Source organism: Myxocyprinus asiaticus, chromosome 2, assembly GCF_019703515.2.
Source record: "Myxocyprinus asiaticus isolate MX2 ecotype Aquarium Trade chromosome 2, UBuf_Myxa_2, whole genome shotgun sequence".
NCBI lineage: Eukaryota > Metazoa > Chordata > Actinopteri > Cypriniformes > Catostomidae > Myxocyprinus > Myxocyprinus asiaticus.
This window is the reverse complement of record NC_059345.1, coordinates 38346913-38491091: the sequence shown is the minus strand read 5'-3', so window position 1 is coordinate 38491091 and position 144179 is coordinate 38346913. Positions and strand designations below refer to the sequence as shown.

The 144179-nt window shown below is 39.0% G+C and overlaps 3 protein-coding genes across 11 annotated transcripts; all 3 read left to right on the top strand.

Moving 5' to 3' along the window:
* Window positions 1–30690: 30690 nt before the first annotated feature.
* Window positions 30691–71777, top strand: LOC127450121 (protein naked cuticle homolog 1-like). Of its 3 annotated transcripts, none has more exons than XM_051713933.1 (10): window positions 30691–30873; window positions 30985–31017; window positions 31214–31353; window positions 61601–61658; window positions 63804–63907; window positions 64026–64121; window positions 64620–64767; window positions 66954–67035; window positions 67230–67357; window positions 68207–71777. In XM_051713933.1, exons 1-10 carry the CDS (start codon window positions 30849–30851, stop codon window positions 68710–68712), a joined length of 1320 nt encoding a protein of 439 aa, XP_051569893.1. In that variant the 5' UTR covers window positions 30691–30848; the 3' UTR covers window positions 68713–71777. The 3 variants fall into 3 exon arrangements, with proteins under 3 accessions (XP_051569893.1, XP_051569887.1, XP_051569903.1); XM_051713927.1 differs by having other exon boundaries at window positions 68204–71777; XM_051713943.1 differs by lacking the exons at window positions 66954–67035; window positions 67230–67357 and having other exon boundaries at window positions 68204–71777.
* A 12849-nt stretch (window positions 71778–84626) lies between these two features.
* On the top strand, window positions 84627–94118 carry LOC127450049 (nucleotide-binding oligomerization domain-containing protein 2-like). 4 transcript variants are annotated; one of them, XM_051713778.1, is made up of 11 exons: window positions 84627–84931; window positions 85395–85896; window positions 86029–86155; window positions 87551–89318; window positions 89456–89539; window positions 89626–89709; window positions 89860–89943; window positions 90082–90165; window positions 90388–90471; window positions 90556–90639; window positions 91894–94118. In XM_051713778.1, the coding sequence occupies exons 2-11, from the start codon at window positions 85417–85419 to the stop codon at window positions 91964–91966; spliced, it is 2952 nt and encodes a 983-aa protein (XP_051569738.1). In that variant the 5' UTR covers window positions 84627–84931; window positions 85395–85416; the 3' UTR covers window positions 91967–94118. The 4 variants fall into 4 exon arrangements, 3 of the variants coding, with proteins under 3 accessions (XP_051569738.1, XP_051569728.1, XP_051569724.1); XM_051713768.1 differs by having other exon boundaries at window positions 85347–85896; XM_051713764.1 differs by having other exon boundaries at window positions 85326–85896.
* Window positions 94119–94168: 50 nt separating this feature from the next.
* On the top strand, window positions 94169–131740 carry LOC127450064 (ubiquitin carboxyl-terminal hydrolase CYLD-like). Of its 4 annotated transcripts, none has more exons than XM_051713801.1 (17): window positions 94169–94530; window positions 106739–107366; window positions 109566–109871; window positions 111435–111540; window positions 112595–112678; window positions 113567–113683; window positions 115181–115572; window positions 116045–116210; window positions 118036–118177; window positions 118770–118892; window positions 119079–119170; window positions 123635–123701; window positions 124272–124404; window positions 124763–124871; window positions 126691–126809; window positions 127132–127348; window positions 127512–131740. In XM_051713801.1, the coding sequence occupies exons 2-17, from the start codon at window positions 106875–106877 to the stop codon at window positions 127694–127696; spliced, it is 2850 nt and encodes a 949-aa protein (XP_051569761.1). In that variant the 5' UTR covers window positions 94169–94530; window positions 106739–106874; the 3' UTR covers window positions 127697–131740. The 4 variants fall into 4 exon arrangements, with proteins under 4 accessions (XP_051569761.1, XP_051569753.1, XP_051569769.1 ...); XM_051713793.1 differs by having other exon boundaries at window positions 124763–124892; XM_051713809.1 differs by lacking the exon at window positions 113567–113683 and having other exon boundaries at window positions 124763–124892.
* Window positions 131741–144179: the final 12439 nt, after the last annotated feature.

Genomic DNA, 144179 nt, shown 5'->3' with positions numbered 1-144179 from the left:
ATGGGCATCACTGCATCATTTTAATTGTGTTTATCTGGAGTCCCACAGACACCCTACACCAACCCCAACCCCTACCCCTCCCCTACAAAAATTAACCATGGTTTTTCTACAGTAACCATAGTATCACCATGGTATTTTTCTAGTAAAATCATAGTAACCACAAAATTAAACATGGTTACTATTAACTACTATTAAAAACATGTTACTGTAGTAACACCATGGCTAGTACATCAGAACTATATAGTTTCCACCAAAACATGGTTACTGCAGTATTGGTCTGAGCAGTGGTGGGCGGAGTTAGTGTAAATAGCCACTCCGTTTTTATATTTGATATGAGCTCAGCATCGGTAAATCGTGTTCAGTTGATAACGTATGGTCATTGGTATAATACTGTTAAACCCATAAATAAACACATCGCAGGCAGGTGCGTACACAATACACGTGGGAGATAAAGCCCATACACTGTCGTTTAGCTGGCAAATCTGTAATATCTTACAGCGTTTCGGTCAAAGACCTTCTTCAGGCATTCTATCAATTTCTTTAAAGATTTTTCCTGTTGCAAGGGAAATATCACTGTTACCATCATGATTTACCCGAGAAGTTTTGCCAGTGATGCTGTCGATGCAATCAACTGACCCAGAAAAGGTTAATTGTGGTGGACATCCTCCTGCTGGCGTGAACTGAAATTGTTTTACACTAAAGCTTCATTTCATACAATTGTTACTGACCTCTTGGACTGTTTAATTGACAAAAGAAACTTACCAAAAGCATGCAATGACTGTCTGTTCCTCATTTTCTTTCAGAATGAACATGCGAGTGTTTGCTAAATCAATATTTTACGATGTGAATGCATTCCATTTGAAAAAATACAATAAAATAAATAAATAACTTGTATTACTGTTGGCATAGATGTTAAAAGCTTCCTATTCTCATTTACTAGCGAGTCTGAAGCTTTCCTTATATGGTGTTTCTAATGGACGTGGATTATGATCATTGTGAATGAGCGTGCACATGCCCCATCTTTGCAAATGTTTGGAACTCAGTAACTTACACACGTTTTACTGACAAATCTGGTGAGTTCAAAGCGTTTGGCCAATTATATGTACTTTTTAATTATGAACCGATCCAAAATCATACGTTACTAATAGGGATGTGCATGGTATTCAAATACCAAAATCACTATTCAGTTATTCTGCATGTGTTTAGAGGTCTTCAACCCGATCTAAGTCTGATGGTACCTGACAAACCTACAGGTTTTGGGCCAGGTTCGGGTCAGTTTTTCAAGTTGGCTATAGGCCATGTTACGGGCTATTCACAAGTGCATTGAGGCCATGTAAACACGCACTGGACGGACATCCTTGATCGTTGTGCCACAATTCACCTTTTGCAGCGTAGGGTAACGCACAGGACCGTCGTATTTTTTTTTTTTTTTTTTAACAGTTTTTATTGATTCCATACATAAATCATACAAACATAACATAAAATACGGAATCAATTATATACATTAAACCCCTCCCTCTGAACATTCCCCCACATCCCCCACCCGACACAAACACGCACTACAGTGGTCACCAACAATTAGAACATAAAAATTATAATAATAAATAAATACATAAATGAATAAAACTTTCAAAAAATATATACTTTCAAACAACATCATCTATTCTAGGATAAATCTTATGGACTGATGAAAAGAATGTATAGTCCCAGATGGGTTCAAAAGTCTCCAAATATCTGTAAGACCAAGATTTTTACACGTCCTGTGAAGCGTCAGTGTTGCTCTAGGGGGCTTACATACTTTTGCTTCACTATGATCAAGGACTGAGTCCATCAATACATTAAAGTCTCCTCCCAGTATTATATCATGAGGGGTGCCAGCGACTTTGCAACATCCCTTCAAGATCTATAAAAAAGCCCTGATCATCAATGTTAGGTGCGTAAATATTTGCCAAAATAAGACTTTGTCCCTGAATTTCTGATAAAACAATAATGACTCTTCCTAATTTATCCTTACTCTGTTTTAGATATTTGAAATGTAGATGTTTACTTATCAGCATAATGACTCCACTGATCTTACTTGAGCCAGCACTAAAGAAAACATGCCCACCCCATAACCTCCCAAATTTTTCAGCTTCCTGCGAGGAAGATGCATTTCTTGAAGTAACACTATATCATATTTCTTACATTTAAGAAAAGAAATAACCTTCCTTCTTTTTATGGTGTGCCCCAACCCATTCACATTCCATGTGGAGAGAGACAATCCATTCATATTAACGTAACATTTTGACATATTAGAAAAAATAGATAGTAAAACAAAAATAAAATTATAATGACCACATTCCAAAATTACAATCAAATCCCAAACTTCTCCAGAACCAAACAAACATAAAAAAGAAAAATGTGCGCATTGATATGCATGGCGAAATTGAGATGCCCGAGGAGGGAGAGGAGCTCTCATTTAGAGCAGCTTTTGTTAGATAGGAGGTTGGACATAATTATGATTATCCTGTCTATTTTCTCTTTTGGCAGGGAAGCTTGAAAGACGTCTGTATCGAGAATGATACCTAGGAATTTGATGGATTAGGAGGGACCCGCTGTTTTCTCATGGGAATTTGGAATTCCTAAATTGGTAAAAAGTTTCTGGACGGTACAGAGGTGGGCAGTGGGAGGGGCGTCGGGTGGAGAGATGAAGAGGAAATCATCCAGTAGGTGAATTAAGTGGAGAACGGAGTAGTTATTTGACAAGATCCAGCAGATAGCTTCAGACAATAAGTCAAAAATCTTGGGGCTGCTTTTACATCCAAATGTGAGGTGGACGGAAAAAATAATAATTCTCTTGCCAGCGAATTCCGAAAAGATGCCAGAAATCAGGATGAATGGGCATTATTTTAAAAGCTGAAGTGATGTCGACTTTAGCTAGCCAGGCTCCTTTTCTGACATTTTTTCTCATTTGGATGGCTTGGTCGATGCTGTGGTAGTGGAGAGAGAATTCTTCGAGAGGAATTAAGCTGTTAATGCTTGAGTATTGGGGCCGAAAGATCGATGATGATGCATTTTTTACCTGAGAATTTTCTAGTCGCTACCCCTATAGGGCTGATGCGGAAGGTTTTGAAAGGGGGGGCTTCGAATGGGCTGATCATTAAACCTGATTTTAGCTCTTTATGGATTAGTTCATCCACCACTTCGGGTTCAGCTAGTGCGGACTGCAAATTATTGCAAATAACGCTAGTGGAGGGCTAGCTTTCTAGCCTGGGATTGAAGCAAGATTTTAAACCATTCAGGAGGTAGTTTGTAAATTGGGCGTCGGGATGGTTTGCAAGTTCTTTTGCAAGAGAAGAAATATTGACTGGAGTGCTGAGATATTTTTTTAAGATTTTTATTTTTGAAAGGTTTCGATACAGGGCAGATAGGGCGGGCATGCATGCCACCGCAATGGGAACAGACATGCAGGAAACGACAGCGTTGCCTAGGGCAACCAAACTCACTGAAGTTGTTGCAAACTTGTCTGCCGGTTGAAACTCTTACTACCCTTCCTCTGAAATCGCGATCTGGTTGATCGAGGGGAGGGTTGTTGGAGGGCCATGGGACGTAGCTGGTAGAGTTTCCGGATCTTTGGGCTGACCTGGTGGGAAGGTTAGAATTTATGAGAGGGCATAGATCAGTTTGATGGTCTGATGATCTACATACTGCGCAGGAAATGCTGCAGCAGCCCAGGAAAACTCTATTTGTGGAGGGATACCTAGTATGGACACTGGTTCCACTGCGTGACTCGAATAGCGCATTTGGCAGAGAACATTTTATGGTAGGTGTTGAAATGACTGCCGCCGAAAGAGAGAGCTCTGCAATGATTGCCATGTAATCTTTTAGTTCACGTTGTCTGTGTGGAAACACAGAGCAAATAACTTCTGTATAACGGCTGAATTAAATACAGAATTCTGTCAAGGAGAGCGTACGAGTGGAGGCAAGTTTTTAGCATTACTGAAAAGTCGCCGCAATCTAAAAGGCGTTGCGGCTCGTTGGTGGGGTAGAGAGAGAGGAGAGCAGAAAGGTCTATATCTGCACCTGACAAAATCTGGGTCCGGAGATTATTGGACACTTGCGAAGTTTCCATGACTGTGGCATTTGGGGGAATAGCTAGAGGTATAGCTGTATGGAGGGTGAAAGTAGAGGGGCGGGCTGGTTGAGGCCCACCGAGAAGGAGTGGGGGTGGAGACGGCTCTGAAGGCGGAAGCATCCTCATGCCTGGGGCGGCTCCGAAGGCAGGATAGAGTGAGGGGGGAGGAGCTGGAAAAGGTAAACATTGGGCAGGAGCATTTGTCATTTGCGGAGGCAGCCTTGTGCTCAATTCCGCTCTGAAAGCCCAAGGGTAGGACAGGGGGATAAAGCTGGGGAAGTCTGGCTGAGGAGAAGGATTTAGAGCCTCTGAGGTGCACTCCTGCATCAGGGTGCCCGGTGGTTGGGAGCGAAGTGAGCGGAGGCTGGAATGGGAGAGAAAGGAGAGGTGGTGGCTTGCTAGACGCTTGGCCTGACGCCGCGCTGGCTGAAGGCCTTTTACAGGATGGAAGTTTGGTGAGGGAGAAATGGCCTGTACCTGAAAACCCAGAGGGTTGTGAGCGGTCGGGGTGTTTGCAAGCTGGAGCGTCACATCTAGAGGAACTGGTAGAAGGTAAGGATTCGGCTATCACATTTTCAGGGGTTTTAGAGGTAGAAGGAATGTCATGTTGGGAAGAGACATATAAATCATATAATTGGATTTTGCTTAGCCTGCAAGAAAAGTGGATGTTAGTAGCGGCTAGTGCTTGGCAAAGTTTATTAACTATCCATTTTGAAATGACAGGTATAGTTGGGTGGTCGGCAGAGGTTGAAGATCTGAGTGATCTGGATGGTGGAGGAGAGGGCGGATTCCTACGTCTTGGAGTGCGGGATGCTGAGCGAGAAGCTCTGCGTCCACGGCTTGGAACAGCCGGATCGATGACGCTGTTGGACGGAGAAGTGTCTTTGCCAGAATCGGATTGCTGTGATGAAGCACTGATGGGAGAGTTGAAGAGTTCCTCATTGGAGGAAAAGAGATCCAGTTCAGACATCTTGCTGGCTTGAGGGTGGGTCCCACTTGTCAGGTGACTTGTCACAGGAAGCAGGTAAGCAGCGGCTTATATACTCCTGCTTGTTGGCTGTGATTTGTCAGATTAAAATTAACATGCTCCACCCGAACCTCTGTTAATTAACTCCATGTAAATTATCTATGGCCATCCTTAGTATTTATTCTCAGTTTGGCCGGAAACATCAGAGCAAAAGTGAAAAGCGCAGAATCTTCAAACAATCAAGCAAATGTTCAGTGAGCCGGTCCACTTGGCTGCAACGTGAGTACCACAAGATGACTTACTCCATTGACTTTATAAAGGACATAGCTTGCTGTGGGCATGTGAATGTTTTATGGCCATCCTTAGCATCTATACTCAATTTGGCCAGGAATATCAGTGCAACCTGAAAGCGACCTTCCGTTGATGTAAGAGTTTCTTGCATTCCTTGAATCGATCACGTTTCTCTCTTGTTGAATTCGCAAAGTCTGGGAACAAGAAAATGTTGTGGTTCTTCCAAGAAAGCCTTCCTTTACTCCTCGCCTCACGTAACACAAGATCTTTATCGGATGATCTCAGGAATTACTTTCTTAGGACTTAGGATGGCAAAATGTTCAAGGACCCCCCAGGTCACATGCCATTCAAACCATTCAAGGGGGCGGCATGTTCGAGGGGGCATCAATGTTTATATTGCGTACACCCCCTGTAAATTGGTAGTTGCTTCTACTGAGTACATTCATGCATAAACAAAAACAAGAAATATGAGTTCTGTTATCACTAACAATGCATCACTTACAGCTTTTAATAACCAAATATTAATTACTGTAATCTTCTGTGCAGAGGTCATCTAACTGGTTATGTTGGTGGCAGAGAGGAAATCAGTGGTCTACAAACAGCTTGGCCTTTGTCTGTATGGAGCTGTGCTTTAAATGGTCCCGTGTTTGAAGCCACTGCAATGCTGTTCAAAGATGCAGCTGTCTTAGCTGCTAGATGACAACAGCTATAACTGATGTTGATTTTGGCATTCATCTCCTGCATCCTCTCATGCAAATGATCCAGAGCATTCTGAAATGGGTCAGGGCAGCAACAGAAAATGATGCGTGCTGTGAGTGTCTGAATGCATGTGTTTATCTGTATGTTGTCTGCAAGTGTGTGTTTGTGTGTCTATGAAATGTCTGTTACAGCGTGTGCTCTGCAGTCTACAAAGTGCCTAGTGAGAGACATTTACATTTGAAATCACAGAGTGAAAAGAAGAGAGAGAGAGGGAGAGAGCAATTAAGGCAGTAATTATTGGTTCCCCTAAAGGTCTGCTCTACTCCGCTTTGCTCTGTTGAGTGGGTTTGTCACATTTAGGGAATACCGAAAGCAGGGCTGTATGTTTTAATTTTCTTCACTAATTACACTTGTGCGTGGAACAATATCTTGTATTACAGTGAAGTATACAAAACACAGATATTCTACCAGCAGCAGATTTGCAGCCTTATGGCAGTAACAACTGTAACTCATTTAACAGGATTCTCTTTCCAAAAAAAGTGTACATTTTTGTGTAAAGTTGTGTAATAGTCTGTTTTCCTTTTTCTTTCAAAATGGAGTAAGGAAGAGATCAATAAGAGAGAAATATGTAGAGAGAAGGTGGCAGATAGAGACAGATAGGGACTGAGATTAACTTGTTGGGTTCCACTGAGACAACGGGAGATATGATAGTAGATAGCGGAAACAATACAACCATCAAGAATGAGAGAAAGCTGAGAGAGTGCAGCCTCTCAGACGTTCCGCTCTGCCGCACATTTCCCCATCGCCCACAGACCGCCAGAGCTGACATCACTGTAGAAACACGCAGAGGCCACAGGCCCCTCAGCGTCTGCTCTCAATTACAGACAAACATCAATGTATACATGCACTGAAAAAAACCCAGAACACTCACAGTTGGGAAAGGGCTTCAAAAGGTTATTAAACCTGCAAGAAAGACCTCCACTAAATAAACCTGCTGCAGGACAGCAAAAGCAGCCAGAGAACAGGGAAAACCCAAGCTCAGACTAAACAGGCGTTGAGTTTGTTGGGCATTGTAACACTTTGGTTTGTGTAAAGTCACATGGAATTTGGCCTTTGCATGTTTACTGTTTTCAGATTTTTCTGTCTTTCAGAATGCTTTGGATTAATTCAAGAATAATTATTTTTGTTAGGAAAGTACCAGTAGTTGCAACTAGTGTAGTAATCGAACTTTGAAATAATAAAGCACATTTTTATGTTTTTTTCCCCACCTTCCATTCTGCATCTCTTAGTCACATTCTCCCTCTCTTTATGGCATTCTGTATTTTTCATGGCTGATTGGCATCCATTTTCTGTTTGGCAGGGGTGGGATGTTTAGAAAAGCATTCCTCTCTTTGAACATAAAGTTGGAAGGTTTGAATTCCTATCTGTATATTAGAATATTCATCTTGGATTATGACAGAGTTAATGGGGAAGGATCAAAGTTCAGCTGCCTTTGAAAAGAACATTGCATATAACTTGATGGATTTTTATAAACACTGAAAAAGGTCAACTTCAACTACAAAGTCATTTATTGCTGTTTTTATTAGTTCATATTATATGCTCTTTCAGTAAAAGGCCAAAAAGACTATAGGGTGGCTAAGGCAGCATTTAAAATAACTGTAATTTCTGTTAATTTGGCATATGTAAATGCATTTAAAGTTTTCTTGTACTTTTTTTGTATCCACAAAGCAACTGACTTAAAAATATCCATTAGTGAAGAATAATCTGGGCCAGTTTTATTCCCTGCCGCGCGCTCTTCAGTCTGTTGTGTTTCAAGTCTGGAGTGTCTGGGTCCTGACTTCCTGTCTAGTTCGATTTCGGTCTGTGCCGGGACCCAGACATACATACTCTTTGTCTGTTTGTTATTGACATGGGTGCATCACGCTTTTGTCATCTTGGCTGCATGCACTCGTCAATAATCTATGTCGGTCTTTGTGTCTGTCTCTCGTGACCGTGGAGGTCCGTTGCACTCGCTTTGCGCCACGCGGTCTTCATGTTTGTACTGAGGTTCGGTCACTTCGGTAAAGGTGTTGGGTGTGTGTGTGGCCGAACTCTCACACAAGTGTCTTCTCTCATCTTGTTTGTCGAATGGCATGAGTGTATATCGCCTCATTGGTTTGGTGATGTGCTCTCATGCCATTCAGATGTTTGCTTTCTTGTGAGAACACTTTATTGTTTCCGTATTGCCGCATGCTTCTCTGTCATTCTCTGCTCATTATAGTTTCATTAGTAACACCTGCCCTATATTAACCTGCTTGATTTCTCTCTCTATTTTAGTCTGTTTGTGTTTGCTGTCCAGTGCCAGTTCGTCTTGTTCTCTAGTCTGTCCTGCATGTCTTTTATAGTGTTCCTGTCGATCCTGATCCCCAACCTGGTTCGGTCCGGTTGGTCCTGATTCCCCATCATCCTCTGCCCCGTTTCCTGGATTACTTTTCCCATACGGGGTAGTTTTTGTTGGTTTCCCTCTCGTGGGAGTTTTATGTTTGGTTTATTGTAAATAAAGTATTTTGGTTTTTCATCCCTGCGTGTATAATTTTTTTGATGTTAAAATACTTTCTCCTATCACAGCTTAATCTGCAGAGACAACTTCAAGTAATCTATTTATAGGTTGATTCCATTGCTCTGTTTGTTGGAGCATCCCTAACCCAACACAGCAACATGGCTCAACCAATGGAATTTGGGATTTGTTTTCTGACCAGTGGAAGACAGGGGTAACCTGTTTGAAAAGTAATTAATTTTGCAATTGAGGTACTTGCCTCACTTGGTGGTAAATCATAGTACCTGGCATTCCATAATGTTGCATTTTGTTTGATGCTGGAAACATTTTGAATGCCAGGTTGAAGCTGTAAAATCATTGATGAGATCTTATATAGAAAAAGACTGACCAAATGATCATCATTAAGAGCAATATGATTGAGGACATTTTTCTAAATCAACATTGTCAGTTTTAGAACAACATTCCTTTACAACAATTACATTTACATTTATTCATTTGGCAGATGCTTTTATCCAAAGCGACTTACAAAAGTGGAATAATACATAATAAGAGATTAATCTTAAGGAGACATTAGTACGAAAAATGCTGCTTTACAAAGTTTCAATTGCATTAGAATAATAGTGTTCAAGACAGACTAGAGTGCAAGAAAAATTATATATATATTTTATGAGTGCACGGTCAAGTGCTCATGAAAAATATGTGTTTTTAGCCGTTTTAGATAATCTAGTGAAGCTAGAGAGTGAGTCTGCTTCACGGATGGAGTTGGGAGGGTCATTCAACCAATGAGGTACAGTGAACCCAAAAGTCAGTGAAAGTGATTTGGTGCCTCTTTGTGTTGGTACAACAATGCACCACTCATTAGCTGACTGCAATTAGAGCCCTAACCCTAAAATCTGATTGGTTAGAAATGTTGTTCCAAGACCAACAAGGTTGTTGATCCAGGAACATTTCCAATTTGTCCAAATCACATTAAGCAGCAACATGTAACAGTCTGTCACAATTACACATTGCAGAGTACATCACAGCAGAGCAATTTCTGATAACAGTATGTTGGTGCATTTGTATGTTTTTGGGAAAGATAGAGGGATTTTCTGTTCCACAGTTTTCACAGATGTTTCCGTTTTATTAACACAAAAAAGATAGAGAAAAAGATCAAGTATTAAGAAATGGACAGAAGCAAAAAGAGCGTGGGAAAGGGAAAAGTAAAGACATCAAGTAAGGGTGAAAATCAGTCCTAATGGAGGAGGCCCATACGTTCTCCAGATGTTCCCCATCATGCAGCTGAGATATTCAGGAGAAAAACTTCAGAAAAGGCTCTAACACACACACACACACACACACACACACACACACACACACACACACACACACACACACACTTTTTATTGTAGAATAGGGCTGGTTAGCATCACATCTTTGTCCAGAGAGCCCAGACCTCAACCCCCTCCTCTTTCACATATGAAACCCTGTGAACAATTAAACGACAGACTCACTCAAAATTTTATATTTCATCTAGTCATCCTAAGAATGCCTGATTCCCATTTTTTGCTGTGGTGCTAATTTTTTAAGCAATTAATAATAACAACCAACATCTGTATTAAAGAATAACCAGTCCTCAGTATCTATAAATCTGTATATCTATAAATATCCACCCTTGTCTCATTTTCCCTCTCATTTTTCCATCCTTCCCCCATTCCTTTCTCTTTTCCTCTGTCTTTCTCCCTATCCTTCCTTCCCTTCATAAGGCATCTTCAGAGAATACATTGAATGGCATTGTTTCTTTCTTCAGGCTTTGTTTTCCCTCAGTACAGGCACACATACCCTCACAAACACATGACCTAACGTGCACACACACAGAGACGTTGCTTCTCTCCGAGAAAAACTTTCCCAGGCCTTCAAGGGGCAACACAACACCAGCCTAATGCTCGGGTTCAGATGACATCACCGGGCTCTTAAGAAGAGTCCTCCCACACCTCCTCCCCTTGTTTCGCACGCACTCTCTCACGCATTCTTTCTGCCTGCTCACTCACTCTCTCTAGCAAACACATCACCAATTTACTGTTAGTTGGCCGTTAATGGATCATCACATGGGAAAGCCAAATCAAGTTCCCCAACTGCATGCAGCACTGCACACCTGAAATCACTGGGTTATTTTGTGTCCTTTCTTGACCTCAATGATAAAAGTCTTCTCTTCTCTTCTCTTCTCTTCTCTTCTCTTCTCTTCTCTTCTCTTCTCTTCTCTTCTCTTCTCTTCTCTTCTCCAGAAGAAAGGGGGGAAATGTTTTGTGAGAATGGTTCAGGGTTTGTGTGTATTTGTCCTGGATCACTCAGTTGGGTGGGCCCATGCTGGACATCAGGGCATTGCATGGTGACCTTTCCGTCAAGGGTCAGTGAACCCTGTGTGTATGAGTGAGCTCATGGAGACAGTCCCTCATAGTATTTAAATGCACCATCTCAGCAGCAGCTCTGTTTTACAGAGAGAGAGGGAGCTTGTATAGAGCTTCTTTATTCTATCCGAAATGAAACAATTACAAATTATACAAGGGAATAGAAGCTACTTAACCAATGCACTAAAATTTGTTTTCAAATTCCACACCCTTATAAACAAGGACTCATTTTATTTTATTACAATTTTTCTTGTCTTTCAACAGTTTTTTATGCTTTGGCTATATTGCAGCCTATATCAGATATTTGGATGCTTTTTTATATATATATCTCTTTAAAGCTTATTAAGTACATATTTGAGCATGAGAGATTTATGAATTTATGAAATATTATACTATCAACCACTCCCACTCCATTCACATTTTTGTTCAGTTATGTTTTTTATTTTTATTTAAATTAACTAACTTGTTCAAAATATTGTAAAATAATTTTATGTTCACATAACTTTTGCTATGTCTTTACAAATTTGCTCCTCTGCGAATTATATATTTTATCACTATTTAATTCACTCTTTAGGCAAATATTTCCCATAAATGTGCACCAGAACAAACATATTACATTAATTACATTAATTAACAGGTTCAGGGAGATCCACAGTCAAAAAGCGCTGAAATAAACTTTTACCATGATCAGCAAAACTCATAGACTAAAGCAGACATTGATACACAGTAATGTTTAGTTAGTTTTTGTGATCAAATTGACTTTTGTTTAACTTTTATAATTTTTGCAATCATTAGCCATACTGATTTTCTGTTGATTTGTTTGTTGTATTTAAAGTGTTTTGTTTTATTTAAAGCTTTTTTTTCTTCTTTTGTTTTTTAGTGTTTAAGCTTAAAGTAACCCATTTCAAATTATTTTAATAAGGAAAATGTAGAAAATTTCACCAAATAATTTGGGCAAATTAGCTTTAGAAAAGGTGACTTAAGCTGAAAGGTGAGTAGTTTGAATTGCTGAGTACCTGTTCGGAGCTATTTCTGGGAGAACTATAAACTCACACTTTTTCATGTCATTGAACAGAATGTCTCTCTTTTGAACAGGATGTTTTGAATAGATTTAAAATTAGAGAGGAGATATAGAGTGGAAATATTTCTGCTGTCCTCTCTGTTTGTGAGTTGGAGTTTGGCATATAGAACTACACTTTCTGTAAATTACTAGAGGTAAATAAGTGTTTCATCTGTGAGCCTTTACAATATTATGAACAGGAACAAGAGTTATGACTTGATGTCATGAAAATCTGCAATCAATGGCTGTTTGGCACAAATATCACATTAGCTGTCCTCATCTGTGTGTGCTGAGACTTACGCTTCAGTTTTGTCTGTATGACGTAGAAGATCATGAAACATGCATAGTGTTATTACATAGTACACATGATCAATTTTGAATGTAAAATGGGTTTTATGATAAAAATAAAAATAAATTATGTCTGAAAGAGCCCATATTATGCTAATTTACAGGTTCATGATTTTATTTTGGGGGTCTACTAGAATAGGTTTACATGCTTTAATGTTAAAAAATGTCTTCTCATGCTGTTCATTTCTGCTAAACCTGTTTTCATCCTCTGGCTCAAATGCTCTGATTTAGGTCCTGGTCCCCTTTCCAAAAGCCCAGTCTGCTCTGATTGGTCAGCTGGCCAAGTCTGTTTTGATTGGTCAACCGGGTAGAGCGTGTGTCAGAAATGTAACGTCCCTTACCATAACTGGCTTCCTTAACAGCTGTAAACACTATTGTAACTATAGAGAGTTAGTGAGCAAGTTAGCCGTGGACTACCGTGGATAGCGGCCGTAACATAACAGCTTGTAATTATATCATTATATAAGACTCTTGAGAAAATCGGCCCATATCTGAATAGTAAACCCTTACCAAAACAATAACATTACATAACAAGTTAGCCGAGCACTACTGTGGATTGCAGACGTGAAATGAACGTTTGTAAAAATAAATCCATCTCTACACTTGATCACTATTCATGATAGTAAGAATGACAAACAATCTGCATAATTCTACACAACTGTAGGTAAAAGTGGGCCTGCAGCTGATCAGCAAAACTATTTAAACACAATAACAATTAGCTAGCAGGTTATCAGAGGCCTACAGCTGTCAAGGTCAGTAATGTATTCTAAATCCTTTGGATTACTTCTTCAGCACTGGTAGATTTTTTCACTTGTTTTGACTATAAAAACTCTGCCAGTACAGTGAGACATAATACACATGTTAAAAATACATTCTCTGAAAAACCTGAAGCGCCAGATTGTCCCAACAAAGTGGGAACTGCTCCATCTTTCAGGAGTAACCGTCTTGAAAATCCGGCATTGGTTGTGGTTGTACTGCTAAATAATTAAAATCAATTTTAACCAATGATTTTTCAATTCGTCTGCCTTTGGAAGTCCAAACAAGAGGTTTTGCTTTCACAGTGAAGAAAACAGCGTCTTCTCGAAATGGCGACAACACTAACCCAACTCATCCTGGCCTCAGCTATAACTACGTTTGTTTGAGAGTGGGCCAAAGTAGCCCTTAGGTGGGCTTTATGCAAATGTGTTACATAGTGACGTAGATACTTTACGGAAGAAATGGCTGGACTACAATCCAGCCATTTCTTGTTGTTCTTGAGCAGTGTTGTCTGTGGGAGAGAATAACTCCCTTTTGCGTGGACTTTGTGCTTTGTAACTTTGCAGAACTTTTACATGCACAAACAGCTATATTATACACTAAAGGAAAGGTAAAATCCAAAAAAGTATAATAGGGCCTCTTTAATAAGTCTGGGTATAGGGGTGGACACTGCAAGAGTTTTAATAACACTGTAATTGCAATGTTATAACACCAACATGGTAAATTTAAAAAACAAATGTTTAAATAAGAGTTAAATTACATCCTTCCCTAGTCCACCATGACCATTTGTAGAAATCGACTCATTAAGAAATTTATGGTTGTGATGTCACAACCATCAGCACATTATACAGTATGATTTTTTTAGTGCACAAAATCTTGACAAACATTGTAAGTGGATTTCAGGTGAATTTTATGGCCCCTTTAACATTTACATGATACATGGAAAAACTCAAAAGTGTTGGTGGGTCATTGGTAAGGACACTGTACAATAAATGGGAAGAACCAGGTTAAAATTAGCAACTTTGTCTCATCACTGCTCTTGTTGCCTTGTGTGCATAAATGCCAGCTGGCTTCAGAGAGGCCCCTGTGCCCTGCCTGCTTTTTTTTTTAGGGGGCCATGCTTTCCCTTTGTGACTAGGCAGGTTGTCGAGGATGTGCTATTAAAGCCACCATTTCATTGAAGAAACAAAGAAAGTTCCAGTAGAGACCTGTTCAAAATACATATTTTCTTTGCAGTGCCAAATAAGCGTCTTTAATTTACTTAATATGCTACATTGATAGTTTATGTCATTTCAGTTGAGTCAATCCCTTAGTAGTAGTGTCTTTATTGATCCCCCATAGGAGACATTTAGTTTGACACAGCAGCATAAGTATGATCAGATAACAGAATAGATATAAATATTTCCATAAATACCTATATAAATATAAAATAGAAATATGAAATAAAAAATAAATAACTATAACATTAAAAGATCAATAAAAAGAATATATCCATGTGCAAGTACTCAATATTTTATATACTCTCCTACTTCCAATCACTATATTTCATGCATATACATATCCCTTAAAATAACAATTTCTATGATAAGTGGTGTGTTGTTCTGCAACTCAATCAGTGGATTGAGAGGAGATATGGGTACCGTGGCATTATAGAGTCTAATAATTGATGGAACAAAAGAACCCCCCAAGAGTTTTGAGTCACGTGGCTGGATATATCTGTGGCTAAACTTGCTCTTGAGCTGGCTAAGCTCAGCAAAATGAGGATGTGATGGATTGGCCACAATGGCTTCTAGCTTTCTTCTCATTCTCTTTTCAATCACCTCCTCTGCACTGTCCAGTTCTATCCCCACCACAGAGCTTGCTTTCCTCACTAGCTTCCCCAATTTATTGGTACCACAAGTCCCAATGCCATTATAACAGGAATTAGTGGTCTCTTTCAACATCAAATGTCCACCACCAGCTCCCTGGTTTTCCCAAAGTTGAGCTGAAGATGATTACTTTCGCACCATCCTATAAAAGTCTCAATCAGATCTCTGTACTCCTCATCCTTATCATCTGTAATACAGTCGACAATGGAGGAGTCATCTGAGAACTTCTGTAAGTGACACATTCCCCAATCAAAGCTGAAATCAGAAGTGTAGAGAGGGAATAGGAATGGTGACAATACAGTTCCCTGTGGTACACCAGTATTGCATGTCACCACATCTGACAAGCAGCCTTTCAGCCTGACATACTGCAGCCTGTCAGTAAGGGAGTATGTTATCCATGCCACAAGGTTCTGATCCACCTGCATCGCAGAGAGCTTCTCAGCCAGGCGGAGTGGCTGGACTGTGTTAAAAGCACTTGAGAAGTCAAAAAAAATTATCCTCACAATACTGTGTGGCCTATCCAGATGTGTGAAGCATGTAAATAATAGCATCCTCCACATCAATATCGTCTGATACGCAAACTGCAACGGACCTTGATAGTCGTGTATCAGGGGCCTAAGATGTTGCAGAACCAGCCTCTCAAAGATCTTCATTACATGTGATGTTAAGGCCACAGGCCTGAAGTCCTTGTGTACACCAGGGCATTTGTAACAATTTCAAGTACAATTCCAGTTTGGGGAATAAGGATCTATATAAACTCAGCAAAAAAAGAAATTTCTTCTCACTTTCAACTGCTTTTATTTTCAGCAAACGTAACATGTGTAAATATTTGTATGAACATAAAAAGATTCAAAAACTAAGACATAAACTGAACAAGTTTCATCCGACATGTGACTAAAAGAAATGGAATAATGTGTCCCTGAACAAAGGGGGGGTCAAAATCAAAAGAAACAGTCAGTATCTGGTGTGGCCACCAGCTGTATTAAGTACTGCAGTGCATCTGCTGTGAGATGTTACCCCACTCTTCCACCGAGGCACTTGCAAGTTCCCAGACATTTCTGGGGGGAATGGCCCTAGCCCTCACCCTCCGATCCAACTGGTCCCAGATGTGCTCAATGGGATTGAGATCCGGGCTCTTCACTGGCCATGGCAGAACACTGACATTCCTGTCTTGCTATAATCACAGAATGAGCAGTATGGCTGGTGGCATTGTCATGCTGGAGGGTCATGTCAGGATGAGCCTGCAGGAAGGGTATCACATGATGGAGGAGGATGTCTTCCCTGTAATGCACAGCATTGAGATTGCCTGCAATGACAACAAGCTCAGTCCGATGATGCTGTGACACACCACCCCAGACCATGACGGACCCTCCACCTCCAAATCAATCCTGCTCCAGAGTACAGGCCTCGGTGTAACGCTCATTCCTTCGACGATAAATGTGAGTCCGACCATTACCCCTGGTGAGACAAAACCACGACTCGTCAGTGAAGAGCACTTTTTGCCAGTTCTGTCTGGTCCAGCAAAAGTGGGTTTGTGCCCATAGGTGACGTTATTGCCGGTGATGTCTGGTAAGGACCTGCCTTATAACAGGCCCACAAGCCCTCAGTACAGCCTCTCTCTGCCTATCGTGGACAGTCTGAGCACTGATGGAGGGATTGTGCATTCCTGGTGTAACTCAGGCAGTTGTTGTTGCCATCCTGCACCTGTCCCGCAGGTGTGATATTTGGATGTACCGATCCTGTGCAGGTGTTGTTACATGTGGTCTGCCACTGCGAGGACTATCAGCTGTCTTTCCTGTCTCCCTGTAGCGCTGTCTTAGGCATCTCACAGTACGGACATAGCAATTTATTGCCCTGGCCACATCTGTAGTCCTCATGCCTCCATGCAGCATGCCTAAGGCACGTTCACACAGATGAGCAGGGATCCTGGGCATCTTTCTTTTGGTGTTTTTCAGAGTCAGTAGAAAGGTCTCTTTAGTGTCCTAAGTTTTTATAACTGTGACCTTAATTGCCTACCGTCTGTAAGCTGTTAAGTGTCTTAACGACCGTTCCACTGGTGCATGTTCATTAATTGTTTATGGTTCAATGAACAAGCATGGAAAACATTGTTTAAACCCTTTACAATAAAGATCTGTAAATATATTGGATTTTTACTAAATTATTTTTAAAATACAGTGTTCTGAAAAAGGGACCTTTCTTTTTTTGCTGAGTTTATAATCAAGCTGAATAACAGAAAAAAAAATAATAATAATAATAACTAAAAACTCCTCTGCTAACAGTACGGTAAATATTTTAATTTGATGCCCAGTAAAAGAGATTTCTCTGAGAGAAATAAGTACTTTTTTGATGAACTAGATAATCTTGTTGATAAAGAATGATGAGATTGGCCCAATAAAAGGCATTTATTGCTTCCCTGTCATGAAACAATGCAGTGCAAGTCATTTAATATTATTATGCTGGTTCATAATCATCACATGCTATCAAGCTTAAGGCTGTTTACATTAAAATCAATTTATTGGTATACCATTCTTATTTAATCACAATTACATCAATATAGCAAATTTGTTCAGAAAGGAGATGCTGGTAAAATCTATGTATAACTAACAACAAATATGAAAAAACAAGCACACAGAGGTTGCGACAGAATAAGTTCTAAGAACGTCTTTACACTGTAATGTTATTTAAAGTAGAAGAGCTAAATGTGTCCATATATTCTGTACTGTGTTGTAGATATGACAGAGAGTTTGCAGCTTACCAAGGCCACCTGATGCATGAGACTGAGACTTGTTCGTCTTCCTAAAGGTCTTCTGAACACATCACAGAAGGCTGATGGAAGGCCATGACAGTAGATTTTTTAAAAGCCCCAGAACACGTGTACATACACACACACACACACACATGTTGGTCTACCTATCATTATGAGGACTTTCCATAGACATAATGATTTTTATACTGTACGAACTATAGATTCTGTCCCCTAACCCTAACCCTACCCCTAAACCTAACCCTCACAGAAACCTTTTTGCATTTTTACATTTTCAATAAAACATTGTTTAGTATGTTTTTTAAGCTATTCAAATTATGGGGACACTAGAAATGTCCTCATAAACCACATTTATAGCATAATACCCTGAGGTGAGTCTGCACGCAAGCAAAGGGACACACACATCTTTTGAATGTGTCAGGCAGTGCAAGGATTCTGGGTAGAGATGAGAGATCGTGCCAAGCGTTTTTATTAAATCCAGGAGAAAATTGTAACTTCCTCTTTTGTATGGGCCTGCTTACACTAATATACGTATATTTGCGAGTAATACCATATGTGTACTGTATCATAAATTGCTTTGGTAAAAAAAATGGTTAATGGTTTTGACTCAGAAATGTCTCTTAGCCATAGCCCTGTCCTGTGTGAATGGCATTGCACCAACATGAGAAAAACCTTTTAATGTTTGAAAATGTATTTTTAAGCATATGTTTAACAATGTTGATTGTAGAGGTATTGCACCTGCTGACAGGTTTTAGGTTACAACTGTCTTGCAAAATTAGTTTTTCAATCTGTTAAATCTCTTTTCAATCGTCAGGTTCATAAAGCAAGTTAAAGGAGCAAAGGTGCATATAACATTGCAAATAACTCCAAAATGAGGTCAAAAATGTGTGTATAGTATGTACAGTATGTTGTTTATAGTTTAAATCCTGTTGATTCCATGCATTGATTATAAAATCTACAGTTCAATAGCATTCAAGAACACAGACAATCCTTAATTGTTAACAAAGAATTTCTTTCTTCCATTCTTTCTTTTTATAACATATTTAGAAATTGAGTTTATAAGTACACTCACTGAGCATTTTATTAGGAATAAGCTCAACCTGCTACAGCTCAAGGAGGGAAAGAAAGAATAAAGAGGATGCTTAAGGATGGCCAGTGTTTGGATCAGATACTGGATTTGTCTATGAAGCTGTTGTTAAGGTTTACAGTGAAGCCTCCAGGGAGCGTCTCAAACTTTAAAGCCTCGATTTGTCTTGGTGGCACCTCTTATCTCAGGAAACTGTTTATATCCTGCTTTCAATTCTCTTTGTTTTGCTTCTTCCCTCTCCTTTTTGGTCTCTGCTTTTCTGACTTGTTTTTCCTGTTAAGTCCTTTGTTGCCATTTTTGTATTTATTTCTGGTTTACCACAAGTTACCATCTCTGTCTCCCTCTCTCTGACCATTTGTTCCATTCAAAATAACCAACAATTTCCATTCAAACTCTCACTAACCAACATCTTTCTCTTTCTTGGTCCATCTTTTTCTTCTTTTTTATTTCCCTCAAGTTCAACTTACTGTTCCCCACATGTAATCTACTGGTAAACTATATACACCATCTATGCCACTGCAGTACCTTTCTTTCATACGCTGTCCTTCTCTTCCTTCCTTTCTCCTTTCTCTCCTCCTCTGGCCTGTGACAGAAAGGATAATTAACGAGCATCATAAAGTGCTCTCTCTATTAGCCGTGCTGTGGCGAGTTTGCCAGCTCTGTCTTTCTGAACAAAACCATGCGGCTCTTCTATTTGATCCTCACTTCAAAGATGGATCCCCACTGTTCCCTGCTCAGCGCTCTAATTGTGTCCTCATTTTGGATAGGGCAAAACCCCCGAACTGCTTCAAAACCAGCCAGTGCAGGGCCCAGATAGCACAGAGAGGGGAACACACACTCTAAAAGCTACTTTAGGAGATGTTTTCCCTTTACACTGCCCTGTGATGAGGTTTGTAAGTCTTTTAGACTTTTAGAAATTTTGGCAGAAAGCTTGGTCTTAGATCAAAATGACAAAGCAATATCTATCTCTGTGTACACAAAAGCATGTAAGCAAAAAGTGTTAATTAGAGAAGCTAATTTGTGTCTTTGTGACCTACGAACCAATAGGGAAACAATAACTTAAATGTTCTTAATTTATATTATTTTAGCTACATCTAAACAACCATTAAGGACACATTTAGGCACTGTTACCAGAGTGAATGTCTGGTGTTAAACACTCGGCTGTGGGCCTGATTATGAAGAGTTTTACATGTGTTTGAGAATGTTTGTGTGTGTGTGTGTGTGTGTGTGTGGGCAGGTTTATGTGGTTTACAAGGACTTTTTTTTAGGTTACAAACTGGTAATTACAAGGGTATTATGCTATAAATATGGTTTATGAGGAAATTTCTAGTGTCCCCATAATTCAAATCACTTAAAAAACATACTAAATGATATTTTTTTGAAAATGTAAAAATGCAGAAAGTTCTTTGTGAGGGTTAGGTTTAGGTATAGGGTTAGGGTTATGGGATAGAATCTATAGTCTGTATCATTATGTCTATGGAGAGTCCTCATAATGATAGCTGCACCAACATGTTTGTGTGTGTGTGTGTGTGTGTGTGTGTGTGTGTGTGTGTGTGTGTGTGTGTGTGTGTGTGTGTGTGTGTGTGTGTGTGTGTGTGTGTTTGTGCCTCATCAGATAAAATGGCATTCTTAAGTGGGACACCACAGTTTCCCCTTTTTACACCAAGAGTCCATAAGATAAAATACCACATCAGCATCCTTTTAATTACAGAAGGATGAACCTTTTAATAAAAAGCTTATCCAGTAAGATGCTTCACTCCTAGAGCACAGTATACATCATACTGCACTTCAATGCTTCTACATTGTTAGAATAATTTGCCAGTTTTTTTTATCAAGTAAGATATCTTTTCTTTGAAGACAGGTTAGACTAATAATATACAGCAGTAGTGTGAGTGAGTGGAAGCCTGTCTTCTATTCATATGGTGCCAGCACTCAGAGACCAACAGGGTCATGGTGCTAATCTAATGGGCATACACACCCCACACATGCCAGCCTGCTCTCTCTCACCACCCTCCCCCAACACACACAACTGTCCCAGACCCCCCTCTTTTGACACACGACATGCTGGGTCTTTACAAATCCCCATTCTGCAGCCGTCCCAGGGCTCTCCACTGTACTGCAGGACTGTTGCCCTCTGCCCTCTCACACACTCAGCACTCTTTTGTCCCACAATAAAAAAGCAACAGTCACATGTCCACTGAGCACCCTGCAGCTGCTGGCCTTTTCCATCACTCTCTACTGAAATGTTTACAGATGATTAAAAGTTATAAAGTATTACTGTATATTGTGATTATGGAGTCCCTACTATTCTGTTTCTATGAATATTATGAAATGTAACAATAGAATGACATTTTCAATGCATGGCCACCAGCACAGGAACTGCAGGAAGTGTGATGAGAGGAGGTATCATTTAGCAATAATGACTTTGTGCAAGGCCTTGAAGATCTCTCTTTTTTGGAACTTTAGAAAGAAAACACAAATCACTTTGATCAAAACAGCTGTACAATCTATTAATCGTTTCTTAGCAAAGTAAATGCAACTGTGCCAATACAATGAATTAATGCCAGTAACTCCCTTCCCCCATATCATACACACACACACACACACACAACCTCCTCCTCATGCAAGCTTCAAAGGAGATGATGGGAAAAGCCATCTCTCCGCTGGCCGCTTCAAAGCACAGGAAGTGTGTCAAAGCGACTAGCCGGCTGGTTCCCAACCCTTGCGTATGTGTTAGTGCATGTGCGAGAGAGAGAGAGAGAGAGAGAGAGAGAGAGAGAGAGAGAGAGAAAATATGTGTGAGCAGGGTATAATAACATGCTCATCTCTGTGAGCATATATAAATGCGTGTGTGTCTGGGAGGTTCAAAGGGAGCCAGAATCTTCTGCTTTGAGAGACAAGATGTGAAATCTGCTGTGGTGTTGATGCCCCACTCTGGCATATGCACATGTTTGTGAGTTTGTATGTGTATGAGTTTTTTCAGTGACCGTGGACACACAACTTGTCTTGGAAAAGGTTCTTAGCTGATCCACTGGAATCTCAGTTTCATTCTCCAGTCCAGACCCAGCCTCATTCAACTTTCATAAGCAGCTCTTGCCTATTTAAGTATGTCTGGCATCTAATATTAGTGCTTTATTTACATAGCACTTTATATGCTTAAGACCAAAGGTTAACACTTTATAATAACTTTAATTAATAAATCATTAACAAACATTATAAAATGCTTAACAGATCATTACTTATTAGTAGTAATTATTAAAATAATTAGAAATATGAGATAATGTCCATGTTAATGTTTACTAATTAATTTAACTAAAAATAATGATCTGTGAAGCATTATAATGTAATGTCAATTAACGATTTTAACTAAATAATGATTAACAGATTTTTTTTATTTACATTTGAATGTTTACAAATGTCGTTACACTTGATCACAAATGATTCGCAAATGAGCTCATGCACTTTTTTACATTTATAAATGTTTTTAGAAATGATTACAATTTTTCTCCACATCACACTCTATTCATGTTTACAAATTATTCATTAATGTTCAGTTAATTAGTAACCAAGGTCAGTAAAGGGCACACATTTGCTGTTGAGGTGTGTATGCATGCTTTTACTATTTACACATCTTTACAAATCATTTATTAATTGTTTGTTCATATTTTTGCAGTACCCAATCTAAAGTTGAAATTATTCATCCATTGTAAATGTTTTATAAAGGTTTATAATGATTATCTAGTCCCTTCATGGGCATTGGACTTTGAGCTGCTGTAACAAAGTTTGTGTAAGGGGTGGTTTGTTAAATGTAGATGTATATGTGCTATAGACATCATAACAAGAACAGCATACATTAAGAGAGAAACTGTTTATTGCCTCAATAACAGATTTGTGATATGCCACAGGCCCCCCCCCCACAGCAGACATTTCACTCGCTTGGACCGAGCAAGAGCAAATGATCTGCCATCACAGCACAGTGAAAAGATCAAAACATTCAAAGAGGAACAGACGTGACGCCATGCAAGGAGCAGACGTGTAAACGGCAAGCTCTGCACACTTTGCTAGTTTTTAATTATTTTATGTCATAAACTGGTGAGATTTGATACACCCTGCTACATATCTGTTCTTTGAAGTCAACATGGCAAAGAATTCATAATTCTCAGGCTCTGGAGATATTAAAAGACACTTACATGCTCAAGCTGGTGCCTCGGACGAGCCCGCAGACCAGGGACTCGGTTTGGACGGTGCAGCGGGAGAAATTCAACGCCAACTGGCGAGCATGTCTGTAATGCTGGCGAAAGTTGTTGCTGACTTAGAGGATCTTGCTGAAATATGTCGATCGATTACTGCAATGGAAACTAAATTCTCTGAGTTGGTTACAAGAATCGGGGACGTCGAGAGACGGATCGATTATCTGGAGTCATCGGAGAGAGGGAATTAGCTGCTAATCCGCTTGCGACCAAGATAGACTTGGAACGCGTTTGGGAAAACCTGGAGGATTTGTAGAATCGTAATCGGTGAAACAACGTCCGAATTATTGGAATTCCCTAGCATTAAGAAGGCAGAGATATGGTGAAATTCCTAGACGAGCTCTTCCCGAGTCTGCTCGACATAACAGGCCATAAGCTGGAAATCGAGCGAGCTCACAGGGTCCTGGCTCGGAGATCGGCTGAGGGAGACAGGCCCCAATCAATTCTGGCCAAATTTCTGAGATCATCCAATAAAGATCTCGTGTTGCACGAGGAGCAAAGGAAATCTACATTACACTTGACCGTCCGAGGAAGCTGGGCTCCTTTTTTGTTTCTTTTTGTGCTAGTTCCGCCTAGCGGCTGGAGATTGTTTTGTGGAATAACACTCCTTCGGGACAGTTGTGGATGAATCTGCTTGTTCTTTGTGCTTAGGCCTCCTATTGGATGGAGTTTGTTTCATGGAGCATTTTTTGCAGGACATTAGAATAATTAGGTCATCTCCTGGACTCATGAATCAGCCGGCTCACTGAACATTCATTTGACTGTCCGAGGAAACTGAATGCTTTATTTTATTTTATTTTTTTTAATTTTTAAAGTTTTTTGTGTGTGCTGGTCTTACAGATATTTGGAGACTTTTGAACCCATCTGGTAGGGACTATAACATTTTTTCATCAGTCCATAAGAAAAGATACATCATGATGGCGCCACAGATGGCTGCCTCAGTGTGGAGCGCTCCTATTGTTTTGTTGTTTTTGTTTGTTTGTCCTGTGTTTAGTAATCTTTTTCCAGTCAGTTTTACCAGAGATGAACTGCTGAATATTTGACAGCATATACCAGTCAATTTTTTCCCAGTTTTTAAGGGGGACGAGCATCTCTACATCTCCTCACCCGCACAAACAAGGACTTTTCAACCTCTGCTGACTTGTGCTTCACAGAAACCTGGCTGAGTGAAGCCATCCTGGACAGTGCATTACATCTGCCAGGCTTTCAGCTGTTCAGAGCAGATTGCATTACGGAGTTAATGGGGAAAACGAGAGGCAGTGGAACATGCTTTTACATCAATGAAAGTTGGTGTACGGACATAACAGTGTTAAAGAAGATGTGCTGTCCTAATATGGAATCACTCTTTATTAACTGTAAGCCTTTCTACTCGCCGTGGGAGTTTTCCTCGTTTATGCTGGTGAGTGTTTACATCGCGCCAAATGCGTGTTTGAATGCCGTGCTGTAACAGCAGGCTGATCAGATCACAGACACGGAACAACAATACCTGGACTCAGTTATTATTATTCTTGGGGATTTTGACAAAGCAAACCTCACACGTGAATTGCCCAAATACAGACAGCACATTACATGCCCCACCAGAGACAGAAATATATTGGATCACTGCTACACAACAATAAAGGATGCATATCGCTCTGTCCCTATAGCAGCTTTGGGACTCTCTGATCACTGTCTGGTTCATCTCCTTCCAAACTACAGACAGAAACTAAAATCTGCTAAACCTGTAGTAAGGACTGTAAAGAGATGGACCAATGAAGCAGAGCTGGAACTACAAGCCTGCTTTGACTGCACTGATTGGAGTGTTTTTGAGGCTGCAGCCTCAGTCCTGGACGAGCTCACAGATACTGTTACATCATATATCAGTTTCTGTGAGGATATGTGCATTCCTACTAGGACTTATTTAACATTTAACAATGACAAACCATGGTTTACAGCAGAGCTAAGGCAGCTTCATCAGGCCAAAGAGGATGCTTACAGAGGTGGGGATAAAGTCTTGCACAATCAGGCCAGGAACACACTGAATAAGGAAATCAGAGTGGCTAAAAGGAGATACTCTTAGAAGCTGAAAAACAAGTTTTCAGCAAACGACCCTGCATCAGTGTGGAGTGGCATGAAACAACTTACGAATTACAGGACTCCTGCCCCAACCCTGTGGTGGACCAACAACTGGCTGACGACCTGAATGTGTTCTACTGTAGATTTGAAAGTCCCAGTCTCACACCCCACACCCGCCCTGACCTTCACTTCACACAAACACCAACACCTCCTGCAACCCCCCTCCTCCCCCCTCCTGCTACTCAACCTGCACTTAAGATCTGTGAAGATGATGTGTGCTGTGTCTTTCGAAAACAAAGGATAAGGAAAGCACAGTGCCCAGATGGCGTTTCACCTGCATGTCTTAGATCCTGTGCTAACTAGCTGGCCCCCATCTTCACACAGATCTTCAATAGATCACTGGAGCAGTGTGAAGTCCCATGCTGCTTCAAATGCTCCACTATCATCCCCATCCTAAAGAAACCAAAAATCTCAGGACTTAATGACTACAGACCTGTCACCCTGACGTCTGTGGTCATGAAATCATTTGAGAGACTGGTGTTGGCCCACCTGAAGGACGTCACTGGACCCTTTCTAGATCCCCTTCAATTTGCTTATCGAGCAAACAGGTCTATGGATGATGCAGTCAACATGGGATTGCATCATATTCTGCAACATCTGGACAGACCAGGGACATATGCAAGGATCCTTTTTGTGGACTTCAGTTCGGCTTTCAACACCATCATCCCAGCTATTCTCTGGACTAAATTACACCAACTCTCTGTTCCCACGTCTATCTGTCAGTGGATTACCAGCTTTCCGACAGACAGGCAGCAGCTTGTGAGACAGGGGAAATTCACTTCCAGCACCTGTACAATCAGCACTGGTGCCCCCCAGGGGTGTGTGCTCTCCCCACTACTCTTCTCCCTCTACACCAATGACTGCATCGCCAAGGACCCCTCTGTCAAGCTCCTGAAGTTTGCAGACGACACCACTGTCATCGGCCTCATCCGAGATGACGATGAGTCTGCATACAGAAGGGAAGTTAAACAGCTGGCTCTCTGGAACAATCAAAACAACCTTGAGCTGAACACGCTTAAAACATACCAACACTGTCCCCACTCACCATTCTAAACAGCACTGTGGCAGCAGTGGATTCATTCAGGTTCCTGGGTACTACCATCTCACAGGACCTGAATTGGGTGACCCACATTGACTACATTGTGAAAAAGGCCCAGCAGAGGTTGTACTTCCTTCACCAGTTGAGGAAGTTCAACCTGTCACAGGCGCTGTTGATACAGTTCTACTCAGCAGTCATTGAGCCTGTCCTCTGTACTTCAATATCTGTCTGGTTTGGTTCAGTTACGAAATCGGTTATCAGAAGACTACAAAGGACAGTTCGGACTGCTGAGAGGATTATTGGTTGTCCTCTGCCCTCCCTTCAAGAACTATACACTTCCAGAGTGAGGAAAAAGGCTGGAAAAATCACTCTGGACCCCACTCACCCTGCCCACTACCTTTTTGAACTGTTGCCTTCTGGCCGACGCTTCAGAGCTCTGAGCACCAGAACCGCAAAGGAACAGTTTTTTCCCTCAGGCTATCCATCATATGAACAGTTAAAACTGCCCCATTGAGCAATAATTAATGTGCAATACACAGCTTAGTCTTTTTATATTATCCAACACATCCAACCTCTTCTGCCATTACATTCCCTTGCACTGTATATAAATGATTTGTATTTAGATTTGCACTACGTATGTGTATGTGTGTATATATGTATATGTGTATATACAGTATGTATGTGTATGTGCGTGTATGTGTGTATATGTATGTATGTATATATATATATATATATATATATATATATATATATATATATATATGTATGTGTGTGTGTATATATTATATATATATTGTCTATTGTGTATTCTATATATACTTTATTTTCTTTTCAATATTTATTTATTTATTTTATTCAATTTTTCAATATTTTTTTAAAAGTCTTGTTGCTGTTTTGTATTGTTGTGTACTGGAAGCTCCTGTCACCAAGACAAATTCCTTGTATGTGTAAGCTTACTTGGCAATAAAGCTCATTCCTCTTCTTCTTTTTCTTCTTCTTTATTCAAGAATAGATTTGTTTTTGATATCTAAGTCCCTCATTTCTTCTATCTTTGATTGTTCAATTGGAAACATCTTAGTCTCAGATCATGCCCTGGTAAGTTTAGAGGTGTTGCTAAATATGGAGAAAATGAAATCATATAGTTGCCGCTTTAATGTATCCCTTTTGCAAAATGCTGATTTCCAACAAAAGTTAAAGAATGAAATCAATGTTTATATGGAGACCATATATGAAGATACTGGTCCTCAGTATCCTCTGTGGGCGTGGCTTGGGAGGCAATTAAGGTGGTTCTTAGGGGTCGGATCATACAGTATGCCTCATTCATCAAAAAATCCAAAGCACGAGAACTCGTGGAGTTGGAAGAGAATATTAAAAGTACCGAGACAGAACTGAAGCACGGAATATCGTCTGATGGCCTCAGAGAATTGACCTGATTGAAATACAGGTATAATACTATTTTGTCGTGGAAGGTGGAGATTTGGTTATTCAGGGCAAGACTGTCATATTTTGAGTTGGGGGACAAAGAAGGAAAGCTTTTGGCTAGATATATAAAGCAGAGAGAATCATTTTTTACCATTCCCTCAGTGAAATCTGCTGGTGGTGAAATTTTTACCTCGGCTATTGATATTAATAATGCTTTTAAAGAATTCTATCTTGATCTTTATAGTTCCATGTCTTTGTCTACTGATGAAGATATTAGAGACTTTGTGGAACCATTAGATCTCCCTAAACTGACGACTGAGCAAAACAATTTTCTTGATTCTGAGATAACTTTGGAGGAGCTTGACGAGGTAATTAAGGCCCTGACTACAGGCAAGGCTACAGAGCCAGATGGCTTTGCCGCTGAAATTTTTAGATCTTATGCTACAGAACTGGCTTTTGTTAGAAGTTTATACTGAATCACTAAAGAATGGAAAGCTTCCGCCAACCATGACACAAGCCCGGATCAGTCTGATTCTTAAAAGGACAAAGATCCAAGTGAGAGTAAGAGTTAGCATCCAATTTCCCTGATCCAGCTAGACATGAAAATTTTGTCAAAAATTTTGGCTAACTGATTAAGTAAAGTTATGACATCTCTTATACATACAGATTAGGTGGGGTTCATTCGGGGCTGCAGCTCTTCTTTGAAAATTGAAATTTGGTTCAACATTTTGGGATCTCCAGATCTCAGTTTTATAGGTATTGACAACTGTGCCACCTACTCTGTACTATTTTTGGGAGTAGCATACACCCCCCTAAAGATACTCTGGGAGTGGTGATTACTGCTTTTGGAAAAGGTCATGAGGCATCAGTGTATTACTCCCTGCTAATTCAGAGTCTGGGGGACAGAGCTTTAACTTCTATCAAGAGATTATGGGAGAAGGATTTCAACTTAGTATTGGAGGAGGAAGTGTGTGCTAGGATTCTTAAAAACATCAAGTCTGCATCTAGAGATGCAAGGGTGCGTCTTATGCATTTCAAGATTTTTCATAGATTTTATTGGACCTCCTCTAGATTGTATAGGCTTGGTCTTAAAGACACACCCACTTGCTGGCGATGCCAATCAGAGGATGGAGACATGGACAATGTTTTTTGGTGGTGTATTGAGATCCAGAAATTCTGGTTGAAGGTTCAGAATTTTGTGTGTGACGTGGTGGGCACTCAGGTTTCGTTTAGCCCTAGACTATCATCGATGTGGGGAATAGTCACATAGAGAATTGGGTTCTGACTTGTGTGATGATCCCCAGGCAGATTATTTTGAGGGGTTGGAGGTCAGCTGGTGCGCCCCCATTTCCGGAGTGGTGCATGGAAATGGGGAGGGTGGCGGCTTTTGAAGAGGTGTCATTGGGAAGACTTAGATTTGTTTGTTGGGAAATGTGGCAGTTATTTGGAGCTTTTGGAGGGCTCTCGGGGTGGGGCCTTCATTTTGAACTAATCTTTTGTATGACTCGGGAAGAATGAGTACTTCCAGCAAGTGATTCGTTCATTTGTTCAAAATGTATAGTTCGTGTTTCGTTCATTTGACGTGATTGCCGCAAAGGCTCTGTACAGGAAACAGAAATGATTATTTCACCTCCCGAGTATTCGGGTACGAGTCTTTCTTTCATTTGACACATGACAGCCTCAAAAGCTCTGTATTGAAAACAGAAATTAGTTCTACTGCCAACCTTCCTTACAGTTGATTAGTTAGGTTTATTTTTGCCCTTACATTTACATAAAGCGTTTCTGGACTCAAATTGTAACTTTTTATTTCTTGCAATTTATAACTTTGTAAATATTTCTGTCATGTACTTTTCCATAACATTCAATCTGGTAAATATATATATATATATTTGTAGATGTTTAAAAGTGCAAGGCCATATATAACTGAAAGCTAAATAACAAAGTATTTAAATTTAGATTAATTATCTGTTATGAATTTATGTAATGTTAAATTCATTAGTAAACATTAACAAGCACATTGATGTATTAATGATGTATTAATTAGTTATTATATTAAGTGTTACCAGAGCAATTAGTTGTGCTGAATACTTTAGGAATTACAAGTACAGCATTGCAAGATATGTTTCTTATGTTCAGTTTGGAACACAGAGCATAGATGGAAAGAGATTTTCACAAATACTTCAGTGCATTATTTTAAATGATGGACCTCTTGCCCACAATATGCATGACAAATAAGCACATATAAATGACACTGACATGTTTGATTCCAAGAAAGGGTTCCCCGATAGCATCACTGCACCATATGGTCAACTGTGTTTTTGCAGAAATCATTGTTGTTGGGAAACTGGACTGTAGAACACTGTGCACAGAGAAATAATCTGTTTATGCTTTTTTTTTCTTCTTTTTTTTTATGAATATGAGATGACTTTCTTTTCTTTCCTCTCACAGTGTCAGTGGAGTTAGACAGGATTGGAGTTGGATGGATAGACAGACAGACAGACAGGCAGAGATAGATAGATAGATAGATAGATAGATAGACAGACAGACAGACAGACAGACAGATAGACAGATAGACAGACAGACAGACAGACAGATAGACAGATAGATAGATAGATTTTTTTTATAGAGCTTTTGTTTGCGCATATACAACATGAATTGGTTTCTTTAAAAAGTGCTTAAAGTGCAATCTACAGTTCGCTTGGACGCTCTTTAATATTATTCAACTCCTGTGCAAATCAGCGATTGGTGTTCGCTCCGATGGACGTGTTGAGCTGACGTCCCGCTCATGGCGCCCACGGGGGGGCTTTGCGCTGCTCTTTTTAGACTCCAAAAGAATCCCGCTTCTCTTTCATGTGCCGCCTCTGTCCAATCAAACTGAGACAGAGAGAGAGAGAGAGAGAGAGAGAGAGAGAGAGAGAGAGAGAGAGAGAGAGAGGAGAGGCGGCGGCCTGTGCGAGGCGTCAATCACGCTCGCTGAGTGGCTGAAGCGCTTTTCGTGCGCTCGAGCTGCAGATGACTCGATCCTCGCGACGCTGCTGTGTACAGAACCTGCGCGCTTATCTTTACGGACGCTCTCTGAAACATCGTTTTCTTCTGGATTGTTATTCAGTTCTGATGTTTTTCAATTGCTCTCCGATGCAGAGAAATGGGTAAACTTCATTCCAAACATGGTAAGTGGCGGCATCTCTTTGGTGTTTTAAAGCAAGTGTTGATTTCAAAGCACTTGTGATTTAGTTCTTTCGAGTAACTGATCTGTACCGATGCTTTTTCCCTTTTTAAAGCTGCTATTTGTAAAGCGAGGGAGAGCCCTGAAGGTGAGTAGACTTAATGCAAGTACAAATAAATAACGTTATTATTGCATGGAACTGACCAATGACTAATAAAATCAGTAGATTTTAGACCGTAGGTGTAAACAAAAAACAAAAAAGCATTAGAAACTTGTTTAGCTCTTGTGAATACCGCGTAATTGCTTTAATAGATGTATAAAATGTATTTTCTTTGCTGTTTTAGGCGATAGTTTTGTAGTTAACGCATGTTTGGCGAGGAAAGGACTGGACGATTGGATGGTTAAACAGAAGTATTACTGCTCGAGTTCTCGCGTAGATCAACAGGACCGCCAGCAGAAAAATACCTGCGGACTGTCTCATCGGGTACGTGTTCACTTTTAATAACTGTAGCATGTTAAAGGCGTGAGAATTTTGGACTTTGAGAAAGTGAACCCTGTGTTTGCGCTTCGCCTTCAGTTAATTGAAAGAGTCTGTAGGAATTAACGGGTTGGAATTCAAACTCATTGATTGGAGAATGTTGCTAATGTTATTTATTCATGTAAGGGGATGTTTGCAGTTTAAAGATTGTTTTTTAACTGATCAAAAACTTGTGTGATGGGGATAAATTACTGACAACATCGGTTACAGTCTCGACTCTACACAACAAAACCCTCCTTTTCTTGCTCTATTTCTATATGAATTCAGAATATTCGGTTACTATAAGTAATATAAAGCATTTCAAGTATAGTCGAGTTGCAGTTTAATCGTTTCCCGCTTCTAGAGACCACACGCGCTTTTAGACCACCCAATTCACTTAACGCTCTGCGCTTTGAAAATGATCGTGCCATTATTTTCTGACGTCATTAAGAACAATAGTTTAGTCTGTGGAAACACTCTGTAGTTTGAGGCCAAATATAAAGCCAGAGGCGTTGTTATCACCAGTGATTAAAGGAGAAACATTCTCTGAATACACGTCTCCCCGACACCCTTTAATGATGTCAGTTAAAACGCTCTCCACAGTTTCAACTGCTTCCTTTGAAGCCAGAGGAGGAGACTGTGTGTTGCTATTCCTTTGAATGACATACGAAGGGGAAATGTCAAGTTTCCGAAGAGGTTCAGGCTGTTTATTTCTGACAGGCACATCATTTTGAGAGCAAATATCAAAAGGTAAATACATAAATAGCCTAACTTATATATATATATATATATATGCAAAAAAGTGTGTTTCTATTGCAAATTTGCCCAACAAGGAAAATGTTATAGCAGTCATGTTTAAACAAAAGACGCGTCAACTTTTTCACTGCCGGCTCACATGGGTAAATGGTTTATTTGAACATGGTGGGAAGAAATGTGTGAGGGCTAGGAACAGATGCAAGTTCTCTCTGTAGGTAATAGATCACGACGAGTTGAAAGCATTGCAGGCTGACAGGCTGGTGACAGCGCTGTATTGTGAAGAAGAGAGAGGGGTGGAGGGAGGGCCAGTCTGTCTCAGTTTTGGCATCCTAGTAAACACATAAGAGCACTGTCGTTTAGGAGAGGAGAAATACTGTGGAAATACCTCAGAGTAAGCCTCTTTTGGTCAAGGACTGTTGCAGAGTCTCAAAAGACTTTTTTTGAGGGTTTGAGAGATAAATGGAGAGAGTGTTAGAGAGAGAGAGAGAGAGGAAATCCAGAGGGCTGCTATTGAACAGCCGTCTCAAACAGCAGGAGGCCGCAGCCACAACTTCTTAAACCCAGTCCTCATATGTGGACATACAAACCTGTATCTGACAATGTTAAACTCTGGGAATCCACAGGAATGTGTTGCACCAATGTCACTGGAAAAACTGCATTTATTTCCTTTGCTTACTATCCAGGGCTGTGTTTCCCAAAAGCATTGTAAGCCTAAGTAGATCGTAGAAACCTTTGGTGCCAGTGGTCTCTACGATCAACTTAAGCTTGCGATGCTTTTGGGAAACGCAGCCCTAAAGAGTAATGAAGTCTTGATTTCACATGTTAAATGCATAGCACTGCACTGTAAACAAAGAAATAATAACCAGCAGAGGCAGGGATTTTTAGATACTGTCTGAACAGAAAAAAGCGCGGGGAATGCTGAACGCATGGTCTTTGCTTGGTTCAAAGTTCACACAGTTGAAAGTTTATTACTGTTTTCACTCTCGGCTGTGAGATTGGGGTTTTATTGTAGCTTGAGAGATCATTGTACTGAGAAACAGTCACAAAGTCTGAAATAACTTCATGGGTCTACCTGTTTATTGACAGTTTACCACACTTTAAATTCTATGAACTCACATCATTTTTTCTCTTAACATTTGCCGTCATTACATCACTATGATAGCCGTCAGTTGAACCGGGGATTGTTCAGTTTAAATAGGGATTGTTCAACACAATCAAATTGTTTTCCTTCTGAGGTTTTAGTGAGTTAAGAAACAACGGCAGAACTGAGGCGTGTGTGTGTATGTGTGTGTGTTTTCCCAGATGGTGTGAAGTGATTTGGCCAGGTTGGGAAAGGATCCCTGCTGAAAGAATTAGACCATTTACACAATTTAGGCTTCACACGTCATTTTTCTTTTTTTTCCCCCTACAAATAAATAGCTTTATGGTATGTTCCTAATGGTTTTAGGAGTGTTGTGGGAATGAAGGAATGAAGAAGAGGAAAAGGTGTTCCTGACCATCAGTATTTATTTGGAAGTGTTCACTTTGTTTTGACATAACAAAATGTCATAAGATCAGTAAATTGGAGTGATTACATTTCAGTCTGTTGTAGCAGGGTTTGCATTTCTTTTTTGGTTCTCCCTTGTTTATTTTAGATTGCAAGAGAAGTTTTTCAAACATCACTTTTATTATTACAATGAGAAATGTTGATTGGATCAGAGTGTGGAGTTTTGATTGAAAACGTTTCTTCATTTTCTTCATTTGTTAGTGTTTCTGAGTTTTTAATCCAGCCGCCACCTTTGTTCTTTTCTTTTGAGGTTTTTCAGAATGTAATGTTGCGTGTTTACAAAACTAAATAGATCTTATAAAATAATTTTATTTTAAATTAAGCCAAAATCTACTTAGATAAGATTTCTCTTGCAATAAAAGCCGCTGAGTGCTTGCTGTGTCAGAAAGATTACTTCACTCTCTGAACATGGAGAAAGCATAAACCTCACTCTCAAACTCCTGCTGATAATACTGGAGCTAATAGAGGCTACCTGGAGAGTAAGTTATTTATAGCAGCTGTGCTTAAAAGTTCATACTGTTTTGTGTGTGTCTGTGTTGTAAATGTGGTTAGATAGTATGGACAGTGGGGAGTCTGAGTCAGGAATCTGTTTGATGAGTGTGTTTGTGTTATGCTGGGTTAACTGGCCTTCACACAGAAGCCTTTCTTGTGTAGTACTGGTTATTACATTTTCCAGCCTGGCCTGCATTGGTCCTGCAGTTGCTATTGGTGAACACTATGCGTTCCAGTTCAAGAAGAGGGTGAGGCCAGAGTCGTGGACTAGCATTCATGCAATGGCACTCAAGTGGTTATGCAAGTTTGAGTCTAGCGGCCATCATTTCCTGTCCTCTCTCTGTCCTCTTATCATGCCTGCCTACTTGTTTACTTTTTATATTATCTAGTCTACACTGTCAGGTAACCTAAAATGAGCTTCATGTGGTAACATCTAAATTAATTTGTATTAATCAAGTCCAGGGCAGCTAATAAGGGGGTACAACTTGACCTTTTGTCCCGGGCTTGAGGGGGGGTCCATAGAAAGGCTATTCAATATTGTATAGCGCATCTAAACACATTCAGCGGGAGACACGGATATAAACACGGAGATAGCGTGCAACTGCTAAATCTGTCCGGGTAGGGCATGTTGATGTGATAACTGTCCAAAATGTGGGGTAAAAGGCCCTCGGCGGGGGGTGGGGATGGGGGGGTTGTAGTGATATCATGTTAATATAGGGATAATAGTTATAGTGTAATATCTGTCAATTTAGGAAAATACTTTTGAGACAGCAAGGTGCTTTTTTGTGTAACAAATGAAGGTAATACTTATTCAAAATAACTACTTTAGAAAAGGGTTAACCATTTTCTGTTAATTTCAATCACAATTGACATTTCAGAACATTCAAATTATTCTATAAACAAATGTATCTCTATTGTGATTGGATCAGTCATTGTGAGCCCACTTTGAACATTTTTCATTACAAATCTATTTGCCCCACTATGTGTTTTATGGGGGGCTTTAGCCCCTGCAACAGGGGGGCTTTTTACCCCAAATACTATCCTTTTACTTATTGGGTAGTTATTAAAACTTTTGATTTAATCACCTTGGACAAAACTAGTGTTTTGGGAGAAAATAAAATCAAAAGTACCTTTTTGTACCCTATTTAAAGAAGAAGTGTGTAATTTCTGCAAAAATAAACATTATTTTCAAGTAGCTTTACGAATTCACCTCTTGTCAGCTGTTGATCTAACAATAGATAGTCCTGCCCCCAACTCATGCCATTGGTTGAGTCAATGTGGATGTGTCGGACTGGGCAGGTTACTCAAAACAAACAGAGCAATATTTTTATAGCACCAAAGACACACAATGTTTACAGTTTTTGAGAAAATAACCTAGGCATGGCTTTTAGTTGTATCTGCATATAAAGCTGGGATAGGAATAAGTATTTTAACACTGAAAAATTTACATACTTCACCAAGATTAAATCAGCTTGAAAACATGAGGTTACAGCAACCAGAGGTCAGGGCCAGATCAATTAGAAACAACTGCATGTTACCATTTTTACAGTGTAAAGCCAGTGCGGTAATGTCTCTTGATGCTCTTGTTCCCTTCAACCTGATTGATTTTTGTTCTCTAATATGGTAGAGCTTTGTCATTGTGTGGGGTACAGCTGTGTTTACTGGCCATTCTGAGCATTTTAGACATAGTACCAGACATACAGTATTTAGTTCCAACCACTTCGGTTATCATACAAGCTTCATTAGAACAGGTCATTCTTAACTGATGTCCACACTTCTTTGACATAAGGCTGTATGGCAGCTCTCAATCAGTTAGTACCAAAGCTCTAAAACCGGTCAGAATTACACTTTCAAAGAAGACACTCAACATCATAGCTCTAAAATCAGTCAGTATCAAAGGCCCCATTTCTACCTGGTATTAAGATGCATTTTGGGTGATCTGATCACATGTGGTCAGCCCTAAATACAGGTCTAAACAGGGTCTAAACCATTTTGTGATCGGATCACAAAAACCACATACGAATGTGGTCAAATACATGTGACCAGATCGCATTTGAGATGTAAACATTAATCTGTCCTGTATGTGTCCCAGCAGCAGTGAAACTCCACCCCTCACCTGTCAATCAACCACTGTGCTAAAACAAGTGTTTTAACTTTGCCGTTTGCGAGCGGCTTTAAAAGAAATAACCGTCTGATCCAAAAATTTTAAAAAGCGGATACATACACAATTACAAGAGCTAAACTGATCTTCTTTAGTGTGTCTGATATCAACACAGATGACAAACACGAACACCTGAAGCTCTTTTAATACAGGTAAACCACTAAAATAAAGTATAATTCTGCTTGACATGTTGCGTTTGTTGCCAAAGTGCCAAGACCAGACGATGTTACTGCTTTGAAATATGACTTTATCAAATCTTTCAAAACCAGTTAGCTCAACTGCTCTATCAAACTAGGGCAATACCACAAATATCTTCTGCAAAAACAGCCAAAAGATCAGATAAAACCAGGCTTTATCACAACATTGAAACCACTCTATTTGACTCTGTATGGAATATCACTGCTAAAAGACAACTTTGAAGCCCAGATCGAATATAGCTTTATATATATATATATATATATATATATATATATATATATATATATATATGGAATTTGAGGACTTTTTGGGGGAATATTTTTGGATTTGTCACTACTAACATACACTGTAGATGTACACCCCTCCTGACAACACAAACAAAGTCTCTCTCTTGCTGTCTTTGCCTCAGAATTTTCTACGTTGTACCACAAAGAATGACAGTATGCCCTTTTTCCCTTATCTTTGTCTCTTGTATTCCCTTCCCCATTTCCAAAGTATTTCTTTTACTTTAAGCTTCAAGTGAGATTGTCACACACTTACCCTTAGACTTCTTTCTCTTTCTGTTCAAAACATCAGGTTTACTATCTCTCTCCAGGGCTGGTTGAGAAAGGATGACAGACAGAGATTGAAAGACAGAGGGTGGGGGTGGGAAGCAATGTTTTTTCTTTCAATAAAAGAGAAAGAAAGGGAAGAGGGTGCCTCTGGGGAGTGGGACAGCACCTGGCTCCAGTGTAGTGCTGCAGAGGGGTTCCCATGAGAAAGGAAAAGAGGACAGGAGAAGAGAATGGAGGAGGGGAAAAGAGGAGAGGAAGTAGATGGTTCCTCCAGGACAAGGAGAGTGAGGGGAGCTGCAGGTTGCTGCTCTGTCACCTCATTTAATGTTAATATTACTGGTACAGACTAATTTCATTCCATCTGCTGTGTTTTTTAAAAGTTTTTCATCCTATCACTTAGGGATGTGCCCGAAGCCGAATACCCTATTCTGAATAATGACTTCAAAATGAATAACAGATTCATCTGAATAATATAAAAAATAATTGTATGACTGATTATCCAAGAAGCACAAGGATAAAGCGACATTTTAAATAAGTATATTCAAAATTACAATGGATGGATGTGTGCGGTATCGACTCTGTTTGCAGTCTCTGTTAATTGTGCGCGTCTGGAGCTTGTCAAATGTAACATTAACTAAGATACGAGATCATATGCACTTTCCACTTCTTGAAATGTCTGTTAATGTATCACACAATTCTCACATGATTCCCATGTATTTATTTATAGCCTAAACCTGAGAGCGATGTTAAATTCCTGACTTGAAGTGATGATTTCACGTCGGAGCTCATCTATCCATTCCTTTAAAGTTGACAACATTTATATCAACATCAGCGATTAGGCTCGACCTTAACGCTTGTCTGCTTGTCCGGGACGAGTGGAATTTTGAACGGGCAAGTTAAAGAGAATTTTACTTGCCTGACTGGATAAGTAGCCTGATTAAAATATCAATAAGGAATTTAAGACCAAGCCTATACAATCTAGAGGGGGTCCAATAGAATCGATGTAAAATCTTAAATTGCATAAGGCACACCCTTGCATCTCTAGATGCAGACTTGATGTTTTTTAGAATTCTACCCCACACTCCCTCTTCAAAGACCAAGTTTAAATCTTTCTCCCATAATCTCTTGAGAGAAGTTAAAGCTCCATCCCCCAGACTCTGAATTAGCAGGGAGTAATACACTGATGCTTTATGGCCTTTTCCAAAAGCAGTAATCACCATTTCCAGAGTATCTGGCGCTTTAGGGGGGTGTACGCTACTCCCAAAAATAGTACAAAGCAGGTGCCGCAGCTGTAAATACCTAAAGAATTGAGACCTGGGAATCCCAAAACGTTGAACCATATTTTCAAAGGATCTCAACACTCCTCTCTCATATAGGTCACCGAGCGTATTAACCTCCCTCACAATCCACTCTGTCCAGCAGAAAGCAGACTTATTAATACATTACTTTGGGTTCAGCCATATGCTCAAAGCAACATTTAAATAAATGTATGAATTAAACACTCTGGACACTTTTGTCCAGATGCAAATGCGAGATAACGGGGTGTAACTTAACTTCTCCAGTTTGTTTGATAGAAAGGCTTTGCAGCGGTGAAATAGGGGCAAGAACTTCCTGTTCAATACAAAACCAGGGAGGGGCTCTCTCAGGTGGAAGCGACCAATGAGCCAAATGTCTGAGACCGAATGTATAATAATAAAAGAGAATCTTGGGTAGGCCTAGCCCACCTTTGTCAATCGGCCTATGCAATTTACTGAAATGTAATCTGGGACGTTTACCATTCCAAATGAAGCACTTTGCTATGCTATCAAATTGCATGAAATAAGAAAGGGGGACATCTACAGGGAGAGACTGTAGCAGGTAGCTGAATTTTGGAATACAGTTCATTTTAATAACATTAACCTTCCCAATCATAGATAAATGTAATGAAGCCCACCTGCCCACATCGCTCGAAATTTTTTTATTAAAGGGTCAAAATTAACTAAATCACACAAATTTGCTGGGAATAAAATACTTAATGCCCTGTTTGGGCCACTGGAAGGCACCCAGCTGTAAAGCCGTTACCGGGCAGTATGCTGTCAGAGCCAAAGCTTTGGATTTAGACCAATGAACTTAGTAAAGGAATTAATAATTCTGTGGAGACAAGGCATAGATCTAGTAGGGTCGGAGATGAATAATAAAATATCTGCGTAAAAAAAAAAATGTATGCGCCACATCTCCTGCCATCAATAATCTGAAATTAATCCATTTGTTTGTACCGCCGCTACCAGGTGTGTATAAAGTAACTTAATCCTTCCAATAAAAGTATTCCCGAACCCGTACATTTCCAAAATCTTAAAAAGATAATCCCATTCTACCATATCAAATGCCTTTTCAGCGTCAAGTGAGATGGAAGTGACCGGAGTCTGATCATTCGCCGTTGACCACATGATATTGATGAGATGCCTAATGTTATCAGAAGAGCTGCGGCCCCGAATAAACCCCACCTGATCTATATGTATAAGAGATGTCATGACTTTACTTAATCGGTTAGCCAACATTTTTGACAATATTTTAATGTCTAACTGGATCAGGGAAATTGGACAGTAACTCTTACACTCACTTGGATCTTTGTCCTTTTTAAGAATCAGACTGATCCAGGCTTGTGTCATGGTTGGCGGAAGCTTTCCATTCTTTAATGATTCCGTACAATTTCTAGCAAAAGTGGAGCCAGTTCTGTAGCATAAGATCTAAAAACATTCAGTGGCAAAGCCGTCTGGCCCCGGAGCCTTGCATGTAGGCAAGGCCTTAATTACCTCACCAAGTTCCTCCAAGTTTATCTCAGAATCAAGATAATTTTTTTGCTCAGTCGTCAGTTTAGGAAGTTCTAATGGTTCCACAAAGTTTCTAATTTCCTAATATCTTCATCAGTAGATGAAGACGTGGAACTATAGAGATCAAGATAGAATTCTTTAAAAGCATTATTAATATATATGGCCGAGGTGAATATTTCAAAACCAGCAGATTCCACTAAGGGAATGGTAGAAAAAGCTTCCATGCTTTGTTCCCCGACTCAAAGTATGACTGTCTTGCCCTGAATAGCCAAAACTTCACCTTCCATGACAAAATAGTATTATATCTATATTTCAATCAGGTCAATTCTCTGAGGCCATTAGATGACATTCGGTGCTTCAGCTCTGCCTCGGCACTTTTAATATTCCCTTCCAATTCCATGAGTTCTTGTGCTTTGGAGTTTTTGGTGAATGAGGCATACTGTATGATCCAGCCCCTAAGAACTGCCTTAATTGCCTCCCAAGCCATGCCCACAGAGGATACTGAGAACCAGTTGGTCTCCATATAGACATTGATTTCATCCTTTAGCATTTGTTGGAATTCAGGATTTTGCAAAAGGGATACATTAAAGTGGCAACTATATGATTTATTTTTCTCCATATGTGGCAACACCTCTAAACACACCAGGGCATGATCTGAGACCAAAATGTTTCCAATTGAGCAATCAACAACAGATGAAATGAGGGACTTAGATATATATATATATATATATATATATATAAATGCCCACCCCATATCTTTCCAAAGTTTTCAGCTTCCTGCAGAGAAAGGTGCGTTTCTTTGTTTTTTTTTTTTTTTTTTTTTGGGGGGGGGTGGGATTTTTCCCCTTTTTCACCCAATTTGGAATGCCCAATTCCCAGTGTGCTTTTAAGTCCTCGTGGTCGTGTAGTGATTCGCCTCAGTCCGGGTGGCGGAGGATGAATCCCAGTTGCCTCCGCGTCTGAGACCATCAACCCACGCATCTTATCACGTGGCTTGTTGAGCGCATTGCCACAGAGACATAGCGTGTATGGAGGCTTCACGCCATCCACCGCGGCATCTGTGCTCAACTCACCACGCGCCCCACCGAGAACGAACCACAGTATAGTGACCACGAGGAGGTTACCCCATGTGACTCTAACCTCCCTAGCAACCGGGCCAATTTGGTTGCTTAGGAAACCTGGCTGGAGTCACTCAGCATGCCCTGGGATTCGAACTAGCGAACTCCAGGGGTGGTAGACAGCGTCTTTTACCACTGAGCTACTCAGGCCCCCGAAAGGTGCATTTCTTGAAGAAACACTATATCATATTTCTTACGCTTAAGAAGATAAATAACCTTCCTTCTTTTTATGGGGTGCCCCAACCCTTTCACATTCCACGTGGAGAGAGACAATCCACTCATATTAACATTTTACATTTTGACATATAAGAAAATATAGATTGTGTGTCAAAGACAAGATTATAAAGACCACATTCCAACATTAGTGCAACAATCAAACCCCGAACATCCCCTAGAACAGAAAAAACTGAAAAAATAAGTCTGGTGTTTCTATAAAAATTTTGTGAGACAGAATTACACAGCAAACGATAATCTATAAAACAAACTCCAAACAATAGGCAGAATAAACACAAAGAGCATGTAGCTTCATCCATAACTGTCCTGAAGGTGTGTTATTCTACAAAATAAACTCCAACAGCTAGGCGGAACCAGCACAAAAAGATTACCCAGATTCTTCAGATAGTCAAGCGAATGTTCAGTGAGCCGTCCTCTCGGCTGCAACATGAGTGCAAGCAAATTACTTACTCCAATGACTTTGCAAGAAATACTCCACAAATTAAACTCCGGCTCATAGGCGGCACCAGCACAAAAAAATGCGCAGGTTCCTCAAACTGTCAAGCGAATGTTCAGTGAGCCGGTCCACTCGGCTGCAAGCAAATGTCTTACTCCAATGACTTAGCCAGAAATACTCCACAAAATATACTCCAGCCGACCAAGTACAAAGAGCATATAGATTCATCCACAAAACCGTCCCGAAGGTGTGTTGCTCTACAAAATATACTCCAGCTGCTAGGCAGAACCAGCACAAAAAGTGTGCACAGAATCTTCAAACAGTCAAGTAAATGTTCAGTGAGCCGGTCCACTCGGCTGCAATGTGAGTACCACAAGATGACTTACTCCATTGACTTTATGAAGGACATCGCTTGCTGTGGGCATGTGAATGTTTTACGGCCATCCTTAGCATCTATTCTCAATTTGGCCAAGAATATCAGTACGAACTGAAAGCGACCTTCTGTTTATGTAAAAGTTTCTTGCATTCCTTGAATCAATCACGTTTCTCTCTTGTCTAATTCACAAAGTCTGGGAACAAGAAAATGCTGTGGTTCTTCCAAGAAAGCCTTCCTTTACTCCTCGCCTCGCATAACACAAGATCTTTATCGGATGATCTCAGAAATTTGGCCAGAATCGATCGGGGCCTGTCTCCTTCCGTGGATCAATGAGCCGGAACCCTGTGAGCTCGCTCAATTTCCAGCTTATGGCCTGCTATGTCGAGCAGACTCGGAAAGAGCCCATCCAGGAATTCCACCATATCCTGTCTCTCCACCTCCTCTGGGACTCCCACAATATGGACGTTATTCCGCTGACTACGGTTTTCCATGTCCTCCAACTTCTCCCAGACATGCTCCAAATCCACCTTGGTTGCTAGTGGACACACTCCAAATCCACCTTGGTTGCTAGCGGATTAGCAGATAATTCTCTCTCCGATGACTCGATCCGTTTCTCCACATCCCCCACTCTTGTAACCACATCAGAAAACTTCGCCTCCATGGCAGTGAACGATCGACATATCACAGCAAGATCCTCCAAGTCAGCAACGACCTTCGTCGACATTGCCAACATGTTGAACATCTCTCGCTGCATTTCCGGTACCTCTCCGACCAAACTGACTCCTGGGCCCATGGCCTGCTCGGGGGTGTCAGCTTGAGCACATAAGTGTCTTTTAATGTCTCGAGAGCCCGAGGATTTTGAATTCTTTGACATATTGTCCTCCTAGAACAGTTATCGAACAGAGTGTATAGAATATCACCGGTTTATCTCACTCGCCGTTCACACGTCTGATCCTTGCTTGATGTCACGTGACTCTCCCACATAAAAGCTAATTTAATGCACATTTCATTTCCATCATTGTTTTGTTACTCATCAGCAATATGCATCTTCATAGTAAAATATATAAAATTCATACTGAAATTTTATGTTGTGTTTTATGTGTATTTATATGTTTATGTTGGGTTGTGCTTTATGAATTAAGGTTTATGATTTAGTCTGTATCCAGGAAAAGCAGCACAATTGCTACATCTGAGTTGGGATAACCTTTAAAGAGATGTGGAACTTTACAGTAAAAGCAGTTCTGAGGCCACTGCACTTACACTGGGTTAGTAGACATGCAATTCTAGCTTGTAAGTACAAATGAAAAGCTTTGCAGGCTACACTACTGCTGAATGTTTGAGTCATCTCATTTGTAGGTGTTTTAAATGGTGTGCTCTGTGTTTTATATGTGCTTTTCCAATTGACTATGACTAATGCGAGTATGGTGTGCATTTGAGTGTAAGTGTGTGTGTGTAAAAATAGTGTTCAGGTATGTGTGGTATGGGGGTGTGCTGGGGGCTAGTTGAATCAGAAAGAGAGAGAGAGAGAGAGAAAGTGAGCGTGTGTGTGTGTGTGTTGTGAATTAAAGCACGTCTGTCCGGATATGCTCTAGAGATCAAAGTGTGTGGTGGGAATGTGTGGACTGAGTTGCTGGGATTAACAGCTGAGAATTGGGCTCTGTTTTCCAAATTTCCTTAAACACACAGACACATACTCATCCACAGGCACAGGCACAAGCAGCAGAGCTCAGGACAGGACTCTGTTCCAGTCTCTTCAACACTCCTATTTATTCAGCTGTGCTGACACTTTTAAGTCCACCCACACCCCCCCAACCCCACTTCTAAAGGGTAAGATTTAGATAGTTGATTATTATCTGATTGACATGCTGTGAATCACAAGACAGGAATGGTTTTGTTACGATGTACTGGTATGCCAAGGACTGGTCTGTCTAGAACCTTCAAATATAGTTACATTTTGATTAATTTTTAAGTAAAACTATAGTTACATTTGAATCTGAATTAAATTTTTCTTGTATCACTCAGTCTAACTTTTAGCTCATCTTATATCTGTATGTAAAACTACAGTAACGAGAAAAAGAGCAGAATTACTACTCTCTTTACTCTTTTTTTGTTACCATGTTTTATTCATGTTTCTATTGCTCTCTATCTGTGTTTCGACTGCTTAAGAAATAATAATATTGAAGGATTTGATAAATCTCTGACTTGTTTTGCCATTCCTATAAATCTCCAGCTCTTTGTTACTCTGGAGTTTCAAGTCCTTGAGAGAGGAACAGGCTGTAGTTTCAGACACAATGTTTGAAAAGTCCTTTCTCTGTTTTTGGGGTAGTTTAGTTATTCATTATCTCTGCTTTTAAAGAGGAAAAAAGGGATCACCTAAGGGAAACAGAGAGTAGAACAAACGGGACGCGCTGCATCATTTTCAGTGCTTCAAAGCTCTGACTCTCTTTCACTCTCTCTTTACTTGAGACACCATTAAACCTAAAGAGAGACTCCAGGTCTCCTGGTTTAAAGGTATCTTTAGTAAATGAGAGTATAGAAACACCAGTACTATAAGTTTTCTTCATTTTATCTTAATAAGTTTCCTATTGTTGACTGTGAAGTCTTTAGATTGATGCTTTTATCTCTCACTAATAATTCTACCTACAACAGTTTGTCATCAAAGTTTTGTGTTTGGGGTGTAGAGGTGGTCTTCAAAGAAGTTGTTCCTTTGGGAATGCTGACATTTTAGTCTTGGGTCAACAGCTGGTTAGAAGTTGCAGCATATAAACCTCAGCCCACAATTGGAGTTTTGAGGCTTTTAGTCCATGCCTGTTAGCTTTGAGGCCATCAAAATGCTACTGCTAAATGTTGACAAAATTAACTTTTAGCAGATCTTCACAATTAAAATTTACAGTTTTTCTCTTCCAGGAAAGCTGACCAAAAATATTGATGACTCATTTTGCACTTACAGGCATATCCAAAAGTTTGTCCAATAAAAGGTTCTCCAGAATTTTGAATATTGATTCATGGATACCACCTTGCAACGACTGGCAAAAGCAAGTAGCAAATCATGGTTCAGGGATGTGATTTAAACTGAAGGGTTTTGGCTAATTACAGTAAATAAAGGGTAGAGACCTTTAATATGTCCTGCTCCAACTGGAGCATTAGTAGATTTAAACCTATAATATCCATATGTCTACACAGAGAGTGTCTCTGTGAATGTGAGTAATAGAGATTAGGTTGGATGTGTGTGTGTGTGTATGTGTGGATGGGTTCAGGTATGGTTTACGAGGACTATTCACTAACACTATTCTAGATTATACACATGTAATTATGCTATAAACGTGGTTTATGACAGGGTTTGTACAAGGTGCTTGAAGTGCTTGAAGTACTTGAATTTGGCTTTTTCAAATTTAAGTCCTGGAAAACCCTTGAAAATAGCCATTTTTACCAAGAGGTGCTTAAAAATTGCTTGAATTATAGAAAAACGTAAAAAAAATGTTGCTTAAATCATTTACTAAATTAAACATATTTATTTTCGGAAAAACACGATGACAGACCACTAGACTGCTGCTGAAGCTGGCAGCGCATAGACGGCGCTGTCATGTGGCACCTGTTACTTTTGGCAGTACTGTTCAGAATGAGCTAATCACAATCAATTGTTACTGGAGGATTTTGAAAATATATATTTTATAGATACTGCTGTGGCGGTTTTAACAAGTATAAATTCTTACAACTATCAGTTTTAATTAAAAATTACTCTCCAGAGTGAAAAAATGAGATGAGATGTAAAACGTTCTGAGATTTGAATGCAGATGGAGGATTCAGTTTTGTGTGCCATCTAGCACCCCCTATAACCTGGTTTGACTCTGTTTTTATTTTTTTTTTAGAAAATATATTTGAAATCAATGCCTAAAAAAATGTTTTGATATGTTACATGACTTGTATGACATTTAAAGTTATCTATGTATTTATTTTGTACTTATTTTTAATAGAAGCATTAGTGCAAGGACGAACAAGTGTGCAAAAAAGCAAAACAAAATTATTATTAATAATTTGAATAATTTAAAAAGAATGTTTGTCCCTTAATTTCATGGCATTGGTGTTATCAATGTTAAAACATTTTTTTTTTTTTTAATGTTTTCAAAATATTTTCAGAGGCTGCTTAAATATGCATATAGTGATTTTTCCCAGCATGTTAAAAAGTTATTAATTCACATTTTAACTGTAATATTTTCACACACAAAAATTTGGTGTTGTACCTCATTGAACCCTCAAAATTTGGTGTTGTAACCCTTTTAACCCTCATTAGTGTTAATTTAGTGTTAACTTGCTTCGTTCGTGAAACAAAATTAAATAATTAAAGAAAGAACAAAAGCCAAGTTGTTCTTTATGAATAAAAATAATGTCAACATGTTACAAAATGTTTACCCTCAGCGTTTATGGGCAAAAACTGAACTGAATGGGAAATTTCAATATTTTGTAAGTTAGAAAGTCAAATTATTTTGAGAATAACCCATTTGCAATTTGGGTCAGTTCCACACATAAATCTGTTGTGTGACTTTAGAAATCATGGAACACAGCCCACGAGTCATATTGACTACTGTTTATGGACACAGTTATTCACTTTTGTTGGAAAGCAAAATGCGTTTTAAGGGAGCACACTACAATAACACATCAATTTCGTCATGAATTCGTCACTCTCTGATCACTGTCTGGTTCATCTTCTTCCAACCTACAGACAGAAACTAAAATCTGCTAAGCCTGTGGTAAGGACTGTAAAGAGATGGACCAATGAAGCTGAGCTGGAACTACAAGCCTGCATTGACTGCACTGATTGGAGTGTTTTTGAGGCTGCAGACACCAATCTGGACGAGCTTACAGATACTGTTACATCATATATCAGTTTCTGTGAGGATATGTGCATTCCTACTAGGACTTATTTAATGTTTAACAGTGACAAACCATGGTTTACAGCAGAGCTCAGGCAGCTTCGTCAGGCCAAAGAGGATGCTTACAGAGGTGGGGATAAAGTCTTGCACAATCAGGCCAGGAACACACTGAATAAGGAAATCAGAGTGGCTAAAAGGAGATACTCTTAGAAGCTGAAAAACAAGTTTTCAGCTAACGACCCTGCATCAGTGTAGAGTGGCATGAAACAACTTACGAATTACAGGACTCCTACCCCCAACCCTGTGGTGGACCAACAACTGGCTGATGACCTGAATGTGTTCTACTGTAGATTTGAAAAGCCCAATCTCACACCCCACACCCGCTCTGACCTTCACTTCACACAAACACCAACACCTCCTACAACTCCCCTCCTACCCCCTCCTGCTACTCAACTTGCACTTAAGATCTGTGAAGAAGAGGTGTCCCATGTCTTCCGAAAACAAAAGATAAGGAAAGCACAGGGCCCAGATGGTGTTTCACCCGCGTGTCTTAGATCCGGTGCTAACCAGCTGGCCCCCATCTTCACACTGATTTTCAATAGATCACTGGAGCAGTGTGAAGTCCCATGCTGCTTCAAATGCTCAATCATCATTCCTGTCCCAAAGAAACCAAAAATCACAGGACTTAATGACTACAGACCTGTCTCCCTGACGTCTGTGGTCATGAAATCATTTGAGAGACTGGTAGTGGCTCACCTGAAGGACATCACTAGACCCTTTCCAGATCCCCTTCAATTTTCTTATCGAGCATACAGATCTGTGAAGGATGCAGTCAACATGGGATTGCATCATATCCTGCAACATCTGGACAGACCTGGGACATATGCAAGGATCCTTTTTGTGGACTTCAGTTCAGCTTTCAACACCATCATCCCAGCTATACTCCAGACTAAACTACACCAGCTCTCTGTTCCCATGTCTATCTGTCAGTGGATTACCAGCTTTCTGATGGACAGGCAGCAGCATGTGAGACAGGGGAAATTCACTTCCAGCACCTGTACAATCAGCACTGGTGCCCCCCAGGGATGTGTGCTCTCCCCACTACTCTTTTCCCTCTACACCAATCACTGCATCACTAAGGACCCCTCTGTCAAGCTCCTGAAGTTTGCAGACAACACCACTGTCATCGGCCTCATCCGAGATGACGATGAGTCTGCATACAGAAGGGAGGTTGAACAGCTGGCTGTCTGGTGCAGTCAAAACAACCTTGAGCTGAACACGCTCAAAACGGTGAAGATGATTGTGGACTTTAGGAGGAACACCACAACACTGACCCCCCTCATCATTCTAAACAGCAGTGGAGTCATTCAGGTTCCTGGGCACTACCATCTCCCAGGACCTGAAGTGGGAGACCCACATTGACTCCATTGTGAAAAAGGCCCAGCAGAGGTTGTACTTCCTTCACCATTTGAGGTAGTTCAACCTGCCACAGGTGCTGCTGATACAGTTCTACTCAGCGGTCATTGAGTCTGTCCTCTGCACTTCAATATCTGTCTGGTTTGATTCAGCTATGAAATCAGACATCAGAAGACTACAAAGGACAGTTCGGAATGCTGAGAGGATTATTGGTTGCCTTCTGCCATCCCTTCAAGAACTATACACTTCCAGAATGAGGAAAAAGGCTTGAAAAATCACTCTGGACCCCACTCACCCTGCCCACTACCTTTTTGAACTGTTGCGTTCTGGCCGATGCTTCAGAGTTCTGAGCACCAGAACCGTCTGACACAGGAACAGTTTTTTCCCTCAGGCTATCCATCTCATGAACAGTTAAAACTGCCTCATTGAGCAATAATGATGTGCAATTTACAGTCTAGTCTTTTTATATTTATCCAACACATCCAACCTCTTCTGCAATTACATTCCCTTGCACTATATATAACAGATTTGTATTTAGATGTGTACTACGTATGTGTATGTGTGTATGTATGTATGTGTATGTATGTATGTGTGTATGTATGTATATATGTATATGTGTGTGTGTATATATATATATATATATATATATATATATATATATATATATATATATATATATATATATATCTTATTGTGTATTCCATATATACTTTATTTTCTATTCAATTTTTTTTATTTATTTTTTTATTCAATTTTTAATTATTTTTAATTGTTTATGTCTTGTTGCTTGTCTTGTTTTGTATTGTTGTGCACTGGAAGCTCCTGTCACCAAGACAAATTCCTTGTATGTGTAAGCATACTTGGCAATAAACCTCATTCTGATTCTCATTCTGATTCGGATTCTTTGATTACATAGTAAACAATGTATTTTTTTGTTTTTGTTTTTGTTTTTTATGTAAAAATGCAGAACGTTTTCTGTGAGGGTTGGGTTTAGGAGTAGGGTTAGGGGATAAAATATATAGCTTTTACAGTATAAAATACATTATGGCTATGGAGAGTCCTCTTAAACCACAAATACCAACATGTGTGTGTGTGTGTGTGTGTGTGTGTGTTTCTGTGGACACTGGTGAGTGTGTGGTGAAAGTGTAGAATGCTTTGATGTGGATGAGGAAATGTGTGAGGAAATGTTTGCAATGTTTATCTCATCTAGAAATGACCATGGAGCCTTTTACATACATAAAAGGTGCTGCTTACATTTTTTATATTTATTTATGTCCACTTTGTTCAGACAATATGAAAAGGGCATAAAGAGCACAGATGCATATGTTAAAATGTGCATGGTACTAAAGTCATGTGTCTTCAATTTTACTTATATAATCACCATTATCAAGGACACAAGAAACAATGCCTACTGCAAATACTTCAACTGCCAATAAAAGCTGATATTGAACAATAATTTGCAAAAAATAGGGTCTGACTTTCCTCTGAGCCAGACGCAACATCTGGTAACCCATCACTACTAACCTTTGCACATGGCCTAAACATCCAAATACAAAGACCAAGAGCTGGCACTTATAGCCTACACACAAAGTAATACACACTTACACATACTTCACACATTTACATATAAAAACAACACCTTTAATGTCCACCCTACACAGTAATGTAATTAAGTACAATACTGTTGTTCAGTACTGTTATCTGGTACTAGTATCTACTTATGTAGCTTTTCTGGAACATTAACACTCAAGACACTTTAATGTAAAGTGTGACTTAATCTTTTTTAGATCAAAGTGTGTGTGTGTGTGTGTGTGTGTGTGTGTTGTACCAAGGCATGCTGCAAGGATTGTTAAGAGCTTCATTGGATGTCTTGACTCTAAAATGACCCCTTCTCTCATTTAGAAATACAGACTCTGCCTCTCTCTCTCTCTCTCTTTCTTTCTCTCTCTCAATGCTGAGTGAGCGGTTTCTAATCTGTCCGTGGCTGTGTGATGAGAGGTGTGTTTTTGGGACTGTGTATGTATTAATATGTGCATGAGTGCAAAGTGATGTTTTTCTCCCTGTGTTTTAAGGAAGAGGAGGGAGGAGTTGATGAAATCAGTGATACATATAATGATAAACGTCTAATAATTGTCTAATTCTCCTATTATCTTTGCCTTCAGGCAAGCTTACCATTTTAACAGACGCACAGATCTGGACACACACACACTCATTCACTGCATTTCTGTTGCTCAGCTTGCCTTGATTTAGAGACATGTGATTCAGTAATTAGCAGCATGTGTTTGGATTCTGGATGCGTGGAATGGGCTTTTTCTGCTATGTCTGGCAAATAATTATTAGGACTTTAACTATAAAATGCTGAACATTGAAGCGAGGGTTGTTTCATCACTCCACACACAAACTGCCAGTATACCACAATCTTCCATCCGCTGTAAATCTTCCCCACTCTGTTCTCCACAAGCTCGCCCCAGATTTGTTATGACGCCAAGTGCAGCCTGAATGTTTTTTAGATTTCTCACTGATTTTTTGCAGATTTTCAACCATAAGCACCATGTACATAATTGTTCCAAAATCAAAAGGGAGCTGATGTGCACAACTGTTAGCAGGTTTGAGTTTACAGCCCCTCCAACTCAACTTCCTGCTGAGTAAATGGCCCTACCAACTCTGTCCACGGCCTCTGAAAACAACCAATCAGGCAGTTGGTTGTGGTGGATTATTATGGCCTTGGCAGTGACTAATGAGCTCCTTCTTACCCCAATTCACACTGAGGAACAGACAAGCTGTACTCAGTATGTTTACATGCGCAGTTATACAGTGGGTTTTGCCTAGTTAAGCTACAGTCTTCATCTGTTTGTACAAGTATACAGGACACAATGCATATTTGAAAATTTGAAGGAAGGATGACAAATAAGTGACAATGCACAACGCAGAGGCCAAGTAACTTGTGGTCCGAGTAACTTGCATGCTGGATGAGCATTATCTCTAGGTCTGATTGTCCGACCTCAAAAAACCGGACTGGTATTTCAGTTCAACTAAAACATTTAAATGACATTTTAAAAAGACATAATATTGTTTTATTGAATATCGAATTTTCAACGTGCATGTAAAAATGATGACTGTCTGCAACCCAACAAATGTGGTCTTGTCCAGAATTTGTCCTCTGCAAATGCACATATTGCAGACACTTATCAATGGGGATTGTGTAAGTCGGCACTGTAAACCCTAATGCTCAAAATAATTATTTTTTTGAGTAGAGAAAAATTAAATCAAACTATTTTTTCCAAATAAATTAACCTTGATGAGTATTTAGAACTTTCTCTTTCTTTTGAGTTCACGGAACTAACACTTTTAAGTAACTTGAATTGTTTTATTGTGTTGCATTTAATTAACTTGTCTCTTTAAATTTACAAGAACATAATTTTCACTGAATCTTGCAGGGGATTTCTTTTTTCCAGCATGCTTTGCATGGCACTCGATAAGGAGAGTAAATGTTAAAATTAAGTGTTATATAATGTGTCTTTGTGCAAGATGAATGTGAAGGGGGAGACTCGTTACTGTTTAATGTTTTGATGTGATATTTAGAAGAGTTTATGTTGTGTTAAAGTTTGTGGAGGTTAAAACTATGGTGAATAATGAAGCTTGAGCTTATGTTGAGGACAGGTACAATTTAAGATTGCTTTACAGTAGAGGTCAACTGATATATCGGTTTTGCAGATTAATCGCCACCGATAACAGATTTCTGGAACTATCGGTTATCGGCAAAAATCCACACCGATAGTTTTTCCCCGTTCCGTCCAGTGCTGGAGTGGCTGGGAAGGGTCCGCTGTCATTATACAGTATGAGAGCAGCCTCTAGAGGCAAAATAAAAACTATCACTTTATTGATGCCTTGTGGTGTTTGTTTTGACGTGTGACTACACTCTGCATGGAGCGGAACACTTCATGAGCGGATTTAAAACATCAACAACAAAAAGGTATGTATAGAGTACACGTTGTCATATCATTATACAGTAATTAATTTGTTGACTAGATGCTGCATTAGGAGAGAACAGCAGTATGCTTGCCGACAAGGCTAACATTAAAGCTAACCTCAAGAAGTAGAACATTGTGACAAAAATACACGCAAGTCCTACCCAAATGTTTAAATGTCACGATTGTTACCATCTATTACCATCTATTTGCATTAGTTTATATCAAGCTGGTCACGTTTATGCATTCGTTAGCCAGCTAAGTTGCATATTTAAAGCAAGTGATGTAAGAAAGTCAATTAATATCTTCATGCAGCCGAGAGAAACCTATAAACAAATCAGAAACACATGAAAGCAAGTGTCTCAATATGCTTTTAAAGTTCTTTTTAATTAGACACATCATCTAAAAAACAGCGCTCCTGCACGAGATGCAGAATAAACAAGCGTTCAGTGTGTACAGCCCCTTACAGTTGGTGGAGGTCTTTGGCCATTGCATCTTGCTCTCTTATAAGCGTTTCTCAGATTAAGCAATGAGTTGTTTAAATGCAGTTCTAGTCTGTTGTGTTCCATCTGTTTGAACAGCCCCTGGACTGTGCTCATAGTCTGAGCCACTTCACCACCGAGTTCAGCCGAATACCACTGCTATCTGGGAATATTGCTGCTCTACATACAAATGTACTGAATAAAAAACAATGTGGTATTTTATTTTGCTGTTATTATGAAACTTGAGTCAGGAGTAGTAGGAATCAGTGCAAGTGTAACACCATGTGAACTGTTTATTGAAGTGTTTTCCCAAAACACTTAATATTTATACATTTATTTAGTTTAAAAAAGTACAATACTTTGAATCCAGGGCATGCTGAGTGACTCCAGCCAGGTCTCCTAAGCAACCAAATTGGCCCAGTTGCTAGGGAGGGTAGAGTCACATGGGGTAACCTCCTCGTGGTCGCTATAATGTGGTTCTCACTCTCGTTGGGGCGCGTGGTGTGTTGTGCGTGGATGCCGCGGAGAATAGCGTGAGCCTCCACACGCGCTATGTCTCCGCGGTAACGCGCTTAACAAGCCACGTGATAAGATGCGCGGATTGATGATCTCAGACACGGAGACAACTGAGATTCGTCCTCTGCCACCCAGATTTAGGTGAGTCACTACGCCACCACGAGGACTTAGAGTGCATTGGGAATTGAGCATTCCAAATTGGGGAGAAAATAAGGAGGGAAAAAAATAAAACAAAATACATTTTCATGGTTAAGTCAGTATTATTTATTTTTGTAATAAAGTTCAGCACTATTTTACTTTGTGTTATTTTTTTCATTCAGTATCAATTTTAAAAACTATCGGTTGATTAATCGGTTATCGACAGGTACTGCTCAACTTATTTATCAGTATCGGTAAAATCCACTATCGGTCGACCTCTACTTTACAGTACATTGTTTTACTTGTTGAGCAATTGCTATGCTTAAAAAAAACATTGTGTTTCCAATTAGCATGCATTCAGCATGCTAGCATTCACTGTACTAGCTAGTTCTAGATAGTTAGTTTTCTTCCACTTGAAGTATTCAAGTTGAGTTTACAGCTTGATAATTTTAAGTTCAGTTATATTTAATGTTAATTCCCATTACAATGTATGAGTTAACTTACTCAATAGTTCAAGTTAAGGGGGATTAGCATGAATGTGTAGATCAAAATCTGAAAGTTCTATTAACTTAAATATTTGATGTAACTGCCTCAGTTTTTTTGAGTTCTGCTAACTTATTAGGATTTACAGTGAGGGGTTCACTTAAACTTAAATGAATGATAAAATAAGGAAAGAAGAGGCAAAACAGTCTGTGTTTATTGAATGTAAACCTTTTTCTCTCTGAATCAGATAAGCGCCCCGGCGCACATGAACATATACTTTCTATGGCAAGCCCCGAAGGGACGAATACACATCACACACATTCACAGGGTGAAGCCAATCCATGAATTGCATCCTAATTAAGTCTATTCCGATTGTTTCTGTTTGCACGTTGCTTCTGTTTTATTTCGGTGAGCTTCACGTTGATAATGTAATACGTGATATAATACATGACAGGGAATCGTTAGAGAAATGTTGGAGACAGTCATTTAATTTGTTACATCTCTTCCATTCTTAATTAGTGAGTGTGACAAACCAACAAAATTTCAGCAACAACAGTGTGACATCCCCTACCATTATCGAAAAGATCGAATTGGTTAGTGTGCCACTAACATTAAGCATGCAGTACTGACATTCCAGTCAGTAATTCATGTTGTCTGGGATGTCTGTTCTGCAGTAAGTATGGGGTGCTTATGTAGGTCACTGCACTCCAGACTCTTTCATCCTCACATGTAGGAAAGTATGTAGGGTAAGGGTACTGAGGGGAGTTTAGGGAGTCATTTTTGGATTAGCCCTCTAGCTAGCGAAGACTGGTTTGCCATGCCCTCTGTGCTTGGGGGCAGGCTAGCATATACATCCCTCTCCTGAGATCTGGGAGCATGTAACTGTATACGCTTAAGCAAGAAAACAGACGTGGCAGATTAAAAAAGAATTTAGTCGCAGGTCTTATTCTGTCAGCGCTCATGACTGTATGTGCGCAGTTTATTGTCTCGCTGGTGAAATATGGCACCTGTAGGTGCTTGTGTCTGTGAAGGCTTGAACTGATTTAAAAATGCAGTAATTCTGGTTGACAGTAGTTCACAAGATTGTGCAGAACCCTGATTGTTTCTTGTCTCTCTTTCATTCCTTGTTTTAATATGATTAGGGCTGTGGTTTGTGAGTGTGAAAAATGAATGTGACAGAGTAGGAGTGAGAAGGTGACAGAGACAGAGACGGTCGTAATTAGGTTTTCCCGGGTTTGATGAAGTTTCAAGGCTGTGGCTCAGCAAAGAGTTGGCAACTGATCATGGATAACTATGTCTGTGTGTTTTATGTGTGAGTGTGTCTGGCCTGTGATCATGCAGAACTGCCATCAGCTGTGTAAATTGTCCATCAGCTCGTGTGGCATGGCAAACAGACAGAAAATACAGACACAGAGTAGAGTAGGACTTTCCACAACATACACAAACATTTGCGTTCACTTACTCCCACACTCACATACACACATGTACAGATACATGCACACATACTGTAATGACAAACCGAACAATGACACATCCAGTTCCATAATCTAATTCAGGCACATACTTAATCTTGTTTTAGGATGAGTATTCCCCCTGGCTATCTCCCTGCAGTTTTACAGCATTTTTTACCCAAGTATTAATATATTAATGTTCCAGACACTGGTGGGTGTCCCTTACACACACACACACACACACACACACACACACACACACACTTACTTACGAACACTTGGCAATGTATGTGACCATGTTTCCAAGTTTAAGCTGGCAAGACCCAACAACTACTCCTGTGTGCTAAACACAAATTCATCATCTTTATCCTCTTCCTCTCACATTCTCTTATAGGGGCTGTTGGTTCACACAGGGCACATTCTTTCTTTAAAAACTGAACTACAGAACTGAACAAAAGGCTCGTTTACCAGCGCATTAAAGGTGCTGTTAGCGAATAAGCTGTTGTAGAACTTCCACAAACTAGCCACTGAATTAGACACACCCCCACTTTCCAAAGACACGCACCCAGACAGATTCACTTGGAGACCATTATAATCAGAGATGGAACAGGAGAGCATCTCAGTTTCACAGGTAAGAAAAAAAATTAGATTTGATGTCAACAAAACCAAACAGTTACACTGACATTGTACAGGTACTAGTACACTAGGTACTAGCAATGGTAGCAAAATAGCATCAAAGCGAAACAAATGGACAGCTCTCAAACTGACACTCTCAGCTTCCTTTTCCCTAAGCACTTTATTAGGAACACTATGGTCCTAATAAAGTGTCCAACGTGGTCTTCTGCTATTGTAGCCCATCTGCCTCAAGGTTCAACATGTTAAGCATTCTGAGATGCTATTGTGCTCACTACAATTGTACAGAGCGGTTATCTGAGATTCTGTAGCCTTTCTGTCAGCTCGAACCTGTCTGCTCATTCTCCGTTGACCTCTCTCATCAACAAGGCGTTTCCATCCACAGAACCGTGCTCACTGGATGTTTTTTTGTTTTTGTTTTTGTTTTTGCTTTTGGCACCATTCTGAGTAAACTTTAGAGATTGTTGTGCATGAAAATCCCAGGAGATCAGTAGTTACAGAAATACTCAAACCAGCCTGTCTGGCACCAACAATCATGCCACAGTCAAAATCACTGCACGCAGTGTTGACTGCACTGTCAACACGCAGAATGTTTGTCATGCAGAAAGTGCTTCAAAGTCTTCTAATTGGCTAAACAAAGAATCTGACCTTGGCCTGTGGTCTTTTTCCCCCCAGCTGTTTACAGAGCCCAGTGCTGTTACAGAGACAGGTGTGATATTCATGGCATCTATTTTTGACAGGTAATAGGGATGTTTTCTGCATGTCATTTAATAAAAAAAGTCACTTACAGCACCTTAAACTCCTATTCGCTTCATAGGTGCTTATCCCATCCCCAATCTGATGGTCCATTTTTTTGCATTGATCTGTTGTGTTGCATTGAACATTTACTTAAAAACAGTGCAGATGGAATGTGTTCTGTGTGAACGGCTTCTACAGGACACGTTCTTGCATTATGTTTGCTATTTTTTAAGTGTTGGTCTATGTACACATGCATTAGATAAATGTTTTGGGCAGCTTACAGCATCTTGTGCTGTCTCATTGCTCTTGAATGCAAGAACACATGTTGTATGAACGGCTCGTTACTGTTTTTCACTTCTGCCGTTCTTTGCTCTCTTTTAACTCTTTATTAACATTTACATTTTAATACTGAATTCATGTACTTCTACAGATAAGTTTATTGCAGCAGTAGGGTGCCCGATATATGTGTGTATGTGGAAGTTCTCTTTTCTCCTCTTTTGGCTTGTGTTAAAACAAAAAAGTTCTGGTTGGTTTTCTGCAGAGTGTGAAACATGGTGTTTGGAAAAGAGTTTCTGGTTGCTGGCAAAGATTGACTGAAGGCCTTGTTGATGTTTCACAGGCTTTTCATGATGCTTGTGAGGCAGAAATGCCATTGTTCCATCTGTTATAAATATTTATAAACACTCTGTAATACAGACCAGAAACAAATATAGACATAGTATGTGTTCACGTTGGGAGTTAGACATAGTATGTGTTCACGTTGGGAGTTAGTCTCAAGAAGTTCACACTGATGATTTTCATTTGTTTAAAATGCCAATCACAAGACTTCATCTGTGAAATTACAAAATAACGCTTTTAATCTAAAGCCTCTTTGCCTGTCTTTCCCTCTTCACACGCAAACTCTGTCCCAAAGACTTTCTTTTTTTCTTCTTCTTCTTAGTGTTTTCAATTGCGCTATTAATGGCACTCAGTGCCCATACATTAGAGAGTGACCTGAAGTATATGGTCACATACCCTCACATACACCCCGCTTTGCTGAGTGTGTGCAGATCCCTCTTCAGCTTCATGTTACAATGTTGAAAAGAGATCAGCCACTATTGATTACACTCTTCTTGGCCAATTAGCCTGTGATGTTTTCAGAACAGCATGCAAAAGCAAATCATTTAAAAGGACAGTCCCCAGGTCAGTGTAATGCAGTGTGTCTGTGTGTAATGGAGCTGATGCATGAGTGTTAGCCCTTTGTGTAGCGTGTTGTTAGTTGTCCTATTTGGAAGGTTGGCTGTTCACTAACAAAAAAGGACCAAAAGTACCATGGTATTACCACGGATATTTGGAAATTTAACATGGTAATTCCACAGGATTCTTTTAAGTACATTGGAATACCATGTAAATACTGAGTATGGTAATCATACAGTAACATGGTATACTTTTTATGTCAAATGACAATGGTTTGACCATCTCTCCGTATTTTTCAAACCCAATGGAAAACGTTTTGTTTTGATCAATGTTACACAAATCTTTCTGATCCTTGAGTCCCTCTTACACTGTAAAAATATTTTGACAGGTAACCTAAAATGCGCTAAAATGTTTTTATTTAATCAGACTAAATTTTCCTGTCAAATTAGATTACAGTAATTTTTTATTGGTGAAGTCAAGTAAAATTATATCCTTGAGGTAGCCACATTTTTCAGGGTATTCTGTAATCCTTCATGCCATTTTTTTATGTATGTTTCCATCCAAGTTTGCACTGTCATCTTTCTTCTTTTTTGCAGACCCTGTTTATTGCTCTTGTATCTGTTATTGTTTCTTATTGGTGATGCTCATATTTCTTTTTGCTGGAAATAAAAAATATAAAATGATTTAGCTGTATAAATTATTATTGTTATTATTATTATTATTATTATTATTATTATGTGGTTGAGCCTGTTTCAGCAGATTTTTGGGACTTGCGGGGATCCAGAGACTCTGGTGGGGATGAGAAGAGATGACGCAAGAAGGGCGATAATGTGTGGGGATGTGTGACTGGGGAAGGGCTCTATAGAGCTTTTTAAAGGTCTCTTAGATGGGCGGACAGACGCCACAGTGATTCTGCTAAACGCCTCTTAGAGGTGAACTTTAGGGATTAGTGAGTTTCTCACGGCCCTCAATGTCCTGCGTAATAACACACAGTCATGTACTCACTCTCACACCAACACAGCACACTCATTTGAAAGGGCCAAGTAGTGCTATTGAAGCCTCATTCCAGTGCTTTACCCGAACTTGACCTTGAAGGAGAGAGAAAGAAAGAGTGAAAAAGTGAAAGAGAAATAGTTGGAGAAAGTCTGTTTCAAGAAAAAGAGAAGAACTCGTATTTATAATACAACCCATCCATCATCCAGACAACGCATAATTCGCTCTTTCCCATTGCATGCTATCGACTAACCTCTCGAGCATTATGGTGAATGTGTGCTTGTGTGTGTGGCTTTGTGTCTCTAGTGGGCAGTGTATGGCTTGAGGCACTACAGTAAGACATTTAGTGTGCCTGTCTATAGTAGATAAAGACAAAGCAGCCCCTCATAGGCAGGAACAGTGTATGTACACATATTCACACAGCTGCAGAGCTTCAACAGCAGTTGCAGGGTCAGTCTTTGGGCAAGATAAATGAATTCTCTGTGAGATAGAGGTAGCAGGTGTGTGACAGACAGGAGTTCTACTGGACTGATGGTTGGTTGGGAACATGACAGAAATGTTGTAGAGGACCAATATGTGTGGAAAAAGGTAGGATGGTTTTAAATGAGACACTTCTGCTAACAAACGGGAAAGGAAGAACGAGACACTGACCCTAAATCACCTGTCAAGAGAGTACAAGAGATATCAGTATCTCTGCGTCAAATATATATTTTTGGAAACTTGAAATGTTGTAATGTTTTAGGATGTTGCTGGGCAGCTGATAAAGGGCCAATATCCAGGATAACCACACCTGCTACATTCTCTTATATGGATTGTGCTAGACGGGCTCTCATCACTCATACAGGCTCCATCTGTCATAATATATCTAGAGTGCAACAGCGCCTGTCCACATTTACAACAGTTTTGGCTCCGGAAGTGTTTTTTTCCATAGGGATTTCAGAAGTCTTCATAAAAGCGTTCAAAGCCATGAACCAATTCAGCCAGCTCTGAGGTTTATCACAATATCACAAATGTTAATTTCAAATTCAAGCAAAATACCCTTTAAAATCAGACACAAAAACAAAGGTACAATACTGTGTACTTAACATATATATAGAGGGAATGAACTACAATCCCTAATAAAGTGCACAACGTGGTCTTCTGCTATTATAGCCCATCCGCCTCAAGATTCGACGTGTTGTGCATTCTGAGATGCTATTCTGCTCACTACAATTGTACAGAGTGGTTATCTGAGTTACTGTTGCCTTTCTGTCAGCTCAAACCAGTCTGGCCATTCTCTGTTGACCTCTCTCATCAATAAGGAGTTTCCGTCTGCAGAACTGCAGCTCACTGGATGTTTTTGGCACATTCTGAGTAAACTTTAGAGACTGTTTTGCGTGAAAATCCCAGGAGATCAGCAGTTACAGAAATACTCAAACAAGCCCGCCTGGCACCAACAATCATGCCACAGTCGAAATCACTGAGATCACATTTTTTCACCATTGTGATGGTTAATGTGAACATTAACTTAAGCTCCTGACCCGTATCTGCACGATTTTATGCATTGCAATGCTGCCACACGATTGGCTGATTAGATAATCGCATGAATAAGTAGGTGTACAGGTGTTCCTAATAAAGTGGTTTTTGAGCGTTTATATGTAAAATATACATTTATTATAATATTCAGATATTTACAAATATACAAGTAGTTTGAGAGTGTGGGGAGGCCCACTCTGTTGCATCATTCACATGGGAAAGTGCGGTCACTGCAGAACTCGTTTGGCACGATTTTTGGCCTCGTTTTGGCCGGGAATCTGATTGGTGGATCTTTCTCTTCAAGACTTATGGGTAGTGTAGTTATTAACCAGAGGCCGCATTACAGAAAGATCCTAACTTTAAAATCCTATCTTATCTGTTTCGTAACCATGATAACCATTTAGAACAAAATCAATTACAGAATCAAATTTCCTAAATGCATTATCTTATCTTAACTACAGTTAGGATTTGCTTCTGTAATATGAATTTGTGAAAAGTCCTAACTTAACTGATCAGATCTTAACTTAAGACTTTAAGTTAAGATCTAAAGTTTTTTGTAACATGCCCCCAGGAATTTAACTATTAATAATTTTAAAAAAATGAAGCTAAAATTACGCAGACTTCTGGCTTCAACAGGAGCATATGCCATCGATTAACAACCTCTGAGCTCATGGTAGGTCTGTCTTTAAAGGTTTAATTTATTGTTAATTATCAATTCACCTATGGAAAACATTACTAGACTGTTACTAAACTAGTCTATTACTCTTCCATCTTTTTCATTCCTTCAGTGTCATGTCATCCGTTAAGTACATTTATCTTATTTCTTTGGAACTTCGGTCTAGTGGTTGAGCTGCATTGCTCATGTGGGAGATTCAGGTTTGAATCCAACCTGCATCATGTTCTGAATCCATTTTCCCACTCTCTCACTTATAATATGTTGTTTCTATAATACAAAGAGGCTAAAAGCAAAAAATAAAGAAGAGATGACATATCTGTGTATTTTTTGTTGTAAATATGGTCATTGCTTTAGTTTGGCACAGTTTATGGCTTTGTCATTTTTGCAGCATTTTCCTTTGAAGATAACCCTCTCTCTCTCTCTCTCTCTCTCTCTCTCTCTCTCTCTCTCTCTCTCTCTTTCTCTCTGTCTCTGCAGAACCCGTTGGATGAAGGTAATGCAGAGGGTATCAGTGATGATAACTATCGTTTAGAAGGTAAAATGTCTCACCATGCACCCTGCACTTCTGTAATGCCCTCACAGGTCTAATCACTTTCCTCCCTAAATAGCATGGCAATAAGGTTGTGTCATCAAGGTTTGGATAAAGACTTCAAGGTTTTAAAGTTGATATTCCATCTAATAGCATCAGTCTGAGTGGGGATCAAATTTCTTATCTAGGCTTTAGGTTAAAAAAAATACGTTTTTGGAGTCTGGTATGTGAAGTTTTGACTAAGCAAATTTGAATGATCACTTGGTGTTACAGCATCTGGCTGAGCATTTCAGTGTACGTCTGCCTGTACTAAACAACCACTTTAGCTATTAAACACTCACCTCACTGATTCTGAACTCCAGGTGAACTTTTAGATTCAAAGCAAACTCTGGGACAATCCCAAGCAATTCTCTGTGCTGTATAGCATGGTTTTTATGCTCTGCCACTGGTTCTCTGTAGCCGGTCTCATCACTCTGTGGGGAAGGACTTTGAATATTGCTATGTGAGTTTGCACTTCCTTTGTGTGTGTGTGTGTGTGTGTATGTGTGTGTGTGTGGGTGTGTATGTGTGTGTATCTGTGTTTGTACGGAGTGTGTATAGCTTCTTTGTGGCGATTTGTTAGTCCTCTAGGTAAACACCTCCAGTATATTGTGAGCTGGCTGGCAAGCAGGCTTTAGCCCTGGAGCTCAGCATTGCCTTTGAGTCTATGGCCCTGATCAAAAGCCCTGATCTGACGCTGTTTCCCTCCAAAAAACCTGTAAAAGCTCCCTGGGACGACTGCTCTCATCCTCTGGTGCTTTTCTTTTCTTTATTCATCCTCCCTTGCCTCTCTCTGCAAAGGGACAAGACAGGTCCTCTTTGATCTGAGCGGATCAACGGAGGAGAAGTGAATAAGAGAGAGGAAGAAATAAAGAGAAGACACAGAGAGAGAGATACTGTTGTGTCTGCCTATCCTTTTGGCTCGTACAACAAACACTGTTTCAGATTTGACTTTGCTTAATTAATTAGAGATTCTGTTTTACAGACGGACTGATCCTGGGCCAAAAGGTTTGAGAATGGAACTTCAAAGCACAGGGATTTGGGGCAGGGGGGCGGGGATTTAGCCTGCAGGACCCAGCCTGGTGCTGAGCCGTGTCTTCTGAGCTGTGTTAAATCTGCTCTCGCTTAAAACATCTCCATCTTATTACACACAATAAACAAAGCAACAAACTGCTTTTGAAATTTGGGTATTGAGGACTAATCCTGACAACCATTCTCTAAATCAGAGCAGGCCTCTTTTACATTATCTCTTTTTCATTCAGAATTTTGTTGTGATTTTCAGGCATAGACAAAAATATGTTATCAAGGAGGTGTTTCTGAAGTAAGGCATATGGCTAATATCCCACAGTCCTCTTTTATAGGAATAGTTCACCCAAAAATGAAAATTAATTTCACATTAAAATCTTTCCCTCTGCCGTAGCTCTCAAATCTTATTTGCACTTCGGCATATTTAAGCAGTAACATCTCACGCAAGAACCAGTGGCATCATTGACATCAAACCTGGCACAACGTGCCCTGACTTAACTTAAATTTTGGTCTGTTCCTCATAGAGTTTTGGTTTTTCTCAGCGTTTTTTCTCATCCAACCTAAGCACCTTGGGGAGTTTTTCCTTGTCATGGATAGATTGCTTAGTGTGTGTTGTAACACTCCTTTCTTTATAAAGTAGCTTTCAAACAATATGCATTGTGAAAAGTGCTGCCGCCACAGCAAATTTCAACTGATTTGGAGTGTGGACATGGGCTACTCTATGTGTGTGCCACATGTCCATCAATACCTTCCCAGGCACTAACAAAGAGTGCAGAGTTTAGAATAAATAAAACCACAATATGTACTTTTGATTTTTAAATTCAAAATAGTATCTTTATAGGGGCGTCCAGTGTAATATGACAGGACTGCAATAGAGATGACATAGTAGTTTGGTCCAAAAATAGCTGGGTGCTTCCTAGTCATTCTCCCTTTACTCTTAAATCTCTCTCTCTCTCTCTCTCTCTCTCTCTCTCTCTCTCTCATAACCTTTGACTGCTGAGAATGAAATATCTTGTTTTGAGAGTTCTTTGAGCACTTCTTTTAAAGGTTTCCTCTGTATTTTTTGAATCTGTGTTCCCCCTGTAGTGGCCCTTCCCCCTGAGAAGACTGACAGCTACAGTGTTGAAGAGAGAATGCAGGACACTGAGGGGTCTGTCCCTGTCGGACAACAAAAACAACTACAGTTTGAGGTCATTATAAAGCACAAACACACATACTTTTACAAACACATCATACCCAGCAGGGCATATTTCAATATGTGTTTGTTACTATTGAAATAATGATTATCCATTGTTGTTTATTAATCAGGAGTTGGAGTGTGCTGTATCAGTAGAGGAAGATAACAGGCAGGAGTGGACTTTCACCCTTTATGACTTCGATAACAATGGCAAGGTCACGAGAGAGGTAAGACAGAGACCTCTGTGCTGTGAGAGCAGTGACTAATGTCTTTTGTCATGGGAAAGCCCAGCATTAATAGGACATGAAAAATGGATGCCGCTCACTGTGTGTCTTTAACTCTGTCTCTCTCCATCTTTAGTTCAGTTATTTCTTTTCCTTTCGCTGTCTCACTATTTTCCTCAACTTAATACTTGCTCAACGTTTCATTGATTTTGCTAAATGGTGTCAGATGTATAGAGTGTTTTGTGTGTATGTGTGCTTTCCACTGCCTTCCTGCACAGAGGCTATGGAGATTGATTAACACATAATGGATGTGTCTGTGTATGAATAATGAATAATGCATGCATCTTATCATATCTTATGGTACAGGCTTGCGCAGAATACAAAAGACTGTAATCAACCGCCTATTATCAATGAAGATCTCTCAGTTAAACAGAATACAGTAATAATTAATTTCATGCTTTTTCTCCCTCTCTCTTTGTTTTCCTATCTCTCTCCCTCCAGGACATCACCAGTCTCCTGCACACTATATACGAGGTGGTGGACGCTTCAGTGAATCACTCTCCCAGTAGCAGTAAGACCCTCAGAGTGAAGCTCTCTGTCTCCCCAGACTCCAGCCAGAGATGGAGGAACTGCACTCAGACCAACACAGGTAAACAGAGAGTTTTCTGAGAATAACGCCATATCCACACTAATACATTTTCATTTGAAAACACATTGATTTTGCTACGTTTATGCCTCTCATCCACATTAGAACGGTGCTTTCCTCTGCAGAGAATACAGACTTCCAAAATGCTCTCTTTTACTGCATACTTTGGAAAAAGATGACATTAGGGAAAACCTAGTTTTCAGCCGAAAACAGATAAGTGTGGACGTGGCCTAAGACTAAAACAGCTGATATGAGAGACATTAGGGAAAATTCACCCCTAAATAAAAATCATCTACTTGCACTCATTCTAAACCTGTATGACTTACTTTATTTCATGAAACACAAAAGGAGATGTTAGGCAGAATGTTTACACTGTTTTTGTTTTTTTCATACAGTGTGAGTAATAACTGGGACTGTCAAGCTCCAAAAACGGACAAAGTAGTCCTTATGATTAATGCACTACATTCCATGTTTTCTTAATAGCCAGACAATAGCTTTGTGTGAGGAACAGACCAAAATGTAAGTTTTTTTTTTTTTTTTTTCCTAAAACTTTTTTGTTTGAAAATAGCCAGACATCCAGCACATTCAACACCATATTAGAAGAAGGTGGAGAGGAAAGTGCCTACAAACGTTATCGGTTCTTGTAATTATCGTGAGTGCACCATATTTGAATGTGCGGAAATTATTTTAATTTTTTAATTTATTTTAATATTTTAATTATTTTAAAATTATTTGAGAGCTAGAGCAGGGAGCAAGATTTTCGGTGAATAATGACTTAAAGGTGAAGTGTGTAATTATGTTTAGATGTTTACCTACACTCACTGAGCGCTTTATTAGGAACACTATGGTCCTAATAAAGTGCTTGACGTGGTCTTCTGCTGTTGTAGCCCATCCGCCTCAAGATTTGATGAGTTGTGCATTCTGAGATGCTATTCTGCTCACTTCAATTGTACAGATTGGTTGTCTGAGTTACCGTAGCCTTTCTGTCGCCTCGAACAAGTCTAGGTGTACAGGCGTTCCTAATAAAGTGCTCAGTGAGTGAACTTACTTCTATCCCAGCTTAATGTGCTGAGACAACTATAAGAAATCAATTTGTAGGTTGACTTCATAGGAGAGTGTAAATGCTGTGGCTCTGTGGTGCTTAAAAACATTCAGTTTTCTGTTTGGCTCAACAAATGTTGTGAGTTTGAGGTGGGACCACTTGTTTGGTTGACCAATGAAAGATGGCCGAATGCTTCGAAACCTGTATAAAATATGTATAAAGTCATTCATTTTTGCAGCTCCCACTGGTGCTGCTAGTGACATAACACCTTTAAATTTCAGTCTGCCTCTTACAAAAAGCTGCCTTAGAAGACTTGGAATATAGCATGCAAGTTGTATGTACTACTTTTATGGTATTTTCTGTCCTTTTTGGAGCTTGAGAGTGTCATTTACCTTTCAGAGGATCAGCCTGGACATTCAGCCTTTTGTGTAACATTGAAAAAAATAAAGTGAAGGGTGAGAGTGAGTACAATTTTCATATTTGGGTGAATTATGCTGTTCTTGTTATGTTCTCTACCACAGTGCTGCCCTGTCTCTTGTCTTGTCATTGTATCTCCTGTAAGTTGAGTTCATAGTCAAAGGCAGGAATGATAACAGAATGTAGACGAGAGAGACAGACAATACAGCTCATTACTTTTGGAAACTATCTTATTCCTCTCTGAAATTCTTCTCTGTATTACTCTCTTTGGCTTTTTGGAAAATAAATAAATCCACATTTAGCCTTAACTTCAGCTGTTACTTTTAAAAAAAGAATGTGATGTTGAGAAGAAAGAACTTTGAAGAAAGAGAACTGTTTCTGTTTGTTTAGTGCTGTCATTTGTGCTATTTATACCCTTCATGTATTTGAAAGAGAAGTCTCTTTGAAAACAGCCACTCTCTTCATGCAAATTCACAAGTGTTTGTGTGTTTTTTAGATTTATATGAGGCCTGAGGTTCAAAATAGAATAAATTAAGCATTGTTGTTTTTTCTTCTTTATGAACCTTCAAAGTAAAAAAACAAAAACAAACGGTGAACAAAGGTTTAATTTTTTTTTTATTTCAGTTGGTCTTTAAAGCTGCTGTAGTGTGTGGGCGTGTGTGTGATGCTGTACAACTAAACGCCATACTCTTTGATAAAGTCCCCCTCTTTCTCTTTCTGTCCCACCTAGATACTCCCCATCCCAGACAAAAGGGGGAAAAGTGCATTGGGAACTTCAAAACTTCAGACAAAAAGTCAAAAGTTTTTTTTAGGTATGTAAGAAGCTTTATCAACAGGCCACATTATCTTTACAGTCAATTTCACTCATTAATATCTTTCATTGTTGTATAAAACTGCTAAAGTTATTACAGCTATGCTTCAAAAGAGCATGTCAAAGATTACATTTGAAAGAAATTTATATAAAAGTGAGCAATGATGCAGTCAGGACATGATGCTGTTGTATTAGGCGTTACCATGGTGACCACCACAACCAGCAGGGCTGCCAGCGACATTGTGTAGATGAGAACTTGGAGAGAAGAAACCATTATCTTGACCTAGCCGGCATTGAAAACTACACTTCTCGCTTTGGAACAGGTGAGATCTTCATCAAAGGGAGTTAATGGATCCAGTACATTCTCCACATGATCTAAACTTAAATCTGAAGTGTGAAACTTTCTCAATGTTATAATACTTTCTCCTATCCCAGCTTAATATACAGAGACAACAATATGGAAGCAATTTATAGGCTGAAACGGTTAACCCTGTGTCTCTGGCGATGTAAAATATTTGCTCTGTGTAAGCATCTGACTTCAACATTGACTCAACCAGTGGCATGAGTTTGAGGCAGTACTAGCTGTTTGTTCGATCATCATCAGCCATGGGCAATATCCAGAACAGCTTTTTGAAAACAATATCTATTTTTGCAATTCTGTTTGGTGGCACTAGTGGTAAGGAATGGAGATGATTACAAAAATAATCAATTCTGAGGTGCTGGGAATTGAGAGTCAATTTTTGGTAGGACAGTGGGAAACTCACACTCGTTTTTGGGCTGTTTATTTACTGGATCACTAAACGCCTACACATTCCAGAGAATCCTTAACAGCAACTAATACAAAATAGATTTGAAAAGGACAACAGCAAACCTTTCCTCATATTTGAAGTGTTGCATGTGGGGATGTGCCAATAGACCCATATTTCTTATTAGAATAGACATATTATTTCTAGAAAATGTCAAGTTTTTTCAGTTTTTGTCAATCATAAATTATGTAAAGTATGCTTTATATTGCAGTGTTTATTGTAAGATTTCACTTTGCCTTCCAGTTATTCTTAAGAATAGCAATTTCATAACAATTTGTTTTCATTATACTTTGTGGTAAATGTTTGTTTTAATAATGTTCATAAAAATAACCCTTAAAATAATAATTTTTGTTCTTTTTCTAGCAGCTCCTGCCACAGAGCCAACAAAACCCAACCAAGCCACCCGGTCATCCAATCAAACACGCTCTCGTTCTCACGAACCCGAGAATGGCCACGCTTACCCCGCTCACCATCGGCGTTTACAGACTATCTCAACTGAGAATCCTGCCCTCCTCACCCAGCACACACACACATTCCATTCCCCCAAAACACACCGTACCCCACCTGCTCAGGCCTCCGCTGGTCGGTTGATGAAAAGAGGAGCACCCCCTCCCCCAGCAGTGCCCAGTCAGACCCCTCCACACCAAAGCTCAGGACCGTACCGACGACACAAACAGAGGCCTAAAGAAGGGCTCCACTATCGGGCTATGGGCCCGACCGTGACGTCCGGTCCAGTAGTGGAGAAAGAACACGTGAGGGATCTGCCCAGTCTGATGCTGTATGAAGGAGGACTAGCTCAGGTGGTCCAGCGGCATGAGCATCATCACCATCATGAACATCATCATCACTACCATCACTTCTATCAGTCCTGAAGAGATGTTCAGTCAAACAGTGTCACACAGGCACATACTTATAGGATATAGATAAGAAGAAACACATGAAATGGCCAACTTAAGGCTGAGAAGGACAGAAGGCATCATAATCATGCCGACAGACTGTGTGTCGGTATGTGTGTGCATCTGTATATATAAATGTGTGTGTGTGTGAAGATTGTGTGTACAGGTGGTCTGTATGTTTGAGTGTGTGCTCATGTATTCAGTCCTGTCTTTGAGAGCAGGGGCTTTGGACAGATTTACGAACTAAGTAAGGGCTCTGTCTCTCCTTTCTCTCTCTCTCTCTCTCTCTCTCTCTTACTCTTTCTGTCTCTTTGCATCTCCCTCTCTCAATGCTTATCTGAAAATCTGTATGAATGGCTCAATGCCCACTGAGGTTGAAATGGTGGTCAGTTGTGTTAAATGAAGAACTCTGAGTTGTCAAACTACTTTTGAAGGAATACATTTACTTGGTTTGGAAATTTTCACTAAAAGTCTATTTGTGTGTGTGTGCGTGTGTACATGCGTGTGCGTGAATGTACGCATCTATGTGTGCCTAATGTGTTTTTTTTATACTTATCCTGTGTTTTTTTCCCCACTGAAGACCACTTGAAAAGCACTTGTTGTGCCATTGCATTTGAGACACTTTACCTTTGAAGAACTTTACCCAAAAGAACAGATCTGAAACAACACCTTTAAATGCAATACAGGACACATGTACAGACAGAGCCAGTAAAGACACTCCAACATTCAGGACTTGTCGAAGGAAAGTACCAGAACTACACTCTACCAATCTACATGAAGAAAACAGAACATCATAATCAGCTGCTACCTCTAGTATTATTATGATTATCGGTATTATTAACATAATTTTTATCATTCAGATTTTATTTTTCTGTCTATTCTAATATGCCACCAATCTGCAGTTATGCCGTGAAATATGTTGTCAAGATGAACTGGATTTAAATATATTGTAAGCTTTATTACTGATGTATTTGTTTTATTATTGATTTTTTTTTTTCTGTCCCCTTAACTGTAAGCTAATTGCATTGTAAGACCACTAGGTATCAGAATTTATAGTTTAACTATGTGTATCTACAATATGAGATCTTCTGATGATCATGTTCTGAAGTTTGTTAAAAATAATTTATTTAAAAAATGTATTCCTGCCAGGTTTATGACAAGTTAAAATGGGTCTAATCAAATGTTTGGAAAACGTTTTGAATATAGTTTATATTGTATGAAACAATATTATACCTTATATTGCATCTTCTGCTTGTTTAGTCGTGGTTTCAGCTTTCCCCTGTTATCAGATCAGCAAGTCATAAGACAGTTATAAAGTTCACATATTTTGACTTTGTAAAGTGAAAAAGAATTGGTTCTGCCAAGGAAAGATTAGTACTATCTTTTCTCAGGATCTTTTCTCATTAGTTAATCATTGAGTCTTGATGACACAGTCTAACAGTATAATTTGATTTGAAGGGAGCTGTAAAGCACTGCACTATAAGGATATTTTGATGCAATTTGAGAGCTTCAATTTTTGTCAGAAATCTTTTGAATCCAAGAATATGTCCTCAAAATGAATTAGGACACTGTAGACAGTATTATAGTGCCTTTAGCTCACTAAGTATTGGCAACAATAAGATGTGTAGCAAGAAAACAAGTTTGGTTTATCTGGAGTTCATCTATTTCCCGCAGCAGTTTTTAAATAGCATTTAAATAGTACATTATGAGTCTATTTAATGTTTGATGGAATCCAAGTCACATACAGTGAGGGTGTGTGTGTGTGTGTGTGTATGTGTGTGTGTGTGTGTGTGGCAGCTGTCTCATTCCTTAGGTGCTGGATGACAGTATAGCCGCCTAGGAGTCTCCAGTCCTCCCATAACTCATCAATACCCCACTGTCAGAGAGTTAATGAGTGTGTGTGTGTGTGTGTGTGTGTGTGTGTGTGTGTGTGTGTGTTTGTGTTTGAAACCAGCACTAAGCAAGGTTATGAGACGGAGAAGCCCTCTTCCATACCCAGGTGGTGACCAGGTGTGTGTTAAAGCTATCACCAGGTGTAAGGTATGATAGATGTTTTACATCTTAGCTGCATCCCTTACAGAAACATGCGTACGAATATTGAAAATGTACTTTGTTCCATCTAGTAGGAGTCTGACACTTACACTTTAATAAATGCTAAAGTGCTGTTAAACCTTCCTGATATGTGAAGAGTGAGTGGATTACTACTCTGCTCAGGAGGAGGGTGGAAATGTGAGAGCATCACACTAAACTACACTCTACACAACCCACCTGCACCTTCAGGGTGGTCTCATCACAACTAGTAAGTTAGTGACACTTGACCTTCTCTCAATCTTGCCATTGCTGTGGAATGAATGTATGGTATGGAGTTAAGCACACCCCACTTCACCCATCTTTCTCATTCTCACTCTCCTTACAGCACAAGATGTTATGTGCTGCTATTTCAAATGCACATGCATGTGTGGACTTAGATCATTTTAACCGTACTAAATTGCTGCTAAAAGAAACCCCATAATTTCAAGAAAGTGTGACATCGATCCATTTAGAGTAGAGTTTTTAAGTCATTAATATGCTGCAGTGTTTAACAGATTCCTCTCTATCTTTATTCCTAATTTCCACTCTAATGTTGTTTAAATGTCTGATATAATCATTTTTGGCCTGATGTAAATACGACATGAATGGACTGCTATGGTGATATCAGTATGTTTGGGTTTTGCGCTATTTATCTGGATGATTTTGACCAGTGTCGTTTGTACTTATAACATTTAATTATTTCTAATGTGCTTTTGTTATTGTGATTGAGTGTGTAGGAGAACACACTCTCTCAGACTCACTGAAAGTGTTAAATGGAGGTGCTTGTATATAAAGAACACTACGTGGTTGCATTTCATGCCACACACAAACACTAGGCAACAGATAATTTGTGACTTTTCTAAATAATTTTCGATGCTTTTTGTTTAGTTTATATACTGTAGATGGATGGAAATACTTGCTTTATTTATTTGATAGCAGACCTGTGCCAAGAGAAGACCTTTCATTAAAAGCTGAACTGTTGCTTGTTGACTGTGTGGCTTTGATTATTGATGCATGATGCAACCTATATGCCAGTTTTGAGGATCTTTCTGATGCATGATAGTTTCTTTTGCATGCAAACATATACACTCACAGTATGGTCCTAATAAAGTGCTCGACGTGGTCTTCTACTGTTGTAGCCCATCCACCTCAAGGTTTGATGTGTTGTGTATTCTGAGATGCTATTCTACTCACTACAATTGCACAGAGTGCTTATCTGAGTTACCGTAGCCTTTCTGTCAGCTCGAACCAGTCTGGCCATTCACCGTTGACCTCTCTCATCAACAAGGCATTTCCATCCACAGAACTGCTGTTTATTGGATGTTTTTTTTTTGTTTTTGGCAACATTCTGAGGAAACTCTAGAGCAGGAATGGGCAACTTTGAAGGGGGCGAGGGCCAACATTTTTTCTCCATTCCACCAAGGGGCCGGATTACAAATCCGCACTCTAACAATGTTCACCCCTTTACTCAGTTTCCTCATTACTGTGGGTAATCTATGCACAACTAATGCAATGTTCTTTTAAACTTTTGTTACCTATATTAACATTTTTATTTAACAATATTTATAAAAACTAATATAATTATTTTGTAACTCGCGTTTTTACTAAAACATGCCGTTCACAAATTCATGTTCAATTGACAAGCAATATACTTCAGGCTTACATTTTCAAGAAAATTCATCTTATTTGCATTGTCTACATTTGCAACAGACAAACTCACAAATGAACAGACAACATTTTCAACCCCACCTCATAAAACAGCTGACAGGTATTAGTTCAAATCTAAATATTATCATCAATAACAATACTGGATATAAGAACATAACATTTCAGTGCATTAATACAAAACATTTCAGCACCACAACATTACAGGCATGGACCGAACAGTCCCATGCATCAGAGAACATTCTCTCTATTCGCAAGACTTTACAACAATCAGACAGGCATTTCAATCGCCAATTTCTTCAAAGTTTCTCCCTCTTATAACAACTTTTTCGTTTTTCACAAGCACGAGCGAAACAGCATTAGATGTCTTTGGTGATTCCCGCACTGTCACGGATTACGTAAAACGTTTGATGACTTTTACCCTTGTATTTTATTTACCCTTTACATCTGTGAGGAGAGCAGCTCAGGTGTATGTATCTCTCATACTGTACGCCTCTTTGATCATTTGATCAATGGTGTATTTGGGAATCACATTAAAATCTTTAATGACAGATTTCGTATCCAGGCAAACAAAAGACATGGGTTCCACCTGCGTACAGCGCTCACTATGTCGCTGACAATCTGAAGTAAAATTTAGCTTAATTTAACTTATAAATTATGAACAAGTGTAATATGTTGCATGCTAGAATCCTACAGTGATCATCAGGTCTGCTAAGAACAAGCAACCTCTTCTGGTCAATTGTTGTAATAACATCAAAAACTGAATGCAATCTTTACATAATCCCTTTTTCAAAGAAATAAAAGAAATCCTCAGTCTTGTCCGACGGGCCTTATTCAACGATACAGAGGGCCGTATAAGGCCCGCGGGCCGCCAGTTGCCCATCCCTGCTCTAGAGACTGAAAATCCCAGGAGATCAGCAGTTACAGAAATACTCAAACCAGCCCGTCTGGCACCAGCAATCATGCCATGGTCTAAATCACTGAAATCTATTTTTCCCCCATTCTGATGGTTGATGTGAACATTAACTGAAGCTCCTGACCCGTATCTGAATGATTTATGCATTGCACTGCTGTCACACGATTGGCTGATTAGATAATCACATGAATAAGTAGGTGTACAGGTGTTGCTAATAAAGTGCTCAGTGAGTGTATACTGCTTCATGGCTGTCTGTGAAGATTGGTTTTTGCTTTAGAGCGTACATGGACATGCACATGTGCGCTTTTGCATGCATATGTGTGCATCGCTGTTAATCTGTGTTGTCTGCATGCCTGGTGCTTCAGATATTTTCCACAGCTGCGGTCCAGCCCTTCGATCACACTGCATGACTCCGCTTTGACACATGTGCCTCACACAGAGTGAGACACTGCATACTGCTGTTCTTATAAACATGGACACACAAAAGTACTGAAATCCTCCAAAACTTTAGTTTATTAATCATAGACCCTCCACATTTAATTGGTTCCTTTTTTGAGCTAAAGCTGAGCAACAATATTTCCAAGCATTATGGTACTCAACCTAGGTATGTACAGAAGTAAAAGGATGTAAGGTCTTAGTGTATGGATCCACAAAATCCACTGCTTACAAATTAGAGTTGGGACATACTGTAAGAAAATACCTCTATCTGATGACCAGGAAAATTCCCTTGAATATTCAGCCAAGACAGGACAGCTTTTTTCATGTGCCAGTATGGTCTACACCAGAAGTATACAAAGAAATGCATTCGAATTACAATGAAATCCCTGCAGAGTGTTTACATCTACCTTCCTTCTTCCAAGACTTCCTCTTCTCCAAGCACTCTTTCTCCTCAAAGAACACAAATACTTTCTCAACAAACGTTTTAACATGCATATAAAAGTGACACCAGATTCATATTGGATGCTGGATTTGCATGGTGAGGGTGTAGGTGGGAAAGAGCCGTATCTCTGTGTCACAAAAACACAGACAGAGAGCGAGCGAGCGAGCATATGAAGCTATTGACTCAAGCATGAGTGAGGAGGCTGCTTCCATATGTGTGGAGGGTGCTTTGTCTCCTGTAGATAGACACAGTGCTTTGAAGTGTGGATTGGCCCAGTGGGGTGCAAGCTTCTGTTGAGAGGAGATGCTAAACACAGAGGATGTGAGGGACACGCAACTACACATTACACTATTACCCATACAGGAGCAAAGAGGCGAAAACGCAAATCCAATGATAATGTACATCTGTTCCAGAGTATTTAGAGGCTTTGAACTTTTTTTTTCTTTATTATTTTTTTTCTGGAGGATAAGTGGAGCCCTTTTTCTTACAGTATCTAACAACTTCAAAGCAGATTCTCTGGATAATGCAAATGATTGGAATATAGCTCTTTCTGCGGGCTTGATAGCATGAAAAGAAAAAAGGGGGAAAAAAAAGGAATTAAAGCTAATTGGTGTGGCATGCTTTTATGTGAGAGAAGAAGGGCAAAAATAAAGCACTTCAATAACTGTCAAGTTCATTGAACAAGGAAAGAAGCTAACAGAGGGCTAAAGTTCACATTTCCTCTATCTGTCTTTGAGGTCTGTTTATAGCACTCAAGGTCTCAATGCCCTGTTGACATTTGCACCACATCATTGTGTTAAGGGCATGACGAGATAACAGTCATTGTGATTAAGAGCGCCATGTTGTAATCATGATAAGGGCACGTGTGACGGGGGAGAGGGAGATGGAGAAAGATGGCGAATGTGAACATTGGTCTTTATGTGCCTGGCTGCATATGCCTATCAGTGCACAGTGCTATGTATTGTCTTGGTATGTGTGTTGGTGTGTTTTCTCTAAATTTAAGGAGTGAGCAAATAGGCTATAAAATACTAAATGAATAAAATAGATTTTAGGCCTTTCTGTGACTGCATCCATATGTTGAAATGTTGCTTAAAAATGTCAATAGAACTGAAAAATGGGTTTTGGGTATGTTATGTAGTTTGGATAAATCATATGAAGCTGATGAAAAAAAAATTCATGCGTTTATGCTATTTAACAGACTGATAAGCAGAAGAGGTTTAGACCTGCTAATACTCCTTTCCGACATCTTTTACGCCAATTGGAAAGACTTTAAGATACATCTCAACTGTTTGTAATAACGTTTTTGCACTGATTGCTCTGTCATAAAAGACAAAACTGTCTCCGCTTCAGCCAATTTTGTTGGGTATAGTGTGATTACTATGTGTAATTATTCTCTGAGGTTGTGTGGGAAGATGAGAGACATTTTAAAGACAGAGACCCAAGGGCTAATGAACTGTAGTGAATTATTTAGAAGGGGAGTGAGAAAGAGAGAGGAAAGGAAAGAGAAAATGCTTGAGAGTGTTTTTTTTTATTATTATTTATTTTTTACCAAGACCCCTTTAATTATGGCATTTAAGATCATAAATTAACACTGAAATAAAATGTGACATGTTTGAAAGCGAAAAAGAAACGAAAAGCTGAGAGATTGAGAAGTCATGACTGAATGCTTGACACGATGCGAGTGCTATGTATGAGAGTGTTGTGTAAAGTTAAATGTCAGTTCAGTTGATCTATTGGAAGTATTTATGTGTGCTGAAAAAAGTGTAGCCAGGTCAGCCCATACAGTGATATTCCAAGCCTTTAATACAGTTACCCAGTGGTGCAAAACAACCAAATTTGCAAAGCAATTAAAAGCTGAAAACACTGCAGAAATAAGCCACAAAACACAGAATTAAGCCACAACACAAGAAAATTAATTCACAGCACAACTAAATCAAGCAGCAACACAACACAACACAATTTATCCACAAACACAATGAAATTAACAGAAAGTTTATCATTTAAAAAAACAAACATTTTAAGTCATGTGGCTAACTCAGTCAATGCATGTCTTTTTTTTTTTTTTTCGGTTGCTCGAAACCCTGCAAGTCACTCACAAGAGAAGTTCAGTGGTCAACACGTTTCCATAGTTTCCATTGTGGAAATTCAAACCGAAGAGACTCCATGTATACTAGAAATGTCTTTTTGAATATAAATTGGTATTTTGCAATTGTTGATAAAGTTATATGCAAAATGAGTTCTACCCAACCAGTTATGCGTTGTCCAGAATACTTTATAGAGTGGGCCGGTATGCATACAGGTGTCTTCCCACTTCGAGCATTGACTTCAGGAAAAATTAGTATAGCATTTTTATAAATTAATTTGCTTTTTTTGTTTGACTAATTTGGTTGTGTTGTACACCCCTGGGACACCATACTTTGAGTTAAATCTCTATAACCATAGACCTCCACTAGAAGGAGTGTTAGTTCAGCCACTAGATAGTGCCATATATTGAGTCATATGTTCACTGAGTCATATGTCTGGTACTAATATACATTTACATTTATGCATTTGGCAGACACTTTTATCCAAAGGGACTTACAGTGCATGCAATGTGATCTCATGATCTTTGTGTTGCCATGCTCTACCAGTTGAGCTACAGGAACTCATAACTGTCCACATTTTATTTTTATTTTTTGCTTTAAATAGTTACACCTAAGTATTGCTTTTTAAAGTTCCACCCTTTTTTTTGTTTTGTTCAGTTTTGGAGTTGCCCTGGTCCCTGAGACAGTGGTCTTCAGGTGAAGTAGTTTGATCGGCACATCTCAAGCCATTGTGTTTACCCTATCTGCAGTTGAGTAGGAGAAACCCTCCAGTCTTGTTTGCTAGTCCAGAGATTAGTTACTTTGCTGAAGCCAGGGTTCCAGTCTCACAGTTGTAACACCCTTTATCACAGCAAAACCAAGCTATGGACCCTGCCAAGGGAGCTCCCCTTCATTTAGCTTGAACCAAGGAGCTACAGTTAGTAAAGACGAGCAAGTGCTCCAACAAATCCTAACTAATAAACAAATCTTAACAGAGACATTGCATCTCAGTTTATTGAATCCAAACTATCCCTCTGATTATGTTTTTTCACATGGTCTCTTTTTTCTTCTATTCCTCTGGAGCCACTTGCTTTCTCAAAGTCTGCAGGGATCTTTCCTGAGTCACCTGCATATCTCAAGTCTTTAGTATGTCCTCCTAAATATCCTGTGATTCCTCTAGAGCTGCATGATCCTTCTGTGACTCCAGTGTTCCCCCCTTAATCACCTGCTCTTCTGGAGTTCCTGATGAACCAGTCCTAAGACTCTGCGGCGTATGTTGATCTCCTTGAGGTCTCAGCAAGAAGGTGTCAACTTTAACCTCACTAACCTTCTGACTACACCGTTAACCCACTGTCTAGGTCCACGAGTCCACCTTTTTTTTCTATATCTTAGAAGGTTTTGCATTAAAAAAGTACCAAGATGGGACCATGGAATCCAGTTTTGTGCTATTTATTTCTAGTTCACTGTGTTAATTTTGCTCAGTTTTAGAGAACTGGTAAGTTTAAATGGAGTAGTCTATAGTTCTCTTAGTTTACAGAATTTGTTTTGCTTAGCTTACTGTCTCACACACTGCTCTGCACTACAAGCAGAGCTGCAAATGTCTACATCACATGGGATCTAAATCAGAACTACTGCTCCAGATTGGTCTCAGATGTACACATTCTTGCATGACACTGTGTATATTTAAAATGTTTTTGTAAAATGCTTGTCATCACAGACCACTCAAAAATTCACTAAATTCAGAATACATTTTTCCCCTTTTTCACCCAATTAGGAATGCCCAATTCCCAATGCGCTTTTAAGTCCTTGTGGTTGCGTAGTGATTCACCTCAATCTGGGTGGTGGAGGACAAATCCCAGCTGCCTCCGCATCTAAGACTGTCAACCCACGCATCTTATCACGTGGCTTGTTGAGCGCGTTGCCACAGAGACATAGCATGTGTGGAGGCTTCACGCCATCCACCGCGGCATCCACGCTCAACTCACCACGTGCCCCACTGAGAACAAACCACATTATGGTGACCACGAGGAGGTTACCGCATGTGAGTCAACCCTCCCTAGCAAACAGGTCAATTTGGTTGCTTAAGAGACCTGGCTGGAGTCACTCAGCATGCCCTGGGATTCGAGCTAGCGAACTAACGAACTCCAGGGGTGGTAGCCAGCGTCTTTTACCACTAAGCTTCCCAGGCCCCCCCAGTTTTCCTTTCTTAATGATATCACATTAAATACTTAAATACTCGTTTTTTTTTTAACTTTTTGAACAAACTTGTTTCTCCACAGTAAACCACTGATTCATTTGATTAAATTTGTTGAAGTTTAGCAGATTTTCTTTTTTGGGGTTCGGAACTCTGTATTTTCTTTGGTGTAATCCAATTATAAAGTAATTCGTTACTAAATACTTTTAGTCAAAAAGTAGTATAACACATTACATTAAATGATTATAATTAGATTACAGTTACTGACTTTCAATTAATTTAATTAATTTTAAGTACATTACTACACATTTTCTAATACACAATTTTATGTAGAATACATTTAAAACTAAATTATATTCATATGTACGTCTGTTTGCATTGCTGTCACAGCTGAAGAGTCTCTAACGAGTCATTGTATAGCATAAACGTGTGGTGCTGAGAGTATGACTTGTGTATAACAATGAACAAGGAGAAAATATAGAAATTTATTTTGAAATTGTTATGCAGAAAGGTGTTTTAGAAAGTAACATAAAAGTAATTAGTAATGTGATTAATTTCAATTAAGTAATCATCAAAGTAATCTGATTACTGTTTTAGAGAATTAATTTGTAGCAGATTACTTTTTGAGTAATTTACCAAACACCGCTTGGTATTAACTTGTCAACTTTAAGCTCACACAGCACTGGATAGCGGAGGCATATTTTTTAAATCTTTCATTTCACAAGTTCACTGGTTCATATACTGTAGTTCTGGAGCGAATTAAGGTAAACGTATTTGGCGTGCTGTCCATGACGGGATGGGCTCAAGCCCAGGACTGGGCTTGAGCTCTGAAAAATTGCCACTTATGGTATTTTGCCATGATTTGATTCATAGACGGGGTAGTGTAGATGTTTTCCACTAAGTACAATCAGGATAAACACATGGCATTTACAAAGCGCTGATATAAGGATGCAGTGGTATATTAGTGACCAAAGAGGTGGGCATACTGTGAATAAAATAACAATAATATACTGTATGTAAGTATGTAATATAAGTGTGTAATGTTAACTTTAACAACTTATATTACAATATACATTAGAACTCCAACTTAGAACTATTAATTGCAATATCATGAGAAAAAGGCACCAGTGACAGCAGTAAAAGGCAGAAAGAAAAATGACATTTGATATAAATATGGGACAAACTAGTCAACTGGTCCAGCACCTGCTAACAGCATTTAAAATTAGAACGAGTGCAGTGACATGCAGTATTTTTACAATTTTAATAGCATAAGTTAATTTAATGAATTTATTTAAATGCATAACTATTTTTACGTTTAGCATGTTAACAGTAAAGTAAATATACAGCACAAATAATGGTGACTCCAGTGCTCCTGCCACATTCAGCATTTCACTGTACAAGCTAGAAATGTTCTGCCCCTTACTGAAATGGAAAATATAATTGCTTAGCAAATATCAAATCGCGTCTGAAATGAACATTCTGATTGGTTGGTCAGCTGAGTCGGACTGTCTATCTTGTCCATGCCTTCAGTTGTGCTTCCACTCCATAAATACACACAATTCACTCAACGGTGCTGTGGCCACCTCAGTAGACTGAAAAGTTACTGGTCATAAGCCTGCTCGTTGCTCTGGCGGTCATACGTATTATCACTCATTTTAGGTGAGCATACGCAAAATCCATAGAAAGTTAAGTGGGCATACGGCATATGTCTGCATAAGCCCTAGACTACACTACTGTAAGGATGTATGTGAGTCTAATTGAAATACAGTCCAATTATTATGCTTATTTGCATCTGACATTACATGTTGTCCTTGTTATTGTAATTCCATATGTACATGCTTTTAAAATTTTGTTTACATATATAATGGTATATTGTCTTTCTTTCTTTCTTTTTTAATTAATTTATTTATTTATTTATTCATATATTTAGCCTTGGTTATCCAACCTCACCTTCCCCAAACTCTGATGAAGCCTATCAGAGGCCAACAAAATTAGAAAGAGAGAGAGAGAGAGAGAGAGAGAGAGAGAGAGAGAGAGAGAGAGAGAGTCTGTATGGAAGAGTGAGGCACCAAAAAGTTCTATTGGTTTTGAGTAGATCATTGGGGCTCTTTATTTTTGCAACATCAAAGGGCTTGTGTCTGCTTTGATGTGGCAGCATGCTGTTTAAGGTACAGAGTGAATGGAAAGATGTCAAGCTGCAAGGTGCCTCTGTAGTTTGCGTGGAGGGCTCTGCAGAGCAGCAGATGAAAGGCCCAAACAGGGTTTGATAATGAATGTCCAACAAGTAGCCCATCTCAGGCAGCGCTCACACAGCGGGAGCCAGAGCTAACCTTCAATGGCGCACACAACGCCCTGCACTCCTCCTTTAACCACTATCGCTCACTCCCTCTCTCTTTTTAGGTGTACACTCAAAACTCCTGAGAAGTGAGCTTTAATCTTCTTGTCAATTAAAACTAAATTTAAAAAGCAACCACACAAACACACGCTTAAAGGCACGGGTGACTGTGGTCGCAGATGCACACAAACACACTCGCAGGCACTTTTTTTGTTCCATTTTCTCTCTGAAAGACATTTGATCTCTTTCTTTTTGACAGAGCATCTCTCTAAGCTCTGCACTAATTGGCTTCCAATTTCACCAAGACTCGACTCAATTAGGACATCGCTTACCAGCTTGCCTACCCAGTCTGTTTGAAGCCATTGTCCACCACTGCACTGAGTTTTATATCACACTCTCCAACAGTGTCAACTCACCTGTTTCTTTGATGTGCTATTTCAGAATAACAGTGTGATGGGGTGGAAACTGACAATATTCCGCAACGCATGTGTGATGAAGCATTGTTAGACTGAATACAATTGAAGGCTGATCAAACAGACAGACAAACTTCTTAAAATGAGTCAATCTATCTTAATTGATAGTTTTATAAAGCCAGTAGTTGTATAAATTGTGTTGTCATGAAGGTGTGCTTGACAGAAATATGGATTTATGACTGCTATATAGTTTTCATGTGATGAAAGAGATGTGAAGCAACACCTCTTCTTTAATAATGTAAATATTTCAAGCGAGAGAACATGGCCCGGCAGTTTGAGTGGAGACGAAACTCTAGCTTTAAAGATCTGGTGTTCATCCATATAGAAAATATGTGGGCTATTTTAGAGTTAAGAAAGAGTTGAGATTCCTTTCAAGTTCTCTGGGCTAAATGTGGTATGAACCCCCTTACCTACAAATCCCTGGTGTGCAACCATTTCAATCAGCTATAAATAAATACCTGACCTGCCTGTGGTGAAATGAGAACCTTAATGAAAATTAAGCAATACAGAACCTTCAAAAGCGCAGTGAAAATTATTAATAAAAGGGAGGCATTAACTAATCTGCAAAGACAATGACATCAATAATCACATCAGTCTAAAAATCTGAAATTACAACATATTATAATAACGTTTACATTAAGGGAAGGGAAAATCAACATGATACCTTTTGGCATTAAATCTCTTCAGAGTGTTACATTCTGTACCTATAAGAAAGATGACAAACTAATCACGGAACGCATGGAAATATGAGATGAAACATTTATTACATAACAAGCAAAGAATGAAAAGAATTATTACAATTTTTATTTTGTAGATCGAAGACAGACAAGTGAAGGAACCACATATTGTCTCTCTCTCACACATACTTTATGAATAATCTTTAAGAACTTATTTTACCAACTGTTTTGGAATCATGCCAATGATTTGACTTGACTTGTGTAGAATTGTTTATCGTGGTCTCCAATTTTGCCAACACAGCCTTAAGTGAAACCACACAGCACTCTATGTTCACCAAGCAAATTCAACCAATGAATATGTGTGGATTTTGAGGTCTTGGCGAAGGCCAGTGTCACAAACCACTCTGGTGGGTGCATTGAAATGGTCAAACAGTTTGGGCTTTATCCTTTCTCTCAGTTCTATTCTATGTCTGTTTGTCAACTTTAAAAAGTAATGTAACACATTTCAGTTTTGTCCTTTAACCTCCTGAGACACTGCTGTGTGCACTTTCCATTTCCCTTTTTGATTTGAAACTTGTAACACTTAATAATAACAATAATAATAAAATGTATTTATTTATTTGTATTTATTTTTTTATCAGATTGTTTATTATGTGTCCAGGAGTGTTGATTATTCATGTTTTTGAGACGTTACAGACATTACATCAAAAAAGTTGCATAATTATTACTGATTCAAAGCAATGGGTCAGCATTATCCAATCACTACCAACCATGTTAAAATATTCTGAATCTATCACCTGATTTCCATTGTCCCATGTCTGCCAAAAATGTGGTTCAAACATCATCTGCAGCCTGAAACTGAACTTTTGATTTGAAGTTTGAATTGAATTGCTCCCTTTTTTAGTGAATGGCTTAACCTCCATTACAGTACTAAAATGCAGGGTACTCTCTGAAAAAAGGAAATTTATGAATATGAAAATTACCTTACTGTGATTACCTGCACACTTAATTACATAAGCCATCAAAAAATATTTGAATTTTTTGTTGAAATTGACTGAAAATGTTTCTTGAGTATGGATGTTGAGTTATGAAATTTGTATGGGTAATAATATCCAAATACTAAAAATTATGCCTGGACATAACAACTATAAATATTTAACATTTATTCTCTATCATGCCTGGGCCATTCCTACAATTCGGTGACATTTAAGTCCCCAGTACAAGTTGTGGTATTTATGTTGTTTAATTTCACCCCATTACAATTTTAGTAGACTTGATAAAAAGAATTAAGACAATCTAAAATGTTACACACTGCTGTGGGCCTGGATTTACATTTTAAATCATTTAAATCCTTTTCAGCTATTGCACTGTGTAATTTCCTCATGTCCCCAGAGCTGCACGTCAAACATCTTTGACAGAAATAAGTGTTAAATCATTGGATTTTTTTTCTCCATACAATTAAGAGTTTAGCATTACATTCTCTCACTAACGTATTTATTTGTGGTAAATGTGTCATTTTAACACTGATAGTGGAGGTTTTTTGTGTGTCCCTTGGTTTATTGTCCACCATATGTCATGTCATGATACTATGATGATATATGTTATGAAATGACATCACACACATACTAGCCATTCAGCAAAATCGTTTTTAGTTATTTGAAGTTTTTAACACTTTTGTTTTATTTATGTTTTATTTTATTCTGTAGCATTACTCATATGTGGTCAAGCATAACATGTCCACCCGGTTAAAATGAAGATATATGGGAAATTAATGTAATTTTAAAATTGCAATATATTTATGTTAACAGAAATAAATCATCAATGTACTTTATAAATAATAATAATATAAGTTTTCTATAGATATCAATCACAGACCATGTAGTAGCTAATTTATCCACTGACTGTCCACCCCGTTCTTGTTCACCCTGTTATTTTCCAGCCTGACCTGCCCATTTAACTGGATGGACGTCTAAATGTATTTAGACATTTAGCTTGACCAGTATGACTAATAACATTTTTAACATGTCCTTTTAATTATAAAACATAAAGATACTTGTAAAAGTATGTTTTGTTTCTCAAAATGTCACCAAATTGTAGGAATGACCCACCTGTGTATCACAAATTGCAATAGTGTTAAGAACAAAATGACAGAAAGAGAATGGGAAAGCAATACATTTTACATTATGCTAGAGCTCCCTCAAGCGTGTGAAATGCGGGTATGCAGCCTTCTTTACCACTGTGAAAGTGAGTCAAAGCAAGGTGGTCAATTTTATTTATTTGTTTATTTATTTAAAGTAGGCTAATTAATATATCTGTATTTTTCCCCACTTTAATTTTATAAAGTAACCATTTTTTTTTTTTTTTTCACTCAACAACATAAAGTACTCCGTAAAAGAAAAATTCAATTTTCAAAACAAATCATTGTTCCATACTGTATAACAATAAAACGTGGAAAAAGTCACGAAACCATGGACAGTCTCAGTTAATATTCTAATCATATGTGCACTGTACTCTATTTCATATTTGGGCATGAAGTATGCTCGCTGTCGTGACTTGTCTACAGCTTCCTCATAAAGATTCAACAATGCCACTTTCACTTTCAGTTCTGACGGTCATAACCGTGTATTAGCCTGCAGACTCCAACGACAGATAAGCATGTATCATTGTTTTCCAATTCCAAGGTAACAAACAGCCTTGGAATGATGAATCAACAAGGAAAATCGAATTGACAGAAACTTTTACAATCGCGTGTTCCTTTCGCACATATATTAATGTTACGCGTTTCAAATTCGACAAAGTCGCATTTGTTAATAAATGCAAGTTTCAATTAGGAAACATGTACACGTATAATATCATTAATGATACATTAACCTTTAAAGTAGGCAGACTGTCGAGTTCAGAAGATATTTTCGAGCATGTCTGGTAAGTTTTACATTGAAATCTCTGCGGAGTATGTATTCAAAATACTATTAATAAAATGCCTGTTTAACTAAAAGTATAGCTGACTATATATATATATATATATATATATATATATATATATATATATATATATATATATATATATATATATATATATATATATATTACACATCTAGACATACCACGCAAATTATTTCAAATGATAAGAGGTGCGTATACTTAATTTAAGGAGAATAAAAGGCGGGGACACATCAAGTTAGACAAGGGCGTTTTTTGGCAAAAAATGAGGAAACGAGCTCCTTAATATACAGGGCTTGTTACTTGTACCAATGCTTAAGCACTATTAATGAATAATAGATATCATAATATGAATTTATAAGTGTTTCTCTTTTAGTGATGTGATTTTTGACGTCAGGGTTGCTGTTTAGTTCACTTCTGATTCTGACTGGTGTCTCTGAGCCAGGACTCCAAAATTCAGTTGAAGTATGAACGCTCAGCAGCTGGTCCTAAAACAGCGGGCAGAGCTTCTGGGAGCCCTGTGTGGTGGAGGCAGTGCTGAACCTCTGGACTGTGTTCTGGACCTGCTCCTGGCTTGGGAGGTTCTTATCTGGGAGGATTACCTATGCATTCGAGTTGCTGAGAAACCTCTATGTTCCAACGCCAGACAGCTTCTAGATGTGGTCTATGATAAAGGAGAAGATGCTTGCAGTCTTCTCTTGGCTGCATTTCACCAGGTCTTACCTGAGGAGCAGAAGGATGGGCTGTGCTTTGGGAAAGGATGCGCTGTAATGGAGAAAATTAGACCATCCTCTGGAACTTCCGTATTATTAATTGACAGGCCAGTGCTAGTAAGAAAGCTTAGAGATAATATTGATGAAGCATTGAATGTTTTATTGACAACTGGCTGTTTTACCATCAAGGACTGCGACGGGGTGCAACTACCTGTATACACACCCTCACAACAGGTAACATATGTTGGGATGTTATAAAACATAATTTACATACATATTGTATAGTTTTTATGTCTTTTCTTATTGTGAAATTCCTTGAACTGAGGAAATGAATGAACAAGAATATGCTCTTGTTGCAATGTGTAGGTTCGAAGGCTGTTAGACCAAGTGAGGTTTAAAGGGGAAACTGCTGCAAAGACCTTACTTCAGTATCTAGAGCAAACAGAGCCCACAAGGCCAAATCCTGAAGATGAAGAAATTAAACTTTCTGCTGGTATGAGACATTTAGACATTTGTCTTAGATTTCACTCTGTTTTAAGAGTGCTAGTGCTAAGTGCAGCGCTATGCCATAAGTCATAAGCGCAAAGTCAATAGGTATGACCACGGAGTTTTGGTATTTTTGTGCTAGCATGCGCTAATGGGCTGGATCAAGTGCAATTTAATTCTGAGGTTCTTGTCCGGTTATTGCAGCATCTGCATCCTAGTATATAGAAGTCCATTCCCTCAAGCACCAGCAACAAAGACAGCACATTCATAAGAAGTTGGTAGTATAAATGGATCATATGCAATGAATTAGAAGAATAGAAATATGGACGTTATTTTGTGCATTAAGTCCTTGTTGAATGTGATGCTACTTTTATACGCATTGAAAATGTGGTTCATGATATGGATGTAGGTTCTGTTAAATTATAGAGAATGTAAGTAATATTAATCATTTTCATCTGCTGACACACAAATCACGGCTAGTATTAACAGTGACTGTATCGGCACGCACCTCATTTCTACCTGTCGATGTTGATTTTGAAAAATACAGTTAATTTATTGAAACACCCAAAAAAATTAACCAAAAATATTTCTACACTTCAAACTAAATTAAAATATAATCAAAATAACGAAGTGGTCAAAAAATAAATTACATCATAAATATAACTGTAAATATAAACATAACAAAAATAATAATTGAAAAATAAACCATGACCTATAGATAGTTTAACTATCACTTTATTCATGGGAGACAAGCAAGTTTTGTCATCCTGTGAACCCGGAAATGTGCTTCTCATGTTGTCAGTTATATGTAATATTGTAATAAATGTAATATTTAAACCCTAGTCGACTAGTTCTGCCACTAGTCGATGATCACATGATTTCAGTTGCGCTTGTTCCATATTGAGGAAAATTTCTCAGTCCATAAACTGCATCCTTTGTGTAAATACATTATCAACCACAGGCTATGCAAAAATATATTTGGAATTATGCTGAAGTGTAACTAGAGTAAACATGAAGCACTTTGCGTTTTCAAAGCATGTATTTGGAAACCGCGCTTCAAAGCACTGCAGACATAGTGTTCATTTTCACATATCTGTGCAAGCCATTATTCTTACGAAGCACCCTGAAACTAATCAAGAAACTACAGGGACATACTGTAGTTGTTTTACACTGTTTTTGAGAAATCGGTAATTCGGCCGGGAAATTTATCTCACATTAATTACCGACATTTCGGATTTGGATGGCAATAAAATCACTGACTAGCCCCTGTAATTGCTGAAAATATCTCACGTCCCCATGTAAAACAATTACTGTCCAAATAGGGCTTAGAAGTTACTACTGTCTTTTGACTTCAAATAGATTTTTTGTTATTGTTTGCTAATCTTATTGTCTGCTTCTCCAGAATGTCTGATCTATCAGAGGAAGCTGCAAAGCTCTGTTGCTGCACAGTCCCACTTTCTTAGCACCTACGGTGGGACAGGACGTTTCTCCCTGGATGACATTTACATGGATGGACTTCTTGAAGTGATGAATGGCTCTGGTGAAACTACAACATTAGGGCTGGAGGATGTTGTGGGCCCTGTGGGAACTCTTAATGAAGATGCTGACACTGTGCTTGTGTCTGGGGAGGCAGGTAGTGGCAAAAGCACATTGCTTCAGCGACTCCACTTGCTTTGGGCAAGAAAAGCCTTGCACACAGACATTATCGTGCTTTTCCCGTTCAGTTGTCGCAAGCTCAATGCAGAGCACAGAGAGCTGTCCCTTAAAGAGCTCCTCTTTTTGCACTGCTGCTGGCCTGATCGAGGTCAGGAAGAAGTTTTCCAGTTTATCCTAGACCACCCTCATTTAGTCCTCTTTACCTTTGACGGGCTTGATGAGTTTAAACAGGGTTTTACAGACGAAGAACGTAACTGCTGCCCCACTCAGAAAGTACCTGTACCTATTTTGCTTTTCAACCTTTTGCAGGGGACACTAATGAAGGGTGTTAAGAAGGTGGTCACCAGCAGGCCACAGGCTGTTGGCCCATCGCTGAAACGCTATCTACGCAAAGAAGTGCTCCTAAAGGGGTTTTCCCCTGAGGATATTAACTGCTTTGTGAAGAAACATCACAATGACCCTGCTTTGGCTAAACGAGTCATAGAATCCCTGCAGGGTAATACAACATTGCTAGGCCTTTGCCACATCCCAGTCTTCTGCTGGATTGTGACCAAGTGCCACCATGAGCTTCTGGGTGGTGAGGATGGTATTCCTCAGACTATCACTGATGTCTACCTCCTGGTCTTACAGCATTTCTTCCAGCGGAAGTCACCTCATCCCCAAGGAGCTCTGGGTAAGGGCTGGTTGGAGGAACACTTGGACACAGTGTTAAGACTTGGACAACTGGCTTTGGAAGGTCTAGAAGCCTCTTGTTATGTGTTCTCAGGATATGAGCTGCAAAGAAATGGGGTCACAGAACAGGATGTCAGTATAGGTTTTCTAATTTACTGCAATGACTTGTCTGTGACAGACTGCAAACGCTATGAATTTCTGCACATCACCTTACAGTGTTTCTTTGCTGCTCTGTATGTCACTTTAAATTGTAACAATGATCGATCTGTTATCCCAAAACTCTTTCAGTGTCAGTATAGGCAGAGGTCAGGCCGGTCTCATATGTGTCTGGGACATTGTATTGATCGTTCAGTAGAGGATGAGGTAGAATCCAACTTGACAGAGATACCAAACCTCCAGATTACAGCTCAGTTTGTGTCAGGCCTATTATCACAGCGGCACCATAACCTCCTCCTTCACTGCTGTCCTGCTGCTCTGCGAGAACGTAAGGTCAAGCAAGTAGTGAAGTCCTTGTCTAAAGGTATGCAGAGACATTTCAAGTCCATTCCTCGTCCTGTAGAGGGTGAAAAGAAGAGCATGCATGCCATGCCAAGTTTTGTTTGGCTCATTAAATGTATTTATGAAATGCAAAATAACACAATTGCTCAAGCAGCCATGGCTAAGTTGGAGGTTGAACACCTGAAGCTCACCTACTGTAACATTGGACCTGTGGAGTGTACTGCATTGACGTACGTGCTGAGACACCTGCAGAATCCTATTGGCCTTCAGCTGGACAACAATTCTGTTGGAGACACGGGCGTGGAGCAGCTTCTTCCATGTCTTCATATCTGTCACTCTCTCTAGTAAGATCAGAAGTCTGATGATTGTGACTGTTTTTGACTGATAGTTTGTTTAGGCTTTGTGCAGTTTGGTAGTGTTTGACATCATCTTTTTAGTTGTTGTCAGTAAATGGATTTACAAGTATTTCTGAACCCCACAGTTTAAGAAACAATAACATATCAGATGAAGGACTCCGGAAGCTTGTGGAAAAGGGAATAAACTGTGAAAGCTTCCAGAAAATAGCGTGAGAATATCAAACACCTATCAACTATGCATTTTATCATTATACTTAGAATATCAGGTTTCATTAATATCTCAACATTTCCACAGACTTTTCAACAACAAGCTTACAGATGCTTGCACCCAACTCATAGCTAGGCTGTTGAAATCAAAGCAGAACTTCATCTCTTTGAGGTCAGTGCTTGCTTCATGTAAGGTTATTAATTGCTAGTTTTAGCCATTAGGGTACTGATCTTTCCAATTTTATATACAGTATTATCTCACTGGGTTGTACTGCTCATGTAGAAACACATTGCTCATTACAAATTTATAACAACTTTTTAGGCTTGGAAATAACAACATCACGTCACAGGGAGCAGAGCAGCTTGCTGAAGGCTTAAGTTGCAACCAGTCTTTGCAGTTTCTGGGGTGAGGTCAATAATGAGAAGAATGCATTGTTGTATGTGTCTATGTGGAAAATATGCCATAGCAGCTATAAGTGTCCTAAATCTTGTAGTGTAATGGCAGTTGCTGAGGAAAATGAATTTTTATGCTGTTTATTTCCAGGTTATGGGGTAATAAAATTGGTGACAGAGGGGCTGAGGCATTGGCAAAAGCTCTGAAGAATAATACATCGCTAATATGGTTCAGGTAATCCTCTATATATGACCATAATCCTGAGTTGTAGACATATATGAATAATTCCTTTGTAATCTGCAGCTAGCTTTCATGCTAAATACACAGGAAAAAGAAGTTGTCCAGTCTTTTTGCTTGACAAATCAGATCAAACTTAATAAATAGCTGAGCTACTCTAGAAAACAGCAAATTTAGCTTTTTATGTGTATTAATAATGTTTGCGTTGTTTTGTGTCAGTCTGGTAGATAATGGTGTGGGCAGTGCAGGTGCATGCGCTCTGGCTGAACTCATCAGAGAGAACAAAACTCTGCAGGAATTATGGTAAACCATTTATTAAACACTTTAAAAAAAAACATGTTTCTCAAAGTCAGATTTACATGCTCTCTCTCTTAAACTCTCTCTCAGGCTAAACAAAAACTGTATCAGCAGGGATGGGGTTGAGTGTCTCATAGAGGCACTGAAAATGAACTCTACTGTTAAGGACGTCTGGTAAGATCATACTTTTTTGATGACTGTGTACTTCTATGTTTTTTTGTTTTTTTTTCCAAATTGGAATGTCCAATTCCCAATGCACTCTAAGTCCTCGTGGTGGTGTAGTGACTCGCCTCAGTCCGGGTGGCAGAGGACGAATCTCTCGTTCTAGAAAGAATTATGATTGATGTAATCAATTTTGAGTCTATTTAGCCAGAAGATACTGCAAATTTTAAATGCAAATATCTGCTGAAAGAGAAATTTGTAAACATTTAGAAGTACACTAGCATATTTATGACATTAAAGCAAATGGACCACAACACTTTGGCTCCAGAAGTAAAAATACCATTTTTTTTTTTATATAGACTAATTGATTTTCAACGATAACTGATAAACTTATAAAGTCAGACCTACCTTGAGCTACGAGGTTGTTCACCGATGGTGTATGCTTCCATTGATGCCATCTGTATGTGTTATTTCAACTTTGTTTCAAAATAGTGTTTAATAGTGGAATTCATGGTAAACAACTGCATTACCCAGAGAAAGCAGAGAAAGCTTCACCAATCAGAGAACCACGGCCAACCAAGCCCGCGAAACATGCCTCACAGCGACTGCCCACTGCCATGACACACTGTGACATAATCGAGTCGGTGTCTCTTCACCATTACTACTTACCTATTTGTACATATCAGAATATTTTGTAATAAACATTAAAATTTTTTTTTAAAAACATTGTTTCTATACTTATAATCAACAATCTGAAATCAATACTTTTATAAATTCCCATTGTTTTTAGCAATGCTTCATGGGATTGTAGTTTGTTCCCTCATGAAAGATGGTAGGTACACAGTGTTGTACCTTTGTATGATTTTCAAATACTTTTTTGCCTCAAAACAAAGTTTGTGATGTTGAGATTTACCTCAGAGCTGGTTGGTTTGGTTAATGGCTTACAACTCTTTTATGAAGGATTTTATGAAAAGTCAATGAGAAAAATGAATGGGAAAAATACTTCCGGAAGCCAGGCGATCGAAAAAGTGGGTAGGCACTGTTGTGCTCTGTAGACATGAGCTAAAAATCTTTAACATGTCAGTGCAAAGAGAATAGCCTATATGTCAATAGGAGAACAGAGATCTGAAAACGTTTTATTGTATTATATATATACACATACATACACACACAGTATATTTATTATATGTAATACCCAGCCCTGTCAATCATGTAAATAATATTAATGTCCTTAATAGAAATGCTCTTTGCTTTGTGCTCTTGAAGGCTGAGAGGAAATAATCTGAGCCCAGAGGAAGAAGAGGAGCTGAGCAAGCAAGAAAGCAGATTGACCTTCTGAAGGCAAGAAGACTCTGTAATGCCTGCCACCAAATCCTATATTCAATGTGCATCATTGTCCTTTTAAAATCTCAGAAGTACAGGTACAGTGGATATAAAAATCTACACACCCGTTAAAACAGCAGGTTTTTGTGATGTAAAAAATGAAACAAAGATAAATCATATCAGAATGAGAGCACATTTAATGTAAAAATTACAACCTATGCAATGCCACTAAAAAAACCAAAGTGACATTTCAGAGAAAAAAAAAACTTAGAATAACCTAACTGCATAGGTGTGCACATCCCTGAACTAATACTTAGTTGAAGCACCCTTTGATTTTATTACAGCACTCAGTCTGTTTGGATAAGAGTCTATTAGCCTGGCACATCTTGACTTGGGAATATTTTCCCACTCTTCTTTGCAAAAACGTTCCAGATCTGTCAAATTGCGCTCTGGCTGGGCCATTACAAAACAGTAATCTTTTTTGCTGAAGCCATTCTTTTGTTGATTTGGATGTGTGCTTTGGATCATGGTCAAGCTAAAAGGTGAAAGATCTCTTCATTTTCAGCTTTCTAGCAGATGCCAGAAGGTTCTGTGCCAAAACTGACTGGTACTTGGAGCTATTCATGATTCCCTCCACCTTCACTAAAGCCCCAGTTGAAGAAAAGCAGCCGCAAAGAATGATGCTGCCACCACCATGCTTCACCGTGGATATGGTGTTCTTTTGCTGATGTGCCGTGTTGTTTTTGCGCCAAACATACCTTTTACAGTTTTGGGCAAAAAGTTCAATCTTGGTCTCATCAGACCATAACACATTTTTCCACATGGTTTTGGGAGACTGAATATAGGTTTTTGCGGGCTTGGATGTTTGTTTGTTTTTTCATCAGAAAAGGTCTGCCCCATAGCCCAGAAAGATGAAGAATACGGGAGATAGTTTTCACATGTAGGGAGCAACCAGTACTTGCCAGAAAGAGCTGCAGCTCCTTTAATGGTGCTGTAGGTCTCTTGACAGCCTCCCTGACCAGTTTTCTCTTTGTCTTCTCATACATTTTGAAGAGACATCCTGTTCTTGATAATGTCACTGTTGCGCCATACTTTCTCCACTTACTGATGACTGTCTTCACTGTGTCCATGGTATATCTAATGCCTTGGAAATTTTTTTGTAGCCCTCACCTGAGCGATCCCTTTTAACAATGAGATCCCATTGATCCTTTGAAAGCTCTTTGTGGCCCATGGGTCTGGTAGTAGCATGCAACCAAGATGTCAGAAAAATCCTACAAGAACAGGCGAGATTTATTTGGAGCTAATCGGTGTCACTTCAGGTGAAGACAGGTGTGTACTATTTCACATGAGCTTGATGATTGGTTGATTCTGAACACAGCCACATACCCAATTATAAAAGGGTGTGCACACTTGCAGTTAAGTTATTCTAAGTTTTTTTGTTTGTTTGTTTTTCTCTGAAATGTGTCACTTTGGTTTTCAGTGGCATTGCATAGGTTGTAATTTTTACATGAAATGTGCAAAAAGTCTGATATGATTTGTCTGTTTCATTTTTTACAGTTTTAACAGGGATGTGTAGACTTTTTATATCAATTGTAGCTAAGATGTAAATAATCAGGGGTACCAATCAGAAAGTCTCAAAGCACAGAAGGAGCACTGGAGCACTTGTCAGGTTGTATCCCAGTTTGCGGTTATTCTACAGGATGTGCAGTATTTCATTTTTTTATTTTTTTATTGTAAACATGGTTTATTTAAGGGTATGCTACTTTTTAAGGGTGTTTTTTTTTTTTTTTTTTAACAATGTTTTGAACACCTTTGCTTTAATTACACCTTCCATTAAGTATATTTAGTTGCACTGTAGCCATGGTTGTATTTGTTTTTTCCTTTTCTTACAAAATAACATGGAAGGCGAACAGTTACTGTATTGTTCACAGATTAAGAGATTCATTTGTGCAAAACATGCTGCAAAAAATAAAAATAACAAGCCAAATGTATTTTCTGTTACATTTAACTGAAACACGCATCATATTTGCAGTATGCATTTCAGATTTACATGTATAGCATTAGGGAATAAACTGTACAGCCTGTCGAACAGCCTGTTCCTCAAACATCTCAGACAAACTACTGGAAAACCCCAAGAGGCGGGGCTTAATAAAAGTGAATCAAAAAGACCAATCAGAACTGAATGCGTCACTCATTCGCCAATAGGAGAGCAAGTTGTATTCCTGGAGCATAACATGTTCGGTTTCACTATCACATACACAACCACACACTGTAAATAATGTCGCACTGATTTCAATTTAAACGACTGGCTAGGCTGTGTCAGCGTTACCGGATCTTCTCGTGTTCCCCCACTCTTTCGCCTGTGATCATCGGTATTATTTCCAGCGGGATTATAGTTCACGGGTTGGCGGCTGTCTATCCATTAACCGGCTGTGTTGCAGAGTGGAGTCAGTACTGGCTTCAGCAGAGCCCATTCGACAATGTCAAATAAACACCGTCTTCACTAATAGCACCACGAAAGAATAACCGCTTTCCAATTTCGAAGACGGACGGGATAAAACCGGGATATTGAAACGTCAGGTAAGAAGAAAAGAAAGAGTGAGCATCCCAGGCTGATGTCACCTGTTTACCTCCTGTACAGTGAATCTGATGCATGATCAGCTTTAGATCTGGAACTGTAACAAGATCCATTGATTATACAGTACACGTTATTTAGACAATTGTTTATCTCTACACCGACCTCTAGGAGTGTGAGTAACAGCGAGAAGCTAATCGTTTGTTTTGCTAGCAGATCACCCTGAACCTGATCGCCATTGTAATTATGTGTAAGGCCTGTCTATCTCTACTGCATCCTTTTCATTCATCAGTCACAGTCTAGTGATGGAGAATAGTCACTAGAGAAGATGCACATCACTAATGTGATATGTTCATTACATCGTAATGTGTGCAGTGATTGTAATAGCATGTTCACGGTGGTCTAGCATTGGCATTACAGGTGGGTGCTTCCAGCTCTGCATGTTTCCTGTGTTGACCATGCATTATAAATTGTGTAGAATGTGGCATTTCTGAACTTCACAGATCACTGCCTGTCGTAAATTAATGGCTGCGAGTGTTATGGAATGAAAATAAGTCGACATCAGTATGTTGCTCAAAGCTGGAGAGTCCCTGGATTGTTTAGAGGCAAACACCGCTGCCTTTTGCAGGTCAGAGCACATAATGTGCCAGTTCCTACACCAACAACATATGAGAGCTGTTTATGCCGACAGAGTGTTTAGGCTTGATCACCACTGACATTTGCAGGATTGGCCAAATTACTTAAGAACAGCTGAACTGAACTACTGGGTGTTCATTCACTGCCTCATCTTACACCTAAAAAACAAACAAACAAAAAAATAAAAAATTGACATGCAATCTTAGTGAAATGTTGTTCAACAGAGCATTCTGCATCTCAACTTATACTCTGTTATTAGTCATTATGCAGTAGTGGTATGTATATATGCATACAGGAAGCTCAGAGGGTGATTTAATTCACAGTGTGAATTCCCCTGCTGCTGGGGAAAAAACCAAGCAGTGGCACATCATTTAGTCTGTGTGTGTTGTACAAGTGTGTTCAGCCGGTAATTGTAATATTGAGGTCACTGTTGATGTGTCCCTCTTATCGAAAGTATTATTTGCCATTCCTTAGCACAGTTTCTATCAAAGAAGTGGGGAGAAAAATGAAAACACCCTCAGAGCCCAAAGGCTGATCAGTGATCAGAATGTTCATGCCTATTTCATGTTCATTGAACCGTTCAGTATGCTAAACTCAAGGAGGCCCTGATGACACAAACCTAAAGATTTAATGGGGATGTTCAGCTGCATTAGCGATTTACTCTTTAATACCGTAGGTCAGAGGTTCTAATCTCAACCTTTATAGACCCAGGGACAAATATTAACAAAACAAAACTAGATTTACTTGTGAAGACTTACAGTATAAATTTATAAACTTTAATAAAACATTTATAAATAACAGTATTACATAATTAAATAATTCAAATAATTTAATACTTATTTGTTAATGTTTATTTAGAAGTGTCATTTTAATTTTTTTTAGCCTTAGAATGCTTATATGGGTCAAAAGTTGCACAGCAGTCTACTTTTTGATTATAATTATTACATGAAGTGGTCTTTTGATCTGCCACTCCTGGTATTCCTCATTTTAAGGAATATTCTGGGTACAAGTTAAGTAAAGTTCATAAAAGTTAAGCTCAAACGACAGCATTTGTGACATAATGTTGATTACCATAAAAAATAATTTCAACTTGTCCATCCTTTCCTTTAAAAGAAAGGAAAGGGTTACAGTGAGGCACTTACAATGGAAGTGAATGGGGCCAATCTGAAAAATGTTAAAATACTCACTGTTTTAAAGGTAAAGCCACAAGATGTAAAAAATATGCGTGTTAACATGATTTTAGTGTGATAAAATTGCTTACCTTTTCTGTGTTAAGCTATATACAATTTTAAAACTTTATTGCCATTAAGACATAATGCTGTAAACCCTAAAACAACAGAAAAACAACAATGTAGACAACTTTACAGCTTAAATAATACACAACTTTTAACAGAAGAATTAGGCTAATGTACCAAGTGCTTTTATAAAATTATAAGCATCACATTTCTACCTTTAAAAGCCCTCCAAAAATTTGCCCACGCTACTCACTGTAACTTCGTTTTTTTGCTTATTAAAGAAGAGTCGGAAAACCAACATTATGCAAAAAATGACATAAAACCTTTACGTTTATTGAACCCAGAATATTCCTTTAAGGTGTATTTGACCATGAGAACTGAATTTGTTTATTTTTTACATTTAGCTTTAAGAGAATTTGCATCACTACCCCTAGAATACATCTGTCCTATACTGTATGACCCATATGTGTTTACTATGGTATTCAGTATATTTAACATTGGTATTATTCTTGTAATACATTGATTGTTTTCAGTTTGCATTTGTTATGTAATAACCATGTTCATATTTATATGTTGTGTGCAAGTGTAGCAAATTGCACACACACACACACACACATATATATATAAACTCAGCAAAAAAAAGAAACGTCCCTTTTTCAGGACACTGTATTTTAAAAATAATTTTGTAAAAACCCAGATAACTTAACATATCTTTATTGTAAAGGGTTTAAACAATGTTTTCCATGCTTGTTCAATGAACCAGAAACAATTAATGAACATGCACCTGTGGAACGGTCATTAAGACACTAACAGCTTACAGACGGTAGGCAATTAAGGTCACAGTTATAAAAACTTAGGACACTAAAGGGACCTTTCTACTGACTCTGAAAAACACCAAAAGAAAGATGCCCAGGGTCCCTGCTCATCTTCATGAATGTGCCTTAGGCATGCTGCATGGAGGCATGAGGACTGCAGATGTGGCCAGGGCAATAAATTGCAATGTCCGTACTGCGACGCCTAAGACAGCAATACAGCGAGACAGGAAGGACAGCTGATTGTCCTCGCAGTGGCAGACCACGTGTAACAACACCTGCACAGGATTGAATATCACACCTGCAGGACAGGTACAGGATGGTAACAACAATTAAACCAGGTATGCACAATCCCTCCATCAGTGCTCAGACTGTCCGCAATAGACTGAGAGAGGCTGGACTGAGGGCTTGTAGGCCTATTGTAAGGCAGGTCCTTACCAGACATCACCGGCAACAACATTGCCTATGGGCACAAACCCACCTTCGCTGGACCAGACAGAACTCGCAAAATGTGCTCTTCACTGATGAGTCGCGGTTTTGTCTCACCAGGGGTGATGGTCGGACTCTCGTTTATCGTCGAAGGAATGAGCGTTACACCGAGGCCTGTACTCTGGAGCGGGATCGATTTGGAGGTGGAGGGTCCGTCATGGTCTGAGGCGGTGTGTCACAGCATCATCGGACTGAGCTTGTTGTCATTGCAGGCAATCTCAACGCTGTGCGTTACAGGGAAGACATCCTCCTCCCTCATGTGGTACCCTTCCTGCAGGCTCATCCTGACATGACCCACCAGCATAACAATGCCACCAGCCATACTGCTCATTCTGTGCATGCTTTCCTGCAAGACAGGAATGTCAGTGTTCTGCCATGGCCAGTGAAGAGCCCGGATCTCAATCCCATTGAGCACGTCTGGGACCTGTTGGATCGGAGGGTGAGGGCTAGGGCCATTCCCCCCAGAAATGTCCGGGAACTTGCAAGTGCCTTGGTGGAAGAGTGGTAACATCTCACAGCAAGAACTGGCAAATCTGGTGCAGTCCATGAGGAGGAGATGCACTGCAGTACTTAACGCAGCTGGTGGCCACACCAGATACTGATTGTTACTTCAGTATGAAGAAATGGACACATTATTCCATTTCTGTTAGTCACATGTCTCTGAAACTTGTTCAGTTTATGTCTTAGTTGTTGAATCTTTTTATGTTCATACAAATATTTACACATGTTAAATTTGCTGAAAATAAAAAGAAAGTGAGAGGACATTTCTTTTTTTCTTTTCTTTTTTTTTTTTGCTGAGTTTATATATGAGAATTTAATATTTTATCACCAAACATGAAACAGGAAATTTCCCATATTACTGTTATACAGCCTTTTTACACTGTCACCCACAAGTCTTATTTTATTTTTAATGTGTTTGAAACTTTTCAGAATTTAAATATATATCAACCATTGAAAAATGTAAATATTAATACATTTATCATTACAATAAATTTGCCTTGAAAACAATTTATGAAGAATTAGCATCTAGATTTCACTTGGTTCTTTTTTAAACCAACATATGCATTTTAGGGGGGTAAGGTTGCCTATCTCTTCTAGGGTTAAAGAAAGTTAAACATTTTATCTTTTCTGCTGGCTTCCATGCAGTACCTTTACAGACACCCAAGGATCCACAGACCCATTGTTAAAAACCCTGACCTTAGTTATATGATTGTAAGACACTGAATTGTTGTTGTCTTAAGTACAGTTGAAGTCAGAAGTTTACATTCACTTAGGTTGAAGTAATTAAAACTCCTTTTTAAACCACTCCACAGATTTAATATTAGCAAACTATAGTTTTGGCTAGTCATTTAGGACATCTGCTTTGTGCATGACACAAGTAATTTTTGCAACAGCTGCTTACAGATTGTTTCACTTTTAATTGACTATATCACAATTCCAGTGGGTCAGAAGTTTACATACACTAAGTTAACTGTGCCTTTAAGCAGCTTGGAAAATTCCAGAAAATGATGTCAAGCTTTTAGCCAATTAGCTTCTGATAGGCTAATTGGAGTCAATTGGAGGTGTACCTGTGGATGTATTTTAAGGCCTACCTTCAAACTCAGTTCTTCTTTGCTTGACATCATGGGAAAATCTAAATAAATCAAATAAGACCTCAGAAAAAGAAAATGTGGACCTCCACAAGTCTGGTTCATCCTTGGAAACAATTTCCAAATGCCTGAAGGTACCATGTTCATCTGTACAAACAATAGTACTAGGGCTGCCCCCAATAGTCAACCAAACGTTAGTCAATGAGAAGAGTCTTGGTCTATCAAGTTTTGATTGGCCGGTTGTCGCAGGAAAAAAAAAACTCGCAGGTTGGACGCTAGGTGGTACTATGGGGTAATTTTCATTAAGCAGCGTTAGGGTTAAGCCTACACAATAAAGCAAGACACCTTGATTTCAAACTTTGAACTTTATTTTTTATTTATTTTAACTAAAAATTAAAATGAAACTGGAAAAAATTAAGTGCAGTTAAAATGTGTGTTGTTCAACTTTTTGAAAGATGGCTTTACAATAGTTGTGAAGGACAACATCTCTCTGGCAAAGAACCTACTTCATCCGTGCATTCTCTACCAGTTGGTATTTCATTGTCCTGGAAAATACATTGTGTGTGAATAAATTCGTTTTGTTCCCTCCTTCACGATATATATATATATCGCAATATCCAATTATTGCAATATCCAATTAACCCCTGGCTGAGGGGTCGGTGAATATTCTTGCTTTAGTGATTTTGCATTGAAAATTAAATTAATTTATTTAAAAAACGAAAAACTTTAGAAACAAATACATTTCTAAATTCAAATTGCACTCCAAATGAAATGAAAAAGCAATTAAAATAATGAAGTGATAAAAAAAATAAATAAAATAAGTAACCTATCATTTACCGTCAGGCAAGTCTCTGTCTAAACATGCCAGCGGAAAATTACTTGTGAAGACATAAAAACAATTATAAATGTAAAAATAATAATTATAATGATGATGATAATCACTGAAATATAAATCATGGTTCGAGGTGAACATGTTTTTGTATTATTTTATGCTTTAATCACAGATGAATAGGCTGCAGAGTTGTGATCTAAATGAACTGCTCTGTGGAAATAAAGCAAACTGAACTCAAAGCACCTCCTGAGCTGAGATGTCTGAGGTCATTTGCAGCACTCATAGATGAACCTGTTCTTGCAAAAAAAAAAAAAAAAAAATTCAGAAGACTGAAACAAAGAAAGAGTGAGAACCTTTTACATGCGCATTCCACGAGACTGCACGCATCCGTACAAACAGCATGTTATACATGCGCAATAGACGGTTTTTCTGTCATCTATCCTTAAAAATATAATAAAGTGTGTTTCTTCAAGCGAAGAATTATTCTGCGGGCAAATTATTTGTAATATTAATTTGATAATAATAATAGCCTAATAATAATAATGATAGTAATTATTTAATACTTTAATGGGAAAACGAGTCAAATATTGTCTTGACATCGTCAAAGGCATCAGCTATTGGCGATCACTCTGAGCATTGTTGATCCCCAAGATCATTGTCTGTCGGCACAACCCTAATGTGCATTTCACTCTATAAATTAACAAAATGTTCAGACAGTCTCCTTGCTGGTTTTTCAGACACATTCAGAATCATTACCGCTTTTGCCGGTGTCACTGTGGCTCGCTTCATGCGCGCGCTTGTAAAATTGATATTTTAAAGGCTCATTATTACGGTTTAGTATTTCTCTAATGTACATTTACATTTATTCATTTGGCAGATGCTTTTATCCAAAGCGACTTACAAAAGAGGAAAAAACATAAGCGAATCATCTTAAGGAGACAGTGGTACGAAAAGTGCCATATTACAAAGTTTCACTAGCATCAGAATAGCATTCAAAACAGATTAAAGTGCAACAAGGACATTTATTATTTATTTTTTTTTAGTGACTGGTTAAGTGCTCATGGAAAAGATGTGTGTTTAGCCGTTTTTTGAAGACAGAAAGTGAGTTCGCTTCACGGATGGAGTTGGGAAGGTCATTCTACCACCGTGGTATGATGAAGCTGAAAGTCCGGGAAAGTGTTTTGGTGCCTCTTTGTGTTGGTACAACAAGGCGCCGTTCCTTAGCCGACCACAGGCTTCTAGTGGGCGCATAGCTCTGCAGAATTTATTATAGGTATGCTGGAGCAGACCCAGTGACTGTTTTGTACGCCAGCATCAGAGCCTTGAACTTGATATGTGCATCAGCTGGCAGCCAGTGAAGAGAGACAAGGAGTGGTGTAACATGTGCTCTCTTTGGTTGATTAAAGACCAGACATGCTGCTGCATTCTGGATCATTTGCAGGGTCTAATTGCACATGCAGGGAGCCCTGCAATGAGAGTGTTACAGTAGTCCAGTCTAGTTATGACAAGTGACTGAACAAGAAGTTGTGTGGCATATTCAGAGAGGAAGGGTCTTATCTTCCTGATATTGTAGAGTGTAAATCTACATGATCTTGCAGTCTTTGAGATGTGGTCTGTGAAATTTAGTTTGTTATCGATGGTTACCCCTAGATTTCTGACCGTTTTGGAAGGCATTACTGTAGTTGCACCCAGCTGCATGGTGATGTTGTGTTCAACAGCAGGGTTGACTGGAAAGCCAAGGAGTTCGGTCTTGGCTGGGTTAAGTTGCAGGTGGTGTTACTTCATCCAGGCCAAGATGTCAGCCAGGCAGGCAGAGATTCAAGCGGTCACTGGGCCGCACTGGACAAGTAGAGTTGCATGTAATCAGCGTTGCAATGGTAAGAGAAACCATGTGCCTGAATGATGAGTCCCAATGATGTTGTGTATATAGAGAAGAGAAGTGGCCCAAGCACTGAACCCTGAGGTACCCCAGTAAGTAGCTGATGTGGCTTGAACACCTCACCTCTCCAGGCTACCTTGAAGGACCTACCTGAGAGATAGGAATTAAACCAGTCAAGCACAGTTCCTGTGATGCCCAGAGAACAGAGTGTGGAGAATAAGATCTGATGGTTGACTGTGTCGAAGGCTGCAGAAAGGTCCAGTAGAATCAGGACGGATGGATCTCAGCGACTCGGTGACAGACAGCAGGGCAGTCTCGGTGGAGTGTCCACTTCTGAAGCCTGACTGATTGTCATCCAGCAGCTTGTTCTGTGAGAGATAGGCAGAGATTTGATTGAAAACTGCTCTTTCAAGTGTTTTTGCCTTGAATGGGATGAGAGAGACTGTTCTGTAGTGTTCTGGTTGTGTGGGGTTAAGTGCAGGTTTCTTCAGCAGTGGGGTTACAAGAGCCTGCTTAAATGTAGTGGGAAAAATGCCTGTAAGTAGAGATGTGTAAATTATGTGTGTGAGTGCAGGTAGGACAGGTGGAGAGATGGCCTGGAGAAGGTGGGAAGGAATGGGGTCAAGGGAACAGGTGGTGGGGTGGTTGGAGAGGAGGAGTTTAGACACCTCAGTGTCAGTCAGAGGAGAGAACATAGAGACAGAGGAGTTGCATACATGAGATGGGTGTTTGACAGGGTGAGGTGCTGAGAATGTATTGCTGATGGTTATAACCTTATTAGTAAAAAAATGTGGCGAAGACATCTGCTGTCAGTGATGTGTCAGGTGGTGGTGGAGGAGGGCAGAGAAGTGTGTTGAATGTTTTAAACAAGCTGCGAGTGTCTGTGGTGCTGTTGATCTTGTTCTGGTAGTAGGAAGTTTTTTTCAGATTTAACATTATCTGAAAAAGTTGCAAGCAGAGAATGATACTTACCTAGATCTGCTGGATCTTTAGATTTCCGCCATCTCCTTTCAGCTGCCCTGAGGTCAGTCCGATGTTCACGAAGGTGTAGTACGTGCTAGCCTTGAGGAGAGAGGACAGATGTTGTTTAGACAGGTTGTTAAAGTAGAGCTTAGTGTGTCTGTGGCAGTGTTTACATCAAGGGTGGAAAATACATTTTGTGTGGGAAGAGAGGTAGAGACAGCAGTGGAAAGGCGAGAGGGTGAAAGAGAACGGAGGTTACGGCGAAAGGAAACCAAAGGTGGAGTCTGTTTTAATGTAGATGGTAGAGTCATGTTGAATTGAACAAAGTAGTGATCAGAGACATGTAAAAGAGTAACAAGAATATTTGAGTTGGTACAGTTACGTGTAAAAATGAGGTCCAGTTGGTTGCCCGATCTGTGAGTTGCTGTGGTGCTTAGTCTTTCCAAGTCAAATGAGGCCAGAAGAGCATTCAGATCAGTGGCCTGGTGCTTGTTTTAGTGTATGTTGAAATCACCAAGAACCACAAGTGGCTTACCATCCTCCAGGAAGGAGGACAGCAGGACATCCAACTCCTCAAGAAAGTTTGCCAGCTGACCTGGAGGGCGATAAATGACAACAACATGTATTTTTGTGGGTTGCTTTGTAGTAATACCATGGAATTCAAAAGTAGTATTGTTACATAGAGAAGAGTGTGCTGGAAAAAGTCCAGTTGTTATGAATGAGCAAACCTGTTCCCCCACCCCTACCGGTGTGTCGAGGGGTGTGAGAGAAGAAGATGTTGGAGAGAGCAGCAGGTGTTGCTGTATTCTCTGGACGTATCCATGTTTCTGTCAGTGACAGGATGCTGAGGGTGGACTGTGTGGCAAAGGCTGGAATGAAGTCAGCTTTGTTCACAGCTGACTGGCAGTTCCAGAGTCCCACTGAGAAAGAGAGCGGAGCAGGTGCTGGAGTGCAAAGTGGCCGTAGGTTGTGTGGGTTGCGTTTTGTCTTGCATCTATGTCGTGTAAATTGTCTGTAACAGATAACAGGGATGTGCTCGAAGGCATATGTTATTTGTGAAGTAGACATGTTAGTATGTACAAGGAAAATAAAAAAAGAGATGCAATTAAAAGATACTTAAGTGCTATGTTGAGTGGCACCTTGTCGTGTCCTTGCTCGATGGACTCGCACAGGTAGACTTGTTGGTCTTTACACAAGTAGGTCTTCACACGAGGAGGGCTTTACACGAGGGCTACCACTTCCGCTTCCGCATCAGCATTCATGTCAAATATATACACAATGCTAATGAGCTGTACAGTGAAAAAAGCAGGACACGCCTTAATGCTACTAAGCACAAAGCTAGTCATATGGGCAACCGAATCTATGGGTCGTGCGAGGTGAACGGCGCGAGAACAAATGTGACTTCAGTACACCACAAATAAATTATGTTACACTTTAGCAATAAATACTCTAAAACAAGTGAGGCATTGTTTATAGACACTAAAAACAACGATGTTTTTACACACACTGGACAAACAATGCTAAATCTAGCAGTGAATACCCTGGGACAATTCAAAACAATATAGCACACACACCAACACACGTTTAAGCGATGCAAGTTCAAGCCAGTAAACAAACAACACAAGTTTAGCAAAGAATACCAATCTACCACAAAGTAAAACAATGAAATAAACACACACGCAACTGCAGACTCCTGTAAATAAATTGCTTCTCCTGTAGAATGTAGAACATTGTTAGCAATGTTACTTGTAACATACTTTCTTAGCCCTGGAACTCAAACCATTTTCTGATGCCCCCCAAAAATATATATATTTAAGTAATTAAATTAATATCATAAACATGCGACAACTAGTGGACTAATTGCTTAAACTAACGACTAGTAGTTGACTAGGAAAATCTTTGGACAGGGGCAGCCCTAAATAGTATGCAAGTATAAACACCATGGGACCACGCAGCCATCATACTGCTCAGGAAGGAGACGCATTCTGTCTCCTAGAGATGAACATAGTTTGGTGTGAAAAGTGCAAATCAATCCCAGAACAACAGCAAAGGACCTTGTGAAGATGCTGGAGGAAACCGATAGACAAGTATCTATATCCACATTAAAACGAGTCCTATAGCGACATAACCTGAAAGGCTGCTCAGCAAGGAAGAAGCCACTGCTCCAAAACCGCCATAAAAAAAAAAGCCCGACTACAGTTTGCAAGTGCACATGGGGACAAAGATCTCACTTTTTGGAGAAATGACCGCTGGTCTGATGAAACAACATTTGAACTGTTTGGCCATAATGACCATCATTATGTTTGGAGGAAAAATGGAGCTCGGTCACAAATGGGTCTTCCAAATGTACAGTGACCCCAAGCATACCTCCAAAGTTGTGGCAAAATGGCTTAAGGACAGCAAAGTCAAGGTATTGGAGTGGCCATCACAAAGCCCTGACCTCAATCCGATTTGTGGGTAAATCTGAAAAAGCATGTGCGAGCAAGGAGGCCTACAAACCTGACTAGGTTACACCAGTTCTGTCTCAAGGAATGGGCCAAAATTCCAGCAACTTTTTGTGAGAAGCTTGTGGAAGGCTTACCCAAACAATTGACCCAAGTTAAAAAATTTAAAGGCTACCAAATATTAACAAAGAGTATGTAAACTTCTGACCCACTGGGAATGTGATGAAACAAATAAAAGCTGAAATAAATAATTCTCTCTACTATTATTCTGACATTCTCATTCTTAAAATAAAGTAGTGATCCTAACTGACCTAAGACAGGGAATGTTTTCTACAGTTAAATGTCAGGAATTGTGAAAAACTGAGTTTAAATTTATTTGGCTAAGGTGTATGTAAACTTCTGTCTTCAACTGTAACTGGTTAAACCTTCTAGCTAGCCTGTTGTGTTAGAGGCAGAAACAGACAGCTCTCAGTATTCTGCAGCACATATTTGGCTGGTCTGATTGTCTGGCGCCATAGTATTTCCATTCACATCACTTTTCTCATGCATTGTTGTTTGGCTAATGTTTGGGACAACATTGTGTAGCTAAGAACAGAACCACAGACAAAGTGCGATAAATTGGTGTACAGCATACACACCAGGACTGTTACACATTAATTTCATTCATTTGTATAAAAGATACTGAAAATAGTCCATCTATAGTTTTTATTAGCTTATTTTCTCTGTTTGAAGCACATGGAAATTATTAAATCGAAACAGATGCCATTTAAAATCATTAAGCATCATTGTTCATGTTTACATTTTTCTTTATTTTAATATTTTTCGTATTCATCAACCTTATGTGAAGTGACTGCATTCTAACCTTGTTTAGGCATATCTGCATCCTTCTTCAAAGCCTAAGAAGTCACTGCTGTTTGGTGAAGTCTAGTTCGAGTTTAAATTTGTTGAATCACACATTGTGGAATTAGAAAAACATGCAAGCATCCTTGCACAATGTTCCCGGCCAAGGCCTTGCAGTTGCTAATTAGGTTAATAATATGGCAAGTGCCAGCAAATCACTGCTATTTCCCTGAGGGTAGCAGGAGGGAATTCGTCAGAGCTGGCAATTTTAGGAGCCAACAAAAATAGTGGTACTTCCAAAAACAAGTTGGTTTTCTCTGTTCCAGACTGTGACAAACACATGAGCTAATAAAAATACTGGGATCTAGTACTATTATCATAGATATATAATAGACCAAGTTACTCTAGCAAACAGTAAAAAAAAAAGACTAACCTCCTCTTTAAGACTTTATGCATTCTCCATTTCATGAATCCCCTCCTTCTCTCTTTTCCAGCTCTTTATGTGTATTCAGTTCATCCATCCCTCTCAAAAGGTCATGAAGGCTCCTTATTCCTGGTCCTATTGACCCCTGACAACCTTCTGACCTTTGACGTGTGTTCCTGTCATCAATTCACTCCTGCTATGCAGTCATGAGCTCTGCTCTATGGAGCCAGGAGAAGCCTGCAGGCAGTTTCCGGGATGACTGGCGCTTCTACATTGTGGTGAAGGAGTGCACTGTGGAAAAGCCAGGCCAGAAGACCCTGCGCATCCCACGCGGCAGCCTTGGTCAGGCGTGCCAGGAACGCAACAGCCTTGGCCGCACAATCCCGCCTAGCAAGGGGAAGCGCAGCCTCCGGATCCTGGATCAGACAAATGTAGTGTTGAGCCTGGATGAGCGGGATGTGATGGAGCTGGAGGAGAAGCTCGCCGAGCTTCTGTTCCCTATCACCAACTGTGAGGAGCGTTACAGCCTGCTGTGTAACAGAGCACGTCTGGACAGGGCCCGTGACATCGGCTGCGGATCGAAAGTGCGAGTGCAGCTGAGGTCTGGCGATGAACCACTTCCAGGCGTGGTTCGCTTTAAAGGAGCCTTGCTGCCTGACCGAGCACTGAGCGGCATCTGGTTTGGTGTTGAATTGCTGGTGAGCAACACTGTTTGTCTTGTTTAATGTTGTTTGTCCTGTTTTGGGTTCACCTGGACCTAGAGGAATGACCAAAGTCAGCTATTGATGTATTCACTGTAATAATAGGGTAATGCTTTATATATTACATGTGGCAACCATGTGGTAATGCCAATTATTAGATAATCCAGTGAATTAAATACTTCACAAATGAAAGGCATTTTAATATAATTTTATTTATTTATTTATTTATTTATTTAGTGTCAATTGGATGGAAACCAAAAAGTATGCTATGATTAAACGATCAAGTCAAACAGTATTACACACTTTAAAACAGTAATACATTATAAATATAATTAGACAAGCTAAGTTTGAAGCCATTTTAAAATAGCCGATATACACACACCTGTAACAGCATATCAGTTGATTTGAATTGCTCCAAGTTGTGATATTGCTTGGCATCCATAAGCATCCTACAGTTATACTGGATCTGTTCCAAAACCTAGTGTGCTGCCTTCTGCTTACATAGGAAGTTGCCTTCTATGGCAGCATCCTAACCGAAATGGTGCCTTGCAAATGACTGATTTTTAACACTCTTCATAGGCATAGAAATTGCGCTCCTCATGTGCAGTGCACAGGATACTTGATTCACATTTGCTTTCGATACAGGTGACGCAAGAGGAACGACGCAATTCTCTAATGAGCAAAAATATACAAAGCACACATATATATACAGTTGTGCTCAAAAGTTTGCATACCCTGGCAGAAATTGTGAAATTTTGGCATTGATTTTGAAAATAAGACCGATCATGCAAAAAAACTGTCTTTTATTTAAGGATAGTGATCATATGAAGCCATTTATTATCACACAGTTGTTTGGCTCCTTTTTACATCATAATGATAACAGAAATCACCCAAATGGCCCTGATCAAAAGTTTACATACCCTTGAATGTTTGGCCTTGTTCCAGACACACAAGGTGACACACACAGGTTTAAATGGCAATTAAAGGTTAATTTCCCACACCTGTGGCTTTTTAAATTGCAATTAGTGTCTGTGTATAAATAGTCAATGTGTTTGTTAGCTCTCACGTGAATGCACTGAGCAGGCTAGATACTGAGCCATGGGGAGCAGAAACTGTCAAAAGACCTGCGTAACAAGGTAATGGAACTTTAAAAGATGGGAAAGGATATAAAAAGATATCGAAAGCCTTGAAAATGCCAGTCAGTACTGTTCAATCACTTATTAAGAAGTGGAAAATTCAGGGATCTCTTGATATCAAGCCAAGGTCAGGTAAACCAAGAAAGATTTCAGCCACAACTGCCAGAAAAATTATTCGGGATACAAAGAAAAACCCACAGGTAACCTCAGGAGAAATACAGGCTGCTCTGGAAAAAGATGGTATGTTTTGTTTTTTTGGCTTACTCAGAGTTTGTGTAGGAGTCGGTGTTGTGCTGGGAGCCAAACATTTGCTGGATTCCATCTCTAAGATAACGTTACCTAGTGTTGCAGTTTGTTGTTGCTGTTGAATAGCGGAAGAGAAGCTACTGTCTGAGGCAAGGCTCTCGGGAGCACGCGTAAACGTCACATCCTTTGGATTTTCCCGGCAAAAGCGACCCGCTCCCTTTGCATGAAAATCAGTCAACAGGCTTTAATAGGCAACCTAGGAAGTCCAGGAAGGGCTCATTTTTTAAGTTGCGTTACAAGCCGGTCACACATTGGCAAAAAAAAAAAAAAAAAAGGTGTACATGAAAATTTTTACATATTGCACCTTTAACTAATCATGAAAAGTGTCATTTGATCTATTCCTGTAGTGTCAAGATTTTCTAATTACAATATGTTTTGGTCCGTTATGTGCACGAATACAGTAGACAATCAGAAAATCTGTTTTAATTAGTCTACTGTTTAAATTAGACAACTTAGAATTGTTGTGTTGCACACTTTCTGTGTATAATTTAAAAAAAATGCAAACACAATTTGAAAACACTTGTTTTTATGCAATAAAGCAATTCAGGAACAATTCTCAGCTTGTTTTGCATGTGTAGCCTACATAAAGAATATGGCATACAGTTGCCCCACAAAAAGTATTTTAATTGAAGTGAATAATCACTATTACAATATCATCAATTGTGATTTTCTTCATAATTGTGCAGCCTTACTGCAAGCTGCTGAAAATGTCTCTTTTTCTTTTCTTTTCTTTTCTTTTCTTTTTTTTTTTTAGGAGGAGGGCCGGGGTCAGGGTTTCACTGAGGGCTCTTATCAGGGTCAGCAGCTGTTTCGATGTGAAGATGAATGCGGTGTTTTTGTTGCATTGGATAAACTTGAGCTCTGGGAAGATGAAGAGCTTGAGGTGGATCGTGTGACACTGGTAGATAATGACCCGGAAGTGGAAGGCGATGTCCCGCCACTGGAGATCAGCTCTAGAGTATTAGTGCAGACACGGGATGGCCCAGAAAGGGGAACTGTTATCTTCTGTGATTTACTGCCTGGCAACGAGAGTCTCGGATATTACGTTGGTGTTGATATGGTAAGTTAATAAAAATATTCAAATGGCCATTCACCCAGTTACAGCTCATTGAAACATTTTGGAGTACCCACAATTACAATGTGGTAGAATCCTAATGGTTTAGGATCCGAGCTGCTACTTCGGTTTCTGTCACAAGCTGAGGTGACTTCAGCATAACAATAGTTACTGAGATCCTGCATCATCATCATTGTACCCTTGGAACAAGGCACTATCCTTGCAGTTAGTAAATTGAAACTAAATAATACTAACTTGCAGTATATTTGTTCAGCCAGATTAGATGTCTGGAATGGTGTCATAAAAACAAAGATTTGTATTATTATTAGGAGCCGTTTACCCTGAACAGCCCTTGCATGCCATGAACGCAGGTGTCTCAAGATATGTGTTTAACAGGCGTTACTGTGCAAGAAACTGAAAAACGCAGCAAGACTTAATGCAACGGTCAAAAACACAGCCAATGGATGAAAAAATGGGTTCAGTGTGAACAGGCCGTTCACACTGAACCCATTTTAGGCTATTCAAATATGTCAAAATAGTTTGGATCTTCAACTCTCACACCCAGGATTGTGACCAACTGAACAAGCTGTCAGACAGACATCAGTCACTGAAGAAGTGGAGGGAAGGATAGAAGAGAGAGATGAGGGCTGGACATGAGAAATGTAGAAACAGATTGGTTTGTTCTGTGTGACCACCACAATGGCGTGCTGCCAAATGCTCACAGAGACACAACCATAACACGCCGTTCCACTGTTCCACTTTTTTTTATGCCCTCTCTCTCTCTCTCTCTCTCTCTCTCTCTCTCTCTCTCTCTCTCTCTCTCTCTCTCTCTCTGTGTGTGTTCTGGTAGCCGGGCCGCTCACTGTTCTCTGCTCTCTCAGCAGCGCTCAGCTGGACTTGAGATCTATCTAAACTGTGTAGATGTGATTAGGATTTAGGTTCTTGGAGTTTGAAGAGTTTTAGATGGTTCTCAGGACAGTATGTTACTATTAGTTAGTTTGAAATAGCATTACATTTCTGTGGTTACATTCCTATTAGTCGTTATTTTGATGTCTTGTTAATAGATTTCATAGAGTAGATGTTGTATGTTTGGGTCTATTTTGTGGTTTAATGCAGGTATTCATTTTAGAGCTGTATTTGAATGTAGCTATCGGTAAAATGTGTTAGGTTTTGTTTGGTTAAACAAAAAGGAAAGGTTAAGGAAACTTTATGAAAAGTTGTGAAATTAGTTTATGAAACAAATTTGATCAGAATTGGGAGATATAGATTATAACAGTGGAGATGAGAACAGACTGGTAAAAGGGTGTGGTTTAGAATTCAGAGACATCAGTAGTTTTGATTATAGTGTTGATCTAGCTATTAGATAATTCTCAGTTAGTGAGATGAGTCTTGTCTGGGTCAGAATAGGAAAGCAGAGAAATATTTCCATCAGGAGATAGAGACAGACAGGCCAAACTTAGTTTGGAATGTGTTTGTTGTGACGCATAAATGACAGTGCTGTAGATGTGAACTTTTCTCAGATGATTTAGGTCAGGTGCAGTAATAGGGTGCTGTACTTCTCACCCTCAGGACAATCCCATTGGAGACTGGGACGGGATCATCAACGGCAAACTGCTGTGTGATTTTGCCAGTCTTGAACACACCCGTCTCGTCCCCATCTGTGATGTGATGCCAGGTAAGGGCTCTCAGTACATACTTCTGTATTTGTCAGATGTTGATATTTGATGTTACTCTGGTTTCAATTAAGACTAGAAACAGGATGTTAAATGTAAAAAAAAAACATTCTTGGTTTCTAAATTGAGTTTGTATTCAAAAAAGTAACTGTTTCAAAGAGAACTTTATTTGTTGTTCCTTTTGGATTTACTTTATTAAAGTTTTTTTTTTTTTTTTTTTTTTTAATAACAATAGGACATATGAGATTTTAACATTTTTTAAATTGAGTTTCTTCTGGTAATAATAATTGTTTTAGATGTTTTAAAGTGTTTTTTCATCTTCAAGTCAGGGTGTAGGCAAAATTGTTGCTGTCAGAAAGCAAAGGGCACTGTGTCTGTGTGTGTGTGTGTGTGTGTGTGTGTGTGAGTGAGTAATGTTAACACGCAGTACACAGAAGCTCTTTTGTCTGAAGGCCTTGTTTTTGAGAGTGCAGTGTTGAGCTCTCTTTGTTCCCTCTATTTATTGATTTGTTTGTTTGTGTGCATGTGTATGTGTGTGGGCTACATGTCTTGACTATTAATTTCTGAAAGGCATCGCTCTTCCTTTGAAAACTTATTCAATCTGTCAAACTAAAGTATCTGTAAAAGGCATTAAACGCTCACTGTCAAAATTCTTATATTCAAAAATACAAAATTGCTGTCCTCACACTAAATTGGAAAACAGACTACAAAAACTCTTGCAAAAATACATTATTATTTTTTAAATTGCGTGGTAAAAAAAGTGCAGAGTGTAAGTGAGTGAGTAAAAATCACTATCTTTAATACTCCTCATTTTTTACATGTTTTTTGGCTTCACGCACCTGAAGTAATACTACTGGGACAATATAAGTTTGAGAACAACAATACTCTCTACTTCACAAAAATTCTTATATTCCTCATTTCTATCTACTTACTGTATGAATGGCTTACTTATAGTTGTCTCTGCATATTAAGCTAGGATAGTAAAAAGCATATTAACATTGAATAAAATGGCAATTCAGCTTTAATCGAAATTTGTAAGTCTGTATGTGCTTGCAGAATACTCCATGCAGGATCCGAGGCTGCCCAAAGTCTTTGCCAGCAGTGACAAGCCTGGCAGCCAGAGCAAACCAAAGAGCAAAGGTATTCATTCTACATACGTAAACACTCCTTATATAGATCAAAATTAATAACATTTATGAGATTTATAAATTGAAGCACTTAATTGAAGCACTTAAATTACAGGTGTAATATATTCTAACCTAGATTTATTTGACATGCCTTCAACACACAAACACAAGTTAGACACATTACAGTGCTGATATTCCTTGTGAATTCATTTAGTTAGAGTCTGCTTGAGATTACTTGTTACTGATCATATATGTCCAGTTGTATACTGTATATACTGTACATGAAGTGCTATAGGATATTCCACCAAAATGTTTGTGTTAGACTCTTCTTTGTGGGAATTACTCAGTGACACCCTTTATTAAGGACATCTGACATAAAGAACGGTCTGTTTTCCTTCTGCTCCCATGACAAAGAACTGTTGTCTGAGAAAGAATGGAGGGGAGATCATATGCATATAATTTTTAAGAAATGTCACATGCATCAAAGTAATTCTTAGGTAGTGTACTGATGTACATCCTGTAACAAAGTGATGTTTCAGACTTTTTTTTTTTTTAAAGTGATTCTTCCAGAAGCTCTTTCTTAATCTTAACATTAACTGTTAAGGATGTAGTAAGCATTGCTGAGCACTGCAGGAGTCAAAGCTGTGAGATTTGAGGTCTTTCTCTCTCTCTCTCTCTCTCTCTCTCTCTCTCTCTCTCTCTTTGTCTGTGTGTCACTCTCAGTAGCTCTGATGTATATTAGCTGTCATATACTGCTGTTCTGTCTGCACTTTCGAGTTTGACCTAAATTCTGTCCTGAAGATGTGATATCTGAGGAAATCTGAGGTTTAATTCACCCCAAATCCACACACACCCACAAGCACTGTTTACTCTGTATTTTCCTATCGTAACTCTTATTCAGGATTAGGCCTGCAGACTGGCAGCAGGAGCAAGTCTGAGTTTTATTATACGTTAAATGGCAGCTCGGTCGATCACCCCGCTCAGTCCAAAGCCAAAAGCTCATGGTACATAGATGAAGGTAATCAATACAGATGGAAGTCTGGAAAACTAATTATAAACATCTTAACAGCAAGGTGCCACCTCTCCAAATATCTAGTCTATAAAAAAAATAAAAAAAACTTTAGGTTCCTTTTAATAGTCTTGGCATGAATAAGTAATCACATGGTAATCAATGTTTTTTACTTTTGAATACATCCACTGTGATTTGAAGAGGCAACTTGCTGCTGAGGTCTTTTATTGAGAGTCTGATTCACTGTGATGTGAGTGACGCATGATTTCATACAGTAGCATGACATCATTGATCAGCTCAGGTCTAATTTTATGCATCTGTATGCTCTGTATTACAGAGTTGAAATTTGTGTTTGTATTTCAAATTCAGTTTTCAATATAAAATGTTATTGTAAGTCATTTAATAATTCTTAATTAATTCAGTAATTGAATTTAACTAGGTATTTTAGTTATTTTTTCAAAGAAATTGAAAACATTAGTCTGTTAATTGCAGAACACTTTAAATTGGGGGGGGGGCACTCAAGTGATTACTCCACTCATTCATTGTGTGTTTTTGTCTGTTACAATTGTCTGAACACATTGGGAGACTGTGTTCCTAGGAACATCCCTTTCATCTGTATAATATTACATATTTCATTTCACTCTTTACTAACATGCACTAATAGAGGTGGTTGTAGGGACAGTCTGTAATTGATTAAGGGTCCTGGGCTGCTTTCATTTTTATTCACCCGACTGTCTGTTAGTCACACTTTCTGGGCTCGATTCATGTGGTGGCTTTTTCCTTTAGCCCATCACAATGTTTCCCCCAATACTCATATTCATTTTATGTTTTGGACATTTTGAATTAGATGGTGTGTGCATCAGTGTGGAAAAATGGCCAGCATTGATCAGCTCTGAAAATGCCTCGTATTTTGGCTAAACTGTTGTTTATAAAATATGTATAGTAATATATTTAATTATCTTAATATATACTGCTGTTTAACTTTATGACATTTGAACCATTCATTATAAGTTCACGACATTTGCGTTTCACCATCTGGCTGAATGTTTGCCATTGCCGAACTGTGCCGTTCTGTACCGATCCAGGCTCGTTCACATGTTAACGTGATTTTTTTTTAATTTTTTATTTTTTTTTACAATTGTCGTGCTGCAAATTTAGGATTAGAATGAAAATAACAGACAATTAACCTGTCATGAGTCGCCATGTCATTAAAAGCCGCTCCACCGGCATGGTTCTCTGTCCTGAGTACAGTTGGATCACCATGCTGACAATTCCACATGGGAAACTGTTTGTAATCATAACTTACCGAAGCGTGGAAATGCTACTGGAACCGTTACTCACCACGCTCAGAACCATCTGTCCTTACGGAAAATCACCGTATCATTTGAACATGGTTTTTATTGATTGATCATTGCTTGATGCTCCACACTGATGCATCATCTGGTAATCATGACCTCTAGGTATTGCATCACAGCCTCTAATTTCTTTGGCTTTGTTTCCTGGTAGTTGGTGAGGACCCGGCCAAGTCATTGACAGACATGCCCCCAGACTTCAACCTGGCCTCATCCCCCTCTCGAGCTCCTCCTGCAACCACCTCACTGTCCAATGATAACAAGTTCCACTCTTTGCCCTTCAGTTTGAGCCGCAAAGTTGGCCCCAATGGGAGCATGAGCCACGGCCCCCTGTCACTGTCTGCAGGCTCAGTGATGGGGGAGCAGCAGGAGGTCTCGCCACCTGCAGTCACGCCTGCCCAGAGGCCACCGTCGCCCCCACAAGGTCAGCCAGGGTTAGAGGTCGGGTCAATGGTGGAGGTTAAAGAGAACCCACCATTGTGTGGGGTCATTCGCTGGGTTGGTCTACCTCCAGGACTACAGGAGCCACTTGCTGGGCTAGAGCTGGTCAGTATGTTCATGTGTGAGGAGTGTGTAAAAATATATCTTACAATTTTAATGCTGAAGTGTGAAATTTCTGTGGCACTAGTGCAACCAAATGGAAATGCACAAATTAAACATCGTTTTCAAACAGTTTTCCCAAATAATCTACCGACTGTCATTGATCGAACAAACAGATAGTCACATCCCAAAATTTATGGCACTGGTTGAATATGTGACTGTATTGGGCTGGTTAGGACGCTCAGCAAACAGAGTAATATTTTATAGCACCACAAATACACAGTGTTTACTGTTTTCGAGGAAATCAACCTTCCAATGGCTTACTTGTAGTTCTCTGCATTTTAAGCTGGGATAAGAGAAAGTATTTTAACATCAAGTTAACACACTTCAAGTTACACACTTATAATATAACTTGAAAATATAGCAATAAATATTATAAAAAAATATTCTGTGTATGTTTATTTCTGTATTTGTTTAGGAGGAGGAGTGTGTGGGCTGCACTGATGGCACATTTAAAGGGATACGTTATTTCACATGTCCACCCAAGAAAGCTCTGTTTGTCAAACTTAAATGCTGCAGGCCTGACTCACGATTTCCATCCTTACATCATTCACCCAACCCCATCGAACGATGCAACTCCATAGGTAAGGTTTAGCATCATTTGTCTGTCGAGGCCACTTTGGTATGATGTCATTTATGCAATGAAATGCAATGAAATGCAGATTAATTTTTAAGAATGACTTCAGTGCCCAAAAGTGTCCAATTACTTTAGAAGGCCACTGTAAATTCATTTTAAGTATTACTTTGAAATACTACTTGTATGAAAGTTTTATTATTATCATTATTATGCAGTGTGAGTTTCAGTGTTAAATTTGCGCTTAGTAACTATCAGAGAGTACCCACTGTGAACCAGAGACCTCATTTACACCTGGTATTATGGGTGTTTTCACACTTGATTCCTCTTTAAAAGAACCAAACTTAGACCCCTTTAAGTGGACCAAAAAGTAAACCGAATGAATGGGGACCCACTTCTCTTTGCATTCACATTGTCTGTGACCTTTGAATGGTCTATTTTTGGTCCGCTTTACCTGTTAGCTGTTATAAGATAAAATAATCATGTTTAATGGTCTTAAAAAGAATAAGCAGCATAAGTACAGGTGTCTTTGTTCTGAATCAATTGTATTTTTATATAAAAATACAGTATTTAGAGGCAAAATTCAACATTCAATCATGGTAAATTAAAAATAAGATTGATCACAATTAATGTTTATTCCACTGACAGCCTCGCACTACATCCATTAATAGAATACTATAGTAATATATTGTATATACAGTATACTGTACAATAGTCTGTAGTAATTTGTAAGGTTTACGCGGCTTTCCAGTGCGGTTCGGTTAAACCCTCAAATCTTCATTTGCACAGAACACTGAAGATACATGGTTGAATTTGGTTTGTGTGTAGTTTACAATAGCTTTAATATGCTTCTCACTCTGTCATCAACTTTGTCTTACCTCTGCGTGTTGTCATTACCGGTGTACAGTAACCTATCAGGGCCAAACATGTTTGGCATTATGCAAATGGAGAAAATCAAGTGTCCCTGCAGCGCTTCGTCACAATGCACTTTTTTAGCAAACCATACTCAGACCAACTCCCGAGATGGTCTCGGTTCTGTTAGTTTTAAAGGAGTCTGAGATAGTTTGGAGTGTTCTCATATGGGTCACAAATCCCACGAACCATGCTCAGACTCCAGAAACAAACCAAGTGTGAAAACAGATGCATTTCATGTGATCCGATCACAAGCGGACAGCGCTATATACAGGTGTACCTTCGTTGACTATGAAGGTAATCAAAAACGCATGTGACTAGACTACATTGCATTTGAGGTGTAAGGCATCCCAGACGGCAGCGAGTTTTAAACTCTGCTGGTTATGTGCGGTTTTAAAATGGAAATTTTGGTCAGAAAATTTGAACCTCACAGAACTTCTTTAGTGTGTCTAATATCAATATGCAGTAACACAGATGAGAATAAGCACATCTGAATCTTAGATAATACAGGTACTCTACTAAAATAATGGAGAATTCTGCTAAAAATTACTAGTTTGCACTTATATTCAAATATAACAGAAAATCGGTGCACGGATTTTTATCACAATTTTCTTGTCTTTGACTTTTTTGTAGTTTATCATCATCATGCAGTAATACACTGATGTAGAGACTCATATGAAGTCATGAAATCAGAGACCCTCCCCTCAAAAGTTGAACTCGTGTTCACAGGAGTCGCATTTGAGACACATGCTAATACCAGATGTAAATGGTGATGTCTCGCCTGACCTCTTGTCATCGCATCACCCTAAATGCATCTAAGTACCAGATTTAAACAGGGCCAGAGAGTATTCAGGGAGGCACAATAACATTTTTATTGATATGTCTCGTCAACATGTCAATCTGTATGTGTGTGTTTGCTGTAGCATTTGGGGGTTACCTGAGTGAAGTAGTTAACGAGAACACTCCTCCTCGGACGGAGAATGACAGCTTAGAGGTGATGGTGGGAAAGAAGAAAGGAATTCAAGGACATTATAACTCCTGCTATCTAGACTCCACTCTATTTTGGTGAGAACACACACATTGATTCTTACTCAGACATACACTGAAAAGGCCTCACTTCATCATAGACACTCACATACTTGCACATTCTGACAGGAGCATACATTGACTCTTTGAATCTCCATGATATCTACACAGAGTTCAAAGTGGATTTGAAATTAACTTTTGAAGCAGGATTATGAATATTGTTGTCATGGAACTGTTACCCAAAGCATCACATTGTAATTAACATCTGCTCAATATCTTAAAAGATCAGATTTACCAATATTCTAAATCATAAAAGTCTCAAAGACATCTGCTGAATGTCTTATTGACATTCGAGTGGAAACATCTTATAGATGTATTGCAGATGAGCAAACAACCAAAAATATATGTCTTCCAGATGTAAACACGCACATCAAATAGGTGTCTGGGTAATGTTCGTGTGCTAGCTGGGTAAGCTGTTGTCAAGTTTGTAGTTTAGAGCAGATAAGGGTTGGAGCATTACATTTGTTTGACATTATTGTGATGCATAGAGATTAGTTTGAGATTACAACCTAAGTCTTTTATTAAAGTCACATTTGATACATTTACTGTTATATCTCTTTCTGTATGTCAGTCTTTTTTCTTTTAGTTCTGTGTTGGATACGGTGCTTCTGAGGCCCAGATCTAAGACTGATGTGGAATACTACAAAGAGACACAAGAGTTACTACGCACAGAAATAGTCAACCCACTGCGGATGTGAGTGACATGCACTTTTATTGCAGTTTATTACTGCACATTATTTGACTGCTTTGTCTCTATTAGTCAACTTGTATGACTTTTAAACATTGAACTATCTGAATAATTTATTTTACTGATTCTCTGACAGAATTGGTTGTAGTCTTTTATTACACTCTCTCTGTGTTTGTGTGTTTTGGGTGTTAGACATGGGTATGTGTGTGCCACTAAAATCATGAAACTTAGGAGGATATTGGAGAAAGTGGAGGCAGCGTCAGGATTCACTTCAGAAGAGAAGGGTGAGATGGTTTTTATTGTGTTTCATTAAGATGTCACTGTAGAAGAAATGTATTGATGAGGAAATACTGCCCTCTGTAGGCACAAATGTAAGCTGAGAAGCCGTGTATATAACAGTGTGTAAATATTATTTCCAGAAAAGCTATATACAGTGCATTCAGAAAGTATTCAGACCCCTTAATTTTTTTTCACATTTTATGTTGCAGCCTTATTTTTTCACATCAATCTACACTCCATACTGCATAATGACAAAGCAAAAACCAGATTTTTGATAACTTTGCAAATTTATTAATAAGATTAAAACTGAAATATCACTTTGACATAGGTATTCAGACCCTTTGCTATGACACTTGAAATTTAGCTCAGGTGCATCCCATATCTCTGGATCATCTTTGAGATGTTTCTACACATTGATTGGAGTCCACCTGTGGCAAATTAAATTGATTGGACATGATATAAGGTCTCACAGTTGAAAATGCATATCAGAGCAAAAACAAAGCCATGAGGTCAAAGGAACTGCCTGCAGAGCTCAGAGACAGGATTGTGTCGAGGCACAGATCTGGGGAAGGCTACAAAAAAAATTGGCTGCATTGAAGGCTCCCAAGAGCACCGTGGCCTACATAATTCTTAAATGAAAGAACAACTAGGACTCTTCCTAGAGCTGGCTGCCGAGCCAAACTGAGCAATTGGGTGAGAAGGGCCTTGGTAAGAGAGGTGACCAAGATGGTCACTCTGGTTGAGCTCCAGAGATGGGAGAAACTTGCAGAAGGACAACCATCACTGAAACACTAAAATAGCACCTAAAGGACTCTCAGACAGTGAGAAACAAGATTCTCTGGTCTGATGAAACAAAGATTGAACTGTTTGGCCTCAGTTCCAAGCGTCATGTCTGGAGGAAACCAGGCACCGCTCATCAGCTGCGCAATACCATCCCAACGGTGAAGCATGGTGGTGGTAGCATCATGCTGCTGGGATGTTTTTCAGCGGCAGGGACTGGGGGACTGGTCAGGGTTGAAGGAAAGCTGAACGCAGCAAAATACAGAGATAAACTTAATGAAAACTTGGTCCAGAGCTCTCAGGACCTCAGACTGGGTCAAAGGTTCACCTTCCAACAGAACAATGGCCCTAAGCACACAGCCAAGACAATGCGAGAGTGGACAACTCTGTGAATGTCCTTGAGTGGCCCAGCCAGAGCCCGGACTTCAACCCAATCGAACATCTCTGGAGAGACCTAAAAATGGCTGTCCACCGATTGTCCCCATCCAACCTGACAGAGCTTAAGAGAATCTGCAGAGAAGAATGGCAGGAAATCCCCAAATCCCCAAAGAGTGTGCAAAGCTTGTCGCATCATACCCAAAAAAGACTTGAGGCTGTAATCACTGCCAAAGGTGCTTCAACTAAGTACTCAGTTAAGGGTCTGAATAGTTATGTCAATGTGATATTTACGTTTTTTTCTTTTTAATAAATTTGCAAAGTTATCAAAAATCTGGTTTTTGCTTTGTCATTATGGGGTATGGAGTGCAGATTGATGTGAAAAAATAATTTAAAGCATTTTAGCATAATGCTGCAACATAACAAAATGTGAAAAAAATTGAGGTGTCTGAATACTTTCTGAAAGCACTGTAGGTGTTGGCTATATTCATATTGAATATATGAATATGTGTCTTTAATATTGGGGAACAGCACATATGGTTATTGCTAGTGGTCGACTGATATATCGCTGAGGCCGATAAATCAGCCAATATTCTGACTTTTTTCATTATCGGCATCGCCCGATAAATTTTCCCGTTTGGACGATTTTTTTCTTGAGGGCGCCGAAAATCACCTGCTTGCATGTGAAACGACTGAGAGATGTAAACAACCAGTCACGGTTCGTTTTGTTGTTACGTGCCATCATGTTACTACAATAATAGACCAATGTGCAACGCAGTGTCACTTAAACGGTCCGCATATCAGAGCCGCGGCAGACGCGTTTGAGCTTGTAATGTTAAAGTGCTCACCTGTTTCACTCTCCCTCTCTCTCCTCAACAGTTCTCTGTAATTTTTAACCATCTCATCTAAAGTAAAAAGGCAAATATTTTTAAAACTAGTATCATATACCATATGCAAATATGCACATATCTAGTTAAAACAGGTGTAATAAACCTCACACAACTTCAGCAGATCCAGCATCCTGTGGAGCGCTCATAAATCTTCCCCTGATGCATGTATTCTAACGGTCTCTCCTCAGCAGTTCCCTGTCACTTTTAACTTTATTTTCTAATGAAAAAAGGCAAATATCAATAAAACTTCTATTATATACCATTTGCAAATATGCAGATACCTTGTTTAAACAGATGTAATTCACAACCCTCATGAAAATCCAGCGTTTTCTTCCCGTCGAGCGCTCATCTAATATCTTCATCTGAAGCACGTGTTCTATCAGCCAGAATCAAAAACTTCAGGATCAAAAGTTCCTTTCATTTACAAATCATGACGGTCTGACCTGTGACAATCCAAGCAGGCGATCCAAGCTGTTTAAACTGTCAGGAGATTTGTTGCTGCTCGCGGTGGATCCGCACAAGCGCGTGAGAGCAACTTCAAAGCTGCGTCCAAAACCAGGAAAATGCTGCCTCCGGAGGCTGTATAAGGATGCTTTTAAAACTGTTCAGAGACCAGTTTCCTTAAGAGTTCCATTCATTCAAAACAGCTGTCAGTTAAGCCATTAACTGATTAGGCAGCTAGGTAGCAAGTCAGCTGCCTACGTTTTCGGATGCAGCCCAAGGTAAAAGCACTTCATGTGTGCTTAAATATCTAATTCACTATGAACAAGTAAATGTCTTATTCACTATGCACTGTATGTACAATTGATTTGATTCTGTATTTTTTGAGAAAATGCTATTGCTAATGTGGACATGCCATCCATGGTTGCTGGACTACTGTGTGTACTGTTATTTCCTCCTTTCATATATTAACAATTTCTTCATGTGCAAATAAATAGCTAAAATTTGATGACTAAACAGAAATCTGAAGAAACTGCTATCTACCATTTAAAATACAAAATTTTTTTTTTTAGTTTTGTGTGAAATTGAGTAAATATAGTGATACATTTTTTTTTTTTTTAGCAATTTTATGTTTTTTGTTTACTATATTAAATTGTGTGATATATCGGCATTGTGTCAGCCTATCAGCCACCCTGCTCTCTGGATATCGGCATTTGCCATTAAAAAAAAATCCATATTGGTCGACAACTAGTTATTGCATTTATTATTAGAGGGGCACCAACACCATATTTTACAGGCAATTTTGATAATTTTTTAATGGGCAAAACTACGGAGCCCTTTAGAGGATAGGGCGGATTTTTTTTTTTTTTCTGAAATTGTTTTGCGTGCCCTCACAATAAGTTTTGCATTCCCTCGCAATAGTTTGCGTTCCCTTGCAATACGTTTTCTGTGTGCCCTCGCAATAAATTTACCATGGTTTTACTATAGTTACCATATTTTAGCTTTGATATTCATAGTGAAATCATAGTAATAATTCAGGAAAATGAAAACTATGGTAACACCATGGTATTTGAGGTAAAACCATTGTAACCACAAGAATTACCATGGTTAATCTATAGTAAAACCATGGTTACTATATACAATAGTAAAACCATGGATTCTGCCAAAAACAAAACATGGTTAGCCTACAACAGTCATGGTTACTACAACATTATTATAGAAAAATTATTTCCGGCAAAAACTATGGTTACTACAGTCTACAATATTACTATTATAAAGCCATAGTTAAACTATGGTATTTGTATAGTAAAACCATAATAATGACAAAATTATGATTTGTATTACCAGTTTTCATTTTCCTCCATTATTACTATGGGTTGACTATGAATATCATGGTTAAAATATGGTATTGAAGCAAAACCATGGTAAATTTATTGGGAAGGAAAGCAAAACTCTTGCAAGGCCACGCAAAACTTATTGCAAGGGAACTAAACTATTTCAGCAAAAAATTCCCACCATGTCCTCTAAGGGGCTCAACTGTATTCATAAGAAAAAAAAAAAAAAGCATTCATACTTTTATTTTTTTTTTATTTATGTTTTTTAATTTACCCTTGGTGGAAGTTTATAATGTTCATTTCTTTTATCTACAGTACATCCTGCTGTTGTAGGGAACATACTAAACCCAGGTGGCACCTGTTATGTCCACAATTCCACCCTGATTTCACAAAGTTATCACACACGGTGCATTCCATTCTGTTTGCAGAGAGGAGCATGACAAGCAGAGTGAAAAGAGATAAACGAAAGATTTCTAAACATTTATTTTATAAGGATGATAATTCAGTGCACTAAAAGCCAAATAATTCACTAAAACACGCATTCTATATATTAATATACAGCGCACCAATAATGTACTACATGCAAAAGTAAAAGCATCTGTGTTCAGTGACATAATTTAGCTGAGGCATCTGTTCCTTCCCCATGTAGATCCAGAGGAATTCCTCAACATACTGTTTCATCACATCCTGAGAGTTGACCCACTTCTCAAACTACGGTGTGCCTCACTCACAATTTTCAAATACATGCTAGAATCAGAATATACAAGAACTTTAATTTTAATGTATTAAAGAACCATGAAATATTTCCCCTCTCTTTGTGCAGGACAATTTGAAAGACTTATATTGGTAAAGATGAACATTAAATGTTTTTTCGATGACCAAATCATCAGTATCAGCCAATATTAGTATTTCTTTTTAAATTGTATCACACTTATTTGGCTAATATTGGAAGCAGATAATATCAGGGTTTATTTTTTTTATAATTAAAAATACTTTTTCTTTGTCAGGTCTTAAGAAGTACTAAACAGTTATATACTGTATCTCTTTAACTGTACATTTGTAATTGTTTTTTTTTTTTATTCCTGATGTTACTTGAAGCATCTAAAAGTTCTTTAACATAAATATATTGGTGAAAAAAATATGCAAAACAGTATTAATTATATTGTCAGCAACCATATAGCTTATCAGCTATAAAATCAAAAATAATCTGCCATCACTGTTGACCAAAATCTCTCTTTTGGTGCATTGCTGCTGAAGACAAAGTGGTATAATGTGTTTTTCTGCAGGTCTGCAGGGCAGAAGGTGCAGGACTCTTACTTCTATCAAATCTTTATGGATAAGAAAGATAAAGTGCTGGTGCCAACCAGCCAGCAACTACTAGAATGGTCCTTCATCAACAGTGACCTCAAATTTGCAGAGGTATACATAACCAGGGCATGCACTGACTGTATCTTTTTGAAGCACAGAAATAGTGAAGATGCCACTTGCAGTAAAAATTTTTATTGAAACACGTTTTCTTTTTTTCCATTTATCAATTTGTTTTCATTTGTATGTAAAGCACTTTGAAGTATTAGTTGTGTGAAAATGTTTAATAATTTGTATTATTATTATTATATTGGAGTATAAGTTTCAGTGTTAAATTTTCCTCAAATACGCAAATAGACAAAATACAGAAATAAAGAGAAGACACATTCAGAGGAGATCCTGTCCAAATATTGTTGGTTAATGTGGTGAATAGGACCAATGAATGATAATGCTCTTCTCTGTTTGTTTCCAGGCCCCCTCTTGCCTTATAATCCAGATGCCTCGCTTTGGAAAGGACTTTAAGATGTTTAATAAGATCTTTCCTTCCCTGGAGCTTGACATCACAGATCTATTAGATGACAGTGAGTCAGTTCAACATCTCAGTTGAGTTGCATTGTTAGTAGAATAACATTCACCAGATACCAAAATAAAAATGTATAATACAATGCATTCAGAAAGTATTCAGACCCCTTCATTTTTTTCACATTTTGTTATGTTGCAGCCTTATGCTAAAGTGCTTTAAATAAAAAAAATTTCACATCAATCTACACTCCATACCCCATAACGACAAAGCAAAAGATTTGATAACTTTGCAAATTTATTAAAAAGAAAAACTGAAATATCACATTGACATAACTATTCAGACCCTTAATCCAGTACTTGAAGCACCTTTGGCAGTGATTACAGCCTCAAGTCTTTTTGGGTATGATGCGACAAGCTTTGCACACCTGGATTTGGGGATTTTCTGCCATTCTTCTCTGCAGATCCTCTTAAGCTCTGTTAGGTTGGATGGGGACTGTCGGTGGACAGCCATTTTCAGGTCTCTCCAGAGATGTTCGATTGGGTTCAAGTCCGGGCACTAGCTGGGACACTCAAGGACATGCACAGAGTAGTCCCTTAGCTACTCTTGCATTGTCTTTGCGGTGCACTTAGGTTCACCTTCCAACAGGACAGTGACCCTTTGGCCCAGTCTGAGGTCCTGAGCACTCTAGACCAGGTTTTCATTAAGTATATCTCTGTATTTTGCTGCATTCAGCTTTCCTTCAACCCTGACCAGTCCCCCAGTCCCTGCCTTTGAAAAACACCCCCACAGCATGATGCTACCACCACCATGCTTCACCGTTGGGATGGTATTGCACATGTGATGAGCGGTGCCTGGTTTCCTGCAGACATGACTTGGAATTGAGGCCAAATAGTTTAATCTTCGTTTCATCAGACCAGAGAATCTTGTTTCTCACAGTCTGAGAGTGCTTTAGGTGCTTTTTTTATGTGTCTTGCACTGAGGAGAGGCTTCCGTCTAGCCACTCTGCCATAAAGCCCAGATCAGTGGAGTGTTGCAGTGATGGTTGTCCTTTTGCAAGTTTCTCCCATCTCCACACATGATCTCTGGAGCTCAACCGGAGTGACCATCAGATTCTTGGTCACCTCTCTTACCAAGGCCCTTCTCCCCGGATTGCTCAGTTTGGCTGGGCGGGTTCTAGGAAGAGTCCTGGTTATTCCAAACTTCTTCCATTTAAGAATTATGGAGGCCACTGTGCTCTTGGGAGCCTTCAATGCAGCCAATTCTTTTTGTAGCCTTCCCCAGATCTGTGCCTCGACACAATCCTGTCTCTGAGCTCTGCAGGCAGTTCCTTTGACCTCATGGCTTGGTTTTTGCTCTGATATGCATTTTCAGCAGTGAGACCTTATATAGACAGGTGTGTGCCTTTCCAAATCATGCCCAATCAATTGAATTTGCCACAGGTGGACTCCAATCAAAGTTCAGAAACATCTCAAAGATGATCTAGAGAAATGGGATTCACCTGAGCTAAATTTCAAGCGTCATAGTAAAGGGTCTGAAAAGTTATGTCAAAGTGATATTTCAGTTTTTTCTTTTTAATAAATGTGCAAAGTTATCAAAAATCTGGTTTTTGCTTTGTCATTGTGTGAGGTATGTAGTGTAGATTGATGTGGAAAAAAATAAAAAAATTATTTAAAGCATTTTAGCACAAGGCTGCAACGTAACAAAATGTGAAAAAATGAAAGGGTCTGAATACTTTCTGAATACACTGTATGTGTGTGAGTGATTGAGCTCATTTTATGGAGGTTATAACTTTGAAGCATTCTTTTATAGCTGTGCTCTGTTTCAGTGTGAGAAAACAAATAGTATAATATGTGTGTGTGTGTGTGTGTGTGTGTCAGCTCCAAGAGAATGTCGAATTTGTGGTGGTTTAGCTCTTTATGAGTGCAGAGAGTGCTACGAAGATGGTGGCATCACACCAGGAAAGATTAAGCAGTTCTGTGAAAAGTGCAATACACAGGTAAAACACAGACATATGCAAACACAAACATACCCTTCGCTTATTTGTATGAAAATTCAAAAACTTGTCTGCAATATCGCTCATATCCACTAGATGGAGACTTGTCCATATGAATCAAAGGCCAGCTCAATCGCATTTACATAAGAGTAGACTATAACGTTTCATTACACTGGTTAAATATACATTAATGTGCATATTTGATTTGTGCATAACTGTGTGTACATGCATTTTCTTTATCTGACACTGACATGCTTCTGTGGCTATGTGCATGTTCTTATGCTTGTGTGAGACCATGCATATGTTTCACTTCCTGGACCTTCAGGTACATCTGCACCCACGGCGTAAGGCTCATCGGTATGTTAAGTTATCTGTCCCTAAAGAGCTGCTGGAGTCAGCATGGAGACAAGGTTCTTACCCTCAACAGCAGATGGAGCTGTTTGCTGTGCTCTGCATTGAGACAAGCCACTATGTCGCCTTCGTGAAATACGGATCCGCAGACTCTGCCTGGCTCTTCTTCGACAGTATGGCTGATCGTGATGGTACAGAGAAAAAAAAATATAAATCTCTCACTCCTTAATAATAGCAAATTATTAATAATAATAACAACAATAACAACAACAAACTCTCCCTTTTATAATTGACACCATATTGTTCTTTACAATATTTTATTTCAATAATTTTCTGTTCTGTTTTTGGTTTTAGGTGGCCAGAATGGGTTTAACATCCCACAGGTGTCCCCATGTCCAGAAGTAGGGGCCTACCTGAAGATGACCCCTGAGGAGCTTCATGCGCTGGACCCCAAGAACATCCAGGGCTATGCCCGCAGACTTCTCTGTGATGCTTATATGTGCATGTACCAGAGTCCTACTATGAGCCTCTATAAATAGAGAGGGGGAAATAGAGAAAGGAGGACAGAAAGGCAGAAAAGCAAAAAGGGGGAATGGCAGAGAATGAGAGAGATGATAGAAAGAGGGAACCGAGGAAAGTACACAAGCAGGGGGCTGTGGTACAGGAAAGTGTGATGGTGCCCAGTAAGACGCACACCTACGAACCCTCGAGATCGAACAAACCACGTACAGCCCTTCCAGTCGCCTCATCCTCTTTTCTGCATCTCTCTGTATGTACTGCAGAGTAAATACGTGCATGAGAGTGAGGGAGAGTTCAAGAGAACGAAAGGAAAAAAGCCTTTTTGCACTGAGTGAGAGCGTATATGTTTGTGTGTGTTTGTTGAAGTGTTGTTTTCTCTTATTTGTGCTGTCTTTGGCTGAGCTCAAACACTTGAGTGTGTCTCACTCCCGTCATGTTGTTTGAGCATGGAGAGAATCCACACTCTTTCCAGCCCTCAGGCATATCGCAGACACTCACTCACTGGATGGCTTCATATTCTCCATCTACCACCAGAACTGACCCCTCTAAACAACAACACATTCATCCCCTGTAAATTATGCTGCGGAAGAATGACCAAAACCTCTTCCCCTCTGTCTGAACACTTCCACTCTTATCCCTTAACCCATCTAATGCACTGCAGCATCCAGCATTAATTATCGTGCAGATGCATTATGTGTCTAGTCCCTGTTTTTTGCCTCTATAGTTTGCTGTGAAGTCTTTGTCTGGTGTTTTCATATACTGCAAAGCCCTTGACTGCCACGCACTGGTCACAAATCAAGACCGAAGAATGAGATGGTGATTGGAAAAAGCACACAAATATTTTTGGAATATAGTTTTGTTTTATTTTGTATTTATTTATTTTTTTTTAATTATGAATATGATTGAGCTTTGTCTTGTTGAAATAGGAAGTACATCTAAAGTATTGGCTTTTCCATTACTTGGTTTATATAAATATTGATATGTTATTTTAAATTATTGCAAAAATAATAACAGTTCCCCAGGCCATGCTTCTCTGAGGTCTTCAACAGCTAGGGTGTGCAAAAAAAAGAAAAAAAAAAAAATCTACTGAATTACAGATACAGGTCAAAACTTGCAAGATAAAATAATATAAAGTGTTATGATATTCCATAAGTTACAATTTTCCAGTCAGTGACATGTAAAACATGTTAAAAGATCTATGATTAAATATTCTGGGTTCAATACAAGTGAAACTCATTTGACAGCATTTGTGCAATAATGTTGATCACTACGAAAAAATAGTTTTAACTCAGCCCTTGTTTATTTAAAAATCTTGGTTCGAGTAAGGCACTTACAATGGAAGTAAATAAACATTCAAGTACACATAGTTTCAAAAGTATAGTCACAAGATGTAAACATTATATGTATTAACATGATTTTAGTGTGATTAAATCACTGAAAGGATTTACAGTAAGTCATTGTAGCAACAAAGTTTTAATATAGGATATAATTTTACACAGAAAAGGTAAGTGATTTTATCACTCTAAAATCTCATTGACACGTATAATGTTAATGTATTGTTTCTATACACTTAAAACAATGTGCATTTTAATGTTTACGGACTGGCCTACTTCACTTCCATTGTAAGTGAACTTAAATAACTGAGTGACAATTTGAAAAATATTTTTGTGGTAATAATGCCACAAATGCTGTCGGTTGAGTTTAACTTGAATTGAAACCCATAATATTACTTTTAAATGTGTTGTTTGTATATGAAGTGCTCTGGTCAGAGTGTTAAATTAAGAGGCTGACTCGGCAAGAGCTGTCTCAATCTATACTGCTGTGCCGTTGGCTAATCCGCAGTAACACTGTCCATTGAGATACTGGCTTAATGTATAGTGCACACTTTTGCTAAAGGTTACTGGATTGTTTACACAGACCTGGTTTATACTGAAGAATTCTCTCAGAATTAGAAAATGAAAGTGACTCATTACTCGGCACATATATTGGGATTGTTTTTTAATCTCTGCTGATGTAACTGTACACTGTGGGAGAGATTCTCTGTGAGAGGCTGTAATGGGAGAACAGATGAAGACTGGTGTACTTGTATAAAATTAAGCCAGGTGGACTTTATCATCTCTGTGCTGTTCTCTTAAATGTTAACTAAATTAAAATGCCATTTTAAAAACGTGCTGTGATGGCTGCATTGCTTTTAATTCGTTTAAAATGATGTGCGTTTAAATGTGTGATTTTTATTTTATATTTTTCCTTCATTTTTAGCAGTGAAGACAAAGAATTAGGCAAGTTTCACGACAAGCAGAAGGAAGGAGAGCAGGACTGGGTGTGTGTGTGTGAAGTGAATATTTACCTTGAAATGTTGACGATGTGCCACCAAGCTGTGAGAATCTCTGTCTTCACATGTCACAGAGATGTGTGCTATGTTTTGATCTTTGATGCCAGCAGTGTTTTTTTTGGTTTTTTTAACCTTCCAAGTGTGTGAGAGTGTGGGTCAGAGTGTTTGTAGACAGCCTTCAACAGGCAGATGGGTGGAGGTCTATTCATTTAGATGTCCATTGCTTTTCAGTGTTGTCATAAGTCTGAGAGTTTGTGTGGGGATTTGTCTACTGCCAGCAGTGCTGCTTTCACCTGTCACCTGTGTGTATCTCATTAACATGGTGTCATGGCCACAAATACACCAACACTGGACAGATGGGGCTGATCTATAGTGAAGTCTCAGCAGTTGGAGACACACACACGCACACACACCATTTAAGTCTCCGCCCTGGCTCTACACTGATGACTTCATATGGTCACAGTCGTAACATGTTTGGTATTACCAGAACAGTGAGCAATATCATTTTCCCAAATTGGCCAAATCCCTGATCAGCCACAGTAAATCAGTTCATGTGTCTTTATAAATGTGACCACATCTCTTGTTTTTCACAAATAAAAATGTTAAATGTGTGTACTCCATCTTCAGAACTCAAAACACACACCACTGCTACTTAGCCTTGTCATTTCATGTGCACTTCCAGCATGCAAACTGCACAATTGTCATGCCATTGTTTGCCATCACAACAGCTGGCACACAATGCTCTATTGTAGCTTAACGCTGTAACATATGCCTGCCATGTGCCTCATTCTAATTTAGCCTACGTTTGCGGTGCTACCTGACCAGATGGAGAGCAGTATTGCCATTCTCACCATTAGAGTATAGCCTCGGGGGTGTGAATCTCAAATAAAATCAAAGCATATGGATTCTTCCTCTGTCTTTTGATAAACAGAAGACCTACCGTTGTCAGAGGTTTACCTTAGAGCCTCCCAATGAGAGTTCAGGAATATAATGATTAGTTCATTTTGTGTGCTCTGGCTGTGTAGGACTATGAATTGTTTATGCACAGTACAGCAATAGACCTTATTCCAACTAGCACCATATTTGAGTTTGGATGGGAATGAAGACGAGGCTGTGAGGGATCACTTGCACTTTCTTAAATGGCACGCACTGCATAAAACAATATATGTAAAGGTCCTGGATCACATCTAATTTTCACAGCTTGTGTTTATTGTATACTAAAATTTTTTTTTTTTTTTTTTTTTTTTTGGAAAGATGTACAGTATTTTCAATGATTCATCAGCTAAATGAGAAATGGCAAGTTTAAATTAAAGTCTATCCCTCACAGACTTGTTTTTTATTTCCATCACACATCAAATATGGTGCTACTCTAAATAAGGTATATAGTGATTTGAAGCATCAGAGCCACTGTCTTCTGCTTGATAAAAGAAAAAGTTATGTTGTAAATCAAGAAAAAGGGACCCAAAATGCCTTGCAAACAATTATCACTTGAATTTTTCCCAAAGCAATGCATTTGAACACATCTTTCACAGGTTGACAAAATACTCATGGTCTTTGACATTCAGCTTTGCCAATAATAAGAGTAATTCTCCTGTGACCACTTCTGTTCTGGTTTTGAAGCACTCTGATTTTATGACTGCATACGTCACTCACTATGTCAGTATGTTACTGCGTGTTGACAGCATAAAAAAAAGTCAAGAAAATAAAAAATGGTGCACCATTTCAAGTATTAATGTGCTTTTTTAATGTGTTTTGAGTCCCCCTTGCATATTGTTTGTAGTGCCTGATCAGAAGTGTTGGTTACTAATTCCTGTTGTAGCTGATCACGCAAATACAGTATTACAATATCCATTTGCCATATGGCAAGAAATTCAACGTTTTGCTATAATTACTCGAAGCACTTATGCTATTCTAGCTTAGTAATATAATTTAACTTTAAAGGTGCACTCAGACATTTTTCATCATTTAGATATTTTACTTCTAATGAAATTAATTGTAATTTTGAAATATATGTATAAAATCAGGAGCACTCACATGAGATGAAGACTCCAGTCATATCAGTAACCTTATAAAAGCTGTTTTAGTCTACATGGAGAGGGTCCCCTCATGGGGACTTGGAAGCTCGTGTGGAAATTTTCAGAAAATAAGTAAGACATAGTAGGTTTATTTTCCTGAAAATAAACACTATGGCTCTGTTGTGCAGATTTGTTTTTAGTGGCCCGACCAGCTTGACACAGATGTTGTTTGGCTCAACAAATAGCACGAGTTTGGGGTGGAAAAATCTGTTCCCTGTCTGTCACTCACTTGACGTTGTGTCGATGTAGTGACACTAGGGGTTCGATCTTGAGAGCCCCAATTACCTTTGCTTAATATAGAAAAGGCAAATGAAAATTGGCGAGTGGAATTTGCATGCCACTCTCCGCCCCGGACATACAGGTATAAAAGGAGATGGCGTGCATCACTCATTCAGATTTTTTCTTCGGAGCCGAATACATGCTTGTGTTTGTCCTCTCACCTTTCGCTTACGCTGCTGGATTTTAACGGTGCATATCAGCGGTCACCCTCGCACGGTCGAGTGTTGTGCTTCCCCTGTGCGCTTCGGCAGCTGAGTCCAAGGGTGCTAAAAGAGTATAAACAAAAGAGTATATTTCCTTCTAAAAGAGCTTGCGCAAACGCTTGGCGTCTTTTTAAAGATGTCCTTCCGTATTTGCGCTACTGGATGTGGCCGTTATCTCTCCCCTCCGGACAGCCATGAAATCTGTCTCGAGTGCTTGGGGCACCAGCACGCCGAGGCAGCTTTCGTGGAAGGGTTATGTTCTCATTGCTAGGCCTCCTAAGTCCTGCGCCCCATCTGCTTCTTGCCAGAGCAATTCTCCTGCGGTGCCAGCCCCGGCTCCCGTACCATTGGAGCCAAAATGCCAGCCTCAGAGAAGAAGATCCTCCCGCGGGAAGTCGGCTCCACCTGCCCGTCAGCTGGCCCCCAAGAACCCCAGATGGGCTTGACCTGGCACGGGCGACCCGGGATGAGGCGACTGACTCTGGCCGGACTAGCCCGGGTGGACTCTCCAGCCCTGGTCACCGGCCACCATTGCGGGCTTGCGGAGCAGCACATACCCCCGGGCTGTCTTCCAGGTTTGGCGCCTGCTCTACCTTGCCGCAAACCACCCTGCCCAGGCACGGTAAGTCCAGTCGTTCCCCTGGTGCCGCTGTCGTGGAGGCTGGAGGCCTGGTTAGCCCTCTCCAGCCCCTCACGGTGGCTCATCAGGACTATTCGCCTTGGCTACTTGGGTAAGTGCCTCCTCCCCCCCTTAATGGGACTAGGGAGACACCTTACCTAACTCACTGGAAGGTCACGATGTGGTTGAGCGCTCGCTGCGAGGCACGCAGCAGCTTGCCTGTGTCCACTCTTCCGTACCTCGTGACACAGTTCAGCGCCTGCGCCGTTTCCTATAGGAACCCCTAGTGTCACTACATCGACACAACGTCGAGTGAGTGACAGACAGAGAACATCTTGGTTACTGATGTAACCTCTGTTCCCTGATGGAGGGAACAAGACGTTGTGTCCCTCCTGCCGCTGTGCTTAACCGGCCACTGACATGGCCGTGACTCTCTGTCGGCTCCTCAGCATAAATCTGAATGAGTGATGCACACCATCTCCTTTTATACCTGTATGTCCGGGGCCTAGAGTGGCAAGCAAATTCCACTCGTCAGTTTTCATTGGCCTTTTCTATTTTAAGCAAAGGTGATTGGGGCTCTCAGGATCGAACCCCTAGTGACACTATATCGACAAAACGTCTCGTTCCCTCCATCAGGGAACAGAGGTTACATCAGTAACCAAGACGTTTTTTTTGACCAATGGCAGATGGAGGGTGCATTCACAAATCTGAAAACTACGTATATTTTTGCAATTCCGTTTGGTGATACTAGTGTCGCAGGAATCACAAATTTCAGCTTTAATTTGACCATCTATTGCTTTGGTTATATCATGTGATATGTCATATATGGACCTGTTTCAGTTACGTTACTTTTTCCTCGCAGCGGCCATATTTGTGACCAACAGTGGGAGGAAGCAATGGTGGTAAATGGAAAAAACACATATAAAACGATATCAAGAAAAACATCTAAAAACAATTGCTTTTGATCCATGCTAAGTCCCAGGAAAAGTGTATACAGTCAGCACAAATATTGCCAAATTTGACAATTCAACTCCGTACATCAGCTAGTCTGATGTGTTACCGACAAGGGAACACGCCTACTGGTACATCACCGAAAACATCTCTAATTTAGAAGTTACAAATTCTTTTGTGTTGTTTTCTGGTCTTATTTTATCTCAATATTACAAAACGTGTGTGATAATCCCGTCTGTCTGAATGTAAGCGCTGCTTTAACTCAAAGAATTATCATCCTAAGACTGTTCTTTCCCTGCTGTCTGCGACCAACTGTAGTCCTAGATCTGCAACACACTTTTGGATCGCGACCCACCAGTAGAGAAACACTGTTCTAAAGAACTTGTCTTGTGTCTGGGAACGACAGCGTGCCACACAGTTCTGGGAGCGTTATGTGTGTGCATTCCTCCATCCTTATGACTTTGCAGTGCGGATCTCTGAGATATTTTTCAAAAGTGCCAATAAACTTGCTCTTTGGCACATTTCAAGTTTGTATTTGATTATTTGCTTTGAAAATGCAGGCTTTAGATTTTCATGACACCTGTATATCGTGAACTCTTACTTGTTGATCTTCGATTGTGATGAAGTTCCAACGTAAAAAGTCTGCATGACTTTACCTTTGTTAAACGTTCCGTCAATGTATGCATTATTTTATTCGTGCAGAAATGATAACATTATCTATAAAAATATTAACATTACCAGGTGTACACACATCACAACAAAAGGACAGGCATTGCCTACGTTTAAATATTTAAGAGACGCAAAGTTCTCAATGTTTCCCCTCATTTCACAGACCAAGGGACAACCAGACAGCCGGACATTGTTTGAACACAAAGCATACACTGTTTCCTCAAGCAGCTCTGCATCTTCCTTTAACTCGACATGGTGCCGTGGTACCATTGAAGCTGACGTGTCGCTCCAGAGAGTTTGTTATTCTGGCAATGCTAACTCGAGTCATCCCTTTAAACACAGCACTGAAAACACAGCGAGAGGTGTAGCAACGATCAAAGATGTCTATCTAACGCATGTTTACATGATCCAACAAATTAAAAAAGCACAATGTCAATAGCAGCATTGATATTCCTGGTGGTGAATACCAGAGTGCCATCAAACAACTAGAAATAACTCCCATTGTCAAACTTCACAGCAAATTCCATAAGAAATATATGTAACCTGAGGTAAATTCATTTATTTGTGGGATTTCAAATATTAGTACACTCTCAAACATTATATAAGTTTCTTTCCTTGATTAAGATTTGCAATAAATTCTTGTTAGAGTACTATACAACTTTAAATCAACAGACCAAGTACCACAGTATCATCTGTCACATTGTAAGTATAAGATTTCATGCTTCTTGATAGTGCCACCTGGTGACCTAGGTTGGTACCTAATGCATGCTAATTGTTAGCTACCAAGCAAAAAAAAAAAAAAAAAAAAAAAAAAAAAAAAAAAAAAAATTTAGAGAGAAAGAAAACAAATATATGTAAATCAATATATATATATATATATATATATATATATATATATATATATATATATATAATCAATATATATATATATATATATAGAGAGCGAGAGAGAGAAACATTTTAGAATATATATATTTTTTAGAGAGAAAATAAATGAATTGATTTTTTTTTCTTCACAGTGTGGTTCGGGGCTTCCGTCGTGTTTGTCATGTTGTTGTTTAATCTTTCTTTCTCTCCCTGTTTTTTGTTTTGTTTTTGTTTTTCTCTCCTGTCTCACAATCTTTCACTGGATTGGACCATCCATGATTGATCCCCACCTGTGATTGGTGTGGCCGAAAAGACCAGGAGTATAAAAGAAGCTGCACCTGTAGGGGGAGCTCTGCTCAATTTTGCAACTTCCTGTGCAACCTTTGCTATTTGAAACCTGTTGTGATAAGAGTGTTTGTTGGGTGCTTTTGTTTGTCTACTTGCTCTATTGTTTGTATTGTTGTTACTGTTGCTTTGTGTTTCTCAGTCATATTTCTTTTTGCAAATTTTATGAATATTGTACATAGTTAACCACTTGAGAAGCTGAAAGGGGTGCCATTTCTTTTGTATATAGTTTTTTTTTCTTTTTTTCTCGTGTCTTGTTAGTTAGGTAGTTAGGGTATTTATTGCATTTTATTTCTCTTTTCATTTATTAGACAATTTAGTTTCTGTTGGTAGGAAGATTGTTTGTTAGTTGTTTTGGCCTTCGCTCACCCCTGAAGTTGTTCTTCCACTTGTGTTGTAAATAGAATTTGTAAAAGATTTGTATTTTCTTTGTCCCAAGTTTATATTTTGACTGGGATTTTAACCGAGGACCTCTCGCACACAATGAAATTAAATGAATAAGCAATTAAACACAATTAAATAAAAATAACTCAGGTTACATTTATTTCATATAGCATTTGTTGTCAAGTGTGACAGTGGGGGTTATTTCTTAGCTTGATGACCTTCACCACTGGGAATAACAACACTGCTATTGATATTGTACTTTCTTACATTTTTGGCCTATGTAAACATGCACTAGATGAACATCTTTGACTGTTGCGATGCCTCTCATTGTGTTTCTATACATTTTAAAATCAACAGATAATGTACCACAGATGTTCTGTCACCTTGTGAGCATAAGATTTCATGCTTACTGATAGTGGCACCTTGTGGGCGAGGCTGGTACCACATGCTAATTGTTAGCTAGCAAGATTTATTTTCTTATGTGCTGCCTCTTTCAGAGGAAAACAAATTCAAAGAAAAAAAAAAAAACATTTCAGAGAAACGTTTTTTTTTTTTTAGAAAAACAAAAAACAAACAAAACAAATGTTGCCCGAGAAAGATAATTTGTGGAGACATTTTTTGTTGTTGTAGGAAATTCTTGCTTTCAACTTGTGGATGAGACCTTCCATAATAATGAATAATCGTTTGATAAACTAAAGACCGTGATAGTTCTATAGTTTCTCTAAGAAGTGTTAGTCCAGTGGTAGTCTTCGCTTCAAATGTGAGGCGATATGGGTTAAATTCCTGTGCAAACATTCGTACACTCATACATGATTCGTAATAGCAAAAAAAAAATAAATAATAATAATAAAAAAAATAACATGCATGCTTATGATGACTACCCATGATGTACTTCCAAAAGATGATCTTTTAAAACAGTGCATTTCTTGTCATGAGCAAGTATAAAGGCCAAACTGACCAATGGGTGAGAATAAATGATACACTGAGAAAGCATGAAAATAAATGTTGTTTAGAAATTTTTAAGAATCCTGTTAACTATGGACTATGAACTTATAGTTGAACCATTCTCAGGAGATTCATATTATACTATGCCACAAAATATTACATTTGAGGGTACCATACTTTCAGGCAGGGGCGTAGCAGTCATTTTAAAAGTGTGTGTGTATGTGTGTGGGGTTCCGTTTCACACATGACAATAAAAGACTGAGCACAAGCTGGTCCAGAAAAAAATAATTAATCAATTACAATAATGATGCTTGTGCATTGTGGAATTTAAATTTATCCAATGATCAAAAGAAAATTTTAATCCTTTAAAATTTGTATGTCTACAGACCAACAAAGAGACTTTAATAGAGGTTAAGCATCATTTCCCTACAGTATGTGAACTGCTGAGCATGACTTTTATCAAAAGACAACAATAATAGTCTAATAATTATAATGAGCTTCAATAACGTCCATACGTTTTCATGTATAAAAAAACAGGTCTACATATCTCTTCACTTCAGTTAAAATGCATAAGTGTTCTAAGAACACAGCAGATCTATCTTTTTTCCAACAGTTTGTTGAATTCACACCAACATAGAGGTAAAAAACTGGAGCTGATGTTAAAAATAGCTTTACATATTTAACACAGATCTAGTAATCTGCTTAAATTGGCAAAAACAACTGATCAAACTATTACCTCACAAACATAATGTAAAAAGAATAATTTAATGAAGACTCATGCACTGATATAAACTCCACTTACAATGTGTGCTTAAAAGAAGGATTGTCCTTTGTTTTTTTTCTGCAGTGCATTTCACATAATGCTGCCAATTAAGAACGACATGCCGATAAATAACACTCATTTGTGTGTTCCTCATCTCTAGATTATTAATTTTGATCAACATCAATGCCAATAAAAAACATGGATAAATGAGCATTGTTGAAAGCAACTTTGTAGAAATGAATGCGAAATGAGTCGCGTTGATTTGACTGTCTGACTGAGAGCCTATTACGTAAGCGTTGTTTCGGCTCATGAAACTCACCTGTGATTGGCTGGATGGTCGCTCAATCAGCCCAAAGTAACAGAATACGAAGAATATTGTACACAAATCCACCATTCGGACTCAGTATGGGTTTAGCTTGGAAAAGTGCAGGGGACAAACATCACCTTTTTAAAGAGTGCGGGGGACATTTCTCCCACGACCCCTGTGGCTGCTACGCCCTTGCTTTCAGGCCTTTGCATTTCTAATAGGTACATTGCACTGTTAACACTTGCCATGCAAAGATAAGGCAATACACAGTAGCAACACATTTTGAAAAAATAAAAAATAAAATAAAAATAGTTATCAGCAAAATTGGGTCTCTTAGACTATCATCTGTCCTCTCTGACAGATGGGTTTGTCTCAGCTATGCTCAGATTCAGAGAAATGTGAGAATTTGATAAACCAATTGAAATCTGGACAAACAAAATCTTTTTGATTTTCACATTTTCTCAGTTTCAATGTTGGTGCAAGAACTGTGTTTTGCCTTTGTAGGCCAGTATTGACTTCAGTCTATTAAACACAGCCTGTTCGTCGCTCATAATAAGATTAAGCAGAAGCGTCATGCCCATTCAGAATTGCTCTTTTACATGGTGATCATTAGCTGTCAGGGTCAACACAAGTTAGATTTTTGTCTTTAGAACAATATAATCAAAACACATTCTGCTTACAATAAAAATGCATGGTAATCACTGGCTGTCAGATTAAGTTGCAAATTTGACTGATTTATTTCTAACAATAATAAAAGATGTGTATGTTTTTTACTATTTTTTTTTTTTAAACAGCCCTATTGAAAATGCAATTGAGCCTGATGCAATGGCTGGCACACGTATGCCCTGGAATTGAACCTGGGTCACTTCTTAAATAGCACGAAGGCTTTACCACTGGATTTGCACTCCATTAATATTACACTGAAACTATTTATAAAACTATAATTCATCATAATTTGAAACAAATGTCCTACTTTAACATGGGCATAAAATCTCTTTTAAACTGTACAAATTAATTGAAACAGACATCGATGAAACAATGCAGTTTAATAATTATGGCAACATTTTCACCTTGCGGTTCAGGGCTTCTGTACATTATAAGTAAAAGCAAGTAAGAGTATATTGCAGATTCATACTACTGAGACATTTCTGTCTGATACACTGTGTTGCAATTCAAATAATTTACTTGCAATTTACTTCGCTGACAAGTGTAATCGTCAGTTCCCATTTCAACGAACATCCCTCGTTAACATTGGCAATCATGTTACCATGTGAAACCATGCTTAAATTGCTCTTAATCTGTGTCAAATTCATTGGAACAGACATCTATGAAACAACACAGTTTAATTATTATGCCAACATTTATTAATAATGTGCAAAACCTCTTTTGTTTGCTCTTTAGAAATTCATATTCAACAAATCTGCTGGAATGTCAAGAAAATTATTCATGTGCACGCACACATCCCCAGATAACACAATCTCCATTTGATCCATAACACTTGAAAGATATAATTTTACTGAAAGAAAAATAATATTATGGCTCTATTGAGTAAACAGCAGTATCACTTTTCAAAATGTATAAATAGAAACAAAAATTCCACAGAATCGCATCTCACATCTCAGCATACTGACGGTATGGAACTTGGTCACAAACATGGCGGTCATACTGTGACATCACATGAAACAGGTCAATAGCTTACACACATTAACTGATGTATTTCCACAAATCAGACAACATAAATCTTAAAGCAATACTTTAGGATTTACTATCAGGCAATGAATAGTATACCCAAAAACAACTTCTTTCAACCAATGAAATCACTTTAGGGTCCTAGTGGGACAGCTTTTCAGGGGGGACTCAATTCTTCATGACACTGGCAAAGTATAAAACTCTTGTTTTAGCGCAATGGTTGATTGACTGGTGAGTAGGCAGTCCTTCACTGTTGTTCGCTGTGCACATTACAAACATATGCGTTTTTGACAACCTCCAAATGTGGTTTGAGTGATCACATTGCAAAACATTTTGGACTTTATTTACACCTGTTTTTAGTGCTGTCCAAAATGGATCTTATTACTAAATGTAAAGGGGCCAATATAATTCATATTGTGATAAGACTCTACTCTCTGCTTATAAAGTACATGCCTATTATCTGTGTACTCAACTTTGAAATATACAGACATTGGCTGTGATATGACAACTGTTTCCTGATTCACCATGGCTTGTTATTCACCAATACTGCTCGTTAGTTGAAATTCACTCTTTGAGCTCTTCCTTCTCAAGTTCCCAAGGGACTACATTCACACAGACCAGCGAGCGAGAGGGTAAATGTTTAAACCTACTCAGACAACAGGAAAACAGTGATTTCCAGCGATAAAGATGAAAGGGAATCTCGAGACAGAGCAATTTAAAGCCAATCAGTACTAACCCAATATAAATGTGGAGAATCACTTTAACTTCATCCTAACATCAGCTTTTATTGGATGTATTCAAAGCTCAAAAGCTGGTGCAGGTAATGCTGGGATGATGACTGATGATAGCAATAACTTTCCTCATTCACCCCTCTCTAAATTATCTCTTTGATTAAGAGTCTCAGCTCCAGTTCTTAATGACCATCTTGATGTCTCTGATCAAACTCTATCTGGTTGTCATTTGTTTTAGTTATAAAACATAGTCTTCACTAATTAAAGGTGATTATAAAAAGTTAAGTTTGTGAATAGTGAAAAGTGTGTGAGAGATAGAAGATACACGTTACATTGTGTGCCTTTCGTTTAATACTTGTTACTGTGTATCCGTACAGTCATTAATGAGTTGTGTAGCAGATGCTGCTGTTCGCTCTGAAGAACAGGTGTTGCAGAACTACATATGCAGTGTGCATGTGTAAAATATTTAACCCTATAACAGACAGCTCTGAGCAGAGATACAGATACACACACACATACACACTTTGGCATGTTTAAGGTGCCAAAAGCAGTTAGCATCGGAGTGTGACTTGTGGCAGGACTAGTGTGTCTGGCTGTACACCTGTGCACTCTTCATTTTTTCTACTTCCTCCTTCCTCTCATCTGTCTCACACAGCATTATTTACAAGGACACAAGGAAGTTTATGTATGTGAATGCATGTTTTAGCAAACAGATTTGTTCCTAGTTCTGTAATGCATGTGTCTATATTGCCTCTGCAATAGCTTTCCTTTAAAAGTAGTAAACAAACCCTAATATATTGTTAAGGGATTTAAGGGCTCCAAAGTGCTAGACCTCACACTTTATGGCAAATACATCTATTACACATGCAAACACTAATTCGTAATATAAGGAAACATATGTCTTCTTTCATATATACTTGCAAAATTGGAGGAGCACTCAAGGCCTACAGAGAAACACTGAGTTTGGTGTGAGTGAACCCTCATCACCATGCAGATGACACAAGTCTATCCCCTCGACTCTGAGGTAAAACTCATAAAGAGTGCTTGTACACACACAATAGCATCTTCTCCCAGTGCTGGCAGTTCTATTGTGCTATATGGCAGGAGTCCACGCGGAGTGCAATTATTCGTTTGTGATACATCCTTTTTTCCTGTCATTCCCTTTGTAGCGCAGAATGCTGGTTTTGTTCCGATGCTCGGTGTTCCGGCTGGCAGCTGTCAGCTCCGATACCGTCTACTGCTCTCAGTGTTCCCGGCCGCTCCAGTCAGAATTCCTAATTAGATTTGCCATTTTCACGTGGCTGATTGCCATACATAACAACACAAAGAAGCCGACAACCCCCCCCCCCCCCCCCCCAGCTCTAACTGTAACAATTCATAACAATGCTCATTAACATGTATGGTGTGGCAGCATTGATTATGACATTACCATCTAAATGGATGACCTGCCCACGGAATTTCATTACCGGGTTGTAGATATGGATTAATAAACTTCTTATTCAAGGCCAGGGATTGTTATTAATTACACAAATTAGTGAGGGCAGGATAATCAACTTAGAGTCCGCTTGCCTTATAATAATTGATCTAATTTTTAGTGAACGCTGCTGTTGGGCAAGGCTGAGAGATCACCTCATTAGCAAAAGTTTAATTCTGATTATAGTTCATGAGTCGTTTGTCAGAAGCATTTGAAATTGATTGGTGTTAAATTAAATCAATGTCATGTTCAGGAAAAACAGTAACAGTTAATGGATGAGGTTGAATCACCAGCTGGTGAGGGAGAGAAAGAGCGAGAGAGAAATGGAACATCAAAGGAATTATTTTCGAGTTCAATAAGCTCGATCGACACCATTTGTGGCATAATGTTGACAACCAAAAATAATTTTGACTCGTCCCTCCTTTTCATTATTAAAAGCAAAAATCTTGGTTACACTGCTGCACTTACAATGGAAGTAAATGGGGACCAATCTGTAAACATTAAAATACTCACTATTTCAAAAGTTTAGCCAAAAGACGTAAACAATATGCATGCTAACTTGATTATAGAGTGATGAAATCACTTACTAACCTTTTCTGTGTAAAGTTATAGCCAATTTTACAACTTCGTTGCTGTGACGATGTAACGCAGTAAACACTGTAATACACAAACAAAATTACATTTTAAACACATTTAAAGCCCAATTTTTAACAGAAGAATTACTATAAGTGCTTTTATAAAATTATAAGTCTCACATTTCTGCATTTATGCCCTCCAAAAATTGGCCTCATTCACTTCCATTGTAAGTGTCTCACAGTAAATTTTTGCTTTTTTTAAAAGAAAAGGAGAGACGAGTCGTCTGAGCTTGTATTGAACCCAGAATATTGCCGTAAGATCTGCTGTTCTTATGTAGAGTGGGGAGAAAGAGAAATTGTTGATGGAACAAAAAACAGACAATCCACACAAAATGCAACTGAAACAAAGAACAAATTTTAGTCAACCCAACTTGTTTTGCACTTTATTTCAGCAAGAGTGGCTGAAGCTAATAACTATCATCAAAGTTTGCAGAATACAGGCCTCTGTCTTTTTCTCCATCACTTTTTTCTTAGCCTACTCTCTATCTTTGTTTAAAGCGACTGGAAGGATGCCAGCTGTTGCAAATCCTCCTGATTGTTTACAAAACTAGCACATATGGATGATAAAAAAGAGAGAGAGATAAATATAGAGGAAGAGATTTATTAGTTCTATGAACTAATATGAACTGTCGTCACAAACACCTGGCTTCTCTCTCTCCACCTGGAAGAACAGCAGCCATTTTGAGAACTGTGTTAAAATTCACACTTGTTTTTCACAACACATTTTAATATGCACTGTGCTTTTTCTTGTCATCCTTCCATTCCTGCCTCACTCACTCTCGGCTCCATGTATGAAATCCTTTCATTCTCCTCTATTTGCAGTTGGCAAACTCGGCCTCCCTGCCAATCATGGCTGAGCGACAGCACATACAATTTTCCACCAGCAATTTGCCCCCTTAAGAGGAAAATTGCTTTGGAAAGAACCTCTTCCAGCAAGACAACCACAATAAATAGCTACAACTGTAATGGCATTGGTGCTGTCAGCCCCGGGCCGGGACAGGTGCACTCACACTGAGGAGAGATGCTTTAACCAACTCTGCCCTGTAATATCCACACCTGCGCAGAGCAGAACGCTCCGCCAATCCTCCTTTAAACATAACTCACTGCCATCGTGCCAGAATGACTGCTATGAAAGGCTTTTGTCAGATATGCTCTTGGATGGCATGCGTGCGGATTGTCATTTATTATATGTTGTGTGGCTTTCTGTCAGTGTGTGTATTGATTTGCGCAGCAGC

Coding starts and splice junctions, on each gene's coding strand:
- LOC127450064 (XM_051713793.1), top strand. CDS start 106,875: ATGAGCTCTGCTCTATGGAGCCAGGAGAAGCCTGCAGGCAGTTTCCGG. Junction 123,702..124,271: donor GACCCACTTCTCAAACTACG/GTGTGCCTCACT, acceptor GTTTTTCTGCAG/GTCTGCAGGGCAGAAGGTGC. Junction 124,893..126,690: donor TGAGTCAGTTCAACATCTCA/GTTGAGTTGCAT, acceptor TGTGTGTGTCAG/CTCCAAGAGAATGTCGAATT.
- LOC127450121 (XM_051713927.1), top strand. CDS start 30,849: ATGGGTAAACTTCATTCCAAACATG. Junction 64,122..64,619: donor ATGGCAAGGTCACGAGAGAG/GTAAGACAGAGA, acceptor CTCTCCCTCCAG/GACATCACCAGTCTCCTGCA. Junction 67,036..67,229: donor AAGTCAAAAGTTTTTTTTAG/GTATGTAAGAAG, acceptor CTGTTGTATTAG/GCGTTACCATGGTGACCACC.
- LOC127450049 (XM_051713778.1), top strand. CDS start 85,417: ATGAACGCTCAGCAGCTGGTCCTAAAACAGCGGGCAGAGCTTCTGGGA. Junction 89,319..89,455: donor CATATCTGTCACTCTCTCTA/GTAAGATCAGAA, acceptor TGAACCCCACAG/TTTAAGAAACAATAACATAT. Junction 89,710..89,859: donor CAGAACTTCATCTCTTTGAG/GTCAGTGCTTGC, acceptor ACAACTTTTTAG/GCTTGGAAATAACAACATCA.